General features: G+C 45.3%; 1 long non-coding RNA gene across 5 annotated transcripts; it reads left to right on the plus strand.

The window, feature by feature from the left end:
- The first annotated feature begins 23,155 nt into the window (after positions 1 to 23,155).
- Positions 23,156 to 89,728, plus strand: LOC138544315 (uncharacterized). 5 transcript variants are annotated; one of them, XR_011290700.1, is made up of 7 exons: positions 23,724 to 23,913; positions 25,456 to 25,548; positions 26,909 to 27,061; positions 59,917 to 60,011; positions 70,404 to 70,983; positions 75,832 to 75,910; positions 87,676 to 89,728. It is a non-coding gene; the product is annotated as an uncharacterized lncRNA (long non-coding RNA). The 5 variants fall into 5 exon arrangements; XR_011290697.1 differs by lacking the exons at positions 23,724 to 23,913; positions 70,404 to 70,983 and adding an exon at positions 23,156 to 23,205; XR_011290698.1 differs by lacking the exons at positions 23,724 to 23,913; positions 70,404 to 70,983 and adding an exon at positions 23,211 to 23,288.
- Positions 89,729 to 144,179: the final 54,451 nt, after the last annotated feature.

Genomic DNA, 144,179 nt, shown 5'->3' on the forward strand with positions numbered 1-144,179 from the left:
CCGCTCATGCCCCGTGTCTCCCTCTTGTTCCCCCCACCCGCCGCTCATGCCCCGTGTCTCCCTGCTGTTGCCCCCCACCCCCCTGTTCATGCCCCGTGTCTCTCTCCTGTTAACAACCACCCCCCTCATGCCCCGTGTCTCTCTCCTGTTACACCCACTCATGCCCCGTGTCTCTCTCCTGTTACCCCCACCCCCTGCTCATGCCCCGTGTCTCCCTCGTGTTCCCCCCACCCCCCGCTCATGCCCCGTGTCTCCCTGCTGTTGCCCCCACCCCGCTCATGCCTCGTGTCTCCCTCCTGTTGCCCCCCACCCCCGCTCATGCCCCGTGTCTCTCTCCTGTTAACCCCCACCCCCCGCTCATGCCCCTTGTCTCCCTGCTGTTGCCCCCCAACCCCCCGCTCATGCCCTGTGTCTCCCTGCTGTTGCCCCCCACCCCCCGTTCATGCCACCTGTCTCTCTCCTGTTACCCCCCACGCCCCGCTCATGCCCCATGTCTTCCTCGTGTTCCCCCTACCCCCTGCTCATGCCCCGTGTCTCCCTGCGGTTGCCCCCTCCACTGCTCATGCCCCGTGTCTCCCTGCTGTTGCCCCCCACCCCCCACTCATGCCCCGTGTCTCTCTCCTGTTGCCCCCCACCCCCCGCTCATGCCCCGTGTCTCTCTCCTGTTGCCCCCCACCCCCCGGTCATGCCCCGTGTCTCTCTCCTGTTGCCCCCCACCCCCCGCTCATGCCCCGTGTCTCTCTCCTGTTGCCCCCCACCCCCCGCTCATGCCCCGTGTCTCTCTCCTGTTGCCCCCCACCCCCCGCTCATGCCCTGTGTCTCTCTCCTGTTGCTCCCCACCCCCCGCTCATGCCCCGTGTCTCTCTCCTGTTTCCCCCCACCCCCCGCTCATGCCCTGTGTCTCTCTCCTGTTGCCCCCCACCCCCCGGTCATGCCCCGTGTCTCCCTGCTGTTGCCCCCCACCCTCCACTCATGCCCTGTGTCTCTCTCCTGTTACCCCGCACCCCCCTCTCATGCCCCGTTTCTCCCTCCTGTTGCCCCCACCCCCCGCTCATGCCCCGTGTCTCTCTCCTGTTACCCCCACCCCCCGGTCATGCCCCGTGTCTCCCTGCTGTTGCCCCCCACCCCCCACTCATGCCCTGTGTCTCTCTCCTGTTACCCCGCACCCCCCTCTCATGCCCCGTGTCTCCCTCCTGTTGCCCCCACCCCCTGCTCATGCCCCGTGTCTCTCTCCTGTTACCCCCACCCCCCGGTCATGCCCCGTTTATCCCTGCTGTTGCCACCCGCTCATGCTCCGTGTCTCTCTCCTGTTGCCCCCCACCCCCCGATCATGCCCCGTGTCTCCCTGCTGTTAACCCCCCCGCTCATGCCCCATGTCTCTCTCCTGTTGCCCCCACCCCCGCTTATGACTCGTGTCTCTCCTGTTACCCCCCACCCCCCACTCATGCCCCGTGTCTTTCTCCTGTTGCCCCCCCGCTCATGCCCCGTGTCTCTCTCCTGTTACCCCCCACCCCCCTCATGCCCCGTGTCTCTCTCCTGTTACCCCCACCCCCTTCACATGCCCCGTGTCTCTCTCCTGTTACACCCCACCCCCCTCTCATGTCCCGTGTCTCTCTCCTGTTACCCCCACCCCCCCTCATGCCCCGTGTCTCCCTCGTGTTCCCCCCACCCCCCGCTCATGCCCCGTGTCTCCCTCTTGTTCCCCCCACCCGCCGCTCATGCCCCGTGTCTCCCTGCTGTTGCCCCCCACCCCCCTGTTCATGCCCCGTGTCTCTCTCCTGTTAACACCCACCCCCCTCATGCCCCGTGTCTCTCTCCTGTTACACCCACTCATGCCCCGTGTCTCTCTCCTGTTACCCCCACCCCCTGCTCATGACCCGTGTCTCCCTCGTGTTCCCCCCACCCCCCGCTCATGCCCCGTGTCTCCCTGCTGTTGCCCCCACCCCGCTCATGCCCCGTGTCTCCCTCCTGTTGCCCCCCACCCCCACTCATGCCCCGTGTCTCTCTCCTGTTACCCCCCACCCCCCGCTCATGCCCCTTGTCTCCCTGCTGTTGCCCCCCAACCCCCCGCTCATGCCCTGTGTCTCCCTGCTGTTGCCCCCCACCCCCCGTTCATGCCCCGTGTCTCTCTCCTGTTACCCCCCACGCCCCGCTCATGCCCCATGTCTTCCTCGTGATCCCCCTACCCCCTGCTCATGCCCCGTGTCTCCCTGCGGTTGCCCCCTCCACTGCTCATGCCCCGTGTCTCCCTGCTGTTGCCCCCCACCCCCCACTCATGCCCCGTGTTTCTCTCCTGTTGCCCCCCACCCCCCGCTCATGCCCCGTGTCTCTCTCCTGTTGCCCCCCACCCCCCGGTCATGCCCCGTGTCTCTCTCCTGTTGCCCCCCACCCCCCGCTCTTGCCCCGTGTCTCTCTCCTGTTGCCCCCCACCCCCCGCTCATGCCCCGTGTCTCTCTCCTGTTGCCCCCCACCCCCCACTCATGCCCCGTGTCTCTCTCCTGTTGCCCCCCACCCCCCGCTCATGCCCCGTGTCTCTCTCCTGTTGCCCCCCACCCCCCACTCATGCCACGTGTCTCTCTGCTGTTGCCCCCACCCCCCGCTCATGCCCCGTGTCTCTCTCCTGTTACCTCCCACCCCCCGGTCATGCCCCGTGTCTCCCTCCTGTTGCCCCCCCTGCCCCCCACTCATGCCCCGTGTCTCTCTCCTGTTGCCCCCCACCCCCCGGTCATGCCCCATGTCTCCCTGCTGTTGCCCCCCACCCCCGCTCTTGCCCCGTTTCTCCCTGCTGTTGCCACCCGCTCATGCTCCATGTCTCTCTCCTGTTGCCCCCACCCCCGCTTATGCCTCGTGTCTCTCCTGTTACCCCCGCTCATGCCCCGTGTCTCCCTGCTGTTGCCCCTCACCCCCCGCTCATGCCCCGTGTCTCTCTCCTGTTACCCCCACCCCCTCTCATGCCCCGTGTCTCCCTCGTGTTCCCCCCTCCCCCCGCTTGTGCCCCGTGTCTCCCTGCTGTTGCCCCCCACCCCCCGCTCATGCCCCGTGTCTCCCTGCTGTTGCCCCCCACCCCCTGCTCATGCACCGTGTCTCTCTCCTGTTACCCCCCACCCCCCTCTCATGCCCCGTGTCTCTCTCCTGTTACCCCCCACCCCCTCTCATGCCCCGTGTCTCTCTCCTGTTGCCCCCCCGATCATGGCCGGTGTCTCCCTGCTGTTTCCCCCCACCCCCCGCTCAAGCCCCGTGTCTCTCTCCTGTTACCCCCACCCCCCTCTCATGCCCTGTGTCTCGCTCCTGTTGCCCCCCACACCCCGCTCATGCCCCGTGTCTCTCTCCTGTTACCTCCCACCCCCTCTCATGCCCCGTGTCTCCTTTGTTTTCCCCCCAACCCCCGCTCATGCCCCGTGTCTCCCTGCTGTTGCCCCCCACCCCCCGCTCATGCCCCTTGTCTCTTTCATGTTGCCCCCCACCCTCGCTCATGCCCCGTGTCTCTCTCCTGTTGCCCCCTACCCCCTGGTCATGCCCCGTGTCTCCCTCCTGTTGCCCCCCTTCCCCCGCTCATGGTCCTTGTCTCTCTCCTGTTACCCCCACCCCCCTCTCATGCCGTGTGTCTCGCTCCTGTTGCCCCCCACCCCCCGGTCATGCCACGTGTCTCTCTGCTGTTGCCCCCACCCCCCGCTCATGCCCCGTGTCTCTCTCCTGTTACCTCCCACCCCCCGGTCATGCCCCGTGTCTCCCTCCTGTTGCCCCCCCTGCCCCCGCTCATGCTCCTTGTCTCTCTCCTGTTACCCCCACCCCCCTCTCATGCCCTGTGTCTCGCTCCTGTTGCCCCCCACCCCCAGTCATGTCCCGTGTCTCTCTGCTGTTGCCCCCCACCCCCCGCTCATGCCCCATGTCTCTCTCCTGTTACCTCCCACCCCCTCTCATGCCCTGTGTCTCCTTCGTGTTCCCCCCAGCCCCCGCTCATGCCCCGTGTCTCCCTACTGTTGCCCCCCACCCCCCGCTCATGCCCCTTGTCTCTTTCATGTTGCCCCCCACCCTCGCTCATGCCCCGTGTCTCTCTCCTGTTGCCCCCCACCCCCGGTCATGCCCCGTGTCTCTCTCCTGTTGCCCCCTATCCCCCAGTCATGCCCCGTGTCTCCCTCCTGTTGCCCCCCTGCCCCCGCTCATGCCCCGTGTCTCCCTGCTGTTGCCCCCCACCCCCTGCTCATGCCCCGTGTCTCTCTCCTGTTACCCCCCACCCCCCTCTCATGCCCCGTGTCTCTCTCCTGTTACCCCCCACCCCCTCTCATGCCCCGTGTCTCTCTCCTGTTGCCCCCCCGATCATGGCCGGTGTCTCCCTGCTGTTTCCCCCCACCCCCCGCTCAAGCCCTGTGTCTCTCTCCTGTTCCCCGCACCCCCTCTCATGCCCTGTGTCTCGCTCCTGTTGCCCCCCACCCCCTGGTCATGCCACGTGTCTCTCTGCTGTTGCCCCCCACCCCCCGCTCATGCCCCGTGTCTCTCTCCTATTACCTCCCACCCCCCTCTCATGCCCCGTGTCTCCTTTGTGTTCCCCCCACCCCCCGCTCATGCCCCGTGTCTCCCTGCTGTTGCCCCCCACCCCCCGCTCATGCCCCTTGTCTCTTTCATGTTGCCCCCCACCTTCGCTCATGCCCCGTGTCTTTCTCCTGTTGCCCCCCACCCCCGGTCATGCCCCGTGTCTCTCTCCTGTTGCCCCCTACCCCCGGTCATGCCCCGTGTCTCCCTCCTGTTGCCCCCCTGCCCCCGCTCATGCTCCTTGTCTCTCTCCTGTTACCCCACCCCCTCTCATGCCCTGTGTCTCGCTCCTGTTGCCCCCCACCCCCAGTCATGCCCCGTGTCTCTCTGCTGTTGCCCCCCACCCCCCGCTGATGCCCCGTGTCCCTCTCCTGTTACCTCCCACCCCCCTCTCATGCCCTGTGTCTCCTTCGTGTTGCCCCCACCCCCCGCTCATGCCCCGTGTCTCCCTGCTGTTGCCCACCACCCCCCGCTCATGCCCCGTGTCTCTTTCATGTTGCCCCCCACCCTCGCTCATGCCCCGTGTCTCTCTCCTGTTGCCCCCCACCCCCGGTCATGCCCCGTGTCTCCCTCCTGTTGCCCCCCCTGCCCCCGCTCATGCTCCTTGTCTCTCTTCTGTTACCCCAACCCCCCTCTCATGCCCCGTGTCTCCCTCGTTTTCCCCTGCCCCCCGCTCATGCCCTGTGTCTCCCTGCTGTTGCCCCCATCCCCCGCTTATGCCTCGTGTCTGTCTCCTGTTCCCTCCCACCCCCCGCTCATGCCCCGTGTCTCTCTCCTGTTACCCCCGACACCCCTCTCATGCTTCGTGTCTCTCTCCTGTTGCCTCCCACCCCCCGGTCATGCCCCGTATCTCCCTGCTGTTGCCCCCCACCACCGCTCATGCCCCGTGTCTCTCTCCTGTTACCCCCACCCCCCTCTCATGCCCTGTGTCTCTCTCCTGTTACCCCCCACCCCCCTCTCATGCCCTGTGTCTCTCTCCTGTTGCCCCCCACCCCCCCGGTCATGCCCCGTGTCTCCCTTCTGTTGCCCCCCACCCCCCAGTCATGCCCCGTGTCTCCCTCCTGTTGCCCCCCACCCCCTGCTCATGCCCCGTGTCTCCCAGCTGTTGCCCCCCATCCCCCGCTCATACCTCGTGTCTGTCTCCTGTTACCCCCCACCCCCCGCTCATGCCCCGTGTCTCTCTCCTGTTACCCCCCACACCCCTCTCATGCTTTGTGTCTCTCTCCTGTTGCCTTCCACCCCCCGGTCATGCCCCGTGTCTCCCTGCTGTTACCCCCCACCCCCGCTCATGCCCCGTGTCTCTCTCCTGTTACCCCCACCCCCCTCTCATGCCCTGTGTCTCTGTCCTGTTACCCCCCCAACCCCCTCTCATGCCCCATGTCTCTCTCCTGTTGCCCCCCACCGCCCCGGTCATGCCCGTGTCTCCCTTCTGTTGCCCCCCACCCCCCGCTCATGCCCGTGTCTCCCTGCTGTTGCCTCCCCACCCCCTGCTCATGCCACGTGTCTCTCTCCTGTTACCCCCCACCCCCCTCTCATGCGCCGTGTCTCCCTCGTGGTCCCCCCACCCCCCGGTCATGCCTCGTGTCTCCCTGCTGTCGCCCCACACCCTCCGCTCATGCCTCGTGCCTCTCTCATGTTGCCCCCCACCCCCCGCTCATGCCCCGTGTCTCTCTCCTGTTACCCCCACCCCCCTCTCATGCCCTGTGTCTCTCTCCTGTTGCCCCCCACCCCCCCGGTCATGGCCCGTGTCTCTCTCCTGTTGCCCCCCACCCCCCGGTCATGCCCCGTGTCTCCCTCCTGTTGCCCCCCACCCCCTGCTCATGCCCTGTGTCTCTCTTCTGTTACCCCCACCCCCTCTCATGCCCCATGTCTCCCTCGTGTTCCCCCACCCCCGCTCAAGCCCTGTGTCTCCCTGCTGTTGCCCCCCACCCCCCGCTCATGCCTCGTGTCTCTCTCCTGTTACCCCCCACCCCCTCTCATGCCCCGTGTCTCCCTCCTGTTACCCCCCACCCCCCGCTCATGCCTTGTGTCTCTCTCCTGTTAACCCCCACCCCCCTCTCATGCCCCGTGTCTCCCTCCTGGTCCCCCCTACCCATGCCCTGTTGTGTTCTCTTTATACACCCCGCATTCCCTTTCCATGGCGTCCATCTTGGTAAAAGATTTTCCTTCCTACACCGGGACGCCGCAGGCGTTCTGGTTTGGGAAGAAAAATCTTTTTTTACCAGCCAGGGTTCCCACTTTGAGAACCTAGGATGCTAGTGGTCTTCATCTATTGAAAAGGACGTTATGGTTACGTTGCTAAATAAAAACCTATGAAATTCAATTAAAAAAATGTGTTAAAGGGACGTTATGGTTAAGTTGCACTAATAAAAAACTATGAAATTTAATGAAAAAACTTTGTTAAAGGGACGTTATGGTAAAGTTGCACTAATAGAAACCAATGAAATTCAGTGAAAAAACTTTGTTAAAGGGACGTTATGGCAGTTGCGTTATTAAAAACCTATGGAATTCAGTGAAAAAACATTGGTAAAAGGACGTTATGGTTAAGTTAAGCTACTAAAAACCTAGGAAATTCAGTGAAAAAACTTTGTTAAAGGGATGTTATGGTTAAGTTGCGCTACTAAAAACCTATGAAATTCAGTGAAAAAACTTTGCTAAAGGGACGTTATGGTTCCAAGTAAAACCGAAAACCCCCTGAAATTCGCCAGTTATGGTAAGCTAAGCAACCATAACTCGCGCCACCACCGTGCGTCACCGTACAACATATACAAATATGAGCATATACAGGGAAAGTACAGTAATAAAAATACATCAAAACTATCAGAAAGTGCTGATAACTCCACTGATAATTTTAATGCACAAAAAGGATTGTGTCTTTCAAGGTTGTGTCTTCCCTTATGTATATGTTTCATATGATATGACTGGACCATAAGGGAATTATTGTAAGAACATACTTGAAGGATAAGTCTACAAATATAGTACATTTACAATTTTTAGTTCCTGACTGTTACTGAAGAAAATCATGTGGCCTAGATATGTCAGGAAAGGAAAAAAGGGGGCGTCAGACATGTGATGTCATCAATGACATTTGTGATGTCATCTTTGATGTCCTGGGTGTTAGGCTTAGCAGTGCACGGTGGTGGCGCAAGTTATGGCTGATTAGCTTACCATAACTGACGAATTTCAGGGGTTTTCCGGTTTTACTTGGAACCATAACGTCCCTTTAACAAAGTTTTTTCACTGAATTTCATAGGTTTTTAGTAGCGCAACTTAACCATAACGTCCCTTTAACAACGTTTTTTCACTGAATATATATATATACATATATATATATATATATATACACATGCGGTCAATTGTGCAAAGGTCAATTCGGACCCTTGACTTTCGGTCAATTAGGTCATTCAAACAATTGTGTTCGAACAATTTGGGTAATACCTTTACACATACTTCCTCTTTTGAGGAATCACTATATTAGCCTCATTGGCTTATTCACTTTGTTCATTGTATACTGCCTTGTTAGCTTTTCTCATATGCATATGCAGCTTATACTCGCAAACTTCAAAGGCTCCCTTCTTTAGAAGATGCACTTTCACTGTCTCTAACGTTTTGTGAACGTCTCTCTCTCTCACACCATTCAGTTATTGTTACTTATTAGAATTTGGCATGCCCGCCAATATACCCGGGTGTTCCCTTTGTCTCAGTATGGATTCACCCTCTCTTCGTGGCATTCCTTATTCCTCTCGTGATACTCCGGTAACAATTTTCGGATGCCTTCTTCTTTGAGACAGTCTGCTTTCCATGTCCTTGCTTCCAGCGGCTCCAGCTGGGCTTGCCTGCTTCGCATAGGACTCAGGTAAGCGATATGCTGTTTTCTGAAACCGGCAAATTCCCAGGAGCCCTACGCTGACTTCTGGCATTCCTGCCATGTGCTGTCTTCTCTGTGCACCCTTCTGATTCGCAGCTTCAAAGCCAGATGGCTCCACCGACTGTGAGAAACCAGAAGGCACTCTCACAACTACTCCCCAGGGATATTTTGCTAAGGTGGCCAGGGAAGGGCCATCGCTTTTGGATCCCGGTCTTTTGGTGTGGACAAGTGAGGGAGGATCACGTTAGTGTAGGTTCCCCGGGGGTTGGGGAGATAGTGCTGGATGGAGGGACATGGTATCCCCCCTTTCCTAATATAGACTCAGTGTTCATGGGCTATGTCCACTCATGCCTTGTCTTTCCCTGTACATACACACCAAGTACTGAGATGAGGAAGAGGCAAGTAGGAACAATGCACACTTCCTATTATAAACAACACTTTAGTACTGAGACGAAGAAGAGAGGTGTAAGAACATGGAGTATTGAAGATCAGGCATGTCCCACTAATTGGGGTCATTATAGCTAGGCAAATCAAGTCAAGTCAACAACGCACACATGAAGCCCCTTAATAGCGCCCAGGTGTATAAAAGAAGGAGAGGCAACCATGTGCAGGAGAAGGAGAACCGACGGGTTGGAGCGAGACTAAGAAGTCTGGAGACCGGCAACAATCCCAGAGGACCTGCAGGACCCAGGAAGAATGGGTCGTGTGGTGTTCACAGGACTGGGAGCCTGCAGAGGGGAAGGCGGCAGCCAGAGCTGCCAATCAGCTGAGCTGCAGAAAGGAGGTGCCAGCAAAAAGAATGAGGTCAGCGTTCTCTGTGAGGCACTGGGAAGCTGGCGTGAGCGAAGACGTGCCCGGTGAGACAGCAGCACATGTGCGGTATGCTTTCTGACTTCGGAAGGGGCGAGCAGGAGCAGCAGAGGCCACCGCTGGGGATAGGCAAAGAGCCGGTGCGTGCCAGAGGACATGGTAAGACCGGACCTCTCTCATGGGATCAGAGGCAAGTAACGGTCCATAAGCACAAGTGAAAGCGAAAAATAGTGAATGCTGAACTGAATTGAAAGTGCTATTTGAGTGAAATCACATCATATTGAATAAATACCGAACTGAATGAAAAGTGCTATATGAGTGAAAGCACATCATATTGAATACCACACTCAATGGAAACTGCTATTGGATTAAGAACAAGTGATATTGAATACCAAACTAACACTTAGAAGTAAACCGACATAGTGAATGTCAAACTGTGCTACAGCCAAAAAAAAATGCAATTATCCGTGGATAAATTGCACAACCTCCTATAATTGATTCATATAAATGTATGTGTAAAAACTCTGCATAATCCCCTCAAAGACCAACAACCCTATTTAAAGGGTATATATTTTAGACATAAGACAGCATGTCAGAACTCATTTGTTTTAGATTTGTTTAATCATTTTTTAATAGTAAAAAACTTTTACAAAAGAACATATATTAATAACACATCTATAAAAAATCAATTGTCAAGAACACACATTTTATCACATCAACAGGAAAAAGCTCACATCTCACATATCATTCATTGCATACTCATTCATCCCCATGCATACAAAAAACCACTCATACTTGTGCAAACAATGCAATTCTGATAGTTTTTTTCTGTGACTCAGAACATCCCATCCATATGGGTTTGATGTTTTAATAGTTCCAAAAGTGCCTATTTAAAAATATTTTTTCCATCCAAGGAATATAGAGACACTGGGTAGGTGTTCCAACGTAATTGTTCATGGACCCATATTAATCCCCATATAATTATCTGTTAAAACCCAAGTTAAAGCCAACTCTGGGAGGAGTAGGCTCTATGGTATTGTCGACTCAAGTTTCGGGCTACCAGAACAGTGTAAACAGCTTCCGTCTGGTGCACCTCATCAGGACGTATACATTACAAACAAACACAGTTGTTAAAAACAGAATTCAAATTGATGTGAATTGAAAAATTTCATTCATTTACAAAGAGCTAGTTTCTTTTGCTTCACAAGGTGTTCAATAGTAGTGATCCAAATATGTTTTTTTCCCAAAAGCCGCTTCCTGAGTGAAAAAGCTTCGGGTTTGGTCTCCTCATATGTTGTTCACCGGACCCAGCCACGGTTGCATTCCCTTCTTAATTGCAATGTTGTTGTATCTTCATTCACAAAGGTGTTGTTTCCTCCCTGCTGAATATATTGGAGGCCAATGGTTCGAATACATTGAACCCAATGACACAGATCCCTGTGTTCTTTTCCAAACAGGAGCACTGGATGTAGACAGTGTCTCACACTCAAGGTATCAGCAACCACTCATGCGTTTCCTTAAGTTTCGGCCAGCCATCCAGGGAAAACGAGTCCCGTCATGCAAACTGTGCTACAGCAACATTATGAACAGAAAGAAAGCATGTGGTAAATTGAACAAGCACTTAACTATTTGAACTACAAATGTAAGGAAGATTTGTGAACTTGTGGCAAAGCAAAAGACTGATGCAGAAAAGGGTTGAACTATCCAAAAGGAAAGCCAAGTATGGGAAACCCGAAGCCCAAAGCAGAAGAGCCTGTAAGGGGTGGACCAAATCTAGAGTGGCGACTTGCGGTTGCGCGGCCTATAATGGGTGGTCCGTCCGGTCTGACAACTGCGCCTAGACGGAAGAGCTCTCTACTGTGAAGATCACAGACAATCAGAATCAAGCCAAGCAGAAGCATAGGGTCCCTTGTGGCGTGACCTGTGATGTTTGTACCATGCGGTCTGATAACTGCGCCTAGACCATGGAGCCCTAAATGATGACCAGCAAAGGACATTGTGAGAAAGCCACTAAGACATTGGATTGAAACCTTGGGGAAGGGAACCCTGAGAGACGGGGGTACTGAGAGGAGTTGTCTTGGGGAAGTGAACCTCAAGGTGCTCTTTTTGTGCCTTGATATCTTGGGGATTGGAACCCTGAGAGTTGAAGGAACCAAGAAGTGTTGTTTTGGGGAAGGGAACATCAAGACCTTTTTTTGTGTAAACTGTACCATATTTGACTTGGGGAGGGGAAACTCAAGGCCTGATTGAACACTTAAGAGATAAACAACTATTGGAACTGTATTGAGCTTGAGCTAGAAAGCCCAAGAAGGACTTAAGCTGAAAGCAGCAGAGACTACTTCCAAACATTGTTTTTGATAGGAAGAAACCCCACACCCTGATTTTTTCTAGATGTGAGGACAAGCATATGTTTTAACACACGCAGACTTTTGATTTGGATTTACAGGCACAGACTTCCCTTCTATTTTTTGAGGGAGGTGAAATCCCTACCTAAGTTATAGGGCAGGTTAGACCTTACACCATCCTTACATTTAATTGAAACGTGAATTCCGTTGTCTGTGTCGTCTCTCTTGATACCATGCCTGTCTCGCAATAACTTCTTCCAGCCTATTGATCGCACACAGAGGAGCAGCCCGCTCCCACCAGCAGTCTCTCTGAGTTTCTTGCTTTCCTGATTTAAATGTCCCAGACACAGGAGTGTGCTCCCAGCAACTAGAGCGCCTCCTGTGCTCGGGTCTTCTCTCACTCTGCATTCCTCCACTCCTTTTCTTTGTCAGAGTATTGAGGTGTTTCTGAGTACAGTAGTCCCTTTTTGGCAACTTGCAAGGAAATGTTGGATGAACATACATAATGGGTTTTGATGGCAAGTCAGTCATGGAGGATTGATATGTGGTATTAGGGCAGATGATTCGAGCAGATTTAAAAGGCAAGTCCATTTTTGAAAGTTGGCTTAGAGATTGTAACAAAAAGAATTCAACACTCTCCATGGAGGGAGCAGGGGAGGAATTACAAAAGACAAGTAGAGTGTTGGAAAGGGAGGCTTATCCTGCCAGGGGAAAGGGGTATACCGGGTCTCACCAACTGACACCATCACCCCCTCCGCCCACGTAGGCTGTCTCCCCCATGTGATCATCCCTCATATAGCCACGACCAGGGCCAGGATCAAGTAGCGGCTGACGTTCCCTGTCCTCATGGGCAGAGGTCACCGCTGGAGAAGACGTGATGATACCATCAGATTCAACACAATAGCCTTCTTGTAACTACTGTGACAAGGGAGATTACTTCCGAAGCACTCCTTACTCTTTGTAGCTTTCTTGTAACTACTGTGACAAGGGAGATTACTCCCGATATACACTTCACTTTTGGTAGCTTCTTTGTAACTATTGGGAAAAGGTAGATTACTCCTGAGAAACTCTTCACTCTTGGTGTCATGCTTGCAAATACTGTGATGAGGGAGATCACTCCTGAAGCACTCTTCAGTCCAAACCCCTACCGGGTCTCCCGTGGTTCCTGTAACCTTCTTTCTGGTGGAGGCACGTCACTGGTTTTTCCCGGGGTGTTGATCTCGCTCTCTCTTGTTGAACACTCTTCACGTCTCTCTCTCCGCTTCCCACTGCACTGTGCTTACTCTGCTGGCTTTTTGGCCTTTTGGTGTCGGCATAGTTGAAGGACCTCCCGGTTGACCTTTTCAAGTTCACACCACCGTCGGCCTCTCTCCAGCTGCTGTGTAGGTCAGGTCTCCATCTGACTGTGGAGCGCTCCGCCGACCACTCCAGGGTGTCCTCTCGACCGAGGACCAGCTTCTTCTACTCACTTACTCGTTTCCAGGTTTGAATCTCCCAAGGCTGGCAGGCTTCATACCAGGTCTCTCTTTCATTGAGTCCCTTCTTGCTTTTTATGTCCTGTAGCTGGGTCCTCCCCAGCGTAGTTCCATAGTCCTTTGTTTTTTTCCATGGAGCATTCTTCAGGCCTCCTTGAGGCCAACTCTTTTCAATACCGTTTTGACTTATAAAAGGAGTAGTTTGCATCACTCATTTAATAATATTCCTCATCTCTGTACTTTAGGGAGATTACTTATTATCACTCTATATGTTCCTCCTCATCTTGGTAGTATTAAGACATAAATGAGGAAAGGATGGAATATTGCAGTAACAAACAGTAGTGCTTTCAGGTTGTTTTTGGACGACCTCAATGATATCTAGGTCTAAATAGTGAGGGGGTTACGGAGTGTTAGGGGAGTTTCCCTAAAGTCCACTTGGGGGTAAAACGCTATAAAACTATGCCTTGGCATACAGGTCTCCAGCTCTTAGTATAACTCTATGCTACCCAAAGGATCTTGTAGAATGGCAGAGAAGCCATGCTTATCTTAGGGGGAGGATATTTAAAATGGATAATTTCAATGCATGAAATTTCATCATATAAAAAATTAAATTCAAACCATTCCCTTCTAATAATCTGTAAGTGATTTCAATCCGGCACACACCCAAGTGAAAACCCAGCATGTAGTGCACAACTGAAATCCTTATTTATTTTGTCTAAAAGTTCAATATTCTGAATGATATAACACTCATATCACGCCCTTCTCCTGGAACCCCCCCAGTCACACTGAACCAGGAATCAGGCTGGTTTGCAAATGTAAATATTTATATATGTATTTAAAATTTAATCGCAATATGTTTTAATAGGTACACAACAATCACCAGTGGGGTGACAGAACACTGAATAATATATTTAGTACACTAGGAATAGGTAATAAGCAAAACAAATGTAGCACAGAAAGTAATACTTTTGTGTTGGTTCAGATCAGATAGCACTGTGGTTAGCGGTTCCCCCTGCGACACCGCTCAACCCCCCAATAGGCAGTGTAAAGAGATAGGAGGAGAGAGCAGGTATTCAGGAATAGTACAGGTCAAACACAAGAGAAAAACAGAATTGACTTTCAGCTGTCAGACTGGCTTTCAAGATTGACTTTAGAATGGACTAGGCAAAAACACCAAATATGGTCAAAATCGCTGAAATTGTTATAAATGCTTATGGGAGACGCTTTGGATAGTTGCACACAAGCACAAGCAATGATTTGGTCAGCAGAAAACAATTGAAATCTTCAGGTCCAGGTCGGAAGCAGTTAAAAGCTATTGTACACGTGTAAAACGTTCAGATTTTTAATTTGTGGCAAACATTTCATTGCGCGATATTCGCGATAACAGGAGAATCACATTGATTTGGGTGTTATGGATAGATATGGATGCTGGCTACAAGTAGGAGTTGAAATTTTGTTTCTATCGCAAAAACCGAGGGAGTTATGGAGGTTTTAGTTGAGGTCGTTTTTTTTAAATAGGCGTGAGAATTGAAAACAGAAATGCACTTTTAAAAATGACAAATTAGTTTGCTTACACTAGGGGATGACTATGAAGAAGTGAATACCACACAGGAATTACAGTCACTGGATCAGGGTGACCACCTGATAAGGAAACCTGACTTCTTCAGATGAGAAAAGGGGCAGTGCAAGGATAGTTCTAACAATACTGGTTCTGAAGGAAAGATAGGATGGGTTTAGTAGGGATAAGACAAGACAAAGCTACTCCTAACAATACTGGTTCTGACTGAAAGATAGGATGGGTTGGAAATAGGGACAAGGCTATGCAAATATACCATGGGACACAGTTCTTACTATTTATAATCACTGGATAAGTTTTTAAATGGGACCATCAGTTCTCATAATGGAGTGGGTCTGGTCTAAGAAAGACAGCACTTCAGGCACGGGACTGGATCATCTAGGCCGGTCGCCGGATTGGCACAGGATCTGCTCTCCTGGTCTGTGGGTATCTGGATCAGCTGGATGGCAAGTTCTTTAGGCAGCCTAGTGGTGGCAAGCCAGAGAATTTCTGGATACTGGGTCAAAATGGCCTTCTCACACCACACAGAGCTTTACTGAGTGGGGAGAATAAATTTGAGGATTGAGGCCTTGCTGGAAATCAATAGACTCTATTGCTGGCAAGAGATTTGCATCTGCATCTGGAAGAATATTTTAAGTTGGATGTAGAAAGCTGGATCAGAGTGCTTCGTCGGAATCAGGAAGGTGGCTGGATCAGTGAGTCCCTGTGTGCTGTCAGCTGTCTCTATTTATGCCTTAACAATGACATCACAAAGGGGGTGTATGGGCCGGCTTAGCTAGGCTTGCCCCTTTGAAAAGTGATTGGGTCAGAGTCTACTCTCTGCCTTGATAGGAGGAGAGAAACAGAGTGTAATCTTTATGGTATAATTTTATGATGCTGAGAATCCACCCCTAGCCGCTGGAACACAAAGTCTCATTTTGGCAAAATACATATTTACACATGTGCAACCTGTATAAAAATCACATATACAGATTGCATATTTTACATAGCAGCTATTCCTCAAAACCCCGTAGCTGTGGGATCATGTTTCCCCTTCCTATGGAATTTGGCCCTTTTCACTATGGAGACACTTTTCAATTTTATGCAAGTTTCCACAAATCTGAGGGTTTAACATGGGAATGAGTGTATAAAGTTTCACAATTCTAGCGGAAATACAGTCCCCATAAACCCACATTTATTGCCATTCCTGTTCAGAATAAGCTTCAAGGTTGTACTAAGTTTTCAAAGGTAGTGCTAAAAATTAGGTTAATTAATCTGCCATTTTCATATTTTGCACCCCTTTTGATAATAAGTTATACAACTTCTAAAAATGTCCATTACATTTCCTGTTAACACCAAATGGTCAGTCTTTGTCACTCCTTGAAGCATGTGGTGGCCCCCTCCTTTGGAATTTGCTTCTGTCAGCCAGGAGTTTCCTGTGTTGCAGAAGTTTTATGACCTTTCACACCTTCAATGTCCTGGGTGGAGGATGGTCATTGTTCCTTTGCCCTTTGGATCAGATTCTGTTCAAACCCCGCAATTAACACCTCCCCGTGAGTTTCTGCTGAGGGAAGGCCTTCCTTCTATGAGAAAAACCTGCTATTCCAGTTTTGCAGCTTCAGCCAAACTAACTCACTTTTAAATTTAGCAAAAACCACATCTGTTGCATCACATACAAACACATTTCTTTCTTGGCCTTAAAATCTGTGGAATCAAAACACAGCTAAAATATGTATTCCTTTTTGGCAACAATCCTGTGAAGGTTTGCTAATTCAGCAGACTTTTAGTTTTAGGCCAAATTGAAGCTTCCTCAGTTCTCCTCTGACACCAGTCATTCAGGTGGCCCAGGGTACTGCACCCAGATTTTGGCATGGATGTCAGTTTTCAGACAATCCAGTTTTCTGATGAATGTTTTGCTCTTCATATCAAGACTTTGTATGTTTACCATGCTTCATTAGATACATGACCTTTAGAACCAGGCAAGATTGTGATTGTTGAAAAGTGTTGTGTATTAGGCATTTTGGAGTTTTTGGGAACAAAACAAATGTCATTTGTAGGCAAATTTTTGGGTTTCATTTGCAAAGTGCTGCTTTTCTCTGGGCACTCTGTTTTCTGGTCATGGGACCCACTGGCACATTTCTGCAGGATGTGCTCTATTCCACTGCACATGCACCGTGGGTGGCAGGTTGTGCATCCCTCTTTTTGTGTGCTGAGGTACAGGGTTTTTGTAGGTTTTTGTAGATTTTTGGTGCGCACAAGGGTTTTTCCGCCATTGTTACTGTTTCTATCCCGATAACTGGTAGGTTGAGGCCGCATAGCATAGCAGAGTGGGTCAATACCTCCCACAAATCTAATCCAGATTTCACTTGGAATACAGTTATTTGTGGTATTATCATATGCTAAAAGATGTTTACTTCGTAGCACTGTTATACTTTCACAATAACATATAATATGTTGTGCAGATTGTATTGCATTAACACTGCATAATCTGCAATATCTAAGTTCCTTACAAATACCTAATTTAGCTGCCAATATTTCTAAGACATTACATAAGTTAAATTTGAACATCAAGTACCCAAGTACCACCGAATAGTTGTGCAGTCTGGATAGGCTAACTGATATAATGGTATACATTTTCTTTGGTACCAATATTCTATAAATATATTACTGTTGGTTTGTATAGCCAGATTAACCACTCTTTGTTCTCTCTCTAGGTTGTAAATCGGGCGTTTCAGCTTAGATTTAGTCTGGCTAATTGAATATAATAACCAGCCAAAAACATAATTCTTTGTCTTTGTCCATTTAGAATATTCTTCTCTCCAATTATTTAACGTCATTAGGGCTTGTTTGTCTTTTAACTGATGATATTGTTCTATTAACTTTACTATAAAGGTACCGTTAGTTAATCTCATCAATTTTATATACAGCATCGCCATCATATATCGAACTCTACTATTTACAGTATTTAATTCACACTCCATTAAAATATATTCATATGAAAGATTCTTAAAATATACATTTATTTTATATACACGAGGCAGGTGAGTGAATATTTTTTTGGACTAACCAATACACATAGCAAATATCAACAATACTTTTAAAAGGGGACTGCTTCAATAGTAGTTGCTCGAGCTTGCAATTGTTGCAGAAAATGATACTAATGATAGTTCTACTGTATTAATTTTAGTGCAGCACAGATGCATTTGTTACGGAGAAATTATAGTTTCTTTCATTTATAAAGTCACACAAAGTCTGAAAGAAGGAAAAGGAGAGTTATCAACAATTTTAGCAGTAGTATATTTTGTATGAACACTTTTCAAGGCGTATAATGCTTAGGCAGTCCAAGCCCTAACTATCCAAGAACTAATAAAGTCAGTGAAGGAGTGGAGCAAAAGTCTTATGCAGCAGCAGAAAGGCAATGTTCCTCAGGACACTTCAGTCACTTACATAACAATGCTGTAGTAGATACCACTAGTTATATGGACCCTGCAAGGGGCTCCCTAATAGAACAAAAGCTGCTAAGCCTTGACCAGAGGTAAGGGTGGACACCCAAATCGCCTTGTAATGTATTCCAGTCACACTGGAGCGACTCTTCGGCTTTAGGTAAGTTCTACCTTGAGCCCCACAGTACCTTAGGTTAGATGAAGCAAATGCTCTTCAGTCCTGTACTCTGGTGAGGGTACTTGGATGAATGGGTTTGTGCCTCTGGAGGTCCAAATGGTGTTCACCAAAGTTCTGGGCTGATTTGTAAATGTAAAGACATTGCCCTGCAAATGGGTCAGAGTTTCCCTGGTATTCGCAATTTAGACCCCTGGAAGGTCACAGCACCTCAGAGGATGACTCGATTTGCAGTTCGTCTTGGGGAGCTGGTTGGTCCCGTCAGCCGAAAGGAAGCAGTCATCCTCCTCTGAGCTCCTCTGTCAGTAAGAAAACAGGGTAAGGACAGCAGTGGTTGCTTCAAATTTACTGAAAGGGTCTGCAGGCATCTCTGGTCATCTTCTGCTTCATATCTTATGTTCCAGTGGTCGACTTACCTTCTGTCTCACTGGAACCTCACCTTATATTCAGATTTCCCATTCACTGTTCTTCAAACTCTCCCAGCAGTTTACAGCACCCCCCCCCCAGTGGGAATTGATTGCATTCAGGCACTATGGCAGACATGGGACAGGGGAGTGTTACACTCCTCCCCTGCTTCCTGCCTTCAAAGACACACTACAGCTTAGGAGGGGACTCAAAGGGTTCCCGCCCAAGGCAAATCTCACATTCAGACCCGCCCCCTGGCAGAATGGTAGAAGAAGGGCTAGCAAAGGACAACCATACAGGAAATGGAAAAAAAAGAAAGGAACCACCATGTTAGAACATAGATGACCCTTTTGTGCATAACCAAGACTGTGAATACAATCTGCGTTAGAAAATAGCAGAAAGATTGGTGGAACACGTCCACTGCCACTAGCCATACATTTAGGGTTGTCATTGTGACTAAAAAGTCACAGGAGCAAAGAGATGGGGGATACTGGGTATCCCCTTAGCACGCCACATAAGGTGGTGTGTGGATACAAAGTATCCCTCTACCCTTAAGAACAGTCGTTTTTAAGGATAGTCAAAGAATATAAAAGGAGAACCCAAAGGATTCCTAGCAACACTGCACAGAAGGTGCTGTGTGCTGCAGAAGTGTAACACAGATGCCGTTAAGAGATATGGAGCAAAGCAGACTCCATAGAGGAAGGTAATACAAAAGACCAGAGTTCCCAAAAAGTCAGAGCAAATAAGAATGAATGAGGGGAAAAAGTCTCCCTTTATTGAGGAGAAAAAGAAAAAGGCACAGAAGTCCAGCAAAAAGTGTGGGGGGTCTTACTAGGTGAGGGGATTAAGCATAAAACTGATAAATCTCCCTAAAAGGGAGTTTGATCACAGAATTATCCCCATGAGCGGAGTCTCTCCCTGTGATGTCCTGCATTCCGTCACCCTTATGGGGATTATTGCGTAGCGGGCTCACCTCCCTAACATCACAGGGAAGGGCTCCCCTCTGGGGAGAAGTGACGAAAACCCATGAATCATCACATCCTCCATTAATAGCATCCGAGGCTGCCATCTAGAATTGCTTTATTGTTGCAGTGACCATCTCTCAGTTCCATACCAAGTAATGTGATAGGCACAAATATAGTCTCACCAGCCAGTCACTGCACCAGGGATAATAGCATGCGCACTGACATACATTTCTTGTCCTCTTGCTTCCAGTCTCTGAAGTTGCCTGAGCCGTTCATAGTACTACCTCAGATGAGAATGAGTGAAACTCTCTGCTATGTCCAGGTTACACAAGGTTATTGAGCCTTGTCTTGCATAACACACCTACTCCTTTTTTCAGGGTTCTTGGCGCTTTAAAATCTGTAAGATCTGGAAGTGGTGGGCTATGGAACTAACACAGGGCATGACATGGAACCTTGGTTGGTGTATGCAGATCTGAAAATATAAGGCTGTCAGTAGTGTGTACAGTTTAGTTATTTTTGACTTTTCTAAAAACAGGTTAATTTGCACTACAGGTTGGTAACATAAACTGCGTAGTTGACGGTGGTGTCTGTCAGAAGGCTGTTTAAGGAGTGTGGAGAGTTGTGTTGGTGTATCTGTGGTGGGTTAATGTGGTATTTGGTCAAAGTAGTGTAGATGTTTGTCTTTGTTAGTTGTACATTCCAATATGTAACCTGTGCTGTTGGAGTGTGTTGTTAGGCTTGGGACCTATGCCACGACAAACATTCATGAACCACATCTATCGAGTTCGTTTCCTGGGCGCTCCCTCCCGACTGCCCACTGTGTACTTCTTCTGGGTCTTCAGAATGTGTATCATTTCACACTGTCCATATTGGCATGTCCTAGAATTATGTCTAAAACACTGTTGGCCATAATGTCTTGGATTTTGACTTAACGTTATTCTAGTTGAGGACTTGCCATTAGTCTATGCAAGAAAACAGAAAGCTTCACCGTCTCCATATGTACACTGCTCTGGACTACTCCTGTAGTGTTATTGATTTAAATGTAATGTATGACACCCCTTTAAGATAGTAATGGCATCTGTTCCATGTTCTTCCTTTTTTGAGTTTCATGTATTCCCATTGATAACATTTGTTTGTATTGGTGATATTTCATATTTAAGCATCCTGCATTTGAAGCAAATATACAGAAATAATCAAGACTGTACAACAGATATCTTGAAGACTGGGTGACGATCCTCATGTACCCCCACGAGATAGCAATCTCTGCTAGACTCCGACTTATACAGTTCAAAATCCTGCATTTGATATATTACCCCAGGGTGGCACTTTATAGATGGGGGAAAATTACTGACCCGCTCTGCCTTCGTTGTAAAAGGGAGCAGGGCACCTTCTTTCACATACTATGGGGATGTGATAGCATCCAACAGTACTGGCAACAATGCTGCGACGAACTCTCACGAGTACTTGGGAAGGAGATATGCAGAGATCCGAAACTGTTGCTGCTTGGGATGGAGGGGGAGGAGGCTCTATCCAGATATGAGAAATTGTTTTTGTCAACAACCACAGCATTAATCAAAAGGAACATTGCGAAGCTGTGGGGCTCTGCAATAAACCCACAATATGAACAATGGATTGCGGACGTGAATATGTGCATTATGATGGAACGCAGGGTATACACAGCTAGAGGCTGACCGAAAAGTGCTGCAAAAATATGGCAAAGATGGGAAGACATACAGTGAACATAGCAGCCGTCTGGGTCATTGACATAGATTGCGAGGTGTAGGAGACAGCCTGATAAACATTTTCTGTAAATGGTGGAAGAGCTTTCAAGACTCAATTTTATATGTGTGAGTGATAACTTGTTAAAGGTCACTCTGGCCTAAGTTTGGTCTTGATGTTTTTTTGTTTGTAAATGTTATAAATTCTAAAACAATAAAATGTGTTTAAAAAAAAGACTGTACAACAGATAAGGAGGACAAAAAATAACATGGATCTGTAATCATTCATATTGTGCACAACAGGGGGTAGGCCTTGGTATTAGAAATGTTTAAAGTTGGCATAAAATAATTGAGTTAGGAACTAAACCTTTTTGTTTACCCCAAAACATAACTACAGCAGCACCATAATGGCAGTAGTGGGGAGGCTTGCCAGGGCTCAGCCCTAGCACTTATTTCTGAGCCTTGGCACTTATTTCTAATCCTAGCTTGATTATGTTTGCAGTGTTTCGGCAACTTTATTATTTTAACTGTCAGTTATAATAATGTAAAAACAACACTGTGCACTGGCCTGGGGCTCTTTAACCGGGGCTTGCTCGCTGTTAGGCACTTGATAACCCAGGTTGGCAGCGCATTGGCTATCTGTCTATTTTCATGAATAACGAGTTAGAGGGTGACAATGTTGGGCACTGATGCTGGCCATGCCTGCACACTGCTCCAATGAACCTGCTTGACATTGCAGCAAATTCTCTACTGTAATAACCAGCAAAGTATGTTGACTATAACAGGACGGTCTCCAGATGTTGCGTATTACTACGCTGTTGGGCGCATGCGTGAGCCATAACGAGGCTCACGCATGCGCAGTGTTAATAAACACGGCCCGTGCGCCAGTTCGCGCCGGGGACCGCAACCATCCACACGTCTCCGGCGTGGCTCCTTGAATGTATGCGGAGCGAGTGTGTGCGTGATTGCGTGGGCATTCTGATACTTGTAGTTTTTCTTTCCCATTTGAAATTAAGGGACACTACAAGTCCCAGAATTCTGAGCAACCCCAGAACTGGGTGGCCTTCTCATGCGTGTCAACTGGAAAGTTAAAAGCTCTGGACTCAGCAGGTCTCGACGTATGTTTTGAATTGGGTGCTGTTTTAGTGGTCCTCTGATGAAAACATGTAGAAATACTGGCACGGTAATGCAAATACTAGGGAGGCATCACAAAATCCAGACGGGTATAAACAGAGAACATATGCCCCACCTTTCAGTTATGTGTGAAGTGGGAATTGTGGTTATTATCTTAGGATATTAGCATGTTTTCGTTTGGAAAGCAGCTGTTTGGCATGGCTTTTGGGGCTGGCTCATCACCAAAGAAGTCTGTTGATCACTAAAATGTCGTTGATGGCAATATAGTAACATACAAGGCGTGTGTGCAATGACATTAGAAACATAAAGAAATGATTCCATTTGCAACTACGTGTTGATTGTGACGGCATGCCCCAGAAGAATTTCATGAGACGATGATAATGTGTCCACAATTTCATTTTACAGAGAATGAAATGGTGAAAGGATTGCATTTACACCGAGTCATCCTTTTAATTTAAACGTGTGCCTTAACACATTCCATTGACGTGCGGGGCGCGGTTACTTCCAATGTTCGAGGGGATCAACAGCTTGCAGTACAAACGCTTTGGTCTGCATACATTAGTGATAGATGTTTTAGTCTGTATAAATCTGTAAAATAACAGCCAAGTCGGTATTTGTATTTCGCCCATGACAGATGCGTGCTCTCGTTTCAGTTTTGGCTCAGCAGCTTTGTTTTTCTCAATTGGTCATGAGACCCGGAAGTTTTTTTTTTTTTCTGTCTCCATCACATGGCTGAGAGAGAGATTTAATAAAAACAGAAACATGGCGACAGTCACGTTGTGGTGAGTGCTGCTGCGTCATTGCCTAATCGGCACCCTAATGTTTGAGCAGGAGAACAAAGGGCGACTGGCGGCGGGGGAGACAGGTACGGGTCCCCTGAACGTGCGCGGCATTCGGCCCCGCGAGAAGGCGGACTGCAGCAGCGGGGAAAGCAAGCAGATGGCGATGGCATGTCTGTTGCTGCTAATGCGTGAGTTGTTACGGCAGGGCGTTGCAGCCTTGGCACTGTCCACAGATGTCAATACCTTAAAAACGCATTTCCAGACCATGCGTCGTGTGTAAAACACACGAGTATACTTCTAATGGGATCTTTGTCTATACTTTGCAAGCAAAACACGCAAGCGATTATCACATTTTGTAAGGACACTCGTGCGCGCGTGATATATATATATGTATTTACATATATTTCCCCTTCTGTCGATTTGAGGGAATTGAGCTCCACACCAGTTTTGCATTTGTGTTATTGTGCGGTTTTGGAGCTTATGGTGTTGCGCACTGTTATTTTGCGCTGAAGGATGTTGGCACGGCTCCCTTCCAGTCAAGTGATTGTAAATAGAGCCGAGGGTTGTTTACATGTAGGAGCCAGCGGGAGGAGCCAGGGAGGCTGGGCTTGGGCAGGGCTGAAATTCCACGACTAGGCTGAGCAAGCATCCCAGCCCCCGAGGAGGGGCCTGCGTGCGGCTGCATCCTGAAGGTGGGGAACCGACAGGGTACGTACAGCACCTGCATGTTTATTTCTATTCCCCTCCTGCGTGCCAAACGTTTCCCTGTCGCAGGTTGCCTTCGCCCAGACAACGGCAGGCGGCTGCTATCGTTTCCCAGGGTGTGCGTTCGACAAGTGTAAACGTTGTTTACCACCAGTTGGGCTGAAAGCACCTCGCTGCTAGCCTCTTCCCGCTAGTGTTATTGTGTCGGGTGTCCGCCGTTGTTTAGAGATGCTAGCCTTGTGCATCCCGGGTTTTGTGGGGGTCGCAGGGGGTACTGTATTTTACAGAATGTGTGGCTGATGTTGTTTTTCGCTCCCTTGGCATCATTGGTCGGGAGAAAAACAAGCTCTCTAGCGCGGACAATTTATCACGTAAACAGAAGCGGCTGTCAAATCCCAATGGGGTTCAGGGGAGCTCCGTTCTGCTGCAGAAAACCATGGCGAGCAATTCATGGGCTGGGAAGGGAGAATCTCAGGACAACCGCCCAGTAACTAGAAGGGCGTAATACGATGTAGATGTTGGTTATTTACAGAGTTAAGTCTGTGTTTTCTCCAGTAGACGGTGGCAGCACCACAGAACATGGTGTGCGTTTTTTAAGGTCGCTTTAACGTGGCGACCTATGCGAATACTAACCTGGCTTTCTGGCGCCGCCTTAAACTATGGCCACAGCAACAAGCTAATGCGTAGTAGCCTCAACGTATCCGACCGCCAATAAGCACCCTCCCTACTTTCTGCAATATCAGTAGCTATGTTTATCGCTTACCATTCCTTCTGCAAACGTCTGCTGTGGTCCGTCCTGCTGCATATCTCTCTGAGCTGTATCGCAACTTCTTCCAGACTCTTCTTGACATAGGCTAGCCTAACAATTGCACACGGCCACCTTAATAAATGTAACCCATCCAATGTACACTAATTTCGCCCTACGGAAAAACCTTCTCTAGAATTTTTCCTGCCCCACCTCTTGGTGAAAATGTACTAACATCCTTCTGCCTCGTACCCCCAAACCTCTTCCAAAGCTTCATCTCGGGGTACCCTTCTGTTTTTGTACCCCTGCATAGTGTTTCTGATCTAGGCACTCGTCCTTCTGTTCAACAACACTGAGCAACGTAAGACCTGGGGTGGTGGTGGGTGGTAGGCCATGTGTATATTGTTGTGCCAACGCTGCACAATTATTGTGTGTGTATGATCACAAGCCTATGTCTGAAGCAATGAGGGGAGGGGCTTTCCTTGACCAAATAACGCATATAGATGAATGCAAGAAAAGACATCAGTGCGAGTCACCATGTGCCTCTCTCCTTGGATTTGAAGGGTCAATCGAGCCAACCTTTCACTCGCATGTCTCATCTTCACCTACTATTTTACTAGGGTTTACGTGTTGTATTCTGAAGAACAAAAGGTGGTGCACAGTATATGAAGTCGTAAGGGACAAATGCACAAACGTCTCAGAGGATTACACAGATTTCCATATGAGTTCATACCTGGTTACAAAGAGTTTGATATTCATACATACATTCTAGTAACACTGTGGTATATTTTTCTTTACAGAAAATGCAACATATGGTACTTTGACAAAGGATAACCCGTGGTGGTGGTGTGTCACGATCTAGCTGTTCACGCCTCTGGTAATAAATCTCTCAGGTAAAATGGTAATTACACTGCACGGAGTACAGTTTCTTGTAGGAGCCTGTGGCATTCTGCCATTGACGGCTGCTCTTTAGCACTTGTTCAATCTCTAATAAGATGCTCTCTGATTAGTACAATTGTTATAACATCACATCTGCTGCGCACCATTTGCAGACCATCAATGGTACTCCTATGCATTTTGGTTAGTTGGGCAGCCAAGATTTGAGTTTCATGTGATTTTCCCCAAGATGTATGCTTACAATGGCATGCAAATGCTGATGGTAGTCTGTGGTGTGGCAGTGTAAGCTTTACCAAACAAGTAGATATGAAGGAACTTTTGAGTTGATATCACTTGGTTCCCCCGCGACCTATTCAATAGCAAAAATGTGCGCTGTCGCAATGGTGAGTCATAGGATGGAGATTTTGAGTTCCGCAACTCAGTTTGTAAAAACTAGAAAGGCAAGCTGCTATGACCATAACATATTACTGCGCCAGAAAAGATATTAAACCAAACACGTGCTCTGGTGGCAAGTAAACCATGCCTGGGTACGCGCCACTTTCACACAATGGTCAGTCCTCTCGTAGAAAACCTAGGATTCTAAGGGGGTTTCCAGCCCTGTGTAATAAAGGTCAATAATAAAGACATACATGTAGCTCTCAACCTCTGGGCAAAGGTAGCCATGGTGTCATGCAGAGAATAGTTTAATTGGGTGAGTACTGCTGAGCAGCGTAGTGCATTCTTCAGAAAGCAGTGTGGGATTGAAGTGAAGCAGAAGAAATAAGTAGCAGCGACTGGTCTGTGTGCTTATTAGCGCTCGTCTTCAGGATCTGTGAGTGAGGATTGTATTCAGGCTTCGTTGATATCACTTTGACACGCTGGTGTTGTGTGCGGAATGGAACCCACATGTAAGATGGTTGTACATGGTTAGGGCTTTGTAAACCTTTTGCAAAGAGAAAATACTATGAAACGGGTAAAGACTTGCATCATCGAATGATGGATTAAGAGAAGGACACACATAAAGTTGTACTTGGTTTAATTGCAAGTATCATGTGCATTGAGATGATTTAGTAGTGTAAGGCTAGTGCATTTTGTGAGATGCCTGTATTCCTGCTAGCTTTCTACAAGTACCCTCATTTATAAAAACACTCATATTTATTTACAGTTCTATGAGCGTTAGAAAAGTGATGTTAGTTCTTGGTCACAACACATTTTTTTAAAAAAAAATTCTGGGCCCGACTAATACTGATTTGCCAGAACCCCCTCTGTAAATTGAGACACATCTGCGCTGCTGTGATTTATTTTCCAATGTATTCTGTTAAATATACTACAATAACATTTTCCATCAAAAACACCTTTGTATTTCTTTTACATCAGGAAGCCCAGACTTGGGATGTTGTTGGATAGCGATTTCCAGAATTAGCTTGCTGGTGTATGTTCAACCACAACGTTTGAAGACATGCAACTTTCTTCACCTGCTCCATCATCTTCATCCTCTGAACTATCTTCCAATCATGACACTAAAGACAGGTGAGTTAATGATTGTCTCTTTATAGAGTATACACAGATAGGTTTTCAGCCAATGCAGTTTCATCATTACTCTGGCTTTTGGTGGGGATATGGTTTAGTGGTGTTGCCAATGGACACTGGTCTTGATCAGAAGCAGCTATGGAGTACTTGTTCCAAAACTGGTATTCAAAACGCCAATTAAAAATGTAATTCTGATTGGTAACCAAGAACGTTTTTAATGGCCCATGAACTTCCCGAGCTGGAACAAATCTCACAATTGGAATGCTTATTCCTGCTATTGTTTAAGCTTTCTAGACTAGGCAACAGACCTATTGACCCAAGTACATAATTGGACTGTCTGCTTTATTGTGTCACATCCGTAGATTTTAGGCTGCGTCATTTGGCCATTTGAAATGTCATTTGGCTTGTTGGATGGTAATGGTCAACTACACCTCCTTCATTTTTCTATTTGAGAGAATTAGGTTTTCTTTCAATTTCGGATTAAGCTAAGGACAACAGACCTGGAGGTCAGTGGAGAAAATCGCAAACCATTTTTGTGGTAAAAAAGTGGGCTCCACAAATTGCGGCAAATTCAAATAAGCCACCATTTGTAGTCGGTCAATTAAAAAAAGAAACTCCTGCAACTTAATCCCTGAGTCATTCATTCACTTTTCCTAATGTTTGTCATCAAAAAGCACAATTAGTATTTCTTTTTTATCAGTATTGTATTTTTTGAGTTTCTGTGACTTGTACCTGCGTTTTCTTTGGAATTCAGTCAATTGTTGGTTGAAACATGCGTTCTGTTCAAATTGTGTGCGATTGGAGAAGCAATAGGTGGTAAAATGCTCAGTTGGGCTGTGCACTCTAAATCAAGTCAAACTGATTTGAAATAACATTGAGACCTACAAATAAGCACAATCAATTAAACTATATAATGAAGATGCACAAGTAATACACATTTACACTCAATTTAATACACTCAACTTGATCAATTATTGTTAGGCAAAGTTTGTATGCAGTACACTTTGGGACCACTACACACAACTAGGACTACTGGTGTAAGCAAACCAACCTTTGGTATAAGTCTGTACCACACAGTTTTGTGGTAGTGCTGCTGAGCAGTCGGGCTTATCACAAGAGGGAATGTGAGCTGTTAAGGGTGTTAACAGAGTGGTGGTGAGCAGCGAGCACACAGGCTACAGCCTACAACAGTCAATACTAATTGACCTCTACCAGCCATTGGCTTTATGAACCACAGGGATTTGCCCTCAAGAATCTTACCCAACCTGTCTTGAGAAAGGACCCTTGGGGGTTGAAACACGTGTTGGCTGACAATCACTAATAGACATATATGTCTAAACTGAAAATAAAGAACTCTCATGTTTAAAACATCAGCAATAATGTGTGAGATCCTTCAATAATCAAGGGTCCAAATACCTACCTTGCAAGGTAACCAGGACACTCAATTTGAAATTTCCCCTCAAAGAGGCATTGAGTTTGCCTCTTCCAACCTGTGACCTTGCAGAAACAAATGGATTCTAAGAGACCTACACAAGGAGCTTAGCACAGGAGTGTTCAATATCTAGAACCCAGTTGTTTCACCCTATACCGTGTTAACACAGAGGTCTATAATTACAAGTATTCAAATGGACTCTTATACTCAAGGTTTCTTGGTAAAACACTCAGTAATTTATTTCACAGTCAGTTATAAAACATTCACTAGAAGTAGGCGATCTATATCACACACAAATATACCACAGTACTTCACAATATCAGGTTCTGAGGCATTTAAACTACTTTGCAGGAGGAGCAAAATGGCATTCAGAGCATTTGAAGTAGGAGCAAAAAGGCATAGGTCAATACAAATCAGATTAGTTATTCTTAAACAGTGCAAATAGTTTGAGTTCAGCAGAGGGTTGCTTCAATGCAATAGGTTAGGTCAAAGTCAATGGGCTGAATACTTTTGTATAGGGTAAAACAGTTCTGGAAGTTAAACGGAAAAGTCTTTGCCAAAGTTCTCGGTAGTAGTTCGTAAAAGAAAGATTCATATGTTGGGTCAGAAGCCGACTAGGCCTGCAAGTTGCCAAAGGTTCAAGCAATTTCGCAGAGAGAGGTAAGTTTTATCTGTCGGGTTTTGACAGTACCTTAAAATGAAGAAAAAGATGCAGCTGAAGACAGTCTGTTGCTGCAGATCTCGCTGTTCCTGAGCCTCGCTCGTGGGGACAACAGGGAGGATGTCGGGGCGGGGGGGGGGGGCGCCATTCCTGCACTGGGACTGGTCAAAAAGCTGGCAAAGGCAAATCTTCAATTCCGGTAGCTGTAGTCAAGCCCACAGACTGGCGTCCTTCTCCATGGCTGTTCAGTTTACTGCAGCACTTTGAGGAAAATACAACCAGTTCAGAGAATGGTATCCAGGTGGCTTACGAGTTGATTGGTCCCACCAACTCAAAGGGAGAAGTCGTCCTTGAAGGGCTTCTCTGTGTAGATGAACTTGGCGATTCGGACATGCAGCAGGGCTTCACCGGGCAAACCAATGTTCCAGAGTTGCAGCAGCCGTCCTCTCCCAGCTCGTCTTCGGTTTTTCGTTCCAGTGGTCGACTCTGCCTTCAAAGCCAAGAGACTCACCTTTTAAATAGGTTGTTCCGATTAATTCTAGCCTAGCTGCCTCTCATCCTACAGGGTGGATGTCCTTGCCGGACAGTCAGCCAGCCAATCATGCCAGAGTGCATTTTGATCTCCTAGGAGACTAAGCAGAGGGAGTTTCGGGCACCTCCCTCACTTCCTGCCCATCCCAGACACTCTGGCACCAGAGGCGGTCTTCAGTCCTGAAGCCCACCAAAGGTGTAGGAACAAGGGGACCAAACCTGGTTTGGCGTGCAGAGACAAACTCTAGAAGGACCTTTCCAAAAAGAAATGGGGGGGGGGGAATAAATAAATACCTGGACATGTTTAAACAAAGGAGGCTCAGACGCCATCTTTAACATGGCTTCTGCGATTTAACACTACCGATGTTCGCGGTCGGGAAAAATCATGGTAGTTCGTTGTGAAACCACTGCCACCAGCCATTTCGAGAGGAAAGGGTAGCATTTGACTGCTACATGAGTTTCTCGCCATAGGGGATACTAAGTAACCCTCCAGTACTCTATTGTAAGATAGTGTGTGCTGGGCCTAGGAATTTGGAAAGACTAGTAAAGTCAATTTCACTTTACTTTCTCTGGGAAACGGTAGTATATCCCAGAGAAGGTATTTAACCCATTAGACAGCCTGAAAGGCTTCGATGTGTCACTGTACTGAGGGTGCTGTGTGACACACATGAAAAGATGATGCCTCTGGAGTTGTCTAAAACTCCACAATCAAAGAACACAACAATCAAAGAACACAACGCACATCAAAATACGCAAGAGTTGGGGGGTGGAGCTCACGCTCTCACCAGGTAAAAAAAGCAAGTCCTCAAAATCCAGCAAAGTTGCTGGGGGTCTCTAAGGTGAAGGGAATTAGCACATTTATGAGCATTCTCCCTAGCAATGATCAATGTTAAAGATATTGGCCTTTCCAATTATATTGCAATACAGGTTATTATTGAACTGTCTAAATCCTCATCCTGAATGTTTCTGATGGAAATACTCCAAAACAAGGCAATTTAATCTAAATTGGGGGTCAGTTAAAAATAATGCTTTGTCAGTGGTGTGTTGCCAGAATTCCTAGCATTGCAATTACTCCATTGAATTTAATTGCTTAATTTAAGTATGCTGTCAGTCTTCCATTTGGTAATAAACTAACACGAAGAGCAAAAACCTATATAATGGCGTTTAGTGGGATAACGCAACCTCTTGAAACAGTCAATTCTCAATATTTCACGCATTGCTGTTGGTTAGCATAACCTGAAAATCAAGAATATGCTAAGATTACCCAATAAAATGAGCTGACATTCCAATCATCTTAAGTTATGGTTTCCCGAAATGGATGTTGTATACTGAAATGGGTCTTTATGACCACATCAATATCAGTAATTAGATGAGGAAATGGTATATGGCTGTCTGCATAAAGAATATTGTAGTATATTGCCAGTACCCAAATGGATACCCAACGTAAAAGTGTTTTATCTCAATGTTAAGCGATCCGAAAAATATAAGTTAGCTAACCCTGTTGTGATGCATTGCATTATATGACTATAATATGAACCGCTTCCAACTCCCAGCCAGGACACCTTTGCCTTAACAAATGAAATACTTACATTTCCTTTTTCATGGCTGCATTTCCAAATGTCCATTCAGAAGTTTTGGCTTTGCTAGCTTTATTGTTTCAACTGCAAATTGTTAGGGAGTTTTATTAAAGTCCACCGTGGTAGGACTGCAGAAGACTCGCTGTTAGGAGTACAGGGCTCCACTCTTAGTTTTGGCCTGAACGAACCAAAAGGTTTGGTAGCTATAGCCGAGCTACCAGGCTTAGTTTAGGAGTGAGAATGTCTGTAGTCGAGTTCAAACACTTTTGAGCACACTTAGGGTCAAGAAAACGCGTACACACTGTAGTTGTATAAAAATATGGTTATTATATAAGACAATGGTAAATTCAATTCAGGTAAGTAAAACTAGTTCCCACAGATATATTGGCTTTTGCAATACTCAGTTCATTAGTAGACCTTTTGTATGATAAATATACAGTAGCTTCAGGTTAGCAAATCATTCATCAACCAACATCTACCTAATTAGCAATACGGGTAGGTTAATTCATTTGTGGCAGCCTTTTACTTTAGAAGTCCAACCCTATCTGGTAATGAGTGTCAACAGTCAGATGGGGACACTGGGGTGGGCAGTAACTATTTGGCAGCAGAACCGAGAAAAGCAGACCATGTCCAAGTTGTCAAATTCACAGGAGATGCTTTTCGTAACAAGTAGCCAATGGAATTGAATTCAAAGGGTTAAGGGGGACTAGGTAGGCCACTTGAAGTGTTTATACCTCTAGGACGGATGTCCTGAGGCTTGGGAGAACACTGTTGGGCCGTTCGCTCCTCCTGAGCTTTTTGAGTCACGTTGGGGTGAACAGCAATGTGACAATTGCCTAGGTAAGTACCCAGGAGTTAGACAGAACCTTGTTTGATAAAGAACAGCAATTTCCCATAGGTAAGACGACTGCAGCTCCAGTTTGGGTCTCTGGCATTGGCGGCTGGAGGAAGAACGTTTGGTGGGAGCAGATGGTCGGACTCTGTCGTAGGCAGAGGCGGATGGTGAATTGTTTGACTGGAGGTGCGTACAGATTTGTCCCAGATATGCTGGAATTACCATGCCTAGCGAGGGAGCCTGCACCACTCGAGAGGGATCCCCCTCACCCTGTGGATAATGGTTGAAAAGGGTGCATTTTAGAGCACACTTAGCTTTTTGTGTTTCTTTTTTTGTTTGTTGAAAAATTGGGTAAAAAGCCAAACAGTTTGCCATTGGTGTTTTGTAGGTTAACTCCTGAAAAATCAATGGATGCAAGTCACCAACAGTGTACAGTAGCGTTTCTCCAAACACATTTTCAGGATGCCTTTTCCCACAATATGTGCCAGTATAAAATATGTTCCCACTGGCAGTGCGCATACATTTCCATGTTTACTGAACCATTATTCCCATATAAGAATATACTCGTGTTTGCTTTGTGCATAATGCCAATAATAATTCTATAAGAAAACATGTCCATGTTTGTTCGGTCAATATATGCCAGTATCCCCACGTAAAAACATACTCCAGTTGGCTTTACCATTTAAAATGCATGCCAATATGAAAACGTGTCCAAACTGGCTTTTTGCAATGCCAGTCTAGCTACATACTAACAATTAGCCTGTTTTACCAAAGAGGCCTAATACAAAATGTCATGCCACAGTAAGAATAATACCACTGATCCTGCTTGATCAAAGATGTCCAATACAAAATGTCATGCCTCAGTAAGAAATGGCTAGACTGGTTGCATAAATGCCTGTCTTTCTTCGTAATACCACTTATTGTGCTTGCATTATCAAAGCTGCCCAATATAAAATGTCATACCACAATAAGAAATGGTTAGCCTGGCTGAATTCAAATGCAGGTCTAGCTACATAACACTTATCATGCTTGCTTTATCAACCATGCACAGTCAAAAATGCCATGCCTGCTACATGGTGTGACAGTTCCTTGCAGTCAGACATAATCACATTAATGAGGAATGTGATCTGTGATTGCTAGGTGCTGGGGGAGCCCAGGGGCCAGATGCGTGTCAGGAGCTGGGGTCCCAGCGTACAGTCATGGCATTTATTATTGGGCATAGATGCCAATGAAAAACTACCATGCCTGGCCCGAGCGCTTCACAGGCACACATTAATTGTGCGCATGCAAGGTGCTCGGAGGTTGGGGGGGGGGGGCCCAGTCACAGTATTTTTTTACTGGACATCTATCAGATGCCCAATGATAAATTGCATTCCTTCCCTCATTGCCCTCCAGCGCCTCACATGCACAGATAATCAATTGTGTGTGCATGTGTGGGGCAGGTGGGCTTATGGATCAGGCTTGACATTGCATGTGAGGCACTAGGAATCCGAGCGGACTCTGCTGGCATCCTTTACTGGGCACTACCCCCTGGGCCCCAGTGCCTCAAACGCTCATGATGAATGTGACTTTGTGTATGCAAGGCGCTGGTGGCTACTGGGGTAAAGCATGTTTTTAGTTTTTATTTTTTATTTTTTATTGGACCTCTACAATAGTTGGCACGCCTGCCCCCCCCCCCCCTGGGCCATGAGCTCCTCACACACAATAAATGTGGTTATGTGTGTATGCCAGGCGCTGGGAGTCCATGGGGCGGGGGGTGGTATTTTCTTTTTACTGGACAGCTATCATAGATGTCCAGTAAAAAATACTATCCTTGGCCCTTCAGCACCTCAGACGGAGAGCTGATTTTTGCCGGTGGGGAGGGGGGTTGTGAAACAAAGACATTTTAAAAATGCCATTGTTGTACAAACCTCCTATTTCCCCCCCCCCCACTCGCCAAAATACTCTCCCGACCAGCACACACACTTGCACAACCTACACACAGCAAGCACTCGCTGTCTGGCTCAGTCACGAGCACCCATCATGCACTCACTCATAACACAAGAATACTTGCATCCACACACAATGAACATACAAACGTGCACCGGTCTTGTGCACACCATCATACATTCATTCACCTAACACAAACGTGCACCGGTCTTGTGCACACCATCATCCATCATCCATTCATTCACCTAACACAACCAAACACAGGCATGCACGCATCCATACACAATTTAAAATTAAAAAAAAGAACATAAACAAACCTACCTTCTGCTGCAGGTATTTCCTCAGCAGCGCTCAGGCCCCTGCTAGCATGAACCGAAATCGGGACCTGGTTTCTGCTCATGCTTAGAGGGGCCTGAGTGTGGGTGACCAGACGCCCTACTCCAGCCTGCATGTGCGAGGAGGAACAGAGTGCCCCCTTGCACATACAGACTTGTGGTTCCTCAGCCAGCATTTCCAATGAGTCCTGCAAGGCTGGGGAAGCAAATGCCCCCAGCCTTGCATGGCTCATTGAGCTTGCACGGCTAGAGAATTTGAACTGTTAGAGAGAAACGGTGTTGCTCTTTGACTGTTAAGAGCACTGCCTCAGCTGAAAAAATAACAGCCAAGGTAGTGGTCATATTTCACTGGCCTGGCTCCTCCATAATGGGTGTGAGGGGGCCAAGACCTGGTCAGTCGACTCCCCCTCGCCCATTATGGACGAGCCGCCCCTGGCCACGGGGAGGTCCAGCAGATGATCTTCATGACACCAGGTTGTGGAGGATCCACACAGGCTTTGTAACAGCGACGGTTGTCACCTGGCAGGCTTTTTTTCCTTCTTAGTCCACGACTCAGCTGAGGGCACGTCTACGATCGGGATGGAGTCTCGGTAGGCTCAGATGAACCTGACAAGGTTGCAGCGAGAGCCGTGCTTGACGAGATGATCCCAGAGGTCTCCGTGTATTTGGATATTGTAGGCCTCGAAGGTTGCATGAGCTCATCGTGGGATGACTCGCGCTGTAGCTGGTCGCGAGACTGGTTAGGCCCACCAGTCCAAGGGAGGCAGTCGTCCGGTCTGGCTCTCCCCTGTCGCACAGAAGAGAGGGCTTGAGCTGCAGCGGTCACACGGCTTGAGCGGTCGCTGGAGTCTTCTTTCTGCTTTTTATTTTTTTTTAAATTTTTTTTTTTTTTCTCTCCCTTCTTTCTCCTTTTGGATCCAAGCAGACACAATGGAGGACAAAGACCTGAGGAGTTTGTGTCCTCCCGGCTTCCTGTCCTCCTAGTCACACTGGTACCTTGGGCAGGCTTTAAGACAAAGGAGTGAGCAGGACTTCCCCTCCCAGGTTGGTAGATGAAAGCTCAAGTCATGAGCTGGCGAAAAAATACGGGTACCATTTTAGGTCAATGGTGACCCATGTGTTCCTTACTGCAGCTGCGAATACAGCTTGCAATGTAAGTTTCACAAAAATGGGTAGAAAATAATCCACTGCCACAGCCTCATTTAAACTTGACACTGTAACAAAAAAGTTACATGAGAAGTGAGAAAGGGGATACCATGTATCCCTCAGCCCTTCACGTAAAATGGGGTGGGCTGATCTCACAAGGTAGGACAAAAAGAACCTCCTGCCCCCTCTCCTGGTAACATGTTATTACAGGAAAATAAAAATAAAAACTAAGGCGGACCGCTCTGGGAGCTCCGAGCAATCCTGCGCAGAAGGAACTGCGGGCTGCAATAGTAAAATACAGATGCCACAAAAAGATGGAGGAAAGCAGACTGCATCAAAGATAACTAAAAAGGGTTCACCGTCTCAGAAAAAGAATGAGTGAGGAAAAAGTTTCCCATCAGGAGAGTCGGACAATAATCCAGTAGTCCACCAAAACGTCCCAGAGGGCTCACCAAGTGGGAAGAATTGCACACAAGATGGAAATTAACTTAACAGAAATCAACAGAAAATTACGGAAACTTTTAGTAGGCATAATGGAGTTAATGTGTTCACTGGAGGTCACAATAATGCATTTTAAACACATTAAACTTTTTGATATCTTTCTATGTGAATTCTAACCCTGTCCCCTTTGCAAATTGTATACCAAAACCAATGATTTATCATCTGCTTTGTTATAATAATAAGTCCGTAGTAAAACACAGCAATAAAGAGCACAGGAATTCAAGGCAAGAGAATTATTTTGAATAATGAGCTGAAAATGTTATGGATAAGGCACTGAAAGTTTGGCAAAGACCCATCTTGTTCAGACATGCTAGTTCTTACATAAGCAACAGATCACATCAAGATTGCCTTCAGTTCAAATGTAAATTAGCAATGTTCTGTTTTACTGATTTCATAAATTACACCATTATGCTAGAAATTGATTGGAAAACGGGGGTCGGACTTCGCCTTTTTATTCAGACGGTAAGAGGAATTCCTGAAATGTCACCATAAGCTACAACACTCTGGATCCTGAAAGAGCTCCTGAAGGAGCAGGACCTGGAGGACACTGCTGTTCCACAGGATCTTGACCTGCTTGTGTAGAGTAGCTGACAAAAACATTGACTAGGTCAAGGCTGTCATTCTAGTCTGCATTTTAAATTAAGCTTTTTTTTTTGAGTGGCTTCCAGTGACCCCATTAACCCTGTCATTTCTTGTCGGTAATGTTCTGTATATTTTCAGTTGTGTTTGAAAGGAGAGGGCTGGCAAAGCCAATTGTTTTGAATGGACATTTGTTAAATGCATCCCTGCAAAAGGCAATGACAATCTTGCAATTGTACACGAATATGTGGCCTGGCTTGGAGTTTAAAGCTGCTATTATAGGCATATTTAATTTATGACCCGGTTACTTGTGTAACATGGTAAAGGTCAAATTGCTGATTGGAGAAGTCCCAGTAATTAGCAGAGTGTTTTCTCAAGTATGCATTCCTGCATCAGGAAGCAGTATGTGATAGACTTGGATATCAGAGAAATAGTCCGAAACTGGAACAGCTGGTTTGAAACGGGACTTCACTGCAACAATACCAAGAATTGGCAAAGCCAATCACTTTGGTATTTACCGCTGTTCTTAGCATTTTGCATGTATACACACTAGGATTCAAGGAGGAGAGTGCCAAGCTTCAAATGAGGATTTGGGAGTTGAGAATGGGGTAGTTTAGGTGTGGTTAGAGAGTGTGGTTATGGGGTAAAGAGAGTGGGGACAGGCTGGGTTGGGGTATGGTGGGTGGTTGGGGAAATAAAGTGGGCTACGATTTGGGTAGATGGTGGTGGGTTTGGGTAGAGCGAGTGGAGCTAGGGTGGGTGGAGCTAGGGTGAGTGGGGATGCTGGATTTATCGAATGGTTCCTTAAGGTCGAACTTATAATATAGTGAAGGTGTACATTTTCGTTAATGAGCGCAGCTTTGGTCGCTTGATGCTGGGAAGAGGAGCCTTTCAATAGTACTTTTTGCCATGTGTTGAACAGTAATTTGTGACGAGATAATGTAGGGGAAATGCATTTAACTTTGGGTATTCTTTTTACATTCTAGTAGCTACCTGATGTCAACGCATGTAATTTTATAATTGGTTGGCAATTTAAATACAAGTAAGCAGGTGACCGCTACTCTCAATTGTAATGAAACTAATGAACTACAGCGAAATCTAAATGAACAGTTATGTGTGATGGGGTTCCAAACACTTGGAAATTCGATGGAACCAAAAGGCACACGGTCAAATGGTGTTCTCTAATCCAAGCAAAAACAAAGTGTGAATCGCCCTGAGCATGTAGTTTGCGACCGTTTGCAGACCCACCTTTCCCCTGTTGCAATATACAAGATACATTTCTGGTGTATCAGTCCAACAGTGTCAGCACCGTCCCTAAAATTGACTAGGCACAGGTGATTTGCACTAAGCCTCTGTCAAGTGTTCCTATTTAAGCAACAACCCTGGTTTCTTTTAAAGTACCCATTCAATGCTGTAAATGGTGTACCTGTGAGGTTAAGTAGTACAAACCTATTGTTTCAGTAGCCATCCATTTAGCTAATTTGGGGGCGGGGTCCCTTCCGGCATCTTCACTTGGCCTGCTACCGAGAGGGCTGCACCAATGCAGTTCGCATTGCTGCTATCAGACAAAGCACCTTTTTTTTTTTTTGCTCCTTTATCATTCTGTCCAATGGTTGTTGCATTTTGAGTCCGTGATTCCAACCCCCTTCAAGGGTGTAATATCAACCTTTCTCGTAATTTTATTTTTTTTATAGCAGGTAGCATGTAAAATCTCTATAGGATCCTGACCAGGGCTTTTATTTTTTTCTTCTTCTTTTTCTCTATTCAGAGAGCGATCTCTAGGTAGAACTTTCTCGTAATACATTTTTTTTATAGCGGGTAAAGCCTCTATAAGAAACTGACCAGGGCTTTTTTTCATCTCCACTCACAGAGCCATCGCTAGGTAGAACTTGAGTTGTCAATATCTCTAGTTGTGGTTTGTCCCAGGACCTTTTAGCTGAAAGAGGCTAACTGGTTTTGTAGTAGTTCACCTGGCGAACAGCAAATGCCCAATGCCTTCCAGTCTGGCCAGAACAAATGATCCCCAGAAATGTTCAGTTTACAGTTGCCCCATAAAGAAGCTAAAAATAAAGTAGAATGCAAATGAGGATCAATTTGCAGAAGAGAGTGTAATACGAAAAATATAGCCGGACACTGCTACATGACGAGTGGCTCAGGTTTCGCTCTATGGCTAACAAACTTATTAAGTTGCATTTTGTTGGGTATATTAGTTTGGTGTATGGTGTAATTGTATATCGGTCATTTCAAACCACATGACCGACCCTGAGTTTGCATATACGTTCTTGAGGTTTACTCTGTTTGGTGTTTCCCCACAGTTTTTATCCTCTTTACTCCTTGCCAACAGCCGTTGTTTATCTGTGTTAATGAGAGCATATTTAAAGCATAATGCAATGTGCGGTCATCAGACAATTTAACCACTTGGCTTTATCCCCAAATGGAGAACGCTATGCTCCACCCTCCCACCCCCATACACCCAAGGATATCCTTCCATAGACGGGGTCAAAATATCAAATATTAGATGGTGTAGAATGGGTTTGACCACATGAACAAGTATTTCAGACATTTACTGTTGATTTGAAATGGGAAAGAATGTAAAGTATTGTCATTTCCTTTTCCCATTGGTATGTCTCAAAGCTCTGTAGGAGAACGCCCTCTGCGGACCGAAGTTCAAGGTATGGGAAACTCGTCAGAGGAGTTTAGAATGTGTGTCGATTTAATCAATACGAAGGAGGGTATGGTTGGCCAATTCCCTTTTAGCTACCCATATCGATCTAGCTTGTGGATGGTCGTCTGGAGAGAATGAGTGTGCAGGAGACTCATTATGTGTCCAGCTAGATTGAATTTTTGTCACAGAGAATGGCTGCATTCCAATGGCAGAGCTGTTGTGCGCTGTGCCTTAAAAGGGTGTTTGATGGCAGGTGCATGCGGTTGGCGGCGTTGCCTTTGGCTATCTTCCAGAAGCATTGCGTGTTCTATGTACTCGTGTGTTCTGGTTGGTTTTGTCACGAGATATTACACGGCCCAAGCAAGCCTGGGATCTCCTTCCCCTACAATGAATGTGGCACACAATAAAGCGCTTCATTTGTAATACCTCAGATACTTTGAGTAGGCCCCAACCCGTCTCGCACCCAACCTCCACCACCCCAAGTCACAATGGACTATGAACCATGCCGGTGTGTATCAATAAGATATGTATTTTCTAATGTCAAATTAGAATCCACCAATTACAACAGCCACCAATGTTGTGGCAACACAAAATGCAATGCCCATTTTGATGCAGCAATATACTGAGATAACTCAAAACTAGACTGCACAAGAATTCACTTTTATATTCAAAACACACCTAGAAATTGAAATAGGAAAGTGCATCCGCACAAAATGATACTTGAGTCCCAGCAACCCTCACTCCCCCAACATCCACTAGGCTTGTCAGTTTCAGAGGGAAGGCAGAGTCGAGGAGTGGGAACAAAAGGTAAAAATCGGATTTGGGAGTTCATAGAAACAATATGGGAAGCAAGCAAAGAATGGGACAACTCGTTTTAGAGCACAATGTAAACATGGGGTTTTTAATTTAGTGATCGCAGCTGCTCTGGGAATGCATAGAAGGGCATGCAGGGCTTTAGAGAATACTATCCAGCACGCAAGCGGAAAATCAGTTTTTGGATATTTCAACACATAGGCAATGTGAAAGAGAATGCAAACGGAAATCTATTTTTATCTCACCATAGGGAAAGCGGAACAGAAGGGGAAAATCGTTTTTTGGGATGTGAAACTCTGTTTCAATGGGAAAGAAAATGCCAGGTAGGATCTGGGAAAGGGGTAGCTCGCAAGAGGAAAATGGGTTTTGGTTCAGGGTGACGGATGCAAGGGTAAATACAATTGCAGATGGAAATTCGTTTAGCAGGGCACAATTTAAAGACGTGTACAAATTTGCTTCTCAGATCACAATGGGATTAATTCTTTTGAGCAACGCTTTATAACTATAATTCACAAGGCACTGGGAAGAGATGGTTGGTTTCGAATTCCAACCATGCCAATACCATGAAATCAATGGGGAAATTGCTTGGGGTATCTATACTCACTAGAGAGTTCTGGACTGGACATTAGGTGGTGTCATGACACTGCTGGGAAAGCCAATGGGGTCAGTCAAGGATTCCTGCTTTCCCCGCAAGGGGTCCCAAGGCAGCCACTAAACCTCCTGGCTCCACTGCAAGTAGGCCTCACTGTGCTGGGATGGTTCTACCAGATTTTGCCAGCTGCTCGCCTCAGGTTTTGGTGGGAAAAGGTCCTGATTTGAGGCAGGCTGATCTAGTTATAGAGCAAATGACATCACTAATGTGTCATGGTTCCTGCAGAAGAGATTGGTTAATGTCCAATCCTCCACGTCCAATCCTCCACACCCACCTGTGGGCTGATGGGTCCAGCAAATGTGGGAGTGCTGTGGACTAGCTAGGGGAGGAGTCTCCTTCATCATCTGACTTTGACAGGGGGCTTGGTCTGGTTCAGGGACATAGAAATCTCACTTCATGACAAGTGCCCTTAATCTTCATACATGTGAAGGTATTTTTGAACCATATATTTTACTGATGTCAAATGGCCTTACTCCAGAATTTGTCATTCCTGTGCAGAGCTATAGTTTTTCATCCTAGGCAGAATATGAATCCTATTCTGCATGCTTTATCGAATGTTTGCAATCATGTTAAACACCATAATGCCCCTTTCACCTTTTCCTGAATACCTTCATTTGTGTTTACCTTACAAAAATAGTTCTGGTATGCCCAGAAGGGTCTTGCTGACACCTTTCCAGAAATCTCAAAATTACTATTGTGGGGTGAATGTTGTGGATATTACACGATGAAAGCCATATCTCCCATTGTATACAATGGAGAGTTAAAACACTCCTTTCCTTGCCCTGTCCATGCCTTTGACATCAAGAGGGGCTCTGTGTTGAGATTAGATTACACATTCCAAGAACTAACTGCCAACTAAGGCAAGTTTTATGGCTGCCTGAGTGACCTGTCATAAAAAGCTGGGGAAACACAGCTGCCTTAACCTGCCACACTGCAAATGAGATCGGTATTTAGTTTGTATTTTTAAAAGGATGGCCCTCATGTCTGCAGTGAGCCAGGCCTACATCCCCATGATGACCAAGGCAAGAATTTAGTTTCACATCTGAGGAACTAACAAGCAAAGAGAGAAACTAAACCAAAGCCTTTCCCCATCGGTTGAATTTGATATGATTTTTTTGTTTTTTTAGCTCGCATTTTAAATTGACATGAACTCTTGAAAGAAACGCACTTAATATGTTGAAATATCACTGCAAAGTTGCTCCCTGCATGCGGTGTGAAGGAAAACATAATTACATTTTTAAAGGCTTTGATGTAATTCTGTCACTTTAATGGGAGCACGAAAGAACATATGATTTATGTCAACAGTGAAAAACTCCATTTTAGAGCCAGGTCAGCATCTCGTTATAAATTCGGTGCATTGTTTCGTCAATGATGGGCTCATGATAAACGGAAACCAAGTTCATATTTTAAACATGTTGCACACATTTTTATGAGCATATCTTTAGTTTAAAGGGAAAAGAGGAATGTGCATGCATTTGTTTCTCCCACGGTAAAATGCTTCATTTGGCTGAGAAGGCTTGAGACACATCGCAGTATTTTCGTTTAATATTCTGGGCATTGCTGTTTCTGATGTTACTTTGCAATGTGTCTTTCAGGTATGCCAGGCAATTGGCATTTTTAGGCATCTCAATGTTTTGAGGCCCAATTTCACTCCTTTGGCCTTTTTACTTAGGGGTGTGTCCTCCACTGACTCCTGCCTTTTTACTTATTGTTTCCAGGGCTATTTCACCCCACAGTTTCTTGGTTTTGGTAGATGTGGCATGGATTCTGTCCTGAGGTCTGCTGGAGTTTATTCACTCAGTCTCTCTAAGTTCATTGCTTATCTCAAAGGAGGTTAACTTGCCCGAAGAGAATGCAAAGGGTTGTCAGGATGCAGGTGGGAAAAGCCATTTCTTGATTGCCCTCTCGAAATCAAGGTGGTCCTCTATGCATCGGATGCTAAGGGGAAATGGAGTACCAGTTTGAAGGGGCTTGGATAGAGCAGGAGGAACCCCCGCTTTTAAAATTGTCGATTCGAAGGGGCGCAGGTTTCTGTTGGGTGAGTTTTGGTTGAAGGTATTCTGGGCCAGTCTTGAGGAGGGCACAGTGGGTGATGCACATGGATTTGAAAGTGGCACGTCACCCAACAGGGAGCTAGTGGAGGACACAGAGGGCAGGTGTGATGTGCTCTATGGGGCCAAGGGCCAGGAGGAGCCTAGCTGCAGTGGGGAACAGAACAGTTTTCCCACAGATAATGATTTCAGGTTTTCCAGGGTTGAGGAGGTGGTGGTTGGCCATCATCCGAAGGTCGATGTCTGTGAGGCAGGAAGTGAGATCGGGGTGGGGGATGGAGGTGGGCCTGGGGATATTATAGATGATCTGGGTGTCATCGGTGTAGTTGTAGCAAGTTAGATAATGTGAAAAATAAGTGTGTGAGCAAATAAATGTGTGGAGGGGGCTCAACAGAGGTTGAAGAGTAGCAGAGAAAGGGGATGCCCTATGAGTTCCCAGTGGTGGAATGGGGTGGGGGCTGAGAAAAAAGGGAGGGAGGAAGGGTGATCTGTTAGTGAGGAAAGTGGAAATCCACCCAAGTGTTGTGTTCTTTATGCAAGCAAGTGGAGTTTGTCAGTGAGGCTGCTGTGGTCAATGGTGTCAAAGGCCACCAAGAGGTCATCCCCGATGATCTAGGGCTGATTTGGTTCAGCTGAGGGGTCTGAAGCAAAACTGGCTGGGGTCAAGGAGGTGGTTGGATTTGGTGGAGAGACAAAGTTGGGAGTAGGCCGTTCGGTCAGTAAGTTTGGCTAAGAAGCAGTTCTTAGAAATGGCTCTGTAGTTGGCTGGAAGGAGGGGGTGAAGGGAGGGATTTTGAGGAGGGGTTTGATGTGTGATGTCTTGAACAATCCTAAGGTGAGGATGGAGTTAATGATGGCTCTTTGATGCCACCTGCACAGGCTGAGGAAATTATTTTTTTGAGGAGGGCAGAAGGACCTGGATCCTTCGGGATCCCGTTGGTTGGTTGCTAGCAAGTAGCTTCAGGAATTCTCGTTGGAAGATGGGATGGTTTTGGGCAGAGGTACAGGGGATCGGGATGAGTGCCCACAGGGCATCACAAAGTGCTTGGGAGCAGTGCAGAGGGTGGGGGGGGCCTTGAATTCTGAGATGATTTTGTGGAGTTACTTGCTGCTATTACGGGCCTATTGGGGTGATACTTTTCCAGTAAAATTCTTTTTTTGCCTTCCTGATTTCTACCTTGTACACCAGGATCTAATGGACGTAGGCAGCTCTATTACGGGACGACGGATCGGCCCACCATCTGCATTCTATAGTGTGGTTGAGTGTTTTGAGGAAGGGAGTGAACCATATTGGTGAAGAGCCTGGTCTGTGCGAGGCAGATCTGGAAGGGGTGAGGGGTTTGAGGATTGGTCAAAATGATGGATGGAGGGTAGACCTCCCTCAACTGGCAAATCTGGAAGGGAGGAAAGCGGGGAGTCTGCCAAGTCTGGGACATGTGACCTTGTTCCACAATGGGAAACTGACGTAACAGTCCAGAGTTAGTCAAGCCGAGCGGACTGATAGAAGTTGAAAATGAGAAGGGAATGTCTGCCTGGTGTGTCCATATGAGTGGTTGGGGTGTGGGTGAGCATGGAGATGAGATTGGAGGAAGAACTGATCTAAGGGCCTGCCTTGCAGTGTGTGTGGCACCCAATACCACTTGGGTCATGTTGAGGGATTCCAGGTTGACAAGGAGAGATTGTGTCATGGGGCTGTGCAGAGCATCGAACTATATGTTGAGGTCTCCTAGCATGGTGAGTGAGTGAGGGATGGGCGACTGGGATGGCCTTTCGGAAGTCGCTTAGAGCATTAACAAAGTCTCTGTTGTGTCTGGATGGTCTGTAAATCGGTAGGAAGATTTTGCTGAGAGAGGGTTAAAAGGAAATTTCCCTAGAAGGGATTCACAGTCTGCATTGCAGGCCTGTTCCTCGGAGTGTGAGATGGAGAGGAGGATGGCGGTCCTGCCTGCTCTGTTCTGTTGTGAGCGAGGTCTGTAACCTGGGGGGAATGCCTTGTGTGCAATGGGTCGGACGTCATCCGCGAATTTTGTTTCTCTGATGAAAAGTATGTCTGTGCTTTCTGACGAAATAAGTTCGAATATATTGTCATATATTCGGTGAATGATATGGTGTTGAGGATGAATGAGAGAAGGAAGCAGTGGTGTGGGCTGTTGGTCCTGGAGAGGTGCACACTGGGAGGTCCTAACAGGTGGTGTGGGATGGTAGGGGTAAAGGATCCCCTGATTGATGCCCAGTGGGGTGAGCAGTGTGGATAGCAGAGAGATGGCAAGGGGGGCAGAGAGATGGGGGGGGGTAGCGGAGGGGAGTGTTAGGTGAAGGAGAGGTGGCTCAGTTGTTAAGGTGGGAGTGGGAGACTCTGGGTGTTTGTAAATTTGTTAAAAGAGTGCTTATGGTGTGCAGTTCCTTGGGGTGGGGTCCGGAGTGATGGAGAGGCGGGGGGAGTGTGAGAGGGAAATGCAGTAGTGGAGTCAGGGCAGGAGTAAGGGGACTGCAATGGCTGGGGACCTCGGGGGGAGGGTGGGTGGGTTGTGGATGAATAGATGTGGAGAAGAGGGAGGGGTGTGAGAACGGAGATGATGTTGGGATTCTGATTTCCAGGGGGGTTAGTGCCAGGGGTGTTGAAGAGGGATTTCACTGGGTTGGGAGAGGGGGTGTCTTAATAGTGTAAATGAGTAGTGCAGGCAGGGATTTGGAAGGCAGATAGGGTGACGTGTGCAGAGATGAGATCGTCTGAGTTTTGTGGATTCTGTGTTTATAGGGATTTTTGGGTGCCAGTGGCGCGTGTGTGTGTGTGTGTGCTTGTGTGTGAGGTCAGCTGGGGAAGGGGTGTCTGCGAAGGAAGCCCAAGCAGTGCTTAGGGTACGGTGGGCAGGAGCATCTCAATGGTGGGAGAGGGCAGTGGGGGAATGAGGGGGTATCCACATGGCTCTCTTGCTAAATGTGTGGTAACAGCCACTGAAACATTCTGGTTATTCTGCCTGGCACATAACCTTTTTGTGGAGAGCAAATTTTACACGGGAGGATTCTTTGCTGTGACAACCAGATTATTTTCTTGATTCATTTATGAATGGGCCTGAAGTTACCACATTTAGAATTATCCATAATTGACTTCGTTTAGACAGTACTGCATGCCCTGTTAAAAATCTGTTTGGAGTACACCTTTACCACTTGCCTCAATCTAGATCTTGATTAGGAGGGATTTCACAATGGTCTCAGAAACCCCCAACTCTTGGAGCTGTCCCTAGGGGCATTTATTTACTTCAATTTCTGTCATGGGGGTCCCCACAAAATTAAGAGTTGGGATTTCAAGAGTATGAATAAAATTGTTCATGAACATTTCTGCCAGTGCATTTACTTAATATAGGGTGTCTTAAAATTCTGTAGACCTTGCCGAGGTACATACCGGTCGTGAGCCACAGTTCAAAGGAAAGAACATATATACGAGGGGCAGTAAGAACTCAGGACGCTATTTTAGCAATGCACTAGGCAGTTCAAGGTAAGCACAAACGAATGTTACTTATAGAATGGCAACAGCTATTCAAGTGGAGTAAAACCATATTGGTCATGAACACAACACTATTTCTATTACATGAAAAGTTGGTTATAGGAAGGATACTTTTCAGAAGAGTGGAACACAATTGTAGGTTAAGTAAGAACTGTAGCAGTCTTTTCAGAAAGGCAATTAGCAGTTCAAGGTACGTAAGAACCTATATACTTTTCAAAGGGGCAGAATGCAACTCTAGTATAAGTGAGAAGTCTAAGACTATTTTAGAAATGAACAAAGCAGATCAGGGTAAGCAAAACCCAATTGTGCACTTTTAGAATAGCAACATCTATTCAAGGTGAGTAAACCCTATTGGTAAACTTTTTACAATTATTCAGTTCAGGAATAATAAAGAAATACCAACTCATGTGCAACACAGTTCAAAGTAAGTAAATCGGGACAGCCCAGTTTCGCTCTGGCACACCAGAAGACAAAGGGCTGCAGAGTTTCAGACTCCTCCCTCACTTCCTTCAGATACTCTGGAGCCTCAGTGGGAAACACAAAGGGTTCTTGCTGAAAACAAAATTTCAACCATGACATCTCCTCCCAGGACGGCAGAAGACCCAAGAAAGGACAATCGCACTCAAAATGGTGAAAAAAGAAATTAGTCATCCTTTTAGAATGGTGACCATTCTGTGCATTACAGTGGCTGATTTGACATCCTGTATGTCATATTGACACACGTCCTAAAAGTATGTCCACTGGCACAAGCCATAAGAGCTGCCTTGTCACAACTGGAGCAGTGAGAAAGGGGATAGTAAGTATCTCCCCAGCACTCTGCATAAGGTGGGTTGTGGTAGTCTCACTATACAAAATGTAAAGGGGATGAAAATCCCTCCCTACTCTTGGGAACATTAGTTCACCCAGGGTCAATTATAAGGGAAACACTAAGTGCTGCACATAAGGTGCTGTGTGCTGCAATAATGCCTGAAAAGATCAAAAATACACTATGGAGAGACATAAACCGGTCACCTATGAAGAGTAAAAGAAAGGGTGAGTGGGGAAAAAGGTTCTCACTCGGGAACAAGGAAAATAACTCACAAGTCCAGCAAACAGTTCTGGGGATCTCTCAGGTGAGGAAGTTTTAGCAAATAAATGAAGACATAACAGTAATATTCATGATCGTAAATTGCATTTGATCAACTAACAATCATCTGGGTATGCTCCCATGTTTCCCCGAGTCAAAAGATGAAAGAATCATTTTAATGTATTCATTTTTAATTTTAATGTATTCATTTTTTAACACTGTATGTATTTGTGGTTTACAACATTAAATCTGTGCACTCCACCTAATTATTGGTGCTTACTTGAATGTCTCATAAATAGATACATAAATTCAAATATTATTTACTCAACCAAGCACTTTGGATATCTTTGAAAAATATGTTGGATAATCTTGTGGTTATTAATAGTGGTGAAATCCAATCTAGCGAAATCCTGTGAACATGTTTCAGAAAATCTTGCCTGGGCAAGATTTATAAAATACTACCACTTTCCGACAGGATGGTTTACAGGTAAAACATGCATTTTTAAGATGTATAGTCACTTGGTTGTTCAAGTATCAGTTGTTAGGAAATATATCTCTTTTGGCAACTTTCCATCAATAGTTTATATGGACCCCAATCATTTTGCTTTGTTTTTTGATATGGAGGAAAATCCTTCAGACTATCAGTATTTGGGAAACCGTTTCCCTTAACTTTTACATTTGTGTAACTTTTTAACATTGCACGCAGCAGCCTACAATGCAGTGCAATGGGGATACTTTTGTCTCGCCCTAATCTTTTACACTTTGGATTTTTGGTTACTTTTATGTGTCTAAAGACAAGCTGGTGGCAGCAATTCTATTTTCTTTTTTTTAAGAAAATGGTATCGACCTATACAACTAATTTTTTACAATGTTTGTTATATCTTGTGTGCATATTCACCCTTTACCTCATGTGGCTACTAAACGTGGCGAGTGCCCTAAAATGGCCAGGCCATGAGCTCTTCAGTTGGTTCTTTGGCCATGTTGTTTTTGGCTTTCTTCCTACCTTGCCAGGTGAGGAAATCCCATGTAAGGTAATGCACTTGCCCAAAAGTTGTTGCTGATTTGGACAAGTAATGTCTGTTGCTGATGGTTACCATTGGCCAGCTTGGCCTTGCTTCCAGGCTGGATTATTGATAAGAAAAGGACTTTTTGCAGCCATTTCTTCAGATCAGCTTTGGAGCCAACAATCCCTCTTAGAAGACTCCTGAAGAGGCCTGGCATCCTTTCTGTGTCTGACCTGCAGAAGCCCCGCCAGACTACGTGATCTGCAAAGGCCCTGTATGTTGCCTCAATCCCTGGACTGGTGCGACTAATCAATCACAACGTGTTTACGATTATCCAGCCATCCTGAGCCTTCACAAGTGTCCCTAGACCACCAGGTGGACTGTCCAGTGCTCTACCTCGCTGCATTTGCACCTGGGAACAAAGGTGGTCGACACTCAATTTGTTTGAGTTTATCAAGCACTTTCACCAAAGCACTGTACAAACTTGCAGGACATTTTAGAAAATTGAGTATTTACAAAGTTATCTATCACAAAGGATAATTTAATCCAATATGACACAAGAAGGTCCTGCTTTAAGAGAAAATGGAAAGCGCATGAGAAGATAATACAGAAAAAGCAAGAGTCTTTAGTTTACAGGCTAAGAGAACAGAAGCAAGACGGTGAGCATAGAAGGACGAGTGACTGTCAGAATGAAAAGCGAAGTCCGAAACGTTACATAGATTATAACAAAGAGGAGAGGTCCGGGGGCCATTACCATGGATACTTTTAAAAATGATGCAAAGAAAATGAAACTGAAGACAAGTTGGAAAAGAAGTTGAAATTTGTGGGTAGCTTGGAAGTATACGGATAGAGAACTGAAGATGGGGAACAAGAGCATATACAAATAATCAACAAGAAGAGATGTGCGAGAACATCCTAGAATGAGTAAAAGCATAGGCAGCCAAAACAATAATTGATTCAGATTTTATGGATTTTATAGAGCTGTTAATGGCAGGTCCCAGTAAACTTGGAGATGTGATGAGAAAGAAGAGATTACACCTCTGAGCAAAATAATTGGTAAAGAAATAGAAGATGAATACTCGTAGAGAAGGGTTGGAGAGAAATTGAATCTGTTTTAGGTGGGTTGGAGAGGGTGTTAGCATTATAAGACAGCAGAGAGGCAGTCTGAGCTAGATGAATGTAGCGAGTCAGTAAAGGAAGAAAATTTCAGAGATGTGAAAATCAGCATACAAATGACTGGAAATAACAAAAGATGGCGGTATAAAATGCAAAGACGAGTGGGGGACCAAGGACTGAGCCTTGTGGAACGCCAAGGTAAAGAGGTGAATTATTTCAAGAACATGATGTAACGCGGAAATGGTTAAAAAGAGGAGGTAAACGTGGACACAGCAATATCTGAAAAACCAAGAGAGGGAGGAGACTGAAGATCGTTATCCACTGTGCCAAAAGTGGTGGATAGATCGAGAAGAATTAAGGGAAAAGCTTGCTTTGTCTGACTAGTCGAAGTAATAAAATGAGTGACCTGTAGAATAGCAGTCTCCATAGAGTGAGCAGGATGAAAACCAGTCAGAAGAGAAGAAAGAGGAGTTTATCTCCAAATAACAAAGCAGAGATTGGACAGCATGTAGTAAAGGTTTGGATAGAAAACAAAGAAATGAAATGGGATGATTGAGAAGAGTCCAGAAGGTTTTTTTGAAAAAAGTTCAATTGGTACCATGCTTGAAGGGAAGGAAATACACCGAAGGACAGAGAAGAATTGAAAAGAGAAGTTCTTTAGGGGGCTGGCGGATAAACTAGTGAGAAACTGTTGGATTAGCTCTTCGAAGCAAAAGAGAGGCTGAAAACCAAGAAAATTATGAGGCATCAGTTGAGGCAGAAGGAGAGGAGGCAGAGGAAAAAGGACAAAGATTATGAAACTTGCAAGTGAAATAAGAGGCAAAGTCATAAGCAGAAAGAATTAAGCCAAAGGATGAGGAGACCAGTGTTATGTAGAGGAAGGAATGCAGATGTGGGGATGGAGTAATAATATTGATAGTCAAGCTGTTTTGCATGAAAAAGGTCAAGAATATAAAAGGCATGGGATTGAGAAGGGTGTCGAGGTCAAATTAAGAACAGGATTTTTTCAAGATTATGTATGTACCTGTGAAGGGTTTGTAAAGAAGAGGTAAGACCAGGTTGAGGAGCTAAATAAGAAATAACAAAAGAGAGCGGAAAGCAGAAATTCAGAGAAGATTATTATGGAGAAGAAAGAATAGTAGCAGCGCATTCAGCAAAAACAGAAAGACATTAAGAGGTGGAGAAGAATAAGGTGTGAAAAATGTCTAACACGTCTCCACATTTTGCTTTTATTTGAATTAACTTAATGCAAGGTGCCTTAGTCAATACTATAAAAATTTTAAATGTGTGATTACCAATGCATGAATTGAATTGGCCTTTATCTACCCGCACAATCTGTTCTGTTCCTGCATTAACCAGGTCATGCGCATTTCAATGTTTTTAGAAGAAAAGAATGCGTCAGTAGCACCACAATGTCGCGTGCCAAATGACTGACAAAGGGTTCTACCTGTAATACATAAAGGGGCAGTAACCTTAGATTTTCCTCAGACAATTTTGGCTATGTCCTCATTCTGGATGAAATGCCATGTGAACTTTCTGCGTGCTCGGCTTCACCAAAGCTTGCATTAATTGGAAGGTTACTCATTCCTTCACCTAAAAATGATAGTTTGAAGCAAAAGCACATAAGAGGACAGTTATAAAAGTCTGGATTCCACCAAAATAAACACGATTAACAATACTGCTGCCAGTATTCTCATAGCCTGCAGACTGACACCACTCCACCAATTAAGCCTTGACCACATCTATATCTTTACACTTGAACAAGAGAGCATTGTATACCTCAATGCATGATTCGATTCGATGTCTACATTGAACACGTTGCAGGCTGCATACCAAAAAGGCAGTGCTTATTATGCTGATTTGATGCGGCCTTCAATTGGTGGGAAATGTCCATTTTGGGGGGGCTTTAACTACTGCATAAACCCCCCCACCCTTCCACCCAATACCATTCCCCCATATTCTCCCAGACTGGCAGGATTTACCTTTAATTGCGGGGAGGGTGGAGATTTCACCAGCCTCTAGCTTCCGCCTCCCCCAGCCACTTAAATTGAGCGCCCCACCCCTCAAACCCCTCATACCAACCATACACCCAACGCACATAAAAGCACACACCTTCTCTCCATGCCGGCATCTTTCCTCTTCTGGGCCGTGTCAAGGTTTGGAGCAGTTGAGTTAAGGAGCAGCACAGGATAAAAGTTAAAATGGGGGAAGAAAGTGGGGATGGACATCAATGGAGAGTGCAAGGCAATGAGTAAGACAATCATTCTCAGAAAGGATTAAGGGGGGGAGTAAGAGGGGAGAGGACAAGGCATGGGCAAGGATGGAGAAAGTCTGAGCGAAAACATACCTACAGTTGTGGAGAGTTGAAGGTGGGAGAGATGTCCAAAGGGAGAGAAGAGAAGAGAAGAGATGGAAGATGGAGGATGGAAAGGTGGTATTAAAGTGATCCATAGGGAGATCAGAGGAAGAGAAACAGTGGTATAAAATGGTGGCAGAACCCCAGTGGTAAAGGAACAAGTGGTGAGAGGGAGAGACTGAGAACCAGGAACATACCTAGAATTGGAGGAGGGCTCCAGTAGTAGGATTTGGTGGGAAGAAATGCTGCTCATTAGCTGGTAGAAAAGGGGCAGGATTGGGGCACAGAGCAGAGCCAGAACAAATTGTCTAAGACAAACCCCAATTGAGAGGGAGGACATTTGATGCCCAACCGGAGGGAAAGGCTTTAGTGCCCGGATGTCCAACCTTTCATGCCTGATTGAAAGCCTGACCCCCCACTGGACAACCAAATGGTGCTGGCTGGTGGTGCCTTGTAGCGGCGTTCAGGAAGACCAACGCAAGAAAAGTGTCTAGGACAAAATAATAATCTCAGAGAAAGACCGAGTGACTGAACTGCCTTAGAAGCGGCCTTGAAATCTTAGGGGAGGACTGAGGACCCACACCCTAAAGGGGAAGGATCTAGTTAGGTACCATTATTCTTGTCTTCTTTCCATTCCCAACATTCTTGCATAAGTCGATCCTAATCACTTTTGTGATCTCTACTGGTTTTATTTTGAACTTCAAGATGGCCCAAGTCTTTTGTTGCACCCAAGGCTGTTGCACAATGTAAGGGAAAATTTTAATTTCGGTGCAAATTCCTTTCAAACTTAGAGACCCCCAGCTCTTTTGCTGGACTTTAGGACTTCATTTTTATCCTGGAGTGAGACCTTTCTCACACTCTCATGTATTTTTGATCTGATTCAGTTTTTCTGTAATTTTGGAGTCTGTCAAACTCCATAGGCATCACCTTTTGTATTGTGACACAGAGCACCTTCAGTGCAGTGTCACAGAGAAGTCCTTTGGAATTCTCATAAGGTTCAAATACCTTCTCTTGGGTGAACTACTGTTCTCAAGAGTAGTAAAGTGAAATTGTCTTTACTTACCTGTTTTTCCTATGTCGGTACAGTACATTCCATCTTATGTGGAAGTACTGGGAGTGTCACTTACTAGCCCCTTTTCCGACTTCTCATGTAACATTTTTTATGTTACCTTCACTAGATTTAATGGCTGATGGCAGTGATTTAGTTTTCTACCATTGTGCGTTTTGACCTTAGGCTGAATCCACAGCTGCAGTATTGCACCGATGTGTGCCCATTTTGTCAAAATGGCCCGGTCCTCCTTTTTTTTTTTTTTTTTTTTTTTGTGCCATTTCTTGCTTGTGAGGTCTTTCTTGGGTTTTACTCTGCGCGCCAAACCAGGTTTGTCCCTTTTGTTCAATTTGTCTTTGGCGGGATTCAATGCTGAAGCCCGCCTCTGGCTCCAGTGTGTCTGGCAGGGCAGGAAGCCAGGGAGATACCTGACTCCTTGTCTAGTCTCCTTTGTTACCTGAATACACCCAGTGATAATTGGATGGCTGGCTGTTCTTGGAGGACAGCCACCCTGCGGAGTAAGTGACAGCTAGGCTGTGCATTAATGGGAGAAACCTGCATAGATGCGATGTTTCTTGAACAGAAGGCGGAATCGACCACTGGAAGAAACCTCAGACGAAAGAAACTGGAAGAGCAGCTTGCTCTACGCTCCTGGACCCTTGGAGTGCCCGGTGAAACCCTGCTGCAGTGCTGAAGCTGCAATTTAATGTCGACTAGAGAAGCCCGGAACGGATGACTTCTTCCCTTGGGTTGGTGGGACCAACTAACTCCAAGACGAACTCTGCTGGAAAACCTCTCCCTGCTGGCTGTACTTTGCTGCTGCAGGAACCAAGTGCCACGGGTCAGGAAAACCAGAATCTAGTGTACCGTCTTTAAAATGGACCAGAGCTCCAGGAAGATCCTGAGGATTCTCCTGAAGCAGGACGACCCAAGCCCCAGTCACCTCACCAGAGTGCTGGACTCCAGAAGCAAGGGTATCCCTTCAAGGGTCCATGAACTGCGGTAGTACTATTGACCAGAAGCTGAAACCGCGAAATTGCTGCTGATTTGGAAAGGGCCCATAGCCGCCTTCGAATTGCAGTGCAGGAGTCCTCCAGACGTGCTCCCTCTTGTCCCCACGACTGATGCACAGGTACCCAGGATCTGCAAGACTGCAACCAGAACAGAAGCCTGCTGGATCTGCTTCTTCCAACCTATGGTACTGTCTTGACTAAAGCGGTACTTACCTTTTTGGTCTGTTGGTTATTTGTTCTCACTGGAGACTTACAGTAGCTGCTTTTTCTGCAGAGTTGCTTGCAGCGTTGCCCTTCACCAGCGTAACAGCTTGTGGCCCAACAGTGATTCCTTTTCTACACACTCTGAATAACATTGTGCAAGAATTCTGTGCTATCTGACGAAGTGCCTCAGCTCCCTCGACATTGTCCCAATTGACTTTGGCTGTCCTATCTCCCTGCAGACTATTGTGACCCATTGACTTTGGTTTTAAATTTCCTTCATAGGTGGTGCCTAAATTAAAATTGTATTGCTGGGTAAGGTCTAACCTAGACTTCATGGGACAGATTGGAAAACATTCACATGCTCGGAGAACCTGTTAACCCTTTTCCTTCCCTAACCTTTTCCATTTACACCACCTCCAGTATTGCAATAAGTGTACAAGGTGGTATATCAATGTCCACAGTGTCCTAGTAATTTAAGTCACCTCAGGGTGTAGGAAGTGTGTGTGAGGCATCACAAAAAGGTATCTACTTGCTAATCTTAAATCTGAGGGTGTGTTTTTATTGTTGCATATTGCCCTTTCTAATGAAGGCTTATTTAAAACTGACTGTTCAATAAATAATTATTTTACTTGACAAGCTTGAGTATAAGTGTTATTTGTATACTTGTAATTGTGAATCTCAGTGTTGCATCTCTACAGCTCACATTTGAGATGTCTGGCTGCTCAGTCACTCTACCAACTTGTGTAATACAGACCTATACCAGTAGGTTGGTAACCTATTACCAAGAGGACAAGCCTGATGTAGTTTCCCACAGAGTTACTACATACAATCTTGCCTAACGCACACATTCTTCAAAAACAAAATCCCAAGAAAGATCAGCCATTTCTTCGTAGCAGATTGTGCAAGTAGGATATCCTGTCAGTAAAGCGGGGATATCAAGATGGATACTGCATCGCATCCAAGAATACCATCATCTAAACACCTGCAACTACTTGACATACCATGGACTCATTCAGTAAGGGCCCCAGGTGAGCTACATTTGATCTGCTGGGAAATGTGCCACGTTATACTTACCATATATGCAAGGCTGCTGCATGGTGGTCTGTGTGTAAGTTCACAATTACTGCATAGCCAAATGATCAAATCAAGCCGATTTACAAACAGGAGAGCGGTACTAAGACCAGTATGCCATGCGCACTCTCCATTAGAAGGAAATACTGCTTGATAATCGGCTCATAGCATGTGCATGTAAAACTAACCCACTGACATAAAAAGGCTACTTGCCTTTAATGGTATGTTGGCAACTGTTGCATTCATAGTGTTGGTTTTACACATGTTGCAGTTTAAAATGAATAAAAAATATGTATACATACTATGATATACATAGATGTCTTGCATACCTCTGGTATAATTCTGTAGTGAAACTATGCTTTTTACAGTTAAATTGTGGAAAAAGTATGATAGAATGTGGTGTGCAGCCAAGGACCCCTATGGACCCTTTATTTGCAATGTCATTCTGGGTTTGCAATGTCGTTCTGCGTTCACCAGACGTACACGAGTTGTTTTCTCCCTTTTTATTACCTTTTCGTATTTTACTGTTTGCAGCACAAACCATCTTCTATGTGGTTTTGGGGAGACAATTTGTGTCCCTTTCTTTGTTCTAAATAGCATTTTTGCTACTTTGCAGGCATCCTCTGAACACATTGTTGCCAGTCGTTACATTTTAATCTGTTTTTTGGATACTTATGTCGGGCTGCTCTCACAGCTGCGAACATGCACTCAAGTGGACCATATACTCCAAAATGGCCTCCCCTTGTGTTTTAAATTCTGTTCAAGATGGCCTGTCCTTTTTCTGCCATCCTTCTACTCTGCTGGGTGGGGCTTGCTTTCTTCATGCACCTTGGCAGGCATCTTGCAAGAAGCCTGAGAAGGAGCCGGGGGGAGGGGGGTGTTAGTTGGTAGTGAGGAGGTGGGGGCACTGTCTCTTCCACCCCCCACGTGCCTCCAGAGGCTTGATTGTTGCTGGGCAGATTCTGGGAGGTGGGATGTCCACTGTTTGGCAGCCACCTCAAGGCTCTTAATTGGAAGGCTGGGGATGCCCCTACCCTTTTTTCTGGATATAAGGAATTAAGCTATACCCAAGATGACCACTGGCGTTGAAGACATCTGAAGATGACCGAGGGGCGCCACAGGATTGCTGCAGAAACCACCTTTGGCTCAGCCAATATGGCTCTGTCGGACACCAACTAATCAACGAGGTACATCGCCAGTTTTTGGTCGTAGGAGCGTGCATCTTTGTTTATCCTCTGCAAGCTCTAGAATTACCTTTTCATTGTTGCAAGGCCTTCTGCCTGACTTTTGTGCGTGTGCTGGAAGTTCTGCTTGGACTTCAGAAGTCTGCTGTGCTGCCCTCCACCAGGAGATGAGCCTGCAGGAAGATCGAAGTTCAACTGACTGCAGGGTTGCAGAGGACCTGCTGGCTCTGTCCTGGATCAATGCAAGAGATGCACCCGTGAAGATCTCTGGAATGGTGTCTCGTTTGTCGTAGAACTGGATCTGGGCACCCCCCCGTTCCTACAGTCTTAAATCTCCACAGGGACCTAGAGATGACCGGTGGTGTACGCTCTCTAACACGTGAACTGATGACCCTGCCCAGTGACTATGATGGTGAGGCCTCTGTTCCCCATTGATTTACTGTCACCTAGGTCATTCCTACCTTTCTAAGCTTTCTGGGCCATGACATCCCCTTATCGCTTGCATTGCCTCTCCCCCCTCGTTCCTCTCATAGTGTTTGCATTAAGTGTATAGTCCAGCTTACTTTAGCGCTATATGGACATTGTGAAACCAATGGTGGTAGCTGCTCCTCCTTTTTCTGGAGCTCTTAAGACCCATCGTCCCAATTTTGCATGATCACATTTGACCTGGACTATCTGAGTGAGCTTTGATGGCTACTCTCCTCTTTTCCTCAGGATCCTTTTGGGACTACTAGAGACTTGGTGCAGGCTAGTGCGGGACTTGCAAAGTTGTATATGGTGCTGGGTGCGTTTATAATTATAAGGCCTCTGTATTCATATATTTTCTCCTTAATGTTGTGAATATATTTATTGTATGATTCTAAACTACTTTGTAACCCAGAGTGGGTTTTTCCAACCTTGAATTATTTATATGTACTATATTTACCTGCCTTGTGATATTTAAAGTGTGCCATAGTATTGCAATAAATGATTTGTTATTGTTATAATGTGCTGTATGGGTCACCTTATCGGTTCTGCAAGTGTTATCTATACTACACAACAATGCCCCTTTCTCCTTAGTTCATCCTTACTGCTTGATCAGCAATACTATGGCTTAGCTCAGCTGGGGTTTTGAATAAACTTGCTAACCCTAAAATGGCTTTTCCAAGTCCTACCCCAGTTAAGTTTTGTTGGATCTGCCATAGAAAGATGATGCTGTTTTCTGAATTTGCAAACCACCTTCCATGTGATCTAGCCACTTGTGAAGTATATCGGAAAGTTGTTTGCAGCTCCATCTAGGGGGCAAAGTTGTTCTAGGTCACTTTTAATAGGCTACCCTTTGCTCTCACCAGTTGCATGGATTTACACCAAACCTGCTTGCGTGAGAAGCTGATATGTAGTCCGAAAAGCGTACTTTTCTTGGTATGCTGAATATTTGCCCAGCTTTTTTGCTTTTTAAAAAAAGCCAACATCTCTACAGTGAAATTTTGAGCTTGCTGACATATTCTCGTACCCACATGTCCATTTTGTTGGTCCTGATTAGTCAACTGATCATGAAGGGTCTCTCTGACTGGCTCTTTTGAAAAATGTGCATTTTGACTGGTTTGGTCCGGAGTCTGTAGGCATGTAAACAATTTAATAAGATTTGGTTAAACAGATGCTCTGATTAAAACGCCAATAATTTCTTGAAGGTAACCCTAACTCATCCCTCACCAGGAATTCATAGGCACTCCACAGATTACGCCACCCAAGTCAAAATACTGTGAAAGAAACAGTAGTCTCAATTCAAAGAATATTTATGACTTTGTGTGCCCTTAGGATTTGCATTAGTGACAAATGTTTCTATGTATGCACTTCATAGTTATTTATTGCTTGCACCTTATGTGCTCACATCTATTCACTTGGTACAGCCATACACTGGACAACAGTTTGCATATAACTATGTGGAAAAATCAGGAAGTTTCACAATCTAGTCCCCAGGGATACTTTACTCGGGTGGCGAGGGAAAGGCCATCTCTTTTGGACAAGTGAGGATGGATCACCTGGGAAGGGGGTCCTTGAGGAATGGGGGAGAAGCACATGATGTCCCCCCTTTCCACAACCCGTCTAAACCGTATCCCTGTATATTTTGAGGGATACTACAACCCCCATAATAAGTATTGCACCAATGAAGATGAGGACTGAGTTCAGAAGGATCAGCTCCCCCGACTTGCATTGGCCCTGTCCCTGTAATGCGGTCAGGCAGAGTCGGGCATATAGTACAGAAACCAGGCTGTGGGAGTTGGAAGCCAACGGGCTGATAAGCAATTGAGAGGATTAAGAGAAAACCACGCAAGATTTCCAAGCTTTTGGGAAGCCGTGAGTGTTCCAAAATGAAGAGCCGAGCGAACGAAGGAAAGAAACCTTCAAGGTGCCAGGAAACAGCCTGCAACCCTCGCGGGTGAACAGCGGAGTTGGGAAGGAGTAGAGGAGGCGTTAGTAAAATTGAAAGCCTAAGATGACTGTTCTACTGTACCAGTAAGCCAAAGCGAGCAAGACTGATAGAACTGTGCCATACACCTATCCTTTGTTTATTAAGAGACACTCTAGACCTCGTGGTGTTGAATCTGGATAAGGGAGTTTGTACTGAAACCATTCTGACATTTCTTTCTGACATGCTATTTTCCCTTTTGTATTCCCTTAACACATTTATTGTCTTGAGAAGGAGGGCAAGGTTAGGTTTTCTTATTATAGGCCTTTTTATTTTGACCAGACTGACTAGGGTGTATTTTTTTTATTTGTTTGATGGTTGCAATTACTCCAATTTTAAAGTTGGGGCCAGTTAGGAATTCTACCATCCCAAGCAAATTCGTAGATCAAGTTTTTGGAAACTTGTATCCATTGTGTCTGTGTCTACTGCTCAATACCATGCCTTCCTCACAGCTACTAAATCCACAGGTAATGGCCTGTATCTACTACAGATGGAAATTCAGTTTACAAAAACACTGGCCCATTTGGGCGCTGGCTATTGTGCTTGAGCACTGCTTATTTTACAGGTGTACTGCAATTGTAAACGTTTTTACAAGGGAACATCGTTTTATTATGATGTGTATGTTGCCTCTAAATGTGCACGTTTTCCAATTTCTATATGCAGATTGAACAACTAACTGCTTGCACATGTATGGATTATGTTTGATTTGTTCACAAATATACTCCCAAAAATCTCAGTTCTAGGCCATATAATACAGTTGGAGTATTGACTCGATTGCACTTCTTGCCATAGTAGTACAATATGACAAGCAAGATCACTCCTCACTACTTACTAGCAGTGAGGCATGCTTGCCCGCACCATTATTTTAGTTATATTTCCACCTGTGACAACTTATTATGGTCTAGTATACACCTTAGCATTTTCTTAGTGCATGGTAAACCCCTCTGTAATCTTTCAAGCACAAGGTGCACACCTCGCTGCTAATTGTCGGGCGTCATGGATGATATCATTTTTGATGTCTTCATGATTCAGAGTTATGGCAGTGTTGGGATCATAACTGGCAACACGATTGGTTTTTCTGCAACCATAACTTTCACTGATCTATAGCCTTTCTTTCAATGGGTGCTTGCAGCAAGAACACACAAGGAGATGAGAAGGCTTTGGCTGGAAGAATATACTGCGTAAGGAGGGGGAACAGTCTTGTGATTGGATCTGCAGTTTTCCCTGGTTAGTCCTTACTATTTTACATTTTTTCAATGGCCCAAAACAGTGTAAATGCTCGGACATTGGGATAAAAGCCCTCTTGAAAATCATGGCAATGTAAAATGTCTTGAAGGACACGAGGTTTGAGGTTGAAATACGATGGAAGCCTCCCAAGTCTTTTCAGCAAATGAACAATGTTCTTTTTATTTTTAAAAATGTTTAGGTATTTGATGTAGCATAGACTGAGAACAAAAGAGCAGCAGATTGCATTATAGGTAAAGTTTCTTGTAACTGGAGCAGCAGAAACACGAATGTGTCAGGAGTGAGTTGGAACATGCAGTTTGATTCAATAGAAGCGCACTGTAATTTATAGAAAGTGGTACAGAGAGACGAAGTTTGCCCAGAATTATTTTTTCTTTTCTGTTTGTTAAAACACTGACGTGGCATCTGAACAATGTTTCAAGGTGCTGATCTTCCTAGTGATCCTTTGCAGTGGGAGTGTGTGGGGGTGGGGTGGATGCCACCAAGGGCTCAATGTCTACCTCTCTATTGTGGGAGTTCCTGGCTGCTTTGCATAAAATCAGTATTTTCACAACATAATAATGAACACAGATTTTTATAATAGACACAATGTCTGCGACAGAAACCATTGTGTGTTGGAATCTCTTTGAACATAATGCACACTAGGGTTGGTTCACATGTAATTTTTTACTACCCTCACACTAAAGTTAAAGCCTTTCTACTGATTTGGACAGTTTGGATTGGATAAGAGAATAGCTCAGCAGCAACATGCTCGCCTTGGAAGCAAAATGACACAGAGCAACATGGGTTCGATCCCCGGGTCGGCACTTAGAAATCTCTGGGTATTAAGCGTGTTATAAATAACCTATCATATCAATATCTAATTAGTACTAATCATCTACAACTATTGCACATTGGTAGAATTATTGATCCTAGAAACATTTTAAATGAAATATAACCAACCCATAAACGGCATGTTAGGCAAGTATTGATGGAGTAACCCTGTAGGAAACTACACAACACTTATCCTCTTGGTATTAGGTAACCCACCTTTTTGTGAAGGCCTCTACTACACAAGTTGATAGTGTGACTGAGCAGCCAGGCTTATCTCAAGAGGGGTAAATGTGAGCTGTAGCAATGAAATTCACAAATACAAGTAGCCAAGTAACACTTGTACTCAAGGTTTCAGTTATAGTTATTTAACATCAGTTTTTAAATCCGCATTCTGTAAAACTGGCAATGTATGTAACAATGAAATATACTTTTCCAGAATCAACACATAGCTAGTAGATACTATTTAGGGATGCTTTTTACACCCTTCATACACCCTGAGGTGACTTCACTAAGTAGGACAGTAATGGCATTTATATATCACTAGTACACTTTGTAGATTCTGAGGTTTGTGGAAAGGTTAAGGGAAGGAAAAAGGTTAAACAGTTTCTCAGGGCCTGTGAGTATACTTAAATCTTCCAATGAGGTCTAGACAAACAGCAATAATAGATAAAAACCAAACCAAGTTATCACCTCTGAGTGACAGAAAATGTCATTCAAATGAACTAGAAGAAGAGTCTGCAGGGAGCCTGGACAGCCAAAGCCAATTGGAGCACAGGCTATGGTGCTGAGGCACTTCTTAGGTAACAAAGTCTTGCAGAAAGTTATAGAGTTTCTGAAGAATATTCACTGTAGAGTCACAAGCTGTTGCACTTGTGGACGGTAGAGCTTAAATCAACTCTAGCAAAGTAGCTACTGCAAGTTTGAGAAGAACAATGCAAAAGGCACTGAAGGTATGTGCCCAAAGTCTGAACATTACCTCTGGTTAGAAGAAGAGTGGTCCAGCTGGCTTCTGCCTGGTTGCAGCCATGGAGATGCTGCGTTCCTGAGCCTCAGTTGTGGGGACAAGAGGGAGGACGTCTGGTGGACTCCTGCGGCAGCAATTTGGCGGTCGGCGGCAGCTACAGGATCTTTACAGATAGGCTGCACTTCGCGGTTTCAGCGCATGGTAAATGGCACCACTGCAGATCTTGGATACCGGTTGGGCTTACTTCACTCCTTGAGTCCTGCACTCTGGTGAGGGGACTCGAGCTCAGGTTGTCCTGCTTCTGGAGGGTCCTTAGGAGACTCCTGGAGCTTCTGGCCGGATTGCAGACCTTGCAATCGACTATGGATTTCTCAAACCCTGGCACTCGGTTCCTGCAGCAGCAAAAAGTACAGCCAGTCGGGGGAAGATGGTCCAGTGGAATGCGTATCTGGGTTAGTTTGTCCCCACTAATCCAAAGGTAGAAGTCATCCCTTCTGGAGCTTCTGTTGACGATCAGCACACCAGCAGGGCTTCACCAGACAATTCACAGGTCCAGGAGGATGCAGCACGGTTTGTTCATGGTTTCTTCGGGTGTTCTTCCCAGTGGTCGACTCTGCCTCAAGTCCCACCACCCTCACCTTTTTAAGCAGGATTCTCCCATTTATGCACAGCTTAAACTGTCGCTCAAGTAGCAGGGTGGCTGTCCTATCCAGCCAATCGGGACTGGGTGCATTCAGGGCATTCCTAAAGACAAAGGACGGGAGTTTCGGGAATCTCCCTCACTGCCTGACCTTCAAGACATACTGAAGTCCGCCAAAGGCAAAATGAATAAAGGGCTCAAACATGGCTTGGCTCGCGGAGTAAAACCAAAGAAAGGCCTCACAAATGGCAAAAGAAACACCAGTGCCATTTTGACACAACGGTCACCCCTGGATCCGGTACTGCAGCTGAGGATTCAGCTGCGGTAGAAAAGCACAATGGTAGGCAAATTAAACCGCTGCCACCAGCCATAACAAATGTTCCATGAGTAGGTAGGATAAGGGGCTACTAGGTAACCCCCCCCCCCCTACTCCCCAAACACTCCACATAAGATGGTGTGTGCTGGACCTACAAAGAGCAAAGGTAAGTAAAGTCAGTTTCATTTTTCTGTGCTTGGGAACAGTAGTCCACACAAGAAAAGGTATCTAAACCTTATGGGAAATGTAAAGGATTTCTCTGACACTGAACTGAAGGTGCTGTGTGTCATTGTACAAAAGTAGATGCATATGGAGTTTGTCAGACTCCAAAAACGAAGGAAACACATAGGACTTCATTACACGTTTGGCAGTAGCCTTTCCGGTAAAACCTGCAGGCTGCCGTCAAACTTGCAATTTATTCCAGCACCCGCGAATGGGTCATTACGGCCGTGCTCAGTGGGGAGGTCGGATGCACCGGTACCATTCAAAATGGTGCCGGTGCATCCGACATGCTCTGCTCATGGGTGCCGGTATGGCCGCCAGGTCAGAACTTGCGGCTGTAACGGCACCCGCGAGCAGAACTCGTAGTTTGTCAGTCCAGTATCTAAGATACCAGCAAGCTTACCGTAGTTCCCAGACCGGCAAACTTATAATGACGCCCATAATCTAAATCGGGTCAAAACAGTGTGTGAAAAGGGCTCACTCACTCCCGGGTAAAAATTAAAGTCCAGCAAAAGAGTTGGGGGGAGGAGGGGGTGGGGAGAGTCTCTAAGGTTGAAGAGAATTAGCACAGAAATGAGAATTCTTCCTAACACAGCACAATTCCTGATTAAAAACAAATTGTGGATTAACATTACAAATATAGCGATATGACTACGAAATTAGTTGGCATTCTTGTTCTAGTGCTTGCATAATAACCGTGCAACTGGGCCTGTGCTTGGAGGGAATTGATATTCTCTAAAAGCATTGCCTGCAGATGCATGCAAATAAAACCCAATTACAGCTTTTTTCTTGTCTTTTGACAGTGTACTGGTGGATAGAGTCTGCATTTTACAATCTATCATGTCATGCTTCTTTGTTCTGTTCTTGTCCTATTTCCAGCTCTAGCCAGCCTACCAGCTTGGAGTGGAGGCTCTCCCTTTTATAGACTGCATGCCAAACTTCCTTTTGTGATGAGTATACACTGGCAGGTGGTAAGGAGGCCTGGGTAATCCCTGTCACGGGAAGCTACATGCTCTACCCCCACACCACCCCCCACCCCTCCCACCCACACACAAGCTCTGATAGCGTTGGAGGCCTTGGCATCTGGCTCTATTGTGTGCTATGTGACCTTTTAGAGTCTCTCACTTTGGGACTCCTAACTTGGGCAGCAGTCCACTATCACACAATAGAGCCCTCCAGTATGAGCTCCAACCCTTCATTGAGGACCAAAATACACACATGACTACAACCATTGCACAATGGAATTGTAACTTTTTTTTTTCTTTCTTTTAATTTATTCTTTGTCCCCTGATTTAGCTGGCTTATTTCTCTATCAATGTTTTCAATGGAATGGTTTGAAATTGCTGGAAGCTGTTTTAGATCTGGACAAGTTGTACAAGTTCTCAACAGCCTACCATCCTCAAACAAATGGAAAGGTAGAGAGGTTTAACAGATCATTGAAGAGCATGATGGCAGCTTCCCCAGGGAAGTGGGATCTTCTACTGCCATGCCTTCTCTTTGGTTATAGAGCACCACCTCAAGATGGAGTGGGCTTACGTCCCTTCGAGCTTCTCTATGGACATTGGGTTAGAGGTACTTTAGCCCTAATCAATGAAGGCTCTACCTTTTAAAGCTAGTGAGCATCACTGACTATGCTAGGCCTGGGAAGGATGGCACAGATGATGGCCAAAGCCACTGAGAACTTTAAAGCTGGACAAGCCCTGGTAAAACACTGGTATGACCAGAAGGCTAACCTGGGGGAGTTTACTCCAGACCAGCAAGTTCTAGTGATGCTCTCAGTAAGGCCCAAAGCCTTACAAGAGAATTGGACTGGATCCTTAGAGGTTGTAGGCAAGCTTGGATCAAATGATATGGGGATGGAGTCACAGGACTAGACCAGAGTATTAAAATGCACTGCTTTGCCTATAGCATGCATATGGAAAGTAGTTTCATCACTCCCTTAGCCAGCCCGGGAAACAAACCCAAACATACAACAGAGAATATTTTGGGGACCACCCTCTTAAGAGAGGTGAATTATTTCGTAGACTTGGCCAAACTCAAGGAGGCCCCTGGGGTCTTTCATGCCAACCATCTGAAGGCTTGTGTCCCCAGGGCAGAAATGGGTTCTTTGCTCCAAGCCTCTGAACAACAAGAGGAGAGTGTACCTTTCCCTGATCTTCTCCAAGGACCCCCTTTAGATGGATCAGTAGAAGGAATTCAACTCTCTAATTGGACACTGGAACAGAAGAGGAAGTGCAAAGCTCTGTTAACTCAGTTTGCTCCGCCCCCCTGTTTTCTACTACACCAGGCATGATATTGATGCTGGTGATAGTGTCCCTGCCAAACGCAGGGGTTAACAGGATGTTCGACCATGTGGAGAATCGCATTAAGACAAGTGTTCAGCAAGATGCATGACCTTGGAGTTATAGAACACTCCAGTAGTCCATGTTCTAGCCCAATGGTACTAATGCCAAAAGCAGGAACTAAGGAGCTTAGATTTTGTGTGGGCTGCATAGCCTTAAATGCAGTCACCAAGACTGATTCCCATCCTTTGCCAAGGACAGATCAACTGGTGGATAGACTTGGATATGCCAAGTTCCTCAGTACATTTCACATGACCTCAGGCTATTGGCAAACATCCCTGACTAACCATGCTAAGGGGAACTATTTATTTTCCTCCGCAGAGGGTCTTTACCAATTTTGGGGAATTCCTTTTGGATTAAAACATGCACCTGCCACATTTCAAAGACTGGTATACTGTGGGATGCATTGACTCACTGTATTGATTCACTGGGCTCTGCCCTGCGACATCACTGTGTGCTGGTGGCACCAGAACCAGCGAAATGGCTGCAAAAAAGCTTAATTTGTGCAGTTAAAATCACATGGTTGAAATTAAGTGACTTGCTATCAAAAACAATATAGGTTGCCACTATTTAATGTCTGTTTTAAAAAGACTGGAATTAGAGCTATGGTTGCCTATTTTGAAATGTAAGTTTATTTTTATCAAAGACAAATTTAAACAAGTTGGGTTTTAAAGTAAACTGATACAGCCAAAGAACTTCAAAGCAAATTCCACAGTTGTTCCAACAAAAGGCATCTCTCCTGCGTCTCATCAAAGGCCAGGAATTCCAGTCAGGTGTTAATGAAGAGGGGAGGGGATTTTGCTCTGCTGCCCCTGGGAGAGACAAAGGACTCCCTTGGCTGAAAAGAATATGCATATTCGAGTGTCAACAGAAACTCCTGCCAGAGGAAAGGGGGCGGGAATTGCTTTTGGTCCACCAAAACCTTGGGGGCGGGACAGACGGCTATGTGTATTCTTAAAGCACAAGAAAGTATATTTTTGAAAAGGACGGACAGAGGACCGTGCAGGATTGTAAAAAATAGTCGCGAAAAATTCGAGACCTTTCAACTTTAAAATACATACATGATTAAAAACTGTTACAAAATTTGAAAACAATAGATGAGTATTAACATACTATAAAAAAGGAAACCCACATTAAACTTTAGAAAATTACAATCAAATCCAAGTCATCATAATAAAAATATCAAATTTTCACATGTATAAACAGTATTGTTAATATGAAAATTATGGTCACATTTTAAAACTACTCAGAACTGCTATGTTCAGGGACAAGACTACAGCATTTGTGGTTTTGTAGCAATTGTGGTGATGCCAGAAACATGAAACTTGACATGATTATGCCCAGATATCATGCGCACATGTGTAAAAATTTGACAAATCTGACATTGGGGTACCAGACCAAAAGTGCGAAAAATTGGCAAATCCTTGACCCAAGCTCTCACCGAGACGGGGCTGGGATGAATACTTGCTCCACCAAATCTGTGATATCAATATGCTATTGCTAGCAAGTTTGTAAATATGGCTTGTATGAAAAATAGATTTCATGTGCAGAAACCAGGGGGAGGTTCTCCCTGGATTGTAAAATACAGCGTCATCATGACACTCTTCTTCTCAGATCAGGGGAGAGGAAATACCCTAACCAATAGAATCCCTAGCATAATTCAGCACACCAACTCTTTTAGAAAATACATAAATAGAGACAGCTTAGGACCTAGAGACAGACATTCACCCACAATCCGATTGCTGGCGGAGCACTTTGCAAGAGAAATCCATATCCAAGACTCCAGAATTTTGGAAGCAGAAAGGCCCATTTCCAAAGTTGAACCCTTCCCAGTTTGGCCTTTAATAAATCCTGAAACCAGATTTTACCCCAAACCTCCAAGTGGAAACAAACAAAAGAACAGCCTGGCTGTGCTGATTGCTGCTTTCTTGCTAAGAATTCTTGCCAGAATCCAGAGATCCTACCCAGTAGAGCAGAGCTGTGACCAGATGGCTGCGAACCAGAAACCAACCCATCAGATCCAGTCCAGTCCCACTGTGCAGTGTCCAGAGTGCCGTGCTGAGTGCAGAACCAGAGTGCCTTGAGTCCAGTCCGGTGTACTAGCTGAATTCCTGTCCAGAAAGTCTCCCTGACCAGATCCCTGACGGGTCCATTCCAAACAGTGGTAGTGAGTATGGTATCCAGTCATAATGTCGAATACAATAATGTCGAAAGTCAAAATGTCAAACATTTAGTCGAAAATAAAAATGTCGAATTACAAAAATGTCGAATTTTTTTCGATTTTTTTTCGAATTAATGTTTAAATAAATAATTATAGTTTATAAAACATAATTTTTTTAAATGGTTAAAGGTATATCCATGGTGGGTGGGGGATGGGGAGGAGGGGGGGGGGTTGGGGTAGGGGTTTGGGATGGGGTTTTTTAATAATTAATTATTTAATTAATGTTTTATTAAATACTTTTTTTTTAAAATTAAAGGTATATCCATGGGGGGTGTTGGGGGGGATGGGGAGGAGTGGAGGGTTGGGGTAGGGTTTTGGGATGGGGGGTTTGGGGGGGGACCCCCCCCAATAAAAAACGTTAGTATGTGTGACATTATACATAGTTATTTTAACATTGGTTTTTCGATTTTTTTTTTCGACATTTTATTTTCGAAATAATGACTTTTTCTATTATATGTATGTGTTTTCGACATTTTTGAATTCGACATTTATTTTTCGACATTATTGTAATTCGACATTATTTTTTCGATATTATGACTATAAACCAGTGAGTATCCATCCTCTACAAAAACCTTCATAACTTCTTCACCGTGTATGCTAGAATTCGACATTTTTTTTTCGACATTATTGTAATTCGACATTATTTTTTCGATATTATGACTATAAACCAGTGAGTATCCATCCTCTACAAAAACCTTCACAACTTCTTCACCGTGTATGCTAGAAACGAAAAGTGTCTAATTGAAGCTAACCTCCTGAGCTCAACGAATCCAAAACCGCATCCCAACTCCTTATAGTTATTCCGCAATCGCGCTTACCGCATGCTGAAAAGTTTGCCGCTAATTTTTTGTTTGGCTCAAATCCATCACGTGAAATAGCTGTTCTTTGCATCTGACCTCAGAATTAAGTTTTGAACCTGCTAGTTACTCAATAATCCTTGATAGCGTTTATCTGAAACCATACAAAGCGGCTCCCACTAGTATTGAATCCATTTTAGTGAATTAAATACATTTTCAGTGTTTTTACCATTCCATTCAAAGCCAAATTCATAACGTTTTGACAAGTTTGCAATAATTCCTGTTTTTCCTGGGTTGCTGGGAGGGGGTGGGGGGGATTGAGGATTGATACTGTATTTGTTGAGTGTGTATTCCTGAAACCTCTTTTCTCTCCTTTTATACTGCATATTGTGGGGATTGAGTAGTGTGCAGGGGGAAAGAGTAATCACATTGCATGTTGATTGAACCCACACAAAGTATTATTCTATGCGGCATTATTTTTCCTATCATTACTCCGTGTGATTAAAGAGTTGGTGTGACATCACCCCATTGGTGATTCTTGTATAAATATTAAATAGTGTAATATATACATATTGTGAAATACATAAAATAAATCCTTTTAACTTTGCAAAACAGCCTGCTTCCTGGTTCAGTGTGAACGGGGAGGATTCAAAGAGAGGGGCGTGATATAAGGATACATCATTCAGAAATAAAAGAACTTGGAGACATGAATAATTAAGGGTTCCAGCTGTGCATCACATGTTAGGCATGGACTTAGGTGGAGTGCCGGGTTGAAATCACTTACAGAACCATGTCTTGAATGGGCTAGATAACGTCTACATGGAGTGCTTGGATGAAATGCCAGTGTTCAGCCCCACTTGGGAAGAACATCTTGATCAGGTGTAGCAGAATGCCAATCCGACCATCAAATCTGGCAAGTGCCAAGTTGGTCAGGGTAACATGGTTTACCTTGGACACAAGGTAGGAGAGCATCAAATCAAGTCCTTACCTATAGTACCAGCTGTACAAGACTGAGACCCCTACTACTCAAACACAAGTGAAAGCCTTTTTAGGGCTCACTAAATACTACACAAATATCATAGCTGATTATGGGACCATAGCAGCACCCTTAAATACCGTTTCCTCTCAAGTAGCCCAAGAAGGTGAAATGGACAGAAGAATTCCAAAAAGCCTTTTAGGGGCTGAAAGATGCCCACTGCCAGCCAAGCTCCAGTATTGAGCGCTCCTGATTACTCTTAATCTGTCCTTGTACAGACAGATGATTCCAATACAGAAATTGGGGAAGTCTTGAGTCAGATGGATGACCAAGGCAGGGAGCACCCCATGTTAGGGAATTTGTCTCTGTCTTGGACTTTTCCCTACATTTGTACTCATTTTTTAATCTGATCTGAACTTTCTACAGTGCAGTGAATCCCTCAACTTTACTAGTTTGCTCATTTGTCCTAAAATGGCTACGAATAAGTGACATGTTGGCATTTAGGTTAGCAAGCGCGCCCATATTCAAGCTGGCATGTGTTTCAGTCTGTCGGTACTGTAAAACATTCCCTTAGTCTTGTTAGTTGTCACTTTTGATAAGTTCTTTATCATTGCACCTTACAATGCAGTACAATGGGATACACTCTGTTTTGCCCTCGACAAACACTTAGATTACTTTAGGTGTGCCTAAGGGGCAAGCTGATGGCAGCAGTTACTTTTTGCTACTTGGTGTGTTTTGTTTTGTCTCTTGGCCATCTTGTCATTAACCCCTCTTCTTGACCTGTGAGGACAGGAAAATCCTTATATGAACTTCCAATGCCCAGGAAAGCTGAGCGGGCTGCTGCAGGGCCATGTGCGTTTTCTGCCAGGAATTGGGCTGGCACTATATCATCCCAATCCATAAACTGGTCTCAGTGGGTCTGAATGTATTCATGAGCTGTGCCATCAAAGATCCTTATTGGATGTGTGTGTGTCTGTCAGTGTGTGTGTGTCGATGTATGTGTCAGATCCTAGACTGGCTAGTGGGAGTTATGACACTTGCCTTGCTTTTTGATAAGAGGATGACCCCTGCATTTGTTTCCAGAGAGATCCTGGAAGAAACCTGAAGGAGCCAAGTCGCCTGTCCAGTTGCCAGACAAAGGAGACAGGAGACCCGTTGGAGGAAGCCTAGTGACCAACTTCTGCTGCTGTGCCTGGAGAGCCCTTTCGTACAAGTGATCTCCAGAAGTCCTGCGAAGAAGCATTGACACTTTGGGTGGTGGGAACAATCGCCCTCAATGTCAGCCCGGAGTCAAGTGAAGAGCCATCGGAAGTGACCCCGGATCATCCAGTGGCTGGCCAGCCCGGAGTTTGGGCTTCTGTGCTGCAGCCGTTCCATATTGAGTGCCAGAACTGGGGGATCCACAGTTTGTGCCACTGGAGGCGTCCCTTGCAAATTTCGTGGTTCCAGCATCAAGGGGACCCGAGAAAGGAGGTGAAGTCCAACCGCGAAAGTTATCGTCCTGCATCAGTGGCCCTCGTCCAAAGCCACTCTGCATTCAGTCCCGTACTCTCCATCCCGAAACCTTGCACCAGCATTTGTCACCGACTGGCACAGAGAACCAGGCAAGCGACTTTGGACCCTCAAGACCTGCCAAGTCCTAAGAAGAATCAGAGTACAGGGGGTGAGTTGCAACACTACTTCCTGTCCCTTCCACCTCCCCCCTGCAATCTTCCTTTCCCCCTTCCCATGCACTTGCGCGATCTGAATGACACCTGGCCTAGTAAGATCGTTGTCTGTCCTTCTGTTCCCCCCCCCCCCCCCTTGCCTCGTCGCGCCTTGAAACACTTGTGTATAGGTGCGTTATAAATGCCACATCATATCATGACCCCATATCTCCCCTTTAAAAGGGTTTGGTAACTTTTGAAATGAGTTTGGTTTTGTTTATTACAAACCTTTAAAAAACCATTTACATTCATCTTCTAATCCAAAAACACAATGAAAAGTAAAAAGCAGAAAACACTTAACATTACTCTTATCGTATTAAAATTAAATTGAGCTTGCAGCTATTGTAGATCTATTACTAATCAGATCATAGAAATTGTGATATAATTCATTTCCAACAGATTCCTTTAGAATTCCTTTTTTAACTCGTCAGTGTTCATTTGCATAATGCTTGCTAAGATATCTAAAAATGCTGTTAAGGCACAAGTCAATGTGTTACTTTCGCCTTGTTGCATCATTGACCACCATTCCTCTACTGTACAAGTTGGATATTTATCTATATCCTGCCCGAAGCATCTCATTCTTTTCTCTTCCAACTTCAGACGATTCATTACACAGCTGACAATCTTTATCTTGTAAGCTACCCTTATTCTTTTGATGGTTCTCTTGTTTTCCAAGCGTTTAGCCTAAATTTTAGAAAGGTTAATCTTCTCTTTCTGCATGGGAATTTCATCAAGTACTTGGGAAGCACATTTAGTTTCTTAGCTTCAGGTGGTGCATTTTCCATTCTGGTATGTCGGCTCCTTTTATCGTATGTCTATCCAATCTTGTTCATAGTTTTTTCTTTACTGCAGTAGGGTTGAGAATAAGAGTTTCCTTATCTGTATGTATAACTTCACAGGAGGCTCTCCAGCAGCTTAGAAGATCTTCAGTATGAGGAGTAGTAGAATTGGTTAAAATTCTGAATTGGGGGGAATATCAGCAGCTCCCGCTACCTTCCTATACAGGGATAGGGTATTCCATATCACTAACGCATTAACAGACGATAGACTCCGCTCATAGCTCACGCAGGCTGTTGGATAGCCCTTAGGCAGTTGTAAGATTCTTCTCCATATCACATGCTCACAGCGTGACCACAGTTCAGAGGCACATCCTAACAAGGTCTCCGCTCATAAGTGAGGGCTGGACTGATTTTGCTCCTGTAAAAGCGAATCTCCGGAACTATGGAATATTTCTCATGCAGCTTTCCTGCTTGTGCCGCAAGCTGCTTACGCTTGGCAACAATCTTTTTCTTCATGGGCTCATCGTTAATGCTTGCACTTATTGTGACCCCTAGGTATGCTGCCTCTGTTACACCTTTCAAAGCATTACTGCCCAACCTCCATGTGAAGAATTGGGGAAGCATTTTCTTTTTGAGCTCCCTGAAGGGTTCTCGGAATCAGAATCTCCAGATTTCTGTACATTAATCTCGAGCTTATTCTCATCAATGTATTCTTTTAATGCTGAGATCTTCCTCTCAGTGTTAAGTCTAGAATCGCAATGTCATCTGCATACACAATCATATTAAGATGCTCTTCATTAATCTTCATGTGAAAAAGGAGACTTCCTCCAAGGCTATACCAACATCTAAGATGAAGAAATTAAAAAGCGTAGCTCCTAGCGGGCATCCTTGCTTCACACCGCGTGTTCTAATTGGCGATGTGACATGTCCCATCTGATCTAAACGAACTTGGACCGACGTTTCTGAATACAGGGACTTTATTGCAGATATCAGGCTGATAGGACTTTGTTTTTTTTTACTTAAATCTTTTTGTTCCCCACAAGATCTCTCGGTCCTCTGCATCGAAGGCGTGAGACGGATCTATAAATGCAATCTACACAGGTTTCTGCTTTCTACAGTTTGGCTTTGCCATTGCTTGCGTGAGCATTCCAAAAGTACGGGGCACTTTTATTCACTAGAACAACTTGTCTTTTATATCCCTTTGAACTCTTCATTATACCCCCAAAAGCCCCCCACTCATTTTTCCCATCTTACAAAACGGTGTAGAACTTTGGTGAATTTGGGCACAAAGCCCCATACATTTTAGGAGTGGACTTTTAAAGTTAATGTATCTCTGTGGACCTGTAGTGCTAGTAATCCTTACCAAGGTTTTGTTATGCATTTTGCCCTACTGTAGTGATTGTCTACATATATAATTTAGTTTGTGTGATAACCTTATATGCTAATAGTCATTTTTCAGTGTTATATGGCCATAAGTATGTTATAACTGTAAGTGTTCCTTGACTTTTCACTGTGTGTACTCATATTCCTGAGACTTAACTTGACCACTTTGTTTGCTGCCTTGCGCTGGTTTGGCTACAGCTCCCAGAGTTGTCCCCGCCAATAAACTAGGTTGGCCCCTTATACATCTGTCCACCAGGCTAACTTATAGAAATCCTGTCCTAACACCTCATCTGTATTGGCAGAAAACTAAAAGATGTGGGCCGTAATAGAACATGAATGTTCTGCCATTGTGTGGTCATTAAAGAGGTTTTGATCATACTTGTATAGCTCCACTTTCAGGATCTGGCTCTACTTTCAGGATTCAAACTGATCACCAACCGCTGAGATGGCTGATGCAGATGGAGGGGGAACATCCTAAGCTGCTCAGGTGGTCCTTCAGCCTGCACAGGTTCTACTTTACCGTTGAGCATAGGTCAGGGTCACACCATAAGAATGCTGATGGACTCTCCAGAAGGTATGACTGACGAACAAGAGATTCATCCAGGAATAGATTGAATCCTTCTGTCCCTTTGTCGAGGGAGGAGCACAAGGTTGATCTTCCTTTTTGAGTAAAATTCACCCCACTCTGAGTCTCTCAGCATTTATGCTGCACTCGTTTTTTTGAACTGATTCTCCAGAGTGGGAGCCTTTTTCCATACTCACAATTCTTTTACTGTAACCATTGGCTCCCTTTTTGCTTCTTTTTGATACTTTGTAATGGAGTTATGGTTTCCTCCATCTTTTCTGGCATCTAAATTTTATTATTGCAGAACACTGCACCTTCTGTGCAGTATTGTTGAGGAGCTCCTTGAGCTTCCTTTTTTACTTTACTGGTGTTACCAGGGCAGGTGTACGCCTTTTATCCCACCTGTATTTTATTTTAACGAGATGAGCACGACCCACCTTAACCCCTTAACTGCCAAAAGTCTCCCTCCACTGTCCCACTACGCCCCCGTGCCAAGCCCCCCCCTTTTTTTTTTTTTATTTTTTTTTTTTGGTGATTTCGGTATGCTGCCATTCAATCCCTTGTAAAGTGTTTGTTACATGTGATATCTCATCCACATTTGGCCTCTTTTCTTCCCACATGTATGCGGTCATATTGCCACCAAGGAATCCTAGCTTGCTGTATGGGGATGAGAAAAAAATAACTAAAAAGGAAGAACATTTAGTGTTTTTTATTTTTAAAAGAAATTCTCCAGAAAATGCCAATAAAATGATGTACAACAAAGTCTTTTGTTTTTTTTCTTGTAAGAGCTAGTAACAAATGGTTTGCTTTGCTGAATTCGCCATTTTCCAGAACAGGTTGAGAGGAAAACAAAATAACATTTTTATAAGTTTACCCTCAGTTTTGTGAGAGGTAGGCGATTTTTACCCTCCCCTCCCCCAATAGGACATGCATGCATGCATGGAATGGAAGAGGAGGGTAGGAAAGCTGAATGGGAAGACAGAAAGGCATACATTTCTGAAAAGTAGACCACATTCTAAGTTTAGGAAGGGGTGATTTGCAAAGGTCAGGCAACAACTATGTAGGGCTAATTCCCATCGTTTGGGGAAAAATTTGAAAAATGACAGATAAAAAAAAAAGTATGTGCTGGACATGGGTGGACCTGTAAGGTAATGTCTTCTGTGAATATTGAGAAAAGCAATTCGCTGCTACATTCCCTCGATTCCTCCAGTTAGGAAATCACACGTTTTTCGTAATGTTTCAGAAAACTAGCAATAACACAAGCCAAAAACTGAGCCTACACATGATTTTTATGCAGACGGAAACACACCGCCAACAACACATGTCCTACCTTCCCACAGGAGTCCAGATGAAAACAGTACCTCACATGTGTGGGTGCAACTACCTGGGAGGAATAAAAGTGTCGACCGTCCAACGGGAGTCCCACGGAGCCCCGGCAGGGTCCCCATCCGTTCCCCTAGTGGAAATTCTGTAATGCTTCCTAGCCAGAGTTCCAGGATGGTCGGGGGATGTCCCTGGCTTTGGGTGGCTGTCCCTCATGTGAGTTGACCGTCCACAAGTCCAGTGGTGGTTTCAGGGATCCTTGGCAGGCTCCCCGTCCTTTCTCGGAGGTAGGTGTAGCGCAACCCAGCCAGAGCTCAAGGATGGGCGGGGCTGATGTCCCAGGCCTTGGGCACCCGTCTCCCATGAAAGAAGTGCACATAGTGCAAATAGTCCACTGCACTATGTGTATCCTCCCCCGACAGCCCTGTTTAGTCAGGCCCTCGCAGAGTGAGGCAGGCACAAGGCTACAGTCGCTGGCATTTAACCAACTGCTCCTTGGGGTGTCAACCTGGTGCTCCAAGTACACTAGGATATGCTCTAAATGCACTCAGATATTCTGCAGCAATGCCAAAAACAAGAGCAGAAAGGTTAATAACCATGACCTAGGTACTATTTCAGAAGGCCAAATTCACACCACTTGTTTGAATGCTACGTTTTTGAAAAGAATACGTTTGGAAAAATCTTCAAATCGTTTTTAGCATCACAAAATGAAAAGGGATTACATCCTACATTTTAATGTGTTTATTACGTTTTAGGGAGCAATGGAAGGAAAAGTTGAATCGGAAGTACTGCTCCTGAAAATGACGACATTTTGCTGGTCTTTGTTCCACTCAGGTAACTGTATAGAAACAAGTTATCAGGCCACAGTTGATGCAGCACTTCGCGTTGGCCACTTAATGCCATGTGTGTAAGTGGACTTGCCATTGAACATCAAATACTTTCTTTTTTTTTCTTTTTTATTTTTATATCTGAAAAGGCATTGCATTTCTGCAGTATTGACGATGTGTGCTGTCTATTGATTGAAGAAAGCTATTGATGATTTTCTTTTGTTCGGAGTGTGATGTAAAAAGGGGGTCAGGGAGGTGTAATGTGCACTCCCTTTTTCGGAATGAATTTTTGCATTTTTGTAACCCCAGATGGAATATAAAATGACTACAAAGGTTACCTAAAATATGTACTTGTATTAAAATTAAAGAGTGGGCTGCATGGTTATGAAAATGTCCTAAAATGCCTACGAATAAGTAACATGTTGGCATTTAGGTTAGGAAGCGGGCACATGTTCAATCGTGCAAAAACCTAAACCTTCATGTGCTTTAACACGCTTTTTTCGATTTGTTATTGCCCAAGGAAATGCATTTAGATCTACGCCCATTTCAAAATATTGTAAAAGAGAAACACATTGTTTCGCCTCTAGGATTTTGTTTCCCATGATTAAAAAAAAAGTGATTACATTGGAGGGGTGTAAACATGGCCCATGCATGTGTTCATGCATCTGAGTGTTGTGAAGGAGCCCTCATGGAAGGTTAGGAGCAGTTTTCTCACCTGAGTATTTCTATAAAAAAAAATATATATATTTGGCTAAAATCAGGGGTGGAGCCAGCCTCAATATTTTGGACAGGGGGCCTGGAGGACAGTTTTAAAAAGTGGGTTAGGCGTGGGGCCATGAGTGATCACCCAACTCCCTTTCGTGTTCCTAAGTGGCTTATCAATCGTGCCTTTTTCTTGCGGGCCTGGTAACCCTAATGCAAAAGCTTTCTCGCTGCTCCGAAATGTCCAGAAGAAATTGAGGGTGGGAGGGCGGGGGCAGTGAAGAACAAGGCTCATTGTTACTTGTTCAGGGAATCAAACGGGGCACCTTGAGGTGATGAAGTGACTACAGGTCCAAGCATAGTGAGCACAACTGCAACAGTATCTCGCCAGCAACTGTAGATGGCTGCAGAAAGGGCGTTAACCAACTGCGCTGTTGCCTACGCTCCCCCCTTTCGCTGCGATCGGAAGACTGAATATCTACTATTCCTTTTGTTGGCCCAACTTCAATCCAATTTGGAGGATATTTAATTTCACAAAGAGATGCTAATCCGAGTTGTACGCCCTTCAAAAGGAGAGCAGTTTGCTCGCTGACTCAGTCATGGGGAGGGTATATTGATCTGGGCACGACTGGTTTCTGTCTTCTGCCATGTTTGTTTCTGTGAACTGTTACTGATTTTTAAACGTAAATACTCTGCTCTCGGCAGTGAGAGATTTGACTTATGCTGCAGCACCCCTCTCATTGCTTTCTGCCTTCAACTTCCTCGAAGCGAAAGGCCTTAAGCCCTCACAAGCCAGTGGCTGTCTTTGCCACTGGTTAAAATTGAATTTTAAAGAATGTATTTTCTTTTTTTAATCCAGTTTACAATATGTTTGTAGGGTAACAACTATTATATTATTGTGACTTGTACTGCATGCCACTGCCATTTTTCATTATCTCCATGTGCTCAGGCGATTCTGAAAAGGAAGGAAGGGAGTAGGATGGTTGGTTAGTAGGGCTGAGTGGGAAAAGCGCAAGAGGTTCAATGTGCTGTTGGTAGCTTCAGTTCAGAAAAAAAACCTGTCACTGTGCGCTGCTTTGATTTTAGTTGATTAGGCATTTGTGTGATGTTTTGTGGGTGGTTGTATGCAGGTGTTTCATGTGTGTGTTGGGTGTTGTGGAGAGTTGGGCAAAGGTCTGGGTTGGGTGGTGGGTATGCAGAGTGTTAGCGTTTTTACCAGGGTTAGTCTGGGGTTGGAGACAAATGAGGAACTTATTTGGGGATATCAACTCTTTGACCTCTACACCCTATGTTCCATTCGAAGTCTTGAAAGAATGTTGCACGTGTGTGAAACCTTATGGAGGCACGATTTCCTCTACTCCGTTTTACATGAATCAATACAACATTGTTTCACACTTGTACACGCGCCACAAGAAAGCTAAATACGAGAGTGTTAGATCCAACTAAAATGTTGCATTGTTTTCTCCCTAATTCCTAAATCACCCTACCTTGCCCCCCCTCCCTCCATCTCTGTGGATTGTTTATACATTTGAAAATATTGCATTTTTTTAAACATTTTACACATCACATGGGATTTGTACCCAATCAATATGAACACTATGATGATGGGTTGATATTGGTGTACATGATTTCCGGTGGGCATTTGCCTTTGTAATTGTACTTTTTATATTTGCATTGAAAAATGGGTATAATGAAACAAAATAACATGCTAATACTGTGCAACAATTGCTCTTACCTTGATGATTGAAAATGTATTTACATTTTTTCTTTTACTTGATTTTTTTCTATTTGAATCTCCTTTTTTTTTTATTTATTTTTTTTTTTTTTAATTGGGTTTATTTTTGAATTGCGCTGATTTGACAAAGGCATGGTGTAAGCCGAACACATGTTAATCACAGAGGGCCACCTGAATTACATGATTTCCACTCGACAATAAAATTTGAGTTGGATCGGACAGCACTTTCGTATTTAGCTTTCTTGTGGCGCATGTCCAAGTGTGAAACAATGTTGTATTTAATCTGGGGTTCGGTTGTTTTTGCATTGGGTTAACTCTGGGCTTAGTCTTATTCCTTTTTGGTATGGCGTCAATATTTCTTTGTATGGTCTAGTTTCATACTGTTTTCTTGCATTGCAGTGGTGGGGTTTCTCTCTCCAGTGTTTTCTCACCTTGCTGCGTGAAAGCCATGTTATAATAGCTTCCTGAATTGTCAGTGATCTTCTGTTGTTCTTATTTAGTTTGGGAGCAAGTTCCACCGCTATGCAGGAGAATGCTGGTCTCCCGATTTTTGTTTTGCGTATTGTTTCGGTTCAAGGTCGATGTCATTGCTCAGTCTCAGTGTTCGTGTTGGTTGTAGATGGTGATTGTTTCCTGTATGAATTCCGCTCCTTGGCTGTGGATCGCTCTGTGTGTTATGCAGAGTTTTGAAGTAGATTTTTTCTTTGTTTTTTTTTTTTAAAGGTAACCAATGCAGTGTGCTTTTTGCTGTGGTGATGTGTACTCTTCTAGTGAGTGTAAGGAGTAGTCTTGCTGCTGCGTTCTGTATTCGCCGTAGCTTCCTCATGAGGTATTCAGGCATTCCAAGGTAGATGCTGTTGGCGTAGTCATTCTTAACATGAGAGAGATGACTGTGTGTGTTCTGTGTGAGGGAGAAGAAGGGAAGTATCTTCTTGATCATGAGTAGGTGGAGAAAGCATTTCTTAACTACTGTATAGACTTGTGGTTCTAGTGTTAGTCTATTATCCATTAAGATTACAATATTCTTGACCACGTTGGATGGTTCTGGCACGTTTGCCATCTTGGTGGCGCATGGAAAGTGATGGATGTTCAACAGGTCGTTGGGTGTAATCATGTTTTCAGTTTTATCCAGGTTGAGTTTAAAGCTATTGGTGCTTATCCACTGGTTTAGTTCAGTGTGGCAGTCTGTGAGTGTTGGGGTTTTGTTCATCACTGCCGTTGATTTTATAGATTGAGTGTCCATTTCGTAGTTATAGCAGGATAGGCCATGAGAAAAAACAAAAGATGCCAGGCACCCAAAAGTGCACAGAAGCATTTTGCATCACATTTTGCATCACATTTTGCATACCACCAATATATGGCAGTATTCCCATTATAAGAAAATACTTGTTTGATTTTCCTTCTATGCCAGTAGTGCTACTAAAAGACACCATATCCATGTTGGCTTTGCCAATAAAGACCAGTATCCCCACCTATGAACATTCATGTTGGCTTTGCCCATCATGCCAGTAAAAATGCAATGTCACTATAATAAAACATAGCCACAGAGACTGCACCAATGTAGTCCAGTAACCCCACGTAAGAACATGCATCATGTTGGCTTTGCATAATGCTAGTACAAATATGTACAGCTTTCTGTTTGGGACCTAGGCACCAGCCCTCTAAACTCTTCAACACCCATGAGCAGCTCTTATCCCCAGGCCCACACATGCCCCCCCCCCTTACACCACAACATATGCTGCACTCTTACTCAGATTTGCACCACCTATACATTGCCAACATACAAGCTACACGCTCACTGAGATGCACACACATATCCATTCTCACAGCCAGAACCCCCTTGCGCCACATGCATACACCCACATGCACAAATGTTCTTCCATACCTGAATACATTCTTGGCAATAGAGACTCCCGCCGCCACCATGCATGCTGCATGGATGGCCCTCATGCACCAGGAAGCAGGGAGAGGTGTTTAAACACCCATTTGCCTTGTTCATGACCTGCATGGCAGAGCCGTGGCATTTAAACAGATCGCCCCAGATCCTCTGAACGTAAAGGGATGCACAGTAGCCACCTGTGGGAAGGTAGGACATGTGTTGTTGGCAGTGTTTCAGTAGTTTCCAGGTGGGAAATGTCTGAAAAGGTGTTTCTTTTCCTATATTACCATGTTTCCCTAACCTAACCTGTGTCCTCACTTGCTGCTGCAGCTGAGAGAGTGCTCAGTGTTTTCATTGGGCTGGCTTGGCTGCTCCATAACGGGTGGCAGGTTGGTGCCCTGCCACCCGCTATGGACCAGGAGCCCCTCCAGGTAAGGGTTGCGAGTTAAATACACCACAATAGTGATTGGACCGCAGCAAGTCACTGGAACTTGTTTTTTTGTTTTTCTTTTTAGAATGAGAATACAGTTCCAACTTAGACCTTGACCTTGGAAATATTAATGAACACGGTTTTAAAATAATCCACATCAATTGGAATGGATTAGCCCCCTTCTCTGTGTTGCCAAATGGTGAAATGTGATGTATTTGTCATTGAACATTTCAGTAGCAACAAAAGAAATTAAAAGGCTAATAATGATTTATTCCCCCTATGTATAGTTTGGTGCTGCTGTTCTCTCGCATCTGACTACTACAAAAGAGACTGTTAATAACCAATTAATTGGTACTCCTCCTTTCATCCTCCCACGGACTTTCCCCTGTGGGCGCTTAACATGCTGGGTTATCTTGCTGGCGTGTAGGATAATGTATTTATTGAAAGTACGTTCTTACAGAAACTCGCAGAAATGGGTGGTACACGGCCACCACGAGTGACGGGTTCCCTCCTCTTCGCTATTTTGATTTTTACTTGAGACCTTATCAGGGGAGACCACAGAACAGAAGGATCCATTCTCTGCATGAATGATGCTCAAGAAAGGGTGACGATCATTGCGTAAAATATTAGGGTGTGTCATTCCCACCCATCATGCACGCCCTGGCTAAGTCACATGACGCCCTGGAATAAGAAGTAGCGGTCCAGGCAAGAAGCAATAACATTTGAGCCTCTTTTTTTAAAAATAAAACAAATATTTGAGGGTTTAGCTTCTGGTCATTTACCACCTTCGAAAATAAATGGATCTTCAATTCCTTAACCTGCTGCACAGGCTTGATCCATAGACCTCTTTCGCAACCTCCTAGAGGAAGCCTGCAGAATACTGGGGTTGATAACGGATTGTCCATGGAGCTCTGCCAGCTCACAAAGTCTCTTCCATGTTCTCAAGATACTTTTTAAAAAATGTTTTTTTTTAATGTAGTTGCCTGCTGGTTTACTCCCACTTCAAAAATTTGCCCATTCAATTGGACTCCTTATTGACTTCGGTGTGATGAAGGGCCGAGTCGGCTCTGCTGTATGTCAAAACTTTATCATGCGGGGGGGGGCTCTGTTGCACACGACTAAGATGGCCGCCTGAAGGGAGAGCTCCGGCCCGTAACATATCCTATCATAAAATTAATCCTTTTCGGGGCCACCTACATGCCAATAAACCTCTGTTATCGGCAGTGGAAGACCTGCGGCATCATTCCACTGATTTCCCTGCAGAAACGCTGGCTCAATCCTGAGATATCGGACTGGAAGCCTACACCGTGAGCGCGGCAGCAGCATACCCGGACCACGGTTCCAGAGGAATCACGCAACAGCCGGCGGCGTCGGCTCATCTGCAGGCCGGAGAGGGGAGGAGCCACCCTGCGCGCCTTTTTGCTGCCGGGTGCCTTCCTGATACACTTCGGAGTTGCCAGTGAATATATCCTGCTGGCCCCCAGTCCTCCTCCTGGGTGTACACAGCAAGTCCGGCCCGGACGGAACATTACTTTTCTTCAGCGGGGTGCCGACCCGCTCCCTGAGCCGTTGCTGCCCCGCAGACTGATCCTTGACAGACCACTGAGTCGGACCTTGCCATCGGCGGCATGCCAGCTGCGTTCGCTCGTCTGGGCCTGCTGATAACATCATTAGGTGGGTGTCCTTGTCGTGGCTCCTCCCGGGACACTCTGGCGCAATTCCTCTGCATATACCCGCCACACAAGCAGTGTTGCCCTCAGCGCCCCGTATGTAGCGCATGCTGCCCACAAACTACGCTGATGATTGAGTCACACGCCTAAGTGCCGGCGATCGCTGACCACCGAATACCACTGGGCGCCAGAACGCGTGTGGACGCAACCCAACAGATTTAATATATGGGCCGCAGCGAAAAGAAAAGTATGGGCCCTTCAGAAAACTGGTCTGATGGACTCCTTTGCCAGCTCCCAGCCACATGGGTCTGCCGAGACACCCACTGAGCCCTCGGGCGGTCAACCGGAGTCTCCAATGGATGAGAGAGTGGACACACTATTATCGATGGTCCAGAGTGTATTCTTGGTGGTTAACAGCAAACTGGACGATATAGGGGCCACAATCAGCTCTCTGAAGGCAAGGGTCGACAAGGAAAGTGCACGCACTACGGAGGCGGAGAACAGAATTGGAGTCAACGAGGACTCGATAGCACAACACAGCCGTGATATCGCCCAGTTAAAGGGTGACCTGCAGAAAACCCTGAACAAGTGCGAGGACTTGGAATCTTGTTCAAGGAGAAACAACATCCGCCTGGTCGGAGTAGCTGAATCCTTCGGAAAAGGTTCCATGGAACGCCAGGTGGAAAACCTCCTGAAATCCCTATTGAGCCCCAATGCTTTCGCCGATCATTTTCTCGTGGAGTGGGCCCATCGTACTCTGCCCCCCCCCGCCTCTCCACCCCCCCCCCCCTCCCAAGCCTGGAGCACCGCCCCGCACGATCATTGCCTGACTCCTGAATTATAGAGACAGAGACGCTATCCTGAGGCTTTCCAGAGAAAAAGGCTCCCTGCATTATGAAGACAACAGGATACACATATATCTGGATTTTTCAACTAATGTGCAAACGTTGAAGAGGTCCTACGAACCGGCAAGAGACAGCTGAGGCTACGCCAGATCCCATATGCACTTGTCTTCCCGGCTAAAATGCGCATCCAACACGGAGGCCGAGCACACTTTTTTGAGAATCCTACGTAGGCCATGATGTATGTCGAGGCCTCAATTCCCCCTTCCCTCGGGGAGCCGGGAGACTAACCGCAACTTGCCGCCCTAGCCGGTGGCAGAACCGGAGGACCATGCTGGCTGATGAGACTTACTCCGCACGGCCTTGCCACAAGTTCAAAAACCCATTGACGGCGAGGTGGCCCTATCCACATATGTTGTAGTAGGGCCGTGAGCCCCCCCATGGTTGTTGGTCACGTGAGTACAGCTCACACCCCCAGGAGACTTCCCAAGTTATGGTTGATGGGATACATCATTGGGTTGGGGTTGATGATGCGGGTGGGGGGTTGACGGGGGGGGGGGGAAACGGGTACGTTTTTCCTGGTGTTCTGCCAGGCATGGTTGGGGATGTTACAAAGTTAAAATCAGGGGACTACTTTCCAGCAGGACTCTTCCATCACTTGAGACAATGGCGCCATACTTGGCAAACGCTCCCTCTGATAGGCAACTATGGCGCAGGCTAAGGGTGGGTTGAACATTAGATTACTCTCTTGGAACATTCGGAGTCTCAACAATCCAGTCCAGGCGAGGAAAATTGCCGCATACATTACACGCCACGACCCCCCCACATCCTTCTGATACAGGAAACACTGCGCTGGGGAGTATCAATACCAAATTCCTCCCACGATGGGGTCCTCATAGGTACTTCACAGAGTATTAGACACAATCCACCCCAAGCTATGCTTCAGGTATCTTTTTAGTAAAATAGACCCTCTAGGTAGATACGTGTTGGTATGGGGGAGGTGGCGGGACGGCAAATATTACTGATTAACACATACAGTCCTAATATAGACGACCCGCTATTTTACTGCGCAATCTTTGATATGCTGTCCACATCGGAAGAGGCGCAAATAATATGGGGTGGGGATTTTAATGATTCTTGATCACTCCCTGGATCGTTCATCTACCTCCCCCAGGGCCCTGTCCAAAGCGGCTATTACTGTTAGACAGATGATGGAACAGACCGATATAATTGGCGCATGGCGCATGTTACATCCACATGAGAGGAAATTCACGTTCTACTCATCTGTTCATGACTCCCACTTCCGTATAGATTATTGGTTCATTAGTTCATCCCTCTCTGGGGCGATCGCTGACTGTGCAATACACCCCCGCACGCTCTCAGACCACTCGCCGATAACACTAGACATCAGCCTAGATGACTCCCCACCTCTGGCTAAAAGGTGGAGAATGCCCTCTGCGATCCTTGGGGACCCCAATATCTGTGAAGCACTACATATTGAAATTGAGGAATTTCTGGAGTTGAACGAGCGTTCGGTGAGCACCTATGCTACCCAATGAGAGGCATTCAAGGTTTGGATCCGGGGTACTGTACTGGGTAAGTCTACGGGTATGCTGAAAGCGGTGAGGAGGGAACTGGGTGTGGCTGAAGTCACAATAGATGCATTACAGACGGAATATAGCACCACATTGAACAAGGAAACCCTATCTAAGATGCACGCTTCCCTCAAGGAATTCAATGAGCTAGCCAGCAGGGAAGACTTAAACATGGCTGCCCCGGCTAAGGCCCGCAGGTACGGGGAGAGTAATAGAGCGGGGAGATTTCTGGCCAACATGCTTAGAACAGACGGGCACCTCAACCCAATCCCTAGTATCCAGAACCGGCTGGGGTCATGGTCAATAAAGAAAGTGACATTAATTCTACTTTTGCTGATTTCTACTTTGCTCTGTACTCTGATCATGATGTTAAAACCAGGGAAGACACGTTCAGGTACCTGGACTCCCTCGATCTCCCAACACTTACCCAAGCGACACGAAACATTTTGGATCAACCCGTTACTATTGAAGAACTCACTGAGGCCATTAAATCTCAGCACCATTGGCTCAGACAGCCTGACCGCCGAACTTTACAAAGAATTTCAGGGTGAGCTAGCCCCACTATTACTGAAAGTGTGGGAAGAGGCCATGAATCGTGGTATCCTTCCAGACTCGATGCGTGAAGCAGTCATTACGGTCCTTCTGAAGCCACGCAGACCAGCACAGGATATGGCCTCCTACAGGCCCCTCTCCCTAATCAACACTGACATGAAAATCTTCGCCAAGGTGCTGACCACCAGACTCCTGCCGTACATGCAATCCTGGTCCACCCTGACCAAGCTGGCTTTATACCAACTAGATCTACAGCTTTAAACCTGAGACGATTATTTAATGTGCTGGCGCAAATCGATCCGGAGGCAAAAGAGGCTGTAGTGGCCCTAGATGCCGGAAAGGCCTTTGATTCCGTCTCCTGGACATACCTTTTCCTGGTACTCAAGAGGTTTGGCCATATTTTATTAAATGTGTCCAGCTGCTATATACCCAACCATCCGCCAAGGCATAGTCACTGCGAATTACTTCTCACCCTTACGACCAAGCTCCAACTGTGGGCTAATCTCCCTCTGTCCTTATAGGGCCGAGTGACCCTACTTAAAATGGTAGTTCTACCCAAACTCTTATCTCTTCAACAACATCCCCATTTGGCCCGGTAAACCCTTTTTTGCGAAACTTAAATCATTGGCGTCTTCCTTTATTTGGAATGGGGAAAACTGCTAGGCTGGGTTGGGACAAGATGGTGGAGCCATACTCACAGGGCGGTATCGCGGCCCCTGATTTTGAATTGTATTGTATAGCAGCACAGGCACAATTGTGAAGCATTGGTTTGACCCCGAAGACACAGCCCCACACATTCTTTTTGAAAAGCATGCAGTCCGCCCTAATGATATACGATCGGTCCTTTTGAACCCCACTTATGGTAACATCTGTCCTTTCAACCCGGTATACATCACCACACGAGCTTGGTTCAGGGTTTACAGGAGGATTGGCCTGGAGATCCCCTATGACCCAGATATACCCCTGTGGAACTTAGTATTTCCCTGACTTTTGACAAGGCCCTTCAGCGAACCTGGGACCCGAATAAACTTTTCAGGATGCGAGATATGTTCCCCGATGGCATGTTTTGTGAACTCGCAGACTTCATAGATGCAGTGGGGGTGGGGGGGGGCAGTTTAAGCGGCTTCAATACTATCGTATGAGAACCGCTTTACATATTTACTGCTTCAATACTATTGTATGAGAACAGCTTTTGCTGCTAAATGGCCTTCCTTCCTGGCAGAACCCCAGACACATGAATGCATCAGAGCTATGGTGATGACGGATGGTCATAATAAGGGAATCTCGTTGCTATACACCTTGGTGCAAACACATTCCCCCTCACGAAACACTATCGGAGAAACCTGGGAGCGAGATATGGGTACCCAGATTGATGACGTGAGATGGGCCCGATATTGTCAACTCAACCAAATCGGTCTCCATGAAGGCAGGACTCCGACTGATCCAATTTAAAATCCTGAATCAGTTACATTACTCCCCGGCTAGGATAGCTAAATTTGTAGAGGGTTGCACAGGGACATGTTCGAAATGTGGCGCCCCCGATGCTGGAGCGTATCATATGTACTGGTCGTGCCCTGTTATTGCAGACTTTTGGCGAGAAGTGACTGAGCTCCTTGAGGAGATAACGGCGATCCCAGCCGCTCTGTCCCCCCCCCCCCCTGAAATACCTGTTTGGTGACATTGGCAAGGTGAAGCAAACCACGAGAAGGTTTTTTAATATTGCATGTGTTATTGCCAAACGGCCTACCCGATCCAACTTCCTGAAAGACTTGTGTATGGTGAATGATGATGAGGAACTTTTTGTCTTATCAGTCCCGACGCCCTGTCGTCCCAAAGATATATGGTCGCTGCTACGTCTGTACCGATGTAATTTGATGTCTGATGCTGATGTAACACCTACTCCGTCACCTTTGTTGACGATGCCTGCCTTATTGCCACAGATGTATGTCATTGTCGAAATTATGCGCATGCTGTGCTGCACTGCTTATGAGAATTGTCTTGCTGTGGACTGTTCCCTTAATAAACAAACAAAGTTTAAAAAAAAAAAAGAAAACCTTTATCATGCAGGCTGAGCAAAGATGCCTAACTCGCTGAGCTATCTTGCTAGGCACAGTTCAAGTTAATGTTCCATAGTTGACTTTTGGTGGCTGTGAATGGATGGTAGAAGCTTCCGCTGTACCTAACGAATATGAAACCGCTTGTGTATAATGCACACTAATGTACTATCAGAATTTGGTAATTCACTCTTTGACTCTTAGGAGCTCCAGTAGTCCCTATGAGAACAATACGACATTGTACCTACATAACACAATTGTCCGATCCAAAGCTCTTGACCCATCTGAGCTGTGTGTGCTCTTTATATTGCAGGGCTTGGAGTCTCGCGTCGGAAATGTGCAAAGGAAAGCTCCAGCTCCAGTACCAGGGTGCTAAGACTAAACACCAGACCACGTGGCCTGATACACCTTGAAACCGCTGAATGCGCCATTTGTTGGATCAGGCGCTCTCTCCCATGTGTGAACTTACTCGTGCATTTACAAATCTTGCATTTGCTCTGTCTGTATCTTCACCTCCCGGCACTCGCACATGTGTAAAGCATTTCAGAGGCTTGTGCATTTTTACAGTGATGCCACAGTCTGAGAGCTAGTATGTGCATATGTTTCAAAGTGTTGGTTTATATGACCTAACCATGAAGAAGGAAAGGTATGAGGGCATGGTTTGCATCGCCTAGGTGATCAAGCCAATTTAAAAGTATGTTACATGTTTGGGCAGGAGCCCTGATAACAGAAAGAATCCTTGTCTCTGTGTGAACATGCACAGCCCATCTTACTTGGCCGCAAAGGACACATGTTTTTGGTTTAGATATGTTTTGATCCTAGATGGTTCCTTGCTCATCAGTGGAGTACCTTAATAGGCTATATTGAAATGTGGACAAGTGTGGTAGAATAGCGAGAATACAGTTAGTATATAGAGCGGGGAGGGGATGAGGGTTACATTGCAGGTAAAGGGCGGGACAGCCTCAGGAATCGTAGCATGTTTCCTTGATCTTGAACCTCAACACGGGAGCACTTTACAAAGATAGAAACTGCACGCCCCCTGCTGATTCTATATTTTGAGTTTCTACCAGTCTTCCAAAATGCACTGCCCTTGGGTCTGCAGCTATATTTTCTCGCCATTGCCTTCTTTACATTTCTGATACAACCACATGTTTGTGTGCAAGGATAAACTACCATATGGCTGCACATGATCGATCTGAATTGGTATTGCCCACTTTTTCTTGAATGCTCCTCTTGTGCCCTCTGGTAGGCAGTAGCATTTTATTCCTGATGTTGCAGTGGACAATGCATTTTACACAGAGAAAGTAAGTGATTAGTTAATTTGCTGTTTTAAGAAGAAGTAACAAGATTGTTTTTAAATGCTTTTTTAAAATAATTGGTTGTTCTACCTGCATGGCATTGTTTTTCAACACAAGATTGCCGCCTGCAAGACCGCCGTGTGAAAGTATTGGCAGTGGTATGCTGCACAGAAGAACACCTGACCTGACAGGCTGCCCTGGCTCAGTTATCACCGTGCTGATGCTGTCCGTTCAAAAGGTACAGTACTGTGATAACTGAAGGATGGCAGCCATCTTAACTTCACAGGAGCTTGCCGTTAAATGCTATTGGACGCTTGCCTTGATTGGTTGTTTTTAAATCGCATTTATTTTAAATTAAGTAAGTTACGGCATGCCAAATGGTACACTTGTGGAGGGAGAGGCACAAAGCACATTAAGGTAAGAACTGTTCATCTGTTTTGCAGTTGTAGAAATAATTGTCAATCTGTTTTGTTGTAAAACAACTCTTATATTTCTAATAAAGTATTTGTGATCAAAATGTAATGCACGATAACTTCTGCAATCACTGAGCAACCTTTCTTTGAGTTGTTGGGTACCTTGCCATAATGTTTTGTGACCACGTGTGTGTTTATTTTATTTTTTGACATTTGTGGAAATGGCCATCCAAATGTTTTTCTTAGTAAGTTTTTCACCTGTCACAGGACTCCCGGTTATGTGTTCCATGTAAGTCCCAATTAGGTTGTTCTTCTAAGGGCTACTTTTCTTTGCACATTTATCAGATGAAGTTACCACACCACTAGAATGTGTCGGAGATGCAGTGTGCTCCAGGCATTGATGCTAGCATCCTGTATGTCATTTATGACCCACTTCTTTCCCCTTTATCACTTTTCTCCCTATTGCAGTAACTGCATTATGTAAACAACATGGCTGTCTTAATTTTTGTAACCTTCTTTTTGTGTTTTTTTTTGTTCTTTTCTGGCTGCTTTTTATCTGATCTTCTGGGTACTGATAATTATGTATTGCATCACCTTCCCTTTCCAAATTGTACATCCAGTTGCTAATTATGTATTGAATATTTATATTCTTTGAGGTTGCTATCTTGCTTGGATGTATAGTTCAAAAACCTTTCTGAAATATGGCTCTGGGATCGGAATAAATGTAATTGTGCCTGCTCCACGTTCATACATGCAATATTGATTAAGCATTATAGACCTTGGAATAAGGTCATTAATACAGGATAATCGCCTGCTGTGGTCTCCCAATCTCTATAATGCTGTTAGCACACGAAGTTCGGAAACTAAAAAGGAAATCTTTTTTATAGTGGTGGGGAAAAAAACTGCACACAGTTAACTTGTCACATTAATTTAATGTATATGAGCTTAGTAACAAACTTTGTACATTTTGAGGCTTGGTTAAAGGTTGGCATGTAGCATTAGAAAATATTGCATCTTTTACCACTCCACGAAATTATGACTTTTGTTTCTGAGCGCGTCAATTCCGCATGCCTTTGTGTGGAGATCATTCCTGCCACACAGAAGCATTACTTCATGTGCCATTATCCATGTAGTATTACTACATGCAGTAATACTGCATATCCTCAATTGGGACATTTGGTACTCCAAAATTGGGGAAGGGTCCACATGACTCTGACTCTGAATCATGTAGACAGTTCACGTTTATTGAATGTGGTAATAGTAAATGAGTCTGGCAGCATTTCCAGGGGACGGTTCCTACCCAGTGCGTAACTGCTGTACCATATATGCACAGTGCACGTTTCCCGTGGCCATGCATGAAAAGGCCACCAGAGCTGTTTTTGCTTGTAATTCTGGGAATTGTCGTTTTTTTTTCTTACCCATTCAAAACATTGTAAAACTACAATTCCCAGAATCCAAAGGGGGGAGCTGGACTCTATCGCCTTCTTGGGCATAGCTACAGGAAACCTGAGAGCTATAAACCCTGTTTTTGCTTATTTTCCCGGCAAGTAATGTAAGGCACTCGTGGTGGTAACAGTAAAGACCCACAACGTGATCACAGTCCAAGGGTGTTTATTGATCTATAAATGCACGGTGGAAAAACACCCAACCTAAAGCTTAGATGGGAGCAAGCTTCCACCAAAAATAAGGCAGTCCTTGTGGCGTCGTGTAAAAATAAAAAGGCCTTTAAAAAAAAAAAACGATTTCCTTACTACTATTTATAGAAAGAGTGTGAGATAGGGTTTCAATAAAAAAAGAAGTGTGTACAAATAAGTCAGGATGTGATTGCCAGGGGTCTCCCTTTCCCATGTTTTGAGCATGGGACAAAGTGGATCTCCTGGGCACAGCAAACGCTCGAGCTTTCCCAGCACAAGCAGACTGTTCCGTATCAGTTATTAGGTTCTTCGATGGCAAAGTCTCTTTTCAATAAAGTCTTTTGCCTTCAAGGCCTGATGTATCCAACACGCAAACACAATGTTTTTCTTCATCTATACTTTGTGATGGCTTCACCCTGGGGCCCCCTCTTCCGGGCATAGACCCATAACCAATCGTATTCAATAAATCAACTGAACAGTTCCTTTTTCCAATGAACTTTGGGTGATAACTTCTCACCCCTGGATCTCCCTCGGCTGGGAACAGACCCACATGACCAGGGGGGACCATTTAGTTCACCGTGTCTTTCAAAACTTCTTGCACTTACGTATCTTTGTCTTTTTAGAGAGTTCTTCGGACTTTTTTTGGCAGCTTTCACTTCCCTTAGCTTCGCAATCATCTGTCGGTTAAAGACCTTCAACGGTACTGAGGATTTTACAAGACCACTCTATGACCACTTTGACCTCTTTTTCCCTCTTCCCAAGGCCTCCTGGTTACGGTAGTTTCCACCTTCTGGTTATCACCCCGAGAGTCCTTTGTGAGCACCCACGTGGTGCCAGCCCCCTCTGTTGCTGGTTTTCTCCCTTTTTATCAATATCTTCTTTTTGCTTCTTCAAAAGTTGAAATTAGACGATGGCTATTTATCGTTGAACACAGTTCGGTTTCTGATCGGGTCTTCCCTCGACTTACTGGCTGTGATGAATTGCTTGGCTTTCTTCTCCTTCGAGTCAAGGTTGGTACCATAGAGACACGCGTCTCTCCCCGGCTTGATTATCAGCGGAGACGGGTCTTATGTACCCTAGACATCTGCTGCAACACACATTCGCTATTGTCTGCAACCTTATGATTCCCTCTGGAAAGGCTTCACTGGAGTTGTTCGGAAAGGGCAGGTCGCTTCCCTCGTTGTCACCCTCTCGGTCTAAGCCTTCTTTCTCTTCCTCTTGAACTGCTGTGCTGAGTTAGCTCTCACGTTGTGCTGTCTGCCTTGCTCGTCTTGTGCTCCACCTTTTATCCCTGTGTGGAAGGGAAAGGGATGTCCGGTGTGAGTGTGTGATACTGGTCAATTGCCTGACTCTTGTATTGACACATTAGTGGTAAGCGGCTCTGGTGTTAGTCTGTTGTCTTTCGTGTTATGTGAAAATGTTCGTGTCAGAAAAGGGGGGGGGGGGCGGTCAGGCGGGCAGTCTTTTAGAATATCCTATGTAGTGGCTGCTTGAGCCAGCAGGTGTAAGGCACGTGTTTCAACCAGTGCAGCACACGGTCATTCATGCTGCAGGGGAATCTCAGAAAATGGTGGCGAAGAGGCCGACCAAAATATGTGGGCTATGCCGGCTCATCCATGCTTGCTCAATGTTCTTATTTTATATAGCGTGCAAGTAGCCCATGGGCATTGAGGCACTGTTACTTGCAAGAGCTTAGTTACAGGAATAGAGGCATTCAGTGGTACATTATGAATTCCAAAAGGCATAGAGCTGATATTTTGGTTGGTACAGTTAGTCTTTACAATACAGTTTATGCATTAGGAACATATGATATGTATTCAACTGGTGCGAGGCATCTTATGTGAATAAGATGGTTTTCATGGTTTTGCGGAAGGCGCTGAGGGAGGCCTCACCTCGGATTGTGGGAGGTAGGGCGTTCCAGTGAGTGGGTGCGAAATATGGGAAGCTGGATCCGCCTGCTCTGGCTTTTTGTTTACTAATGGCACAGAGAGCATGTTAGTATATGGTTATCTGGTTGGCCTCGTAGAGGAGACGGGGTGGATCCTTTGGGAGAGGTAGTCGGGGGCAGTAAGGTGAATGCACTTGTGGGTTAGCGTCAGAGTCTTGAAGATGATCCTTTCTTTTATTGGGAGCCAGTGTGCTAGTTTTCTGGCCTCCAAAATGTGTTCTCTTTTGGCAATGCCTTGGGCTGCCCAGAGAGCACTATTCTGTATGATTTGTAACCTCTCTAGGTTTTTGTTGGAGGTGCCTAGAAAGAGTACATTACAATAGTCAAGCCTAGATCCAGTGATGGCTCTGGCTATGTTAGTGCAGTTCTCTTTGGAGAGAAAGGGCTGACTGCGTTAATTAGTTTGGCATGATATGCAGCTGCAGAGGCTATAGCGTTGACTTGTCTATCCATGGATAGGTTGGAATCCAAGTAAACTCCAAAGGTTTTGACTGATTCTGATTCTGAGTCTGGTATTTTGATGGAGTCTATGGTGAAATGACTGAATTGGGAGTTGAGGCATAGTCCATTGTCTGCCATCCAGGCTTGGATGCTGTCGTAGAGGTTGTTGAGGGTCATGGAGTCAGTGTCAAAGTTGCCAGTGAGGGTGAGGAGGATCTGTGTGTTGTCAGCGTAGTTGGTGTATGAAATATCCATGGCGTTGAAGATGAGAAAAAGGGGTCGTGTGAAGATGTTGTAGAGGGTGGGTGAGAGGCAGGAGCCTTGGGGCACACTGCAGAGTATGATAGTTGGTGAGGCGGATGCTAGGTCTGAGAAAACTTGCATGGTTATGTCTTGTAGGAAGGAGGTGACCCATGCTGTGGCTTCAGGGGAGAATTTGGCAGTAGAGGAGAGGTGGTGGCATAAGACGTCATGATCCACGAGGTCGAAAGCTGCGGATAGGTCGAGAAGTAAGAGAAGTGTTGGTTTGCCCATGTCTCTGGCATCGTCCATTTGGTTTTTCAGGTCAAGTAGGGCGGTTTTAGTCCCATGTCTGGGGCGGAAGCCAGATTAGCCGAGTCCTAGGAGTTTGATCTCTTCAATGAAGTGCTGAACCTGCAGGTAGGCTGCTTTGTCCAGTATTTTGAGGAGGAAAGGGACAGTGGTGATGGGTCTATAGTTCTTGGGGGAGGTGGGGTCGAGAGCTGTTTTTTTAAGAGAGGGTGGACCCAGGCTTCCTTGAGGGAGGCAGGGACTTTCCCTGTAGCAAAGGAGGCGTTTACAAAGGCTGTAAGGAAGGGCGCTAATGCTTCAGAGCAGTCTTTGATAATGGTGGCTGGGCATGCATCACCTTTGCAGTTGGAGGGTTTGATGTTCCTCATTATGTTGGTGATGTCTTTTTCTAGAATGTGTTTGAATGAAAAAAGGCTGGGGGGGGGATCCGGAGCTGGTGGTGGGACAGGGGTGCGTGTGTTGGGTAGGGCTCGCTTAGTAGCTAGTATTTTGTTTTGGAGCAGGCTCAATTTATTTTTCATGGCTGTTTGTATATCATCACACCAGGCCTTGTCTTTGGTGAAGTTTCTGGGGGGTGGGGGGTGGGTGTCTCTAGCTCCCTAAAAATGGCAAAGATTTCTTTAGTGCTGGATTGGGCTTCAGAGATTCTGGATTCAAAGGATTTGGCCTTAGCTTGGGTGATTGCTTTTTTATATCTAGTGGAGCATGATTTAAAAGTCATCTTGTCTTTGTCGGAGTGAGACATTTGCCACTGAGTGAGAGCAGCCTTTTTTTTCGATGCGGAGAGCGAGGAGGTCCGGGGTGAACCAGGAGTTGGAATGGGTGGTGGGTTTGGACTTAGAGTTTAAGGGGGGCAATGGAGTTAATAGCTGCTTTGATGGCAACTTCGTGGGCTGTTGCAAGTGTTTCTGGGTCTGAGGAAAAAGGGGGTCTGAAGGCTGGGCCTTGGAGGAAGGGCAGTAGCTTTTCCTTAGTGAGCTGACGGGAGCTTCTGGCAAGGCAGGGTGGCAGTGGTTGGGGTGAGTGGGTGGTGGAGCAGGTGGTGAAAGGATGCTGAAGGTGATGTATGTGGTGGTCTGACCATGGGGTGGGAGAGTTTCCAGTGATGAGTGGGCAGTTATGTTGTGCGATCCAGTCAAGAGTTCTGCCCTAGGTGTGGGTTGGGCTAAAGATGGTGTTATTGTAGCCCAGAGCCTTGAGGGCTGAGTCAAGGTTTTTGGCTGCTGGGTCCTTACTGTCCAGGAGACCTAGGTTAACATCCCCACGAAGAATGGCTTTTGATTGTTTTTTTGAGGTTGTCAGAGAGGAGGTGGATGAGAGCGGCTTGGAAGTCACCTGTTGGGCCTGGGGGGCGGTAGACCATGTGGACAGCAATGGTACATTGGGGAGAGAGGTTGATTTTAACTTGAAGGCAGTCACTGTTGTTGTTCTGAGATCTTACTGTTGGCGAATGTATGTAGGCTAATCCCTCCTACATATTTAAGCAAAACCAGTTGCCAGCCATGCTTAATATTGTATAGGTAATAGCCCCACCTCACAGTATAGAGCAGTGGTGTTCACATTTTTTTATGGTGTGCCCCCTTGTGTAACAATATTGTGGTTGGGCCATATCTACTTAGATTTTCTATTGAAAGCATTGACCATACTCCCTTTGAGTACCTTGCGCCCCCCACCTTGACTTTCACGGAGCCACCCTATGGGGGCCAGCCCCAGAGTTTGAAGTCAGACCGCTGGTATAGAGGGATTGTGGGAGTTCTCCGAGATAAACCCAGTAGGGATTATAGAAATCTAATCAATGTTGTGAAGTGTTGCATTTCCCCAACACTTGGCTCCATAAAGTGCTGCTGAGCATGCCTGGGATTTATATACCGTTATTTTTCCAATTCGTTATCAAATTAGGGGTTGGACTTGTACTACTGTTGGGGTTTCCTAATAATGAATGTAACTGATGGTATAATGGGGTCTACAATACCATCATAAATTATATTGATGTTATAATTTTGTGATTGAGATTTCCACACAAACACTTGACTGGTAATTTATGATCTAGATCTACATTAGAACCTTTTAACCTACGTCTGGTGTCTATATTGAATCTTTCTATATGTCACTGTTTTTATCAAAGATTTACAATTAGGATCCATTTTTCAAATCGCTGCATCATGGTCCTGGTACAGCCACAAATAATTCACTGGCCATATACCAACATTTTAAGCCGATCAATATGTGAACCTTTATAAACTCCTCTGAAAGTATTTTTTGGGGGGGATATCTCGGGATAGGTGACCATTGCTGGCTGTCAGTACAGTATATGTGAGCTGTAAAGAAACCTTCACAGCATCTTTATGCTGGCATTTTGTTTTAAGAGCCCTTAATTCAGAGAAATTCCAGATAATATTTTAGTATTAGTATTAGGATTGGTTGTGTTAAAATCTCCAGCAACAAAAATTGTAGTGCCCAGTTCAGAATACAGTGTCAAGGAAGCATCATGTAGAAAACATGTTAAATCCTCCACTAGTCTCGGGTATATTCATCCTGTAACTGGTCTCTGATACATATTGCAGACCATGAACTGTAGAACTTTGTGCAAACTAAAACTCTGACCTAGGAAATCACGATTAGCTATAGGACACACAGAAATGTCCTACTTCAAAGTAGTTCACCCCATATTAACAATTCCCTCCTACCCCCCCCCCCATGCTCAGTCGGCCTAGCAGTCCCTTCACCTCAGAGACCCAAAAAGTATACCCCCGCAAAGGTGGGTGCTTCCATGTCAGCAAATGGTCTCAAATGTTTAAATGTAAGCATGATTAACACCACAATTAGAGGAACCTATGTTCCAAGTGACTATATAAAACCCCTTGTTATTAACCTTTTGGGGAACCTTTCATGAGTAGTTCGGGTATCTGAGTTGGGTGGGGTGGGGGTTCTTGTATCAGATTTGTTTAAAGGGTTGCACTACACCATTAACAAAGTTCGACTTAAATCTGCTGGTTTTTCGCAGCAGTCTCTGCATTGTAGGACACTAGGCTATTCATAGAAATGTTACCATCCAAAATTTATTTCTTAAGTTCTATTTGTGATCCGGCTGGAGGATAGTTGAGAAAATCAAAATCGACAGCAATCAAACCATTACCCCAAGCAGAATCCACCAGTCTGACTTCAGTCACGTCAAATATGGAATTCTTTGGATCTAGGTATCTAGCAAAAGATAAGATAACTTTTTTCTGATTATATCACAGCACCATTTGATGTGCCAGATCTAAAGAATAACCTTGTTGGTAACTGGGAACTGTGCCACTTAACAAACCTTGGTTACGTAGAAGACATTCTCAATCCTGGGTACCTGTTTACCATCAATATTTGAGCATGAGGCATACGTATCATTTAAATTCTTCTGTGTTGCCCAACTTGTGCTGCGGCTAAAGATGGTGCAAGTTCTCCTCAAACTGGTGGAAACAGTATGGGTGCCTTTTTATAAAGTTCCAGTCACTGGCATGCACACAATTTCTTTACGACCAATTTTATACTTTCGGCATTCATTGTCTACTGTTATTACTTGATTACTAACTCCTAAAGATTGTTCACCCATCTATTCACATTTCTCTTTTAGAGATTCTGCCGCTCCTCTAAGGGCACTGACTAATTTACCAAGTTACTTAGAACTTTTTTGCGCCACACACTCGGTGCGGACAACACAAGATCTGCTCCACAACTGGGTTTTGGGTTTAGAGTTGTCTGTCGTTTCCATGATTTCTTAGCCTGGAGACCTTCTTTTGAATGGTATTTTGTTGGTGGTCGTTATTGATACATTTGCCTTCAGATCTTTTACACTAGCAATACCATAACGATAATTTCCCACATTACTAGAGCGTATAACTTTTGCACCACCTTCTTAAAGTGAAAGCTGCTCTGGTTGAGGGTTGACAAGGTCAGAATGGATCTCTGACGCTAATTAAAAACAATCGTCCAGATGGCTACTACTGTCAAACTCATGGGCTTTTAGATGTATATTAAGTTTCCATTTTTACTATTCATGAATTTAGTACACAAAAGGGGACAATATTGCCAATTAGAAACAAAATATGGCTGAGGATTGGACGTTTCTGACACTGCCTTAGTTCCAAAGCCAATACCGACCTTTTAATAGAGACTAACAGCTTCTATAGATTTTCATTCCATCAAGAAAGTTTGTATTTCTGTTATCAAACCATTGACCTCTGTGATTGATCTGGCCTTAGCAGGCTTCTTGGAGACTGGTGTTGCTTGAAGGTGAGAAGGTGCTTCCCTTTTCCCCATTTTTTAATTGAACTACCATGCTATATTCATAAGTAATGTTCAAGGCACCAAGGGACTTCATCCATCCATTAACTGGAGATATTGGCATTATACGGGTCCACGTGCATGGAAACAGTACAGCTCGTTACCACCTCTGCCTACGTGCCCCCCAAGCAGTGCATCATAAGCACTCTCTTCAGCACGGTTGCTGGTGTGCCAAAAAAGCCTTTTTTGTTTTCTGCCTTCCTTTACAGCCGAACAGTGCCATTTTAGCGCTGACTTCAGTGTGGGTGTTCCAGGATAGCCCATTTGCTTCCCAGACTGCGGTGGTGAAAAGATTGAGGGGTGATGTCGGTTAAGGAGAATTGTCATTTATATGCTAATTCCCTTCACGCTTAGGGACCCCCAGCTCTTTTGCTATAATTTAGGACTTTAATTTTAAAGTTTTAACCCTGTAGTGAGTGAAACTTTTTTTTTCTTTTTTTTATTCTCAGGTGGTTTGACCTGATTTGGATTCTGTGTTTCTGCTGTTTTGAAGTCTGACAACCTCCCTGGGCATTTACTTTATGAATGGTGATACACAGCACCTTCAGTGCAGTGTCACAGAGAAATCCTTTAGATTTCTCCTAAGGTTTAAATACCTTTTCTTCTGAGAACTACTGTTCGCAAGAATAGTAAAGTGAAATTGACTTTACTTACCCCTTTATCTTTGTAGGTCCGGCACACACCATCTCATGTGGAGTGCTGAGGGGGGTTACTTAGTAGCCCCTTATCCTACCTACTCGTGTAACATTTTGTACCATACCCTCACTACTTTAACTGGCTTGTGACAGTTGTTTTAATTTTCCTACAATTATTCTTTCCTACCGTAGGCTGAACCCTCAGCTGCAGTATAGCACCCATGAGTGACCATTTTGTCCAAATGGCCCGGTCTTCTTTTCTCACCATTTTTTGTTTATGATGTCTATCTTGGGTTTTATTCTACGTGCCAAGCCCGGTTTGAGCCCTATGTTTGTTTTGTCTTTGACGGGCTTCAGTCCTGAAACCTGCCTCTGGCTCTGGTGAGTCTGGAAGGGCAGGAAGTGAGGGAGGTGCCTGAAACTCCCCTGTCCTTTGTCTCTTGGAGTGCTTGAACGCAACCAGTCCCGATTGGCTGGCTGTCCTTTCAGGACAGCCACCCTGCTGTTTGATTGACAGCCTAGGCTGTGCATGAATGAGAGAAACCTGCTTAAAAGGAGAGGGTTAAGGGGCTAGAGAAACCTGCTTAAAAGGAGAGGGTTAAGGGGCTAGAGGCAGAGTCTACCACTGGGAAGAACACCTGATGAAGAAACCATGACAGAAGCTTGCTGCATCCTCCTGGACCTTTGAACTGCCCGGTGAAGCCCTGCTGCTGTCTTGAAACTCCTTTTCCCTGATCGACGAGAAATGCTCCAGAAGGGACGACTTCTTCCCTTAGGTTAGTGGGACCAACTAACCCAGAGACTAACTCCACTGGACCATCTTCCCAAACTGGCTGTACTTCTTTGCTGCTGCAGGAACCGAGTGCCAGGGGTCAAGAAATCCGTAGTCTAGTGCAATGTCTACAATACAGCCAGAAGCTCCAGGAGTCTCTTAAGGACCCGCCAGAAGCAGGACAATGCGAGCTAGAGTCTCCTCACCAGAGTGCAGGACTCGAGGAGTGAAGGAAGCCCAACCGGTGTCCAAGATCCACGATGGTGCTGTTTACCATGCACTGAAACGCAAAGTGCTGCTCCGAAAAGAGCCTGTAGCAGCTGACAACCTCCAAATTGCTGCAGCAGGAGTCCTCCAGACGCCCTCCCTCTTGTCCCCATGACTGGGGCTCAGGAATCCTGGATCTACAAGGCTGCAACAGGACATAATCCAGCTACACCACTCTTCTTCAAACCAGTGGTACTGTTCAGACTTACCATTTCTCTTCTCCGTTGAGACTTGCAGTTGCTACTTTTGTTAGTTGATTTCAGCCCTGCTTTCCACAAGTGTAACAGCTTGTGACCCTACAAGTGATTTCTACAAAACTCTCTAACTTTGCAAGACTTGTATTAACTACAAAGTGCCTCAGCTCCATAGACTGTGCTCCAATTGACTTTGGCTGTCCTGGCTCCCTGAAGACTCTTCTAGTCCATTGACTTTGATATGTTCTGTCCCTCAGAGGTGATAACTTGTGTTTAGACTGTTATTGCTGGGAAAGGTTTTGTCTAGACTTCATTGGAGGATTTAAGTATACCCGCATGCCCTGAGAACCTGTTTAACCTTTTTTCTAACTTTTCCTTTCTGCAGCTTCAGACTCTGCAAGTGTACTAGTGATATAAATGCCATTACTTTCCTTGTGAATGAAGTCACCTCCAGGTGTAGGAAGTGTGTTAAAAAGCATCTCTAAAGAGTATCTGCTAAACTTATGCTGATTCTGGAAAAGTATTTGTTACATATTTTGCCCTTTTTAAAGAACGCTCATTTAAAAATTGATGTTAAATAACTGAAACCTAAGTGTTACTTGGCTACTTGCATTTGTGAATTTCATTGCTACAGTTCACATTTACCCCTCTTGAGATAGGCCTGGCTGCTCAGTCACACTACCAACTTGTGCAGTACAGCCCAATACCAAACGGTGAGTTACCTAATACCAAGTTGACAAGTGTTGTGTAGTCTCACAGTGTGTTACTACATTAGTTCTTGCCGAACAGTGTCTCTTGGCTCCAACAGCTCGTGCCTTCCTCTGACAGCCAAAAAGTGACTTTCGCCAGGAAAGCTGTTTTGCATATTGATATGCTGGAGTCTTGAGTTGCTTTCAAAGAGGACCTCAACGGTTGCAAGCCTTGGTTGATGGAGCGGGAAGGTCTGAGAGAAAGAGATGAGGGGGGGGGCATAAGTAGGGTTATCATTGTAGGCATGGAGAAATGACATGTCCATCTTGGAGGCTGCTGATCATTTTTTTTCAGATACAGCAGTGGTGAAGACGTTTTAAGTATCCCTGGGGAACAGATGGTAGTGGAAGATATGGGATGAGCTGAGTTTACCCTGGGAGGAGGGATAGAGAACGAGGAGTATGCTGAAGATTAACTCTTGGTTGACTTGGGAAGTGAGGCGTATAGGGGAGGCAGTTTTACAGTTCCATGAGATCGCAAAGGGGTGGTGTCTGAGAGATGGGCCTCCCAATCAAGTGAAATAGCTCTGAAGTCAAGGGGCTGGCGTGTTTGTAGGAATGTGGAGTAGCCTGCAATGTTTGAGACTGCAGAGCTATCGAGGAGTATGTGGATGGAAGTGGGAGTGAGGAGCTGTGATTTAAAGTTGTTTGAGAGAACCTTTTGCTCTGGAAACCTGATTGAGGTGGAATCCGAGTAAATGATCGTTGAGGTAGTTGACAGTGCAGTTAAAGACCTCTTGTGAGGATTTTTAAGTGGCTGCGAAGGAGAGCTATGTCTTTAGAAACGGGATTGTTAGTGTCGGCCTTTTGTTTTTTTTTTTATTTTGGGAAGGACAGTTTAGCTACATGTGGAAAGGGAGAGATTGAAAAGGGGGAGAGGTGGGATGAAGTGGCTGGTGTGAGTCATTTTTGATGTGTGAAGGGGTCAATGGAGTCACAGGAGGGGTTAGCTGAGACTTGGTAGTAGTTCAGAGAAACTGGTATGTTAGTGGAGAGGGGTGGGGGGCAAGTAAGAGGGTGGGCCTGTATGCACAGAGATTTGTTTTTTGGGGGTGGGGGAGAGAGGAAGCCTTCAGGGTCTATGAAAGTTTACAGTAGTGTAAGTGGAGCGAGAATGTGATGTCTACGTTGAGAGAGAGAGGACAAGGAGATGGGCTTAGCCAACTTTGTGCCAGGGATATTTCTGGAGATGCTTGATTGTCTTCAGTTTGTTGGTTCAGAAGATCGAGGGAGAATATTGGAAACTGTGAATAAGTGAGTGGTTAGCAGTGAATGGTGGAGGATAGAAGGATTAGATTAAGTGAGTTCCAATGACACTGGCTCATAATGTTCTGCACGTTGCTCACAGCGAGCTTGGAGAAGAGGAGTTGAGAGGTAGCTGGATAGCCTTAGACAGGTTAAGCTCCTATCAATGGTATTGACATGCTCCCTTCTTTCTTAAGAGACGTAAGCTTGCCCGAGTAAGATTAACAGAGTGTCTTAAGTAAGATTTGCTAGCCCATGCTGACCTTGGTGCATTTCCATTAGTAAGATGCAGAAGCTCACAGGGATTTCTCCAGAGTTCCCTGTAGGCCAGTCCACCCTGCCGCCACCTCCCCCCACCCCTTCAACCGCCTACAGTGAGATTGGAAGCGCTCCTCATTGAGATGTGCAAGGTACCATCCGTAAAGGTAGACCGGTTCCATTCACTAGGGTGCACATCTGGTCATCATTGAGATTCTTCATGTTCTTGCAAAGGCTCCGTTTCCCATGAGGTGCAAAGCCTTACCTAATTAAGGTGACATTCACGAGGTTGCTCTCAGTGAGTTTGTGGGAGAGGCATTGAGAAAGTGCCACTGGAAATGGGAGAGCAGACAAAGGTTTAATGTGCTGTAGAAAATCTCCCACACAACAAATTCCCCAAAGTTATGGCAAAACCAGACTTAAGTATCTGAATCTGCTTTAGGTAGGTTTTCTGACCTCAATCCTACCAGACGTGATGTTTATGAAATTTAAAAAAGCACAACAGGAAGTATTTAAGGGTAGTGATGGCCTGTGCATGATGGCCACTACCTGGCCATTTACAGGCTGCCGCTCTGTCATGCTGAGCATTCTCCCGTCAGTAAACCTGACTGGGGGGAATGCATTGCATGCCAGCTTGCGCCTGTAGAGCCAGATGGACCTGCAGGAACCTATGTTAGATGTTGGCTTTCCCACATGGGGACAATGTGTGGCACTTCATAGCATTCTTGCCCATAAGAGACTATGAGGGCATCTGGTTTAGAGCCACAGAGCTGGTAGAACTGCATGCTGGTGCTCCAAATCGGAGCTCCTAATGCTTCATATGTGACCAGTGGTCGTAGGAAGATCAGTCAGTCACCCAGGTGCAATTTGGGTAACTCAGCCCTGAAAAGTAAATTGGGGCAGAACTGGGCACTCATGCCCCAATTTGCTCTTCAGTAAAAACTTTAGAAAAACACAGCACTGACTGGCATATCTCAGCATTTTTGGGGATCATTTAGGCAGTCCTGGTTGCTGAGAGGTGTGTTGTTGCAAAACCAGACACTGAGAGCCAAATTGAGATGTTAATTGGTGCAGGCCCCTTGGGACTTATCTGAGTGCTGCGGAGAAAATGGGGTCATAATTTGGCACAAAGGGATAAATCGGAGGAGCATGACCCAACACTTGGGGTAGAATTTGGCAGAATCTGTCATTAATGGGATAATGGAGGCAGATGTGGGGAATGGGTACTAGCATGGGCAGACATGTGCTATAAAGCAACATGCATTTTTTTTTTTTTTTTTTTTTACTGTGGCAATGTTGGCATATTGTTGAGGCGCCCACCTTATTTTCTTGGGCACCAGCAGAATACATTAGGAATTCTTGCATAAGAGCTCCAGCATGCAGTTCTGCGCACACCGTGCCTCTAAACCAGATGCTCTCATAGTTTCTTATGGGCCAGAAACCGCTTACGCTGTCTAGTACGCTCCAGCTCTCAGATTTCCTCCCAGGCTTCACTGAAAAGGGAAGGCACTTGGTTCTCCTAGGGAAGTCTCCCCCTAATCGGCAAAGCCCATTGACGATCTGACATTCTGTGCTCTCTGTTAAAAGGTTCTGTAATACACTTCCAGCTCTCGCCTGGAATCTGGAAACCTTACTGAGTCAACACAGCCAGGGTTCCCTTGTAACTAAGATACCCAATGCCATGAGTGACAACAATATTGCACAGGGAGATGAGATCTCAAGTTGGTACTAAGCACCTCCTAACACTCTCCCATTGATGGTTTATTTGTATAGCACCTATACACAATGTGTTTCAAAGCGCTACGAGGCACGGGTGGGAACAAGGGAAAATACAAAGACATCCTTACAGGCCTTGAGACAAAATGTGAAATCTACTATTGTACTAGGCTTGGCACCATTTCAGATAGGGAGCTATGACAAAGATAAGGGGGAGGAGGGGAGTGGAAGGGGGGCTGGCAACATTTCCGGTACAGCTGGAGAATTGACAAGAGGTGCTGGGGGGGAGGGGCTGGACGGGAAGAGGGACCACTCTGGCCTATCGCTCCTTTTTGCATAATCCCATGTCCAAAGAAACCCTGCAGAACGCACAATTGTTCTTACTACAAGAGACCTGGCTCTTGTCCCAGTTTGACATGAATGGCTTTACTGTGGTATTTTGTCCGGTTCAGCCTTCTGTGGGTGGGTGGGGGGTGACCGAAGGGTGGACTCTGCATTGGAGTTAAATTGGATCTCTTGCTAAGAATAATGCCTGGTGTAAGAAGCCACCTGAATTTCCTGTACGCAATGTTGCCGAAATGTCCAGTCTTGTTGTAACTCTTTACTTGTATGGATAGGTGCACAGTGGCTACCATGGTCGATCAAAGAGTTGTTGATTTTGTATTTATTAACCCTATAGTTAGTGCTCACTTTAAATCTTTTTCTATTCTGTCGACTGAATTGAGTGATCATGCTATGTTAATGTTTCTTTGGTTAAGTGGTGCAAAAACAAGGGAAAAGCCCTGCACGAACATCACGGTTAATATTCCGGGAAACCCGAGCATTGTGGTCCATGGGGAATATTAAGTCTAAACTCTTCATTGTCCCGAAGCTGATGCACCCCTCAGTGACTAATAACTAGCAGAAAATGGGATTTTGAGGAAATGGTAAATAAGTTCTAGCCAACTGAATTCAAACATTTGATAGTACATACATCTTTGGGCTTCCATATGATCTGACCATTGTTAAGAGGAAGAGAGCTTCACATGCAGCTATCAGTAAGATCAGGAGGGGAGGGCAGATTCCAGAGTGTGACAAAAGAAAACTGATTATAGCACTCCGTACAAAATACAAGAACTGGATCCGTAGCTATAAATTTGATGCAGCCTCAGCAAACTGGAAGATGATCTGGACCTTGATTAAAACACATGACCCCAACAAATGTTGGCACCTGCTCCATTGTTACAGAACAGGAGAGGCTGCTCTTGAAATCTGTGGCATCTCGGAAGAGGCCTGGGCTCTCATATTTCAGGGATCTATTGGGAGACTAATCGGACAAATGTGGCAAAAAATCGTCTGCAATCAGATTAATCAGTTCTGCCCTACATTAAAGTGGAAGCTCACAACCAAAGCAAAAGTCTTGAGGGCCCCTTGGTGGGCAATCCAATGCTTTTCTTAATAAAGATCCTCTTTTGTGGGTGCCAATATTACATGGACTCTTCCTCTACATTGTTAAGGTGGGTGAGGTTCCACCCTCTTGGAAGCAATCCATCCTTATCTCCATCATGAGAAGAGTTCCTATCTTTTTTTTTATTTATTTTTTATTTTATTTTTTTTCTTCGTGTTCCTATCTTGATCCAAACAATTACAGACTGCCCACAATGCTGGACTCTGGAGAAAACGTTTTTGCCTCCTTTCTGCTAGAAATGCTAGCAATCTGGTTGAACACGAATAACCTGTTAAGCTATCAACAAACTGGGTTTCGTAAGGGCTGCAGTACAACTCCTAATATCTGGGTCTTGCAACGACTGAGTTTGAACATGCATCAGAATCCTGAGACTACACTATATCTTTGCTATGTTGATGCGTTGCGTATGATAGTATCTCCTGCCAAAAATGATGGTCCAAACTAGAAGCATGGGGATTGATCCTTCTCTCCTGTACTTCATTAAATCACTTTATAGCGACACATCGCCAAGGATGAGGCTGAACCAGGAGGGGCGCACGTCCCAAAATTTCCAGACAAACATGGCCTCAAGCAAGGTTGTGTTCTTGCGTCAATCCCTTTTAATCTTTATGTAGCCGACCCTGATCTGGCAGCCCACAACTTCCACCTAAGTAAGGGGTGTGTGTCAAGATTGCCTGGCTTTCCTACGCAGACGACTTTGTAGTCCCAGATCAAACTGCGGTGGATCTACAACACTCACTGGATGCCCTGAAACTATAGCCCCCATCTAACAGCCTAAGGATTAATCTATCTAAAATCAAAATGATGCCAATAGGGGAAAAAAAGCATATGGTGGTACCTCTTTCTTCTGGTCTAGGGGTGGTATACACTTGGAACAGGTCACCAGTTAGAATTATTTAGGAGTCCCAGTCATGGCCTTCAGCTAACTAATTTATTATTCTGAGGTTCTTCCACCCAAGGAAAATGGTTGGCCATTAAGAAGGTGATTGATAGGTGTGGGGAGACTCCATTGTGGCAAAGTTGGAAGCCTACCAAAAATGCATTATTCCTGGCATATTTAGAATCCTTGTATGCAAATGTAGCTCATGAATGGGTATCCTGAAAGTCTGACATGGATTCGGACTTCGAGGCATGGAGTTGGACAACCCTGCATTAGAGGTTTTACCCGAGAGCGTGGTTGTCTGGCTGCAAAAGCGGGAGGCAAAAATCTTGTGTTCGTTGCTGGGTTTTCCGGGAGTGATTCCATTTGAAGCGATAAGATTAAAACTGGGGTTACATTACGTCATATCGCACTGGAAAATAGCAAAGTGCAAGTTCTTGGTAAAAATTAATTCGGAAAAGGTGAGTAAGGGTTCATTATTGGGATGGACAGTGGCCTACTCTAACTTTAAATCGACAAACATTATGTAAAAGTAAATGGCGGCCACGGTAACAGTTCATCTAGATGAGATAAATTTGCCCTTTCCTACTGTACATGATCAGGCCCTGGTCCCTCATAAAAATAAATCAATAAATGAAACACTTGAATCGGACTGTCACTTTCATCACTGGCTAAAAAGAGAAGGTATAGTTTATGCACCCAACAGCGCATGTTTTATGAAACACCATGTACCTAGCTGACTAAATTGCATTGCACGGCCCTAATCCCATTTTATTACTTAGCTCCGCATGTATAGCCTCAGTCTTAGAGTACGTGGGAGTCTGTTAGGGCACTCCATTAGAAGAATATACTCGTAGGCTTTGCAAATCGAACATTAAAACCGCTAGGCATATATTGACGGCCTGCTCCTCAATCATTCAGGAATACTAGAAAGGTTATACCAATTTCCCCACCTACGGGTCTGATGAGTTTTGGGCATCCATCTACAGGGCAGAATAAAAACACATGGTTATACATTTTATCATGAAGCAATTAACTACTTCATAAACACTATTCTTTTTAGAGACGATCATTACCAATTTTACTATTTTTACCTTTGATGAAATGAATGAATTCTTGCACCTTTTGTTCTTTTAACACATGTATTATGAATTAATGCTCTTTTGAAGTGTATGGGCCTCATTACGACCCTGGCGCTAAGCGAAAAACGATGGCGGTAAATGCTTACCGCCATCGTTTTCCGCCAGGTCCGATCATGACCCGTGACCGTTAACTACGATGCCAATAGCGGCATCGTAGTTAACGCTGCCGCAAACTGCGCTAAGGGTGCGCGCACGCGACCGCCCACACCGTACTTAGCGCCATGGCGGAAAGGCACGCAAATGCCGACCCAAGCGGACATGCACCTAACGCCATCATTGAGGCCGCTAAGTACCTTACCGCCATGGTGCAAATAACGCCATCGCGAACCAACCGTAAAGGGCCAATTCTAGTGAATGCAGCTGCCACAGGTGCACAGAAACAGCACAGGTGAAGGCAATACAGACTCAGGGGAGTATAAAAAGAGCACACCCCACCCCTACCCACACCCAGTCACACTCCACAATGATGCCAATACGACTAGCAATGTTGGGGCTGGAGGACCTGATAGCAATGCATGTGCTACTACAACAGCAACAACAACAACAACAGGCAGCACAGAGGAGACGCAGGAGGAGAAGGAGGGCAAGGCAGGCCCAGCAAGCCCCACCAGCACAGCCAGTGCCACCACGCAGGCAGCCCCCAATCCCACGCATCAGAGCCAATCCAAACAACCTCACTGCTGAGCAGATCCACACCCTGTACCGTTTGGACAGGGACACCATCACCGCCATCGTAGACATGACACACAACGACATCGTCAGCATGATAGAAAGTCCAACCGCCATCCCCCCCCTACTGAAGGTAGTGGCTGTACTCCACTTCCTGGCCACAGGCACCTACCAGCACACAGTGGGGCACCTGCATGGCATTTCACAACCATTATTCTCACGAACACTCATCCAAGTGCTTGATGCCCTCCTCAAGCACACAGACGACCACATCTCATTACCACGGACTGCCCAGGAGATTGCAAACACCAAAGTGGGTTTCCATGCACTAGCCAGCATACCCGGTTGCATTGGTGCCATCGACTGCACCCATGTGGAATTGGTGGTTCCACGTGCCATGGAGGTACCGTACCGCAACCGGAAACAGTTCCACTCTATCAACGTGCAAATGGTCTGTGACTCCAACAAGATCATCACACATTGTTGTGCCCGATTCCCCGGATCAACCCATGATTCCATGATCCTGAGGAACTCCACAATACCACGCTACATGGAGCGACATGCAGGCCCAAGATCCTGGCTACTCGGTGAGTGCTATGTCATGGAAGTGGGCATGGGAATGACGTACCAGTGCATACTCCACCTGGCAGAAAGGGGGGGGGGGATGATGCATACTCCACCTGGCTGAAAGGGGGGGGGGGATGATGCATACTCCACCTGGCTGAAAGGGGGGGGGGATGATGCATACTCCACCTGGCTGAAAGGGGGGGGGGGATGATGCATACTCCACCTGGCTGAAAGGGGGGGGGGGATGATGCATACTCCACCTGGCTGTGAGTAACACAGAGAACGGATACAGAGGAAGGCCACTCACAATGCACTAAACCCCTCTGCATACATAGGGTGATGGCATGCTAAACAGGCCATGGCAGCAATGGGCATATACTGGTTGCATGGTGTGAATCAATTAGTGCATGTAGAAGTGAGCCAAGGTAACAGTTCCATGCCAGCCATGGTGGGACATCATGTTCCTGGACAGACAACATGACTGACACATACATTCTCGCCTACATACAGGTGATGCAGCCTACCCCCTGAAGAGGTGGCTCCTCACGCCAGTCCGGAACCCGCAGAACCAGCACGAGGAGGACTACAACCGTGCACATACACGTACTCGTGTGGTCATAGAGCAGACATTCGGCCTCCTGAAGGCACGGTTCCGAAGCCTCAGCAGGTCTGGTGGGGCACTCCTGTATGGCCATGAGAAGGTGGCAAAGATCGTCATGGCATGTGTCATGCTGCACAATATGTGCGTCAGACGGAATGTGCCCCTGCCCCCTGACGCAGAACTGCAACCACCTGACGATGAGGATGAGGATGAGGAGGGTGCAGAAGGGGCGCCACCACATGGAGGAGGCGATGCACAGGAGGGGCGTGCCATGCGCCAAAGTATCATCAACCACTGCTTCTAGCACACACGGCTGGTGTTCATCGCATGGAGACAGCACTTGGGGCACTGTGTGACTCTGGGGCATGCACACTGAGGACTGGACACCAATAAAGCACACATACGCAATGAAAATGTCCACACGTTTCCTTTTGTGAAACGAATAAACTGTATTTGAACTATGTACTGTCGTGTCACACCCCCTCCCACCTCCCACCTCCCCCCTGCACACCCCCCCCCCCAAACTCCCCCCTTAACTCCCCAACACACCACCCCGCCACCCCCCTGCACACCCCAACACACCCCCTCCCACCTCCCACCTCCCCCCTGCACACACCCCCCCAAACTCCCCCCTTAACTCCCCAACACACCACCCCGCCACCCCCCTGCACACCCCAACACACCCACTCCCCCCTCCACCCTCCCCCCCCCCTGGAATCCCAACAAAGGTGTGAGTTGGTCTGTGCAGCAGTGTCAGTAGTAGGATTCCTACACTGTCCGGCCACTATTGGCAGCCCCCTCCACTGGCCCCCGGGGCACCCCTGCCTGTGCTGCGGAGGTTCCTCCCCGATCGGCGGATGGGGCTGCTCGGTGTCGAGCTGGCAACCGAGGAGGATCCTGCCTGCTCATTTGGACGCATGGCCCGTATTGTCTGCACAAGGTCAGTGATGGCGTGCCGCACAGCAGCTAGTTCCGCGCAGATGTCCTTTGTGGACGACTCTATAGCTGCCTTCACAGTCTCAGCACATTTATCCATTGCTGCACTTGACCCCCCACATTCAGCAACATGTTCTTCGAGCAGCGAGGAAAGTTGCTGCTGCCGGGTGGCAATCGCCTCCAGAGAATGGTTGGGATTCTGGGCCATGGCTAATGGCAGTGGCATTCCCATTGGGCTGATCTGCCCCTGCAGCGGGGATGGAGTGGCTGGCCAATCGTCATCCTCTGGCTGACCCTGTGTGGCATCCACATGCGGGCTGCTTAGGGACAGGTAGGGGGAATGAGGGTGGCCTGTGGGGCTCCTGACATCACTCTCCTCAAAGGTCCCTGCTTCACTATCGGAGGAGGCAGCAATGGCAGCAGTCTCCCCAAGTGTGCTGCTTGCAGCAGAGGCTGTGGCTTCTGTGGGCATGATTGGTGTGATGTCTGCTGCTGCTGCTGCTGCTGTACTGCCTGCTGGGGTGGCTGTCTGTGCCCTGTCCTGTTTCCCTTGCATGGATTTTGCCTGCTGTGGTGTTTTCCTCGGGACGACAGAGGTGGAGGGTTGTGGCGTTGGCACAGTTGGCCTGGCCCTCTTGGTGGGTGTGGAGGCTGTGGTGTCCTCTTCCTCAAGGTCGGAATTTGAGCCTGTGGTGGGACAGAGGAGGGAGAGTGTTATTGATGGGTCTGCGGACATTGGCCGGGCATTGTTGCGACTGGCATCTCATCAGTTAGTACATGTGGCACATTTCATGCAGGGGAAAAAAGTTGACTCCCTTTTGTGTGGAAGTAGCATGGAGGTATGTGGGTGCCTGCAGTTAGGGTGTGCATGCTGCATGTGTACAGGGTGCAGATCGGATGTATCTGTGGGCAGTCTCCTGCTGATGTGTTGCATTCACACTATGGGCCAACATTGTACTTCACATGAATGGACTTTGCATGCCTTGATTTGAGCCAACTACCTGCATCGCCCGATGTCGGGGCTCCTCTCTCCATTCCTCCTACTCCTTCAATGCTCTGCATTCCGATTGTGGAGGCACAGATTTCCTCCCATGGCTGCAATTTTATAGGGGACTCCGATCCTCCCCCAGTTGCCATTGCCAGGTTCATGTTGGCTGATAGTATGCTCCTGACTCTGAGCCGGAGATCGTCCCACCGCTTGCGGCACTGTTTGACATTGCGGGGTGTCGTTCCCACGGCACTGACCCGCTGAGCTACCAGTGCCCATATGGCCTTCTTCTTGGTTATGGCCGGTCTTGTCAGTTGGTTGGAGAATACCACTGCAGCGTTCTCCTGTAGGGTCTCCGCTAGAATGGTGAGCTCCTCTCTGGAGAAGCGGTCTTGCCGCTGGCGGTCACAGGCTTTTTTCAAAACTTTCGGCATCTTCCTGCAGGTAGAAGGTTGAAGCCGGTATTGGCGGGGTCTCAGGCTCGGATGTCCAGTGGTTTCGGAGGATGGCAATGGATTGTGTTTTTAAAGATGGCCGCCGTGCTCTTTCCCGTTCCGCCGCGGTGACGCTACTTCCGGTTCCGCTTATCTACGGTCAACGCTAATTGCGGTGACCGCTAACTACGGTCACCGCTATGTACGGCGGTGGCGGTGGTGCACCTTGCGCCGCATACGATGCCGGTAGGTGCCGTTTTGGGGGCATTACCGCCATGGCGCTGTTTACATTACCGCCATGGCGTAATGCTCGTGCGCGATGGGTCGTAATGTGGCGCACTTTACACCATCGTCCCACGGCGTTAACGTTCATTACGCCATGGCGGTAATGACGGCGGATTACCGCCAGGGTCGTAATGAGGCCCTATGTGTTTATTGCATGCAGTGTAAAACGCTTATTTCCAAATAGTAAGACGCTTAGGTAACAAGTTGGGACAATAGATAATGTTTAATGGTTTCAAGTCCATTCGGATTACAGATTCTTCAGGAACCTGCACCTGTCATGTGAGGAATTCGTTTTTTTACAATCTCACCAGTCGGATACAGGTTCCATTGAAACCTACAAAATTCCATACGTGCACTAGGGCAAGGAAGTAGTCTGAAATGGGGAGCCAAGAAACCAAGCTTCAAAGGTGCAGACTTCAAAATTTTACTGTGGCAGACTTCCAATGTTCTAATCCAGTACTGACTAAATAAAATTGATTTAACTTTATCAGGCTTTATATCATCCATGGCCCTGCTCCGAGCCTCCACACAGCGGCTGCCATCGACCCCCACCGGGGACAAAAGGGGCAGAAGGTAAGTGGGGTGAGGAGGGGAGGGTAGAGGAAAAGGAGGAGGGAGGAAAGGGAAAAAAAAAAAGCCTTACCCGAGTCCCTGGCGGGGGGCGAAGGCAGCCTCTCATCCGTGGGGAGGCTCGGGGGGGGGGGATGGCCCGCTTCGAGCCTCCTGATTGGCTGAGTGGCTGCCATGCCCCCCACCGGGTATGATGGCTGTGGAATCCCGACCGGGTAATACCTTGGCTAGGGCCAATCAGAATGGTTGTTTCATTCTGATTGCGCACTTGCCGGGTACTAAACGTATTTAAGACAGGTTCCTGCACTTTAATCACAGCAATAGACGGGTCCCCACATAAAGAGTCCTGCGGAGGGTTTAAAATCCTATACAGTAACTGCAAGTATTTCCATTATGCTCTAACTGCAAGAGAGTTGATACTCCGCTCAAAATGGATGGCTACCGTATTGGGAAGGTCTAGCATTCTGTGCCACATACAGCTTTCCAGTTTATAGAAGCTATCCACAACCCAAAATTGCAGCACCACCTCGATACCATATATGAGCTTTGAGAAGACCCTGCCCTCAACAAAATGTAGCGAGGGGCACTAGGGAATACGTACGGCACTTTATTTTGACTCCTCTCCTTTGGGATGCCAGGAGTGTGACTATCTGTAATAAACTGACCCCTAATTGCTTTTTACACTGTCTGCCAATTATTGGAAAGCTAAAATATACCAGACTGTCCACAGACTCCAATCGCACTGACTTCAAGTTCCCGAAAATAAGTATTTATTTTTGTTTTTGGAACCTCTTGCTATGGTCAGGATTTTGGTTTTACTTTCATTTATTTTCAATGAATTAAGCATTTGCATAATCGGCAAAAGCTGTAATCAGTCGTTAGAGATGTATAAAAGCAAGATCGAACAATAGGAAGTCATCCGTGTAGGAGAGCCAGATTATAACATTAACATCTTATTTAGGAGGTGCAAGTGATTTTCCCACCAACCATTCATCAATGTCTGGCGCATAAAGATTAAAGAGGCAGGGGTCAAAATGCACCCCTGCCTCAACCCTGTTTTAGCCTCAATTTTGCTTGAAAGGGAGCAATTCTGATTCAGTCTAATTTGAACATTTGAACAGACAATTTGACAAATTATTGGGCCCATTAGGCCCTCTTTTTACTTAACCAAATAATAATCTCTTGTATAGACAGTATATCGTAACTAATAGTTTCACTTGCGCCCCTTGAACCAAGTAATTGTCAAATTTCAGGACGTTTGCTAATTTCTGTAGAATACAGAGCTTCAAAATGCTTGACCCAGTCTGCTTCAGCAACAGCATTTACTTGGGTCACTGCTTGACTTCACGCCAAAGAATGTATCAAAGTCCAGAAACTGCCTACATCATTCCTCCTCAGCTGCTTCAGCATTTGTTCCACACCCTGCTGTTGCAAACGGGCTCACCAAGTCTGATTTCCTTCTCTTCCAAATCCGAGAGCAACTTCCTTTAATGTTGCTAATAGTTTGCCTCATATTACATTTGCCTTCTACTAACTTGGCATCCAATACATGTTTTTCTGGCCGAGTTTTAAATTCCATTTATGCTCATACAGGCACTTTAAACTGTTGGCCAAAAATGACTCCTAATTAACCAAACTAAACGTATTCAGTTTACACTAGAGAGTAGTACTTGTGAAGACCTCCCCAATTGATCATGACATGTTACAATTGTCCCTGGTTCCAGGAGACACAATTGCTGGCCGGGTTTAAATGCAAATTACTGGACCCACCCGAATCATAACAGGGTACCAAGATCTTCAATTCCGTAATAAGGAAACAATGATGACTCCCATGATTACATTCAATCTTAAACTGAGAGAAATACATTAACAGCCCATAATCCACAAATATATAATCGAGAACGGTGTAACTAGAACCTCGATGCCAGGTAAACTTCCCAGGTATATATCGCCAGTAATTCCGCCATTTAACATTGAAAAGCCCAGGGCGGTAAGAGTACTCTGCCACTTTCAACCATATTTACCCTTCTAGTAGTGGCAACAATGGATGACAGGTGATCTATAATAGACCAATCTATATAGGCCATAAAACATGTAGAATTCAGGTACTCTGTTAAGTATTTAAAACCCCCCACGTTAGAACACCTCGAGGTATGAACAAAATCTGATAAAACATTAAGAAACTTATCCAGATCTGCCAACCCATCGTGCCAGTAGATGTTTAAGAAGATCTTTCAAGGGTGCTTACCGAGCTTTATCAAAATCTCTATCGCAAGAACCCGTCTGCTGAAGGCCAAATTCCTTTAATATTGGAAATCATAGGAGAAGATTTTACAACACACATCAGACCCCTGAACCCATCCCCGAGTGGAAGACTGAAAACATATCTTATAATCATCTGGAACTGGGCAAGAGGTCAACCACGTTTCTTGAAAAAAAACATAATTATGTTTTTTCTTTCCAAATAATAGCCAGGGACGTCATTTGGGGGTTGCTAGGAGTTGTAAATGCGACCCCTGTATTTAAATATAACTGTAAACTCCTGGCCTCTACGTGCAGTATCGTAGCGTGGCCTGGGGGCCGCCACTGACGCTGTGGGCGGCAGACACAGCAGGATGAGGCAAGGCCATGAGGCCGCCTGCCCTGCACATTGCTGCATGCATGCGCAGCTTAGTCGAGAATGCAAACCCTGCCTGAGCTGCACAAGTCCAGCTGCACCCCTGACGCACACCACTGAAGGGATTGTCTTTTCAGATCTCATGCCAGCCCTAATTATGGGTTGCAGACCAGAATTCTGAAGGACACTCCTAGAAAATCTTCAGTTTGCATAATGTTTAGCACAGGTAATTAACCTGTTTTAAATGGATTCCAGTGTTTGAAGACAGGAGAAAGAGGCTCTGCCTTCGGGTTCCCAGCAGATAAGACAGGCTCACCAGCAGCTATACGATATTCCTTCGGTCTCACCCCTTTCAACTCCAGTTGATATTGCCTTCAGCCTATCAGATCATCGCAACAAGTAACTGAATATAGAACGACCAATCTACCTCTACAACAGCCGCTTGCGAACAAGTGAAGACACTTAAGACAATATTGTGGCGTTTATCCTCTGTTCCAGGGATGGAACCGTGGATACCGGCCTGGCAGCCCATCATATTTGTGATGTCATCTTTGATGTCATGGGTGTTATTCTTAGCAGTGCACGGTGGTGGCGTGAGTTATGGTTGCTTAGTTTACCATAACTGGCAAATTTCAGGGGTTTTTCATTTTTACTTGTAACCATAACGTCTCTGTAACAGTTTTTTTCTCTGAATTTGCTAGGTTTTTAGTATCGCAACTTAACCATAACGTCCTCTTAACTTTTTTCATTGAATTTCATAGGTTTTTATGAGTCCAATTTAACCATAACGTCTACGAACATCTGAATTCATTGCGGACCTTCCGGACAGTGCCACATGACCATATGCTGGCGCGTGGAATAATGACGTGTCCGAGAACCCGTCCGCACTTCACGATAAGTTCCGTGCTTCGCAGACAGTTCGGAACTGCATTTTCTACTGATCTAGGAACTTTCAACTTCAAAATTTCCCTTGCACAGCTCCAACACCTATTACTACTCATCCATTAACAATCTAGTACACAGAACATACTTTTGCAAAATTTCCATTTGTCTTAAAATGGAATCAGCTAATGCCATCCCTCCTCCCCAAGAGACACCACCACTTCTGTAATCAAGGAGCATAAGAAACACTGCCCTCTGCCTTAGAAATAACACACGCGCAACATTTTCCACTGTCCACCTGCCCCTCCATATTAGTGTTTGGTGTCTCTTCCCTCATTTCCCTCCCCACCTTTCGTTCTAAGCTCTCCTGCCAAACAAAATGCATCCAAAAACAATAAAAGAAATGTTCCTTTAGGAACCATCTTTCACAGTTAAAAAATAGAACTAAAAAAAAACGTATAGACTCCATCTACTTTATATTTCTCAGTAAAGTACATAGGGCCTCATTACGATCCTGGAAGTAGCCGTGCCCTTATAAAGGGCAGGGCGGCCGCCGGTAATGATTTTTTACCGGGTCAAGAAAAGGGCAATTACTGGGTTATGCTGACCTTGGCGGACCCGGTAATTGCCCTTTTCTTGGACCCAGTAAAAATCCATCCCCATTCCCATTTAACCCCATAGGGCTCAATGGGAATGGGGAGGATGCTAAAAACGGGCCCGTTAATGACGGGCCTGTGGTTAGCATCCTGGCCTGCTAGCGGGTCCCGCTAGCAGGCCTCGTAATAGGGCATCCCGTAATGAACGGTGCCGGTCCCATGATGGCACCGTTCATTACGGGAGCGCCAGGGTCCTAATGAGGCCCATAGACTCAATAAGATTTTCCAACATTTCCATTTGCATTTTGTGTCATGCTAATGGGAATATTGTGGCGTTTATCCTCTGTTCCAGGGATGGAACGGTGGATACTGGCCTGGCAGCCCAAGTTATCAGCCCAAGCGAAGAAAGGGTGGATAACGAGGTCTATGGATCATTATCAAGGGAAGGCGGGGTTCCATACAGGGCCCCTCTTCGCTTTCCAAGTCAGCCTGCAGAAGGCAAAAAGAAAACTCTATGACCATATTACCACAAGCACATATTTTTTCCTTTTCAAATCTATCCCAATTTCAAATAACTTTACCACAAAGCCAGTCCCAGGTGGACATGGCCACATTAACCCCATGTTTTGTCCCTCGTGGTCATGGCCAGTAGCCAGATTGTCCGGATCATGACCTTATTCCATGACCCTGACAATCTGGCCACTGCCCATGGCCACAGGCTACACCTCAGTCACCAAAGGTTTATCACTATTTTTTGTACCTACATTATGACAGTTGTCAAAAAATAAAACACGGGCACATTTGCAAAACCATGCTTTCAGGTTCTTCTCAATGCTCCTTACACAAGTTGTGGAAATCCACCCATGTTTTATTTTTTCAAAAGTGTCAAATGATGCACATACAATCATCATATAACCTAGCCCCCACTTGACAAAATCCATTCAGACTTTACGAAAACATTTATATCTAGATATATAATCTTTTTGCAAACATTTGTGTAGATTCGTCGAATGGCACCTCATTTATAAGCCTTTACATTATTTTGGGACCCGCTCTCTAATTTTACCCCCTCTTGATAGAATCCAACCAAACTTTGCAATCTCATTAGGAATCGGGTCAGGAATATAATTGCAAAATTACCTTTAGTTCCATTAAGTGGTGCCAAAGTTATAAGCCATCCAAGAACTGCTTTTCACCAAACCAGTAATGCAGAGGTGTCCGCGAACTTTCACAGGACTGTTCGTGGACTTTCGCTGTGAAAAACACCTGTTTTTTTGCTTCTCGCAGCCATATTCCATCCCATCCTCATCACCCCTCACCTCCCCAGAGATGATTTGATAAGTTTGACAAGTGCAATGTTGTGTTTTTTAATATGTTTTTACTGCGATGTCTGCGAATACAAGATGGCGGGTTTTTCCAAAATTCTGACGCACCTCACGCTTCATGCCAACCAATCGGCGAACACGGTGTGTGTTCCCGGACATGGCGCAAGTCTATTAGCCAATCGGTGTCCTGTCTGCAGAGCGAACAGGGAAGTTTGTCTGCCTTACGTATTGGTCGTTTAAAAAAAAAAAAAATTACTGGATGGATTTACACCAAATTAACAAAAGCACGCTTTCGGGACCAAGCCTGTCGCAAATTTGGTGAAAATCCATCCAGCGGTTTGGGCTGTAGGCGTGAGCAAAGTTTTTTTCCCATTATGTCCATGGGAAAAAAAGAAATGTTGGGACCCCCCCCCTTATAACTTTGCCCCCCCCTGGACCAAACCTCACCAAACTTTGCAAAAAAATTCAGAGTGGGCCATATACCTGTAATGTTTTGTGAGGATTTGCCCAGGGGGGAGGCAAAGTTATAAGCTGCACAAAAAGTGCTCTTCCTATGGGTTTAGCAACTTAACCATAACTACATGGCCTCTACTGAAGGCCATGTAATATATGTATATAAATATATTGTTGAGACAAGCCTCTTGCCTTTTTTGGGTCTACATTGCATACATGTGATGGTATGGGCCTTTTCTAGGTGTGATGTCATAAGAGATGTTGTTTAAATTTTAAAATATACAAAGACCTGCAATTACTGTGCCCTGCAGCACATCCTTCTCCTCTATCTCCCATCTAGCAAAAACAACTGTGGGTTACTTAACAAATAAGAAAAACTGAAAGGTGATGGCTGGAAGGTTTCAAATCCTTCATAACCACCGGCACAGCTCTGGGTTTAAGGTGTGTGCTTAAGGCTCAATGTTAAGGAGGCTGGTACTGGAGATTAAGATGTACTAGTGACTTACAGCGGTTGGGAGAGAGTGCTTGAGACATAATGGGTTGTAAGAGAGTTGAAATGCATTGAATGCAGATAAAAGCTGTTTGAGACTCGCACTGTTGAGGTGTTGAAGGAGCGTCCTGGAGACTTAAGTTTCAAGTTTTCTTGAGGTTGATGGTGCTGGAGGCTTAAGTTGCTGGAGGGTGGCACTGAGTAAACATGAAGGTGTTGGAGCAAGGCATTGGAGGTGTAAGGTGTTGGAGGGCACGAGTGGGTGCAAGACATTTAAAGCTGTTGATGGAGGGCCCTTAGTGATTCACAGTGGATGGTGGGCTGCCCATGGTGAAAATGGTTGGGGCATATTCAGGCTCTGGGTGACTGTCTGGAGTGGTTTGCTGTGCAATGGTTCAAAGTGCATTATTGGCAAGAAAATACCTGCGCGTAGTGTTCAAAATGGAAAAGCATGAAGTCATACAGCGTTTGATTGTCTCTGGTTGGACTTATGTTGGTCAATTGCTGCTTCCAGTCTGTGGCCAGATACTTGGCAGTCACTGGATGTGTGTGTTTTGGAGTTTAGGCCTCTTCGAGATGCTCTGTCTGTTTATAGTTTAGCCCAAGGGATGTACAATAGTCCACGTTGTTGTTTTGGATGTCTGCTTACATTCAAAGTAATTTGGGCCTGTACACACTGATATGAACACTACATACGGTGATCCATTCTTGTATGAAATGTATATCATATTACAGTAATATCGTAACCATATTTTTCTTAGTGTACAGAGGAACAATGCTGTGTGATGCCACTTCCTGTTTTGTCAAGGGGTGAAAGGTTGTGTGCCATCACTTGCAATGATGTCCCTTGGGGGTGGGGTCAAATGACATCACTATCTGTGATGTCATCAGAAGGCAAGGGTCATGTAATGTCACTTCTGCTACCCCAGGCATATTGGAGAAAAATGACATCCCTGATAGGAGCACAAATTGGGGTCAGTAAACCTGATTATGACCATGAGAATTCCCGGATAATACTTGAAAGAATGTATTCTCAACATTTTGTGTATTTCATTCCCGAACTCTTGTGGAAGAAGCCAGCACAGCTGGGACCCAAGACCAATCTTTCTTCTCTAATAATGCATGGTCTTGCATTTCCTTATGATTTAATACTCCTACGGGAGCAGAGACCCCAATATGTTTATAACTGTTGGCATTTGATAAAAATGCCCTGCCTGCAGGGAACACTTGGACCCATACACTGTTATGTCATAACCTATTTGCTTTAGGGGTGCTGACTCTCTGATAATGGTATCATAAACAATTTTAGAAACAATGCCCAGAGTGACACAATCGGTTCGTTCTGGGTTGAAAAATTCCACCCTGTCAAAATCTTTTGACGAGATTGCCCTTAGATTTGGCAGCTCTGCAAATAGAGCCAACATTTTCGAACGGTTCAAAATCAAAGGTGTATTGTCCCAACACAATCTCTCTATCAAAACTCTCTAAGGCTGAAAATCATACCCCTGCTTACATTCACTTTGAGGGTACACTTTGGTCCTGCCAGAACTGTTATTTTGTACTTGCGACCGATTACACCTGGGAAAGCACCCCAAGCCAATTGTGCCCGTCAAAACACTAGTAGCCCGAGCAAAACACCTATTTCTGGGCACAAACCACCACTGGATTTCTGTTGTTGATCATGCCTCACACCACTGACTGAGCCAATGTCACTGACTCCCTTCAGGGGATTACATACTTTTAATGGCCAACGCTCCAGTTTCTTGCTACACACAGTGATCTCTCTGATCAATAACCTTAGACTGAGGGGCAAGAGAGACATGTATAAGATTTTTCCCAGACCTCTGTATCTAGCCCTATACTGAAAGTGGCATGACTTCTAGGAGAGACCCCTATGGATCTCCCTGCACCGGCCCACACACAATCATCTTGTTCCGTTTGTATTGCGGCAGCTAATTTACCATAGAAAAGAACCCCCGAGGCCTGGTTGACATCGATTGACAGATGCCAACCCAACAATCAGTTTAAATAGCAGTAGAAACTTTCCTGTTAGCGGCAGCCACAGTTGATAAGTTCACAACAGGTTGAAGAAAACCACCCAAACCCAGTGAATGTCTACTTTGGGTAGTTTGAAAAACATGCAAAACATAATTGGAGGCATCACCAGAATGAGGAGTTGCGCATAATCGAGATGTATCACCCACAACAGGTGCCCGATTAACATGAGTTCAGTTTGCATAGCAACAGAAGCTCTACTGATCGAGAGTGCACTTGTGTGCACAGTTGGGGCAGTTAAAAGAGAACCACACGTACTCGTAGTCACTGACAAATTCAGTGGATTCAATGCTGCTTGTGCACAAATAGTAAGGGACCTCCCACCAGCTATAACCGTAGTTCCACACCAGCCTGAGTTATGCACTGTACGTTGCTCCTCCTCCAATAAAAAAGTCCAATCAAAACAAAATGCCATCAGCACAGGTTTACCACCTCCTGCCATTAATCCCACATCTGCCTTCCCGCAGGACTCCCTGCCGTTTCAGTTATACTAAATAACTGACGCTGATGTGACCTCCTTGCTAAAAGGCCTTACACCATCCAGGTGCAAAGGTGACCATTGCCCAGGAGGCCTTAAACGATCCAGGTGCAAAGCTGACCCTTGCCCAGCAACCATCATTAAGGCATGCTCAGAAACCCTAATGTCTTTCATCACCATTTTCATTAATGCCTTGTTCTCCACCTGCCTAGTCCCTGCCAGCCTATAGAAAGCCTGGGTTCTCCCACAATTAAAAAACAATTATTTTTAAAAAAACTACCGTCCTATCCCAACCGTCCTATTCATACTCAAACCTTTAGACAGAGCAGCCTACCTCCAAGTCCAATAATCTCTGGAGACCCAATGCATCCTTGGAATCCGCCAATCTGGCTTCCGTCCAGGTCATGGCACAGAATATGCACTACAAGAACCGAAGATCAAACTTGACAAAATCACAGATGCAGAAAAGCCTGATCTCCTCCTCCCCCTAGACCTGTTGGCAGGGTTTGATCTTGTTGATCACAAGATCCTCTGCCACCACCTGTCCACAGCAGCCAACCTCTTGCCAGAAGTCACCAAATGGATCACCTCCTTCCTCCCTGAAAGATCCATCAGAGTTTTTGCAGACAGCTGCAATTTCCCATCCGCCCCAATCTCTTGCAGGGTGCCACAAGGCTCTTGCATCTCCCGACACTCTACAACATCTTCACTAAGCCTCTCTTTGACCACCTGGACTCCTGCAACATTTCATACACAAACTACGCTGACACCCAAATCCTTACCCCCACTCTTGTGACTATACAGACGACGACCACCACACTACTTGAAATCCACCCCACTACCCCAGAAGGCCTTGTGTACAATGCAGAGGGTTTTGAAATTAATCCTTGCAGCCACTAGGAGCCAGTGCAGAGATTTCAGTCCTGGAGAGATACGATCGCTGGGCTTGAGGCCAAAGACAAGTCTCGCAGTCCTGTTCTGGATGAGTTGCAGAGGGTGAAGAGTAGAGGCAGGCAGATTGAGAAAGAGGCTATTGCAATAGTCCAGCCTTGAGGGAACCAGAGCTCTGGAGACAGTGAGCTTCTGGGGAAAGGAGAGGAAAGGAAGAATACCTCTGAGGAGGTGCAGCTGGTAGTGTGACTTCTTAGAGACAGGAAAGGAGGGAGTGGGTGTGCCGATGAGGAGAATCTGTCTTACTGGCATTAAGGCAGAGGTTGTTGGTGGCACACCACTCCTGGATAGAAGACAGTCAATGATGAGAGACGGAGAGGAGGTGGCTGAGGGTAGCATGAAAATTATGTGTCATCTGCTTAGCACTGAAAGTTGGGGCATAAAGCGGCAATGCAGTGGGCAAGAAGTTGGACCCCTGGGGGACACCACAGGTAGAGAAAAAGATAGCCGAGAGGAAGGACCAAAGTTGGACCTGGGAGGGTCGGTCAGAGAGGAAAGAAGTCAGCCATGCCAGGGCCTGACTGGTGATACCCAGGTTATCACAAAGACATTTGAGCAGGATGGCATGGTTGACAGTTTCAAAGGCGGAAGAGAGATCAAGCAAGATGAGGACACAGGGGTTGTTAGAATCAAGGTTGGAGAGCAGGTCTTCACAGATGTTCAGGAGAGCAGTTCCGTGCTTCTGGCATCTCTGAAGCCAGACTGATGGTCATGAAGGCAACCAACAGATTCAGTGTGGCGCTTGAGCTGGGAGATGGCCAGCTTTTCTAGGAGATTGCTCAGGAAGGGAGTGATGGAGATTGGGCGATAGTTAGCCAGGCAGGAGGGGCCGGCAGATAGATGGATAGATAATCACTGTTAGTGCAGCTGTAGAAAACATCTTCATCTCGACCATGGCAACACCACCCATTCTCAAGGCAGGTAGGCAGCGAGATCACATTAACTAAGTCTGGAGCGAAGCGTTCTCCCTCTCAGTGAGACTTTCTTCCCGGGGTTCCAACTACCTTGGTGGATTCTACCTCTCTTCTTATGGGGTCAGAGTCCCCACCTTCCCATAGGTTACTGACTGGCCCAGGCTGGAAGGACAGACAGCAAGTATTGGAGGCTAGAGTGGGAAAATCCAGACAGTAGAAAAAACCCACTGGTCTCTCATGCTCTCATTCCCAGTACCCCTTATCAGTGAACCTGCACATCTGTCTCCCCTCTCAGCTTGTCCTTGAACGAGCAATGCAAAACTATGCTACGCCGTGAGCTCATCTACTTCACACTAAAATATTGCAGAAGCTGCAAAGTGCATGTCTGCCTTCTAACTGAGCGCATGCTAAACATAGACTTTCATTGCGGTTTGGAAGTGAATGTCCAAAATGGCTGCGCACCAGCGCCATGTTTTTAGCTCATTTTCGCTTACACACTACAGTCAAAGGAGGGAAGACTGGCGTCAGCATGAGCCCCAACCTGGACTTGGAATTTGGCATGCAGCGTGAACCTCCAGCCTGCCAGCAGAGCCCAGCACACACCAATCCTGCCTTGGAATGACCCGGTGCACGAAAACATGAGGAAGTGCCAGATGACCATGTTACAGTGCTTCGGGACTTTTATTTGCACTTCCCTTGTCTACATTCAGTTTGCCAGACATTTACTGTGTCGATCATTTACTTCTGCATGCCTTTACTTCATCTGCATCTTTGCAATGTGAAGGTGGCAAAACATGGGGCTAAAATTAGCTTACAGGTAGGGTTGGGGTCAATAGGTGGCAGGGGAAGAATATGGATTAGCAAAGCAGGGGATAATGAGGGTCTCCCCCTGTAATGGTGAAGTGATGGTTAGGAGAAGGCAAGGAGAAGTGAAAAACAAAAGATATAAAGGTATGGAGAAGTAAAAGTGCCAAAGTGAATGCAGGTGAAGTAAATACACCCTTCTCTTGCAGGTCTACATCCTGTGACAAGCCTGGTAAGGCCTGGGGGAAGGAGATAAAAATGGAGTAGGAAGTGTAGGTTACTCTGTTGAAATCAGAGGTGGAGGACATGGCAGACCAAGAGACCAGCAGGATGGAGGAGCAGCAGCCTAGTGTGGAGGTGACTTCTTGAGAAGGGGAGGTATTGGCTATCTTTGGGGGGGGGGGGGAGTATATAATATATATATATATATATATTGTGGAGTTTTACTAAAGTCCACCTGTGGTAGGACTTCAGAAGACTCACTCTTAGATGTACAGGGCTCCAACTCGGGTTGTCCTGAGCTACCAAAAAGGTTTGGAAGCTATGGTCGAGTCTCCAGGCTTCGTCTAGGAGGAAGAAGGACTGTAGGTAAGTGCAAAGATCCCAGAACACACTTATAGTTACGAATACACTTGCACACTGTAGTTTTATAAAAATAGGGTTATTTATTATAAACACTACGGCAGCTAACCCAGGATTTCAGATAAGTAAACCTATTCACATATATACAAAAAGACATTGGTTGAGCATTACTCAATTCGCTGGCAGAATTTAGATGATAAAAGGGTAAATAGTCAAAGTAGCATTCAAGTTAGCAAATCAATTCTTTAACCAACAGTCAAAATAATGCAACAAGGATACTGCTAAGTAACTTCTATGTATCCTATACTTTAGAAGGTCCAGCACTATCTGGGGATGAGCATCTCAAAGTCAGTTGGGACACTGGGTGACCAGGGCCCATGAGTGGAAGAACAAAGGAAGCCAGACACTGCCAAAGTTAAAAGTTTGGCAGGCTTCTTTAGTATTGCAGGTAGGTAAAATGCCTATTAGAAAGAGAATTCCTGGAGGTCCCATAGAGTGCCTTGATGGATTGTAGACCAAAGGAATATTGTACTTTTGCCTAGGGGAACAATATTGGGTTGTCCACAGTCATCCTGTCTTAAGAAGCTCAGGAGGGGTACAGATCAACACAGCAAGCACCCAGGTAAGCCTCTGGGAGTGGGACAGTACCTTTTCTGATGAAGAACATCAATGTCACCAGCGGGTCCCCAAGGTAAGGCAACAGCATCTCCTGTTCAGATTCTTGGCCTGGAGGCTGAAGAAAGAACTTTTGGAGGCAGCAGACAGTCCGCTTCTTTGGATGGGATGCCCAGCACATGATCTTCATGATACTGGCATGTTGGGACTTGGCACAGGCTTCGGAGCAGCGACGGTTGTCACACGGAAGACTTCCCCCTTTTTCTTGGTCCAGACTTCGAAGAGGAGACATCTCAGAGAGGGAAATAGTCACTGTAGGTCCAGAAGGATGCCCACATGGTTCCAGCCAAAACCACACTTGAAGAGACGATGCACAGCAAAACAGTCCAGGTGCCAAGGTATTGGGAGCTTGCAGCCCAGGACAGTCGCAGCTCTTCAAGGGACAGCTCAAAATGTAGTTTTTCTCGAGACTGGTTAGGCCCTGCAGTCCAAGGGAAAAAGTAATCCGGGCTGGATCTTCCCTGTCGAGCAGAAGAGGAGGTTGGAGCAGCAGTGGTTACTCAGCAGTCACTGGCGGTGGCTGCAGACCTCCTTCTCCTTTTTTCCATTGTATGACTCTACCTTTCTGCTCCAGGACCCTTGCTTTTTTTTGCAGGAACACCATTGGGGTTCACCAATCACCATTCAAGCCTTCATGCAAATCTGGGGGCTGCCAAAAGGACAGCAGGTCTCCTAGTTCAAACTGGATTCAGGCAGCCACACTGCAGGACAAAGACATTGGGAGTTTCGATCACCTCCCCCACTTCCTGTCCTTTCAGGCACACAGAGAGCCGTGGAAGGCTTTCACAAGGAAGCCCGCCAAAGAAAAAAGACCTAGCTGGACCTCCCCCAACCAGGTAGGTAGAAGAAGGCTCAAGAAAGGAAAAGTAATCAAGAGTTGCCAAAAGATAGACGACAGCCACCATTTTGGGTCAATGGTGAACCATGTGTCCCTTATCGCAGCTGTGAAAGCAGCCTGCGTGTAAAGTTCACAAAAAGCCAGTAGAAATGATTCCCCGCCACCATCCACTCAGATGAACTTGTCACTGTAACTGGAAAAAGGGATACATTGTGTCCCTTCAGCATTCCACATAGGGTGGGTTATGCTGATTTCACAATTTAAAAGTCAGGTAGGATAAAAAGTATCCCCCCTTTCTTGGTAGTGTTTGTTATCACAAAGAAAATGAAAGGGGCAGCTCGTGGAGGCCCCAGCAACACTGTACAAAAAGTGCTGTGCACAGCAATATAAATTGCTGATGCTTAAAAAAGGAAGGCATGACTCCAAAAAGATACAAACAAAAGGGTTGAAAAAGGTTACCTAAGGCTACTCAGGAGAACTAGTAAAAATATCAGTGTTTAGCAAAAAGTACTGGGGGACTCACAAATTCGGAGAATTGCACCCAAAAAGGAAATTCTAACTAACAAGGAGGGAGTGGTAGTAAGAAGGCGGGAGAAGTAACATCAAAGGGTGGAAGTGAGGCCTAAAAGCTGGAAGAGACATCAGAGGGACAGAGTAGTAGTAGTAAAATCATTATTAAGTGCAAGCTCATTACTACAGACCAGTTTCAAGGCGCTACACAAAAATACATAATTTAAAGATGATAAATAACAACAAGAACAGAATAAATAAAATAGATGATGCATCCCTATTAATTGATAAGGGTATATAAAAGGAGTGACCGTGCTGTTTCATTCTAATCTTGAAGGTCTGGAGTGTAGCACTCTTGTATAGGCAATTTATTCTACAGTCGACAAGCTGCAACTCGAAGGAGTCTATTTCTGTGAAAAGTTGGAAATGTGCACATATCAAGCAGGTCCTGAGTGCTGGATCTAAGAGTGTGTAGAGATATATAATATAAATACTGAAGTGCAGCACCATTCACAATTGGCCTGCGTCAGGTCTTCAATTCATAGTCAACCAAGTTATTTGCGATAATGCACAATCTGATCCAATATTATTAGACCACACATCATTTGTACAGTACAGTTTTGTCTGAATAGTACTACTGTCTGGATTATGGTCTTAAGCTGTCCTTTATCAAGTACTTTATTGCACCGAATGATGTTATAACAACAACCGCACCGATTTGTACTAAAAGAAAGTTCACTATCAAAAAGGACACCAAGATTTCTGACTGGCACTGGGCAGACCCCAGACTAGAGTGCCAAAAAGAAAATGGGAGGGGGGAATCAACAGAGCAACCTAGGAGGAGAGCCTCTATCTTACCTCCATTCAGACAAAGACAACTGTCTTGCATCCTGCACTCAAACAATCTTCTACCAGTTCATCCCCATTTACTTCCCCATGGTGATTTACCAAATTCTGGGTGTCATCTGCATACAGTTCACATTGCAGGCCCCACTTCTCTATAACATGCATTAAAGGGCGCATACACATGGGACACAGCTGAGTCCTGCAGTACCCCGCATGTCAGAGAAATACCATGGGAAATGAAATTCCCATCTTCACCTTCTGAGTTCTGTCTTTGAGAAAGGTCTTTAAGTGGATCAATAGAGTAGAGAAGAAAGTGAGCATGAGAGGACCGTATCAAGCAGGGTCTCTGCTAGGCACACACACCCCACATCACTTTAGATCACAAACAACTGGCTAGAGTAGGGAATGTAAAGACGTCCCTGAAGGAGATGAGTAAGATAGGGCCAAGGGCCTTCAGGTCAACATTTCAGTTTATTTAGCAATTAGCGTACAGATGATGACACAATTGCTACATATTAAAATGGGCTAAAGACACCTGGCTAGGGAGGTAGTGCATTGAGATGAGAGAGGGGGACAGCCATGGGGTCCAATGATATTTCAATAAAAACCCTTGACCCTCCTCTCAGAGTTGGAGTGATTCTTGTGCCAAATGTGAAACTCCTTAGCCTGTGGAAGACACTCAAGACATCCCAAACCTCATAGCTACACTTGCCCTCTGTTTACTGTGAGAAACCTGAAAATGTCTCACCCGCTAGTCCCCAGGGATCTGCAATCCAGGTGGCCAGGACACGGCCATCGCTTTTGGATCCGGTTCCTGGGGGTAGACTAGTACGGGAGGATCACCGGGATGAGGGTTCTTTGGGGAGTGGAAGTGGGACACTGGATGGCGAGATGCGGTATTCCTTTCCCTCTAACACCAGGTAGGATACTTAGGGATTCACCCCCCCCCCCCTTTCCGACGTGAACACTTTCCCATGGACAACTCCCTGTGAGCGAAAACGGACTAACACCTGGCCCGTATACATGTCCCGATACAATGGTCAGGCAGGTTCGGGAAATTACTGATCATTACACACACCTGACTTCCATAACCCTAACCCACATGGATAAAAGGCGGAGCATGAAAGTACATTCTGAGTGAGGCAAAGCACACGAGGAAGCAGCAGTTCCGAGATGGCAGTTTAATACAAGGCGTAAGATGACAAGACCGAAGAAGATTGCCCTTGACCGTTTTTAAAACATTTTTTTATCATCTTCCTTTTTTGTTTTCAATCAAATTCATACATGGAAGGATAATAACACAAAAAGAATAAAACAGCAACACCTTTAAACACAATATGTGATCTATATATGTTATTGTTACAGAACTTGCACATTTGTAAATATGTATTGTACTAAAAGTAGATTTTATGTTCAAGGGGCCAAGGGGAGGATTCTCTGGCTCATAAACCCACATCATCATGGTGACACCCTGTTTTCTCCTCCAATCAAGGGGAGAAGAGATTCTAACCTATAGCCTGCCTAGGGGGCGCGCTTAGGACAGTCCAGCACACACACCCCTTTACCATATGCATAAATAGAGAAAGCTGAGGACTTAGAAAGACACACAGTTTCAACCACTATCCTGATCCTGGTGAAGCACCCTGCGAGAGGACCCTCCATCTTCCTTGCGCTAGACTCCAGAAACTTGGCAAGTAGAAAGACCCACTCTATTAGTTAAACCATTTTCAAATGGGCCTTGAATTTCCAGAAAGAATTCCACAAAACTTAAAGGGGAAACAAAAGAAACAGCCGGGCTGTGCTGTAATTGCTTGCCTGCTAATTAATTATCTCCAGAACCAAGAAGGGCAGATTAAACCCAATCCTGTGCCATGCTGTGCCACTCCTGTCCAGTCCTGTCGTGCGGTGACCAGAGCGCCTTGCTGATTGCAGACCCAGTCCAGTCCGGTGTGCCCAGCAGTCTATCCCTGACCAGAATCCCTGACGTTCCGTGTGGAACCCAGATATTGAGTATCTATAGATAGGACTGTGTCACTAGCATATGTACTGTCCATAGTCCAATCCCTATCTAAACCCATCCTCTCTTGAATCTAGAACCTGCATTGTTAGGAATATTTTTTAATTGCATGTACTCTCTATATTTTCCCTACTATCTTCCTTCTGTACTAGTTAAAAAAAATCTTTGCGCTCATATATTTCATCTGAAGAAGGCAAGCTCCACGGCAGGCAGTCGCTCTGATCCAGTGGGGCCCTGGTCTAGGGGCTGTGCTTCCGTGTGGTATTTGCTTCTTCATAGTCATCCCCTGTAAAGAAATCCTGTTTGTCTTTTGAAAGCGCATCCCTGTTTTTCCCATTCTTGTGCGTATCTCAGAAAAATGACCTCCACTAAAACGTCCATAACTTATTCAAATTCTATGTTAGAAACAGAATTTCAACTTTCATATAGTTTCCCTCAATCGCGATTACCGCACACAGAAAAGTTTGCCGCAAATGTTATTTTTGGTAAAATTCTGTCACGTGCAAAACAGCTTTCAATTGCACCCGACCTCAGTTTTAAGTTTTCACATTGCTTCTTACTCTAAAATCATTGCTAGTGTTTGTCTGCAACCATATAAAGTGGCTCCCATTAGAATGTAAACAATTTCTGTGATTTAAACCATATCTAGTGTTTTACCCAATCCATTCTCCAGATAACTTTAAAACCATTTTGACAGTCTGCCAATCAATCCTGTTTCTCTCGTGTGTTGCTGGGGGGGAAATTGGGATTGACATTTTGTTGAATTCTGCATTCCTGAAACCTGTTCTATCTCCTACTATCTCTTTACATTGATTGTTGGGGGTTGAGGGGTGTGCGGGGGAACTAGTAACCACACTGCTATTTGGTCCGAGCACACAAAAGTATTATTTCTGTGCTGAATTGTTTTGCTCACTATTACTCCTTGTGATAAAAGAGATTGCTTAGTGTTACACCACCCCATTGGTGATCCTTGTATAACCATTAAACATAGTGTGATTATATTGTGAACTACATAAATAAGTATTTTAACTTTGCAAACCAGCCTGATTCCTGGTTCAGATGACCGGGGGCGTTCCAAGAGAGGGGCGCGATATAAGTGGTACATCGTTCAGAATAAAATAACTTTCAGACACAAATAAATAAGGGTTTCAGTTGTGCATTACACGCTAGGCATTGACTTAGGTGAAGTGCCGGATTGAAATCACTTACCATAACCTGATCTACCCCTCATGAATCCTACTTGGGACTCATGGATAATTTTTCCAAAACAACCACCCAATATATTTGCCAATATTTTTGTGAAAAGTTTGACATCTACATTTAACAGAGAGATAGGTCTATAGTTCTTACATTTTTTTTACTATCTATACCTTCTTTTGGTATCACAGAAATTATGGCTTCAGTCATTGACTGACACAAACCTTCCCCTTTTAAAAAAGAATTACAAATATCACATAATTTTGGAGTCAAAAAAGTTTCAAATTTCCCATAGAACTCAATGGGTAGCCCATCCAAGCCCCGACATTTCGCTAGCTGTCATGGTCATTAAGTCAGGGGCACAGGAATGCAGGGGTCGCATGCACAGGCTCATGAACAAAAGTAAACAAGAACATCCATTTAACACCAAAAACCTTTTATTATTGACATTGCACTTAAGATGCATTAACCTTGAACATTCCATGCATTAAGCACTTCAAATGCATTAACCTTGAACATTCCATCCATTAAGCACTTCAGATGCATTGACCTTGAACATTCCATCCATTTAGCACTTCAGATGCATTAACCTTGAACATTACATCAATTAAGCAGCCCCAAGTGTATTCTTGGGTGTGGCTGCTAATGGATGTACAGCTATATAAGCTGCCCTGATCCTCAAGACAGACACTTTGCGTTATTCTGCACTTACAGCAGTGTAACGCTCACCGTCGCCTGAGGTCAGACCTGCTTACCTTTGAAGACCCTGCTTCCTGGACATCCTGCTTCCTGCCAGCATACTTACCAATTGGGGGAAGCTGTTCTTACCTGTACATCTCTTTGGCGAACCGAGCATTCATCTGTACACTTTCCGGAACGCCGAAATCTTCATCTTGGCACCGCAGCACGACACGCTCCATCGTCGACAGCAGCGCCTACAAGGGAAAACAGAAGACAAGGTTACACATTGAAAAAACAGTCAGTTTAATGTTGCGCTTCGCCGTCCTTTGCGCTTTTCCTTAAACCATCACTTACCTGCTGTCGAACGTTGCGGTAGCATCAATCTTCCATCCGGCCGCGTCTTGCATTTCACAGCTGCATTGAGGCCGCATTTCCATCTAAGGGAAGAAAAAAGAAGAGAGACGGGCATGAGGAGCAACATATAAAGACATTCAACAGAATGAATAGAATCACAAGAGCTCAAGAGACACTTACCAATCATAAGGGGAAGCATAGTCGCAGCTGGACTAGACTAATCCTTATCAGTGAAGGAACTAGATCCCATTCAATGCGCCCCTGCCAGAAGTAGCAGGACGGAGAGCTTACCTTCCATAAATCACAGGTGAGCTTTATGGGCTGGCGTATGCTCACAGAAACTGTACTTTGGGGAGAAGGGTTCGAGAGGTACAACAATCACAGATTGGCGCACTCACACAATCTTATCTCCACGCAGGAGCAGCATCACCACGTACCACCGCTCACAGCTTTTCTACCGAGTGAGAGGCCTGAAGGGGGTGATTCACGTTCAGGGAGGGCTGCCACCGTGCCCCAATGCCTCTGTAGAGACCAGGTGAGCGTAACACTAACTGCATTTGCCCAATTGCCAAAAGAACTTAATAAATTCCAATGTTCACCTCCAACATATCATTATCCTCAATGGACATTTTTTTTATAGGAATATTTTCAAATAGAATTTCCAACTCTTCTTTGGCTATTGATACTTCTTCCGTATATAACGTTTTGTAGTATTCTCTGAAACTTGAACAAATATCCCTATTCTTCCACAACAATTGTTCGCTCTCATCTTTAATCCCCTGAATAAAAGTCCCACCATGCAAACCCTTCAGTCTATTCGCCAGGAACCTACCACTCTTGTCACCAGCCTCCCAATATTTTTGTCTTGAAAAAAAAAAGACCCCTTTACGCCAATAAACTGTTTGCATTAGCCAATCTTTCCCAAGCCTGAATCATTCCAGCCCTGTCCTCCATCCTCCCATGTCGGGCATATATGCCATTGACCTTTTTTGATATTGATATTTTATTTGTATCACGCTTCGTACACAAGTGTTTCAGAGCGTGTTTCAGATGCAGGCCTTTTCACTGAAAGACTGCATCTTTCATGAGCCTTCACGAATAGGAAATGTAAGACCTGGAATTAAATCTGAAGAAGCCTACATTGTACGTCAGAGGTACCCGGGGCTCTGCTGCATTGATAGTCAAGGCAGGGAGAAGTTTTTGCTGCTGTGGTACTGTCCTTTGATATACACCAAAGCAGCACCAGTGAAGACAGCACAGCCGGTGAGTTGGGGAGACTGATACCGGACCAGGCTGTGTGGAAACCAAGGTTGCAAGCAGCAACGTTGTATGAAGAAGATTTAATCAAAAAGCGGATGAGTGAATGAACTTTGAAGCTAAAATATGATACCTTAGAGAGGGTGGTCCGCTATCAGGTGGGTGCTTATTCAAAAGTCTCTGTTAGGTATCCAACTGAAAGGGTGCAAACGTTAAAAGAAGAAGAATTATGTAATCAAAGCGGACCTGCAATGGGTCAAGCTAAACTCTGTGCACATTCGAAAGACTTCAATACTTGATGTAAAATTTACATTGGTCAGAGCCCGGCTGAGGGAGACTAATTGTATTGATGGGATCTGAGCCCGACTGAGAGGGATTTGGGTGAACTGTGAATCACCCGATGTGAATACTTGTGAAAATCTAAAACAAGCTTGAGCCCGGCAGAGGGAAGCCTGTACATAATTTTGTGTTAAAAGGATCTGAGCCTGGCTGAGGGGGATCTGGGGTGAATAGTGAATCATCCCATGTGAACACTTATGAAAATCTAAAGAGGAAAAGAACTTGTTGTTTATTTGGTTGCATCAGGCCCTTTGAGTGAAGAGACTTTGAGAAGCAAGGAGACTTACGCTCCAAAGGCTGTGATGGTGATAATTAAACTGTGACCTTGTGCTAGGGAAGCAAGAGACTGTGCTATGCTCGAGTGAATCGCCTTGTCCTGTGATGAAAACATGGGGAAGGGAGGACATCATTTTGTGAACACTTCTTTCTTTTTCATGAACATTACCTCACACTATTTCTAAACTTAACTCTAAGGATTGGCAATAGGTTTTTTAGTATGTGCCCTTTTATTTTAACTCCGCTAGGACTGCATTATTATTATTTGATGGTCGTAGCTTGCTCCATCTTAGATTTAGGTTTAGATAGGCATTTTCCCTTGATAAGGTTCAATAAAAACCCTTTAACTGTAGTCACTTTTGTCTGTTTTATACCATACCTTCCTTACAGTACCCAGTGAAGAAAGCGATTGGGGGAATGGGCAGTTATGGCGTTTAATCCAGGATTTGCACCCACTGAATAGTATTGTTGAAGCAGAGTTTCCTTTAGTTCCCTTTCCAGCATCCCACCAGAAGCCCCACATTTTATGGTGATTGACCTGAAGGATGCGTTCTTCTCAATCCCCCTTCATAAAGAATCACAAGACTTGAACTCCTTTCTATTCTATATAGAAATAAATAGTGGAAACATGCAAGGATACTACAGGGGTAGTGTGAATCTCCTTCCATATTCAATAGGGTCCTTCAAATGGACCTGGGGAATGTACATCTAGACTGCACAGTGATCCAATAGGTGGACAATATTTTGGTATGCAGCAGGACAGAGGAGCAGTGTCGAAAAGACTGAATACAGTTGATGGCAGTCTTGGCAGAGAAGGGATACAAGGTGGACAAGGCAAAATTACAATACTGCCAAGAAGAGGTTCTATAGATTGGACAGTTAATATTGTAGGTAGGCAGGAAGGTAACCCCCGAGAGGACAGTGGCAATTATGAAAACACTGCAGCCAAAGACTGTGATGGAGATGCAGCAATTCTTGGGTCTTTGCAACTATTGTAGGGTCTGGGTGTTCGACTACAGCACATACACCAGCCCCCTTTGAAATGGACTTGAGGAAGTTCAAAGGGGTGATGGTAAACTAATCTGGACAGGTGAAATCACAGAAGCATTTGATGAATTGAAAAGGCCCCAGGTTTGGGAATTCCTGATTACAGTGCAGAATTGTACTTATTCTCACACTCAAATGGAGTAGTGGTGACAGCATTACTTGCACAGAAAACTACCTTGGGGCGCAAACCGATAGCTTACTACAGTGGGCTTCTGGATCCAGTAATGAGAGGTCATTATCCTTGTGAACAATCATTGGCTGCAGCTGCCTTTTTAATTGAAAGGGCGGCAAGTATCACCATGGGCTGTACTAAGTCTAAGTTGAACATGTCCTCTTTGCCCTTCTTGAGAAGCCCAGAGGTACACAGATCACACAGAGCATCTGGATACAAGGTGATCATCTCAAACCCAGCAATAAAAGTAGTGAGGTGCAGAGTTGTAAATCCATCGACATTCCTAGCAGAGCCAGTTGCAGAGGGAAACTATGTACATGACTGCACTAAATACACAGAACACTATGACAACCTCCCAAGGTTTAGGGAAAATGCCCTCGGGGAGGGGAAGAACCCTTTATTGATGGGTCATCATCTATTAACCAGACATCAGGGGAATTATATACTGGTACAGCAGTGGTAAAATTGAGACAGAACAGGACATTTGACATAGCGGCAAGTGTGAGGTTACCCTCACATTTCTCTGCACAAGCAGCAGAATTGGTAGCACTCATAATAGCACTGGAAACACCTGAGGATGAGGAGATCACAGTGTACTCTGACTCTGCATGCGTGATGTCAACAGTAAATGCAGGAATGTCACGATGGAAAAGGGGCTTCTGACATGCTGACGGCATTCCATTTCAGCACGCACCTCTATTGGAGAGACTCCTAATTACATTACAACTCCCATCAACCATCGCAGTGGTAAAGTACTAAGCCCACACGAGGGGGGAGGATGTTGTTTTCCACAGCAACAAAGCCTCAGATGCAGAAGCAAAAAAGCAGCATACTCTCCAGAGATAAATTAATGTGATACTCCTCCCAAAAGACACATGCAAGCGCGTAACATGGTAATGCAAGAAAGGTTTATTTCTTTGTCCGTTACCCAGATAATGGAGTTACAGGGATGAGCACCAGTAGAAGAGAGGGAATTGTGTATAAGGGTGGTGGGGTGTTCAGTATCCCCCATATATGCGATGTGGCAATGACCTCTCTGTCTGACTAAACTAATACATCTTATGATAAAAAAGGCCACATCAACCTAATCATGGGTTCAGGGGTCTGGGTAGTTGACTGTATTATGCACCAATATTCAACGTTCACCTTTTTACTCTCTCCTTTTCTCTGGATTAATTTCATCATCTCGCTGTTAGTTCATTCACTTTATCGCTAAAAACTTTTCACCTAAAAACTTTTCACCTTTCAAGAAGATTTTCGATTGGGCTACTTCCTTTCACCAGACCACTCTGTTCTCAGTATCGCAGACTTTACATTTATCGTCACTTCAAGGTGCATTCGCAGGTCTGCCTTTCTTTGCGTCTCATCCACACGCGTGCAGCCTTCAATTGGGCAATATAATGTTGGCACTTCAATCTTTCTTCAGCACACACCGGTCTCTCAGATCGCTTGTCAACTCACCAAATGTGTGCGTTTCTTTCTTGTCTTCCAGTTTATGAGTCAAGTTAGTACCACAGGCTTGTTCTTGCCTCCCCAACTCTGCTGTTCAACCGGGAGGGTCGCTGGCATCTTTGAAACACAATGCAGTCTTCTGGTTTGGGATTCGGCCTTCTCTACCTGTCTTTCACAGCTTTTTGGAGGAAACAACCTTCCTCATCTTGGGTTTCTCCACCCGTGGCTCTCTTCCCTCGGTCTGTTGCTCTGCTCCAGTAGGAGAAAAATACTGGGTAGGGCCCACAATGTTTTGTTTTAGGGAGCTGAAGCAGTATAGGGAGCAGCACAAGTAATCATTATAAAAAATATATAATACAAAAATAATCAGGATGGAGAGATCCAACAAGAAACAAAGTGATTCTGTGTACGTTTATTTATTTTGCATTAACACAGAAGGTTTTGGATGGCTTGACAATTTACATTCCAATCCTTTCGATAAGCACGAAAGTTTAGGAAGTACAAACGGACAAGGCTGGTTGTGGATAGTGGTAACACGGATGAGTGTCGACCTCTGGGGTTATTGAGGTCAAAACATCATTAGAATGCACATTTCCCAAAATGGATGAGGTAGGAAAACCCTACTATGCAGGGAAATATGCGCCTGAGACTTAAACTGGTCCAAGGCATGGTTTATACATGCTGCACACAACAATATTTTCATATAACATACACGAGGGTGGATGGTACAGTTGCGTCACGGGGATCGACACAGGGTGTGTTTCGGACAAAAAAGGGGCTTGATTAAAGCCTGTCTTTGTGCTGGCCTTCGTCAGGAGGGGCACCTGTGGCGGTGCTGTCCGTTGAATCTACTACTGTGGTAGCAGAAGGTTTGGTAATCCTCAAAAGATGCAGGATTGCCGGTGCGACAATGGCACTGGGCGGGTCGGCTGTCGTTTCCAAAGAGCCGACGTCTCTCAGGGTCCCGCAAGACTGGAATAGGCCAGGAGTGGTCCCATGTCGCAGTGTATTCGTTAGTGCTGTGTCCTCGAGGGGCCTCTGCTCGCACTGCAGTGCCATTGTCGCACCAGCAATCCTACATCTTTTCCATATTGTTTGACTGTAAGCACATTTATTCCCTTTGCGATCTTTAATTACCGCGAGGGGGGCTGTCACCACGATCAGCTCTTTATGTTTTACCCAACAACTGCCGGGTTGTCCTAAATAGGAGAAAAATACTGGGTAGGGCCCACATGGAGAACACGGAGACACAACAAACTCTGTGGGACGTACCACAGGCTTAAAACCAAAATCAGTATTCTGCCCTACCACCACTATGATAAGTCCAGCCATCGTGGCTTTTGAGAATAAAATCATTGAAGAAACCAGAAAATTGATATCTAGGAACAATTTCTCTCAGGATAACCTGGGTGCGACCAAAAGACAAGCTCTAAAAGATCTACGAGCCAACACATTGTTTGTGATTAAACCTGCAGACAAGGGTGGGGGGATCGTTTTATGGAACAAAGAGGCATATGATGAAGAAGCAAAGTCCCAACTTTCCAATCAAAAATTTTACAAACAACTACCAGGAGATCCGACACAAAGATTGAAAGACGAAATATCAAGTTTGATGTCACATGCCCAAGAAGAAGGATGGATAAACCATGATGAAACAATGTTTCTAATGAAAACCAACCCTACAATTCCAGCCTTCTATCTGCTGCCCAAAGTGCATAAGAACAGTGTAAAACCACCAGGGAGACCAATAGTCTCTGCAATAGACTCGGTTTTGGAACCCCTGTCCATATACCTTTAATTGGTTCTTAAGACCGTATGTGTTCAAAATGAAATCCTACATAAAGGACACGACCAGTATGATCAACATCCTGGAGGAGATCCGGATTGAAAAAGGCGACATCCTAGTCACATTGGATGTGGTGGCCCTATACACTAGTATCCCCCAACTAGAATGTCTGCAAGTCCTCGAAAAATATCTGAACCAACGAACTATAAACAACAAAACTGTTCCAACCGCTTTCATCTTAGAATGCGCAAGACTTGCTCTAATGGAAAATTATTTTCTATATGAAGAAGTATTTTTCAATCAAAGACACGGGACAAGTATGGGGGCCACGTTTGCACTGGATATTGCCAACCTGTATATGGTCTCGGTCGAAAGTAATTCTATTTACCATCTGAACAACCCGTATGAACAGAACATAAAAGCATGGCACAGATACATAGACGACTGCTTCATGGTTTGGAGAGGTCCTCCTACCCTCCTTGAGGAATTTCATCTATGGCTCAATCAATGTAACAGCAACATCAGTTTTACAATATTGTATGACATCACTAAGATCCCCTTTTTAGATTTGGAAATCAAGATACAAGATGATGGGACACTCACAAAAAATCTCTTCAGGAAAGAAACAGATAAAAACACTCTCTTGGAAATACCAAAGTTATCACCCGGCGAGCCTGAAAGCGAACCTCCCCTTTGGCCAATTTTTAAGAGTCCGGAGAAACTGTACTAGTCTAGAAGATTACAAAATTCATGGACATCAACTAAAACAACGCCTCAAACAAAGAGGATATCCTAAAAAAAACAAATCAATATGGCCTACAAAAGAGCCAAAAATAGAAATCGAGAAACATGTCTACACCCAATGGAGAGAGCAAAAGTGGAAAGAATAACGTCTGTTACCACTTTCAGCCCCATCAGCCACAACTTACGGAAATTGGTTTTGAAGAACTGGCACATCATTAAAACGGAAGACTTCACCCCAATACCACCCAGATTTGCCTTCAAAAGACAATATAATCTAAGAGACAATTTAGTCCACACGTACCCTAGAGAAATCAAGAACACGGAGACACAACAAACTCTGTGGGATCTGCCGTCTGTGACCGGATATTTTAAATGTGGCAACTGTTCAGTATGTTCCCTCACTAAAAATCTAAAAAACATCTTGTTAAAAGGGACATTTTGGCAATTCCAAACCTTTACCAACTGTGCCTCACAATGGGTGGTGTATGACATCCAGTGTCCATGCCAACTATTATATATTGGAAAAACTAAAAGACAGATTAAAATTCGAATTGGAGAGCATAGATGTAACATCAGAAATCAAACTCCGAACAAACCCCTGGTGGCACATTACACATGTCTAAAACATAAATCATGTCATATGTTCTGGTTTATAATTCAATCAGTGCAAATATCCAAAAGAGGTGGTGACCGCGATTTGGCTCTACGTAAATGTGAACAAAAGTGGATTTATGATCTTGACACAGTTAAGAATGGTTTAAATTCCGCTGTGGAATGGGGAATTTTCTTCTAACTTTTTCTAATAGTACCCACATCTCAAGAGTCTCCTCCCATCTGAAATATTACAACTGCCTTTGGCATATTTATGGTATTCAGTGGCGCACACAATGGATTAGAATCATCTTACAATATGGGCGAATTAAAACATGCAAAATAGTAAGAACAACACACCGAAGAACGTTGATGATAATGACAAACACAGCCTTTTCTGCTGGCTACTAAGGAAAACATTTTCCACCCAAGATGGCGGACGCAATACAAGCATGATTTCTAGTCTATTGAGCGCCTTAGTACGTGCTCATGTCATCACTAAACGCCCGTATACACACGAGCGCTTGAGACCCTCACATTGTACCACAGAGTTTCACCAGCGCGGGCATCGTAAGACTGTTTTCTCTCGCAGGATAACACGCAAGAAAAAGGTAAACCCCTTGTTGATGTTTTGATGACGAACTGGGTTAGAAAACAACATAGGCTGTCGCCGTGTGTCCTCATTGCCTCAAATGTTTAAACCTATATGGACCGGGCAGGCACAATTTTTTACTCTAAAAAATACAGTTGGAATTTTGTTTCTAAACAGAGGCAAAGCACAGACAAGACAGATTTTGTCTGTACCCTGAACTATTGCATGGGGTGACCATCTAGCTCCATAACGCCATGACAACAATTAACAGATCGTTAAGACTCACGCAGGTCAGTACATGACTCCCCTTTTTAATTTCAATCTGTGAAAGTAGATTCAACTTTTTGCAAAGGATATATAGTAATACATGATACGAATCCTTTTTCACAATAGGTTTCGCGCACACAATTGAAGAAGTGCATAGTAGGATTTAATCTGAATATAAAATCAGAACACGAATTATAGTGTAATCTGCAATCACCATAAAGGAAGCAATTTCCTGGTTTTAACTACGACGCTCCAGTCTAAACATATTAAGATCAAAAAGGTCAGTAGAAAGCATGTCTGTAGAAAATAAAAACTTCTACAAAGTATGAAAATTGCCAAAAAGTTTTTTTAAAACCCTAGAAATGATTGACTAAAACAGGTCTATGAATTTCTTCTCTTTTTTACTCTTTTAGTTTCCAACTATATTCTGACACTTTGGGGATTTACCTTGAATTTTTTGTCAATCTATTAAAACAATGCACCGTCCTGAAGAGGGCTATAAAGCAAACAGCGGAACACCAGGGAAGGTGTTGACGACATCTGTTCAGTCAAAACATATGCAGACATCCCACAGACACTACAGCAACGTTGTCTTTTTCTCCTAAATGAACTTTTAGCTTTTGCTGTACATTGACAGTATTCCCCTGCCACAATAGCATGTGGTAACAATTTTGATGTCATGGTGATAAATGATGAATGTCACTTACTAACACAATCCAAATTTTTGGGCACAAGAATGCAATAATTGTTGGACTCTTTTTCTTTAAATTGAAGTTTTAATTATCTCTGAATGTTTGTGATGTTGCGGGAAAGCATACATCATATCATATTGTAATGAATTGTTTGTTGATTAAAATGTGTTTTTTATAATGATTACTTGTTTGGCACAAGCATTTGGATAGATGAACTAGATAATTAATCATTTTGTCTCTTCTCACTGACCACTCTTTAAGGTAGATTAGGAAAGGGGTAATCGAGCAGTTTGTTCTTTTCAAACTCTGCTTCAGTAGGTTTGCCTTCGCCCCAGAAGTACTGCTCTTACGTGTGTTCCACCTTGCTCAGAGTGTGTGCCTATGTTCCGCTTTTTATCTGTGTGGGGAGAGATAACTGGCATCAGGTGTATGCACTTAGAGTCAAGTGCCTGACCCAATTAGCAGGACATGTCCAATGCGATGTGTAAGAGTTACTATTGTTACTCTCAGTCACCCTCTTCCTCTGCCCAATGTTTGTGTAGAAGGGGGGGGTTGAGACATTGAGAATCCTATGAAATAGGAGTGATCATGGATATGGGGAAGGAATGAATACCGCGTCTCTCCATTGGCTGCCTCACCCCCACTCCCCGAAGACCCCTCATCCAGGTGATCCTCCCGCAGGGTCTGTATCCAAAGGCAATGGTCGTGCCCTGGCCACCTGAGAGAGAGATCCCTGGGGACTAGCGGGTGAGACACCCTCTGGTTTCTCACACCAGATATGGATAGGGTTGAACAGCTTGTTCACCCCCTGAGAACACTAACATCACCCCCACCAGACCCTGAGAACTATACTGAACATTGGGTAGATTTAGGGAGTGATGGGGTTTGCATAAATCTTACATGTACCCCAGAAAAATATGCATATGATGGGTGTAGTTTGCATCATGTGTGTAGGGCATGGGTTCCAAATGATGAAGCAGGTCGACAAAGAAAAAGAGATAAGTTAGTTAATGAAGGATTAACTAAAGGGGGGAATGTTGGGATGCATATCCAGACCACCATCCCTCCTAAATGATTCAGATTACAGAAAATGTATTAAAATATGGAAATAGGCACAGGACTGTGTAGGGGGGAAGAGGGTGTGTTATGGGTAAGGTTAAGTGGCAGCAGTAGAAATTCAAAAAGGTGAAGTAAATCAACAAATGTTGCCGTTTACTCAAGTAGGATATAGTATGCTCATATATACGACAACCATAGCAGGAACTAATAGCTCATTTATGAGTAGGCCTGAATCCTTGCAAGTCTTGTACTCCCAATTAACACAGAACAACAAGATCTCGCTATTCGTCTTATTAGTGTTTTCCTGATTCTCTGACCCGGTAAAAGAATGCACATATGCACCCACATTAGATAGGTCTTTGAATTAATTAGGTAGGAATGTGTGCAGCTGAAGACCTGAAGAGCTGCGGCCAAGCACCAAGGTTGTATTTCCGGGAGAGAAGGCAGAGGTCTCAAGATGCCAAAACATGAACTAACATTTCGGGCACTAGTCCAGATGTGCATAGAAATAGGCTCTAGATCCTGAACTGGATTGATTAGTGGAACACTAAGTCTACTCTTGGGGAGGGGCAACTGATAAAAGGGAAAACAGAGAATGACATGATCTACGTTTTGTGCCTGGAAGAGCCAAGAATGATGACCATACAGCAGGCAGGACATGAAGAGGGCGCCAATGTGTCTGGGATGAGAAAAGGACTGCTTTGTCCACAAGGACCAGGCTGACCTCGAAGAGTCCCACCAAGTTCATGTTGATAACCAGGTGTATGTTACGTAGTTAGGATAAAAAGTAGGGTGGTGCCAATTGATGTTACCCAATTCCCTTACAGTATTCCATGATGGAAGAGGAAGATACCCACGTGTGGTGAAGATGAGCGTGAAGACAACTGGACCAATAAGAGAATGGGCTATATGTGATAATTAGCAGGAGGATAGCTCAGGGGCAATGTGCTCGCCTTGAAAACAAGACGACACAGAACACCACACGTTCGATCCCTGGGTCTGCACTTAGAAACCTCTGGGTATTAAGTGCATTATAAATAACCTATCATACCATGTAAATAGGCAGCAGCCAATGAGGGTGGGGGATTAACATTGTATATTGATTGCATCATGAGTGACGATTTGTGTTTATAAGTTCAATCTTGTGCGGAAGACGTCAGATAGCTTTGTGGCAGAGGATTCATAATACCCTGTCGCCTTTTCCTTTTTCCTTTTTGTATACAAAAATATACTCTTGTCTTTCTCAAAAGCGGGCGCAAGTCTATTTTCCGTAGTGAGTTGAATTTTCTTGTTCTGATCATTAGGAGTTGCCCCACAGTTCATTGAAAACCTTTTCATTGGATTTGAACTTTTGTGTTGAACTGAAACTTGTTGGGCACTTTTGATAAGCAATAGACAATATCCTTTACACCTTAAAGTTTATTTAGAGTGTGAGGGCCAGAATAGGATTAGGGACACATGACATACCTTTTGTTGGACATCTTGACACCGGACAGACCGACTAGTTTTATTATTTTCCAGCCCCCATGTTTGTGTCTCATTCCTAGCTCCTCACAGTCCCAACATTCAAAAGAGTTCACCCTCTAAACTCTCAAAGAAAGAAAATGTTTATGCCATGCCATAGTTTTAAAATTAATATTAATGGCTCACGATAAACCATTGGGTCTGGTAGACCTGCATTGGTTGTTGATGTTTCCTCCATGCAGTGATTAGGAGACCTCTGGTCATTATGCTGTAGATCACTGTACTCCAAGCTTTGCTATTAAGACTGGTTTCTGATTTCTTGCCAGCAATTTACTCAGCCTTTCATTTAGATCAGAATGCAGTTTTCCCTGCACTTGGTTCTATTGATGGTTCTGAACATAACCCGGCAATGCTAGATGTGAGAAGGGGAGTTTCGAACTATCTATCCAAAGCTGAATCCTTCATAGAATGTGATAATCTGCTTGACACATTTTGAAAGACTTAATGGTGACCTCCTACTTCATTTAAGGACTGGTAATTTCAAAGGTGTACACATTGGATGTTTCTCCCCTCCCACTCATAATTCATGCCAGTTTGACAAGAGGGGAAAACGTCTCATGAGCAGAAGCAATGGCAGTCCTCTTGGGCTGCCTCTTCAATTTTCATAAATTACATGATTTCAGTATAGGTCTCAGATAGTATCGGTGTGGATAGCAGGGCCATCTAAAGCTTTTCTGGGGCCCTGGGCATGAACATCTTTGGGGCCCCCCTCAATCAAACCAAAGGAATTAAGTGATCAAGTATATCTGGTGGCACCCCCCCCCTCCACTGTGAGCAAAACCCTTAGGTA

The sequence above is a fragment of the Ambystoma mexicanum genome, chromosome 1q (assembly GCF_040938575.1).
Source record: "Ambystoma mexicanum isolate Mex_15411 chromosome 1q, UKY_AmexF1_1, whole genome shotgun sequence".
Lineage (NCBI taxonomy): Eukaryota > Metazoa > Chordata > Amphibia > Caudata > Ambystomatidae > Ambystoma > Ambystoma mexicanum.